This window comes from Tripterygium wilfordii, chromosome 10 (assembly GCF_013401445.1).
Source record: "Tripterygium wilfordii isolate XIE 37 chromosome 10, ASM1340144v1, whole genome shotgun sequence".
Lineage (NCBI taxonomy): Eukaryota > Viridiplantae > Streptophyta > Magnoliopsida > Celastrales > Celastraceae > Tripterygium > Tripterygium wilfordii.
In genome coordinates, this window is record NC_052241.1 from 6313257 (window position 1) to 6457435 (window position 144179).

At 38.4% G+C, this 144179-nt stretch overlaps 5 protein-coding genes, 2 long non-coding RNA genes, 4 other non-coding genes and 1 pseudogene across 12 annotated transcripts; 5 read left to right on the forward strand and 7 right to left on the reverse strand.

The window, feature by feature from the left end:
* Positions 1–561: 561 nt before the first annotated feature.
* On the reverse strand, positions 562–1701 carry LOC120007296. Its single transcript, XM_038857498.1, has one exon. It carries the CDS (start codon positions 1699–1701, stop codon positions 562–564), a length of 1140 nt encoding a protein of 379 aa, XP_038713426.1.
* A 294-nt stretch (positions 1702–1995) lies between these two features.
* Positions 1996–3006, reverse strand: LOC120007297 (zinc finger MYM-type protein 5-like). The gene has a single exon (XM_038857499.1). It carries the CDS (start codon positions 3004–3006, stop codon positions 1996–1998), a length of 1011 nt encoding a protein of 336 aa, XP_038713427.1.
* Positions 3007–10068: 7062 nt separating this feature from the next.
* LOC120007298 lies at positions 10069–76279 on the reverse strand (annotated as a pseudogene).
* On the reverse strand, positions 19358–20707 carry LOC120007139. Its single transcript, XR_005470148.1, has 5 exons — positions 20551–20707; positions 20091–20242; positions 19800–19914; positions 19569–19687; positions 19358–19459 (listed from the first exon to the last, which is right to left on the reverse strand). It is a non-coding gene; the product is annotated as an uncharacterized LOC120007139 (long non-coding RNA).
* On the reverse strand, positions 36346–36452 carry LOC120008304. The gene has a single exon (XR_005470430.1). It is a non-coding gene; the product is annotated as a small nucleolar RNA R71 (small nucleolar RNA).
* On the forward strand, positions 67616–67722 carry LOC120008307. The gene has a single exon (XR_005470434.1). It is a non-coding gene; the product is annotated as a small nucleolar RNA R71 (small nucleolar RNA).
* A 1548-nt stretch (positions 76280–77827) lies between the features above and the next one.
* Positions 77828–77934, forward strand: LOC120008305. The gene has a single exon (XR_005470431.1). It is a non-coding gene; the product is annotated as a small nucleolar RNA R71 (small nucleolar RNA).
* Positions 77935–89530: 11596 nt separating this feature from the next.
* On the reverse strand, positions 89531–89637 carry LOC120008301. The gene has a single exon (XR_005470427.1). It is a non-coding gene; the product is annotated as a small nucleolar RNA R71 (small nucleolar RNA).
* A 7494-nt stretch (positions 89638–97131) lies between these two features.
* On the forward strand, positions 97132–98027 carry LOC120007299. The gene is made up of 2 exons (XM_038857500.1): positions 97132–97327; positions 97414–98027. The coding sequence occupies exons 1-2, from the start codon at positions 97132–97134 to the stop codon at positions 98025–98027; spliced, it is 810 nt and encodes a 269-aa protein (XP_038713428.1).
* A 23998-nt stretch (positions 98028–122025) lies between these two features.
* On the forward strand, positions 122026–123246 carry LOC120007301. The gene is made up of 3 exons (XM_038857502.1): positions 122026–122070; positions 122545–122721; positions 122911–123246. Exons 1-3 carry the CDS (start codon positions 122026–122028, stop codon positions 123244–123246), a joined length of 558 nt encoding a protein of 185 aa, XP_038713430.1.
* Positions 123247–129300: 6054 nt separating this feature from the next.
* On the reverse strand, positions 129301–131085 carry LOC120007302. The gene has a single exon (XM_038857504.1). It carries the CDS (start codon positions 131083–131085, stop codon positions 129301–129303), a length of 1785 nt encoding a protein of 594 aa, XP_038713432.1.
* A 5135-nt stretch (positions 131086–136220) lies between these two features.
* Positions 136221–138490, forward strand: LOC120007795. Of its 2 annotated transcripts, XR_005470254.1 has the most exons (3): positions 136221–136737; positions 137237–137311; positions 138167–138490. It is a non-coding gene; the product is annotated as an uncharacterized LOC120007795 (long non-coding RNA). The 2 variants fall into 2 exon arrangements; XR_005470253.1 differs by having other exon boundaries at positions 137237–138490.
* The last annotated feature ends 5689 nt before the right edge of the window (positions 138491–144179 follow it).

Below are 144179 nucleotides of genomic sequence, written 5' to 3' on the forward strand. Positions count from 1 at the left end.
TTTCATTAGTTAGAGTTTAATTAAACAAAAAGAATAAAAGAATAAAAGACCACCGCCTCTCCATCCTCTGTATATATATCAAGAAGTAGAAGAATTAAAAGAAAAGACTTTCTTCTTGTTCTATAGAGAAGAAACGAGAAACAAAGAGAAGGTGAGACGTGCGAGAATTGTGTCTAAAAGAAGAAATCAACTTGAGCGCTTCAATTAATTAAGCTAAAATCAAAGCATCAACTAAGGAAGGAATTGGAATGCTTTTTGAATGAATCATTGACCTTTGGGTTTTAGGTAAGAATTTCCTATCTCCTGGGTTGTTATTTGAGTAGAAATCAGGAAAATCATACTGAACTTTGGTACAATTTGATGGCACGTGAAGGTTATGGCTTAAATTGATTGAAGAATTGAAAAGAGGAGAGCATGATGATTTTTTCCGAAAAGGGTTGCTGTGTTTCAGTGGCGTACCTGAGTATACGGAGGCCCTGGTCGAACTCTAAACAAGGGGCCCTCTAAATTTTTTTTGTGGCGATTATCATATAGTTAAAGTCTAACTCCAAAAAAAATATATTACTTAAATATAACTCGTCTAGCATTTTGAGATTCAAAATCACTAATTACATTAGTATAATCAATATTTTCCGCCAAATCACTCTCAATAGACAACATAGCTAACCCATTTAACATTTCTTGCGACATGGTGGACCGAAGATATGATTTTATCAATTTCAACTTTGAAAAACTTCTCTCTGCGGAGGCTACCGTTACTGGAATAGTTAACAATATTCTATATGCAATCCATGTATTTGGAAAACCACCATCAAGCATTTGCAAATGATTTAATATTTCAATAGGTTTTTTTACTTCTTCAGGCAAGGTGTTACACAAAACTTTTAATTCTAAAGCTAAATCTCTTGCATCAATATCATAAAGATTATCACACTTCAAAAAATTCTCAAGTTTAGTGCAATACGATATCAAACTTTCATTATCAATAGAATGTAACTTCTTCAAATCAAACAAAAATCCAAAAGTCTCTCCATATAATTGAAGTTGTTCAAACCTACTTCTAAAAGAAGAAATAGATTTATCCACTATGTATAGAAAGTAATCAACTCTAAATGACTCCTCAACTGAATGTATTAAATCTTCATTGTTAGTTTCATCAAATTGTCTTTTTCTTCGAATTAGTCGTTTTGTTTTAAAAACAGGTTCAATATCCATTGCACTAGCTATTTCTTTAGCTTCAATTATGGCTTCCACAAATCCTATCTCTCTATATTGTTCAAAAAATAAGATGAGTCCTCTTAGCTTTCCTACGGCAATCTTAATATCCATATCTTCAGCTTGAAGGGTTTTACTAATGGTATTTACAGCAAATAATAAATTATACCATATTATCAAGCTAATTAAGAACTCAAAACTCTCAATTTCATTTGTTGCTAAGGATTGGGCTTCACTCTTTGTCTTTGGATCTTCACTAGTATTAACTAAGTCAATTAAAACATCTCTAACTTGTGAAGTTTGATATCGTATTGCTTTAACACTCTCAACACGACTTTCCCAACGTGTTTGAGAAAAAGGCTTAAGTGTTAGATTTCCAACATAAGACATCAAAACATTCCACCGTTTTGTAGACGATGCAAACAATGAATATATGCGCTGAACAACTCCAAAAAAAGATATGGCTCTTTCACAAGAGTTACCCATATCACAAAGTACAAGATTAAGACTATGACAACCTCAAGGTGTGTAAAATGCTCTAGGATTCTCCATAAGCAACCTATTTTGAACACCTTTGTGTTTTCCTTTCATATTTGATCCATTATCATATCCTTGCCCTCTTATGTCACGAACATCAAGATCAAGGGTATTTAAAATATCTTTGAGCACATTAAAAAGTCCTAGCCCCGATGTATCATCTATCTTTAAAAATTGTATAAAAAATTCCTCCACTTTTATTGGTTCAGCGGAAACATCCACACATCGCAATATAAGAGACATTTATTCTTCATGACTTATATCAGGAGTACAATCAAGTATAACAGAAAAATATTTTGCCTTTTTTACTCTTCCTATAATTGCACTTTTAATTTCATTAGCTAAGAGTAGGATCAACTCATTTCGTTGAATATGTTCTTGCATGATTGGATCAAACTCTGCAATCATCTCAATAAAACCTAAAAAGTTTCCATTTCTCCCTTCATAAAGCTTCTCCCTATGACCACGAAATGCTAAATTGTTTCTTGCAAGAGTTTTTACAAGGGCTATTATTCTTTTTAACACTTGTTTCCAATGCTCTTTCTCCCTATCTATTTGTTCTTGTACACTCTTATCAATTGTTTCAAGTTTTCTCAACCTAACTTGTAATTCTATCCATTTGGTCATGCAAACTAGGTGTTCACTAATAGTTTCATGAGTTCTAAGTCGTTCACTAAGATGTTTCCAATCATTAAATCCATCCGTTGTCATTCGGGAAGTGTTATGATCTTGCTTGAATAACTTACAACAAAAGCAAAACACTTTGTCCTTAGAAACAGAATATACAAGCCATTTCCTCTCTTGTTTCTCTCCATTCAATAACACTCGTTCATAATGATTAGATGAAAAATGCCTACCAAGGTGATCAACACCAAAATCAATATCAAGAATTCTAATTGGACCTTTTTCTATTAATAGGTCCCTAAACTTCTGATTAATATTATCCCAATTTCCTAGATCGTAAATGTTTAATGGCCCAAATTCTTTATCACCTATTGGAAGAATTTCTTCTTCCTCATATTGATCACCGTCATCACCTACTCTAATTTCTTCTTCTTTATCACCAACTGGTTCTTCTTCTTTATCACTCAGGACTGATGGATTTGTTTCTTCTTCAACATTAGATGTTGAGCCACCTCTTTGTTTACTAGGCAAAAATCTATCAACAGATCCTGCTAAAGATCGAACCAATTCTTCTTCTCTCTTTTTTTGTTTTCTTTTTTCAAAACCTAACTTGTATTTTCTAGGTATCATTATGATCAAATTTATAAATTATCAAAAATCTCAATCACAATACAAAAAATAAAATAAATGAAAGGAGCAGCAATAGTTATATTCAATCACTTATCACTGAGCCTATTAACTATTAAGTGGAACAAAATCACCTGGTAAGGCTATAAAACCAGTCAACCAGATGCTGTCGAGCTGCAGAGTGCAAGAGAGGAGGAAAATCTCAAAATCCAAAACTGAATGCAGAGCAGACGAGCAGAACGACCAGAACCCATAAGAGATTACAAAATAACCAAAGAGAATTAGAGATTGCAAAAACCAAACTGACCAAAGAAATCATAAAGATAAGAAAACAAAAACCCTAGAAAATCAAAAACTCAAAGAAATAATTACCTGCAAGTGCAACTCTCAAGACTCAAATCTCAGGCCTCTTCAAGTTCTAAAATCCCAAATGAAAACCAAATAATGTTGAAAGTTGAAACAGGAACTCAGAAGTCGGAAGTCAAAGTTGAAACTTGAAAGTTGGAAGTCAAAAGTCACTGAAGCAGCGTCGAGAAGATGGAAGAATTGAGAAGAAAAGGGAATAAAGAATGAGACTTTTTAATATTCTTTTACTTTAATAGGTTGGGCCTCTCAAATTTTCCTTACTAATTTTTTAGTTGGGCCTCTCAAAATTTCACTTTCTTGATGGGCTTTATAAACTAACACATAAGGTTTTAAAATGGGCTAAGAGTGTAAGAGGATAAATGGACTACATATAACTTAACTAATACCCTAAACAATTGGAGGCCCTAAAAATTTGGGGGCCCTGGGCGACGGCCCAGCTCGCCCAGGCCCAGGGCCGCCCCTGCTGTGTTTTCAAACTTAGGGTTGTAACAATAGCTCATATATGATCGGAAGAAGCCTAAGGGGGCTAGGCACGAGTTTATGTGAGTGATACCTATTATTTTTCAATGAAAGAATGTTTTCAATGAACGTTTAAGGCTATTACTAGTATTTAAAGATAACTTTATTATATGCTAAAGATTTGCTTAAAAACATGGTTTGGAAGCGCATGAACATCGATGTTTTACGTATTGATTTATACTTAGATATTTGAGTATTTTGTGGAATGATTTTATAATGAAGTTTTGGCCTATGTGACACTTGTATTCAAGTATGACATTTATTGTACATATAGTCTTTGGGGCGTGCAGTGAGTGTTCATGCTATCTACGCGCGTATGACAACATTTATGGAATTGTTATCACTCTAGTTTCTGATCCGTCAACCCAGATGCGAGAGGTTGATATGAGTTGTCCTTGGCTAAGTGATGGTTTATTAAAATGGTGTTTACGGAAAGTTTATTTACATATGGCTATACTCGATATTATGGTATTATGACATTTGATCTATAGTATATAAAGAAATACTTGATATTATGGAGTTTTTCACTACACGTTGATAGTGTTTGGCATACATATTTGAAAATTATTGCAGCCATGCTGTAGCAGATATTGGAGTAGTTTGAAACATCCATGTGCCAGTGCTATACCTATTTTTTTTACAACAAATTTCAAATTAGTTTTTAAATTGTATCTCTCATTGGGTTACGCGAGCTCACGCTTTATGTTTTAAATATATTTTCATATGGTTAACGGTTTAAGGGTATTCTACCCTTCTAGGATTCATGGAACACCACTTACCGAGCGGTCCACATGGAGCCAATAGGATATGTGTAGGGTATTTGTAATGTACTTTTACATTTGTAATTTATGATTCAATTAGGAAAGTATGGAAATTCGGGGGTAGGTGTTATAAAACTAGTGTTCTTGTTGCCGCGACGCATTACCGAAGGTGTTTATCCGACATCATTTCGTCAATGGCGTTACTATGACGGCGTCTCACCGAAGGCGTTCCTCGAATGTAGTTTTTTGGTATATTTCATAGGCGTATTTTATCTTCTTCAATGGTACTCTTTGGCACGTCTTTGTGCTCTGTTTTCAGTAATTTTTAAGGTTGCTACATTTAATTCTTCGAGATACGTAGTTTAATAATGATTCATGATATTTCAGGAGTATGAGGTTAGTTTCAAGGAGGATTTATTACCCAATATCAAGCAATTAAGTCATTAATTACGGATCTTGGGCTATCGAGGGTTATTCAATGTGGTTTTAGGAAAATCAGAGCCAGATTTATTGGTTGTTCCTTGGTTACCAAAGGGAATTTGATTTTAAACCTTAAGAATATCAAGGAAAATATAGTACAAAATTTTACTATAAAAAGGAGTCGTTGGCCTCAAGAAAGCACAAATTGAGAATTTCGTTGTGGTCGGGGATAGGAAATAGATATGTGGGTTCAATCGATTGTGGTGGTAGCCTTGAGGCCTTCATAAAAAATTATACGTTGCCTACTATGCCTTCGTGGCAATGTTGGACATGGTGAAAAAGAGGTGGATGGAAGTTCGAGTTCGGCGGTTCAGCCAATTGTGGCTCATTTTTTAGGATCAATGATGAATCAATGCTTGCCACACTTTCGTGATAGAGATGAATGAGTCAATGGGGTCTAGTTGGCCGCAGTTAATTTTTTATGATAGCCCTGAGGCTTTCATCGTAAATTAATCGCTGCCTATTGTGCCTTTGTTTTGATAATTGCAATGGTCACTAGATTGTTTTGGTTTGGTTGGATGTGGCTCATCTTTAAGGAAAACCTGCAATGTTTTTCTCAAAGATGAGTCAGATGCTACTACACCTTCGCAATGTCAACAAATGTGGGTAAGGAGAATAAGAGACTTGACGACCTTTTGGTGGTGATTAGTCATGTGGCGCTCCCACGTTGCCGTTCCATTGAAAGGAAGTAGTTAGACGAATGAAGTTTCATTGAAAAGACATGGTTGGCTTTGACTAGTTTTTGATGACGCGCCAATTCTATAGTTGTTATCAAATATTAGTCATTGCCCATTATGCCTTTATGGCGGTGGGAAAGCTAAACAAGGCTTGGTGTGGCAAAATTGACCTTTATTCCCAATTTACTACAAAACTCTTGAAATTTGTGGCTAGCAAACTGAGGTCTGTTGTCTGTCACAACCTCCTTAGGTACTTTGAATCTGCACATGATATTCTTCTAGATGAACTTCTTAACGTCAACATTTCTGATTTGGGAGAAAGCTTCTGCTTCAATCCACTTGGTGAAATAATAAGTCATCATTAGGAAATACTATCAATGTCCTGACGCCTTTGATAAAGGGCCAACAATGTCCATTCCCCATTTCATGAAAGGACAAGGTGCGACAATTGGGGTTAATCTCTACTGTGGCTGATGAGGGATGAGGGATCTGAGCAAAGCTATGGCATTTATCGCGTCGTTTCACATATTCAACAGAGTCTGACCTCATGGTTGGCAAGTAACATCCTATAGTAAACTCACAATGGGTCATATTTATTCCTCTTAAATTTTTGCCACCTTCTGCTTCGTGCAGTTCAGTGAGAACATATTGGGTATCATCTGGATCCACATATCGCAAAAGAGGGTCTGAGTAAGATTTTCTGTAAAGTATGGCATTGTACATTGTGTGTCGTGCCACGGGGTCCCCCAGATCGATTGGAAAACTTTAGCATAAGACGTAGCTTTCGGTTCTTCTGCCACTTTATGAGTGTATGGCCATTTCAAATAAACTAAAGGGACAGACTGCCCTTGAGTGGTTTGAATTGACAATTCGAGATTGGCTAGTGCATTGGCATATGGAATTTTCTTCACACGGAATTTAAGTTAAGGAAAACTCTCCTATTGCCAATTGTAATTCTATCACTAACTCTAAATAAGAGGTCATCGTTGGATCTTTGGCTTGATAAGAGCCTAGTGATTGGTTCACTACCAACTTTGAATCCGAATAAACATTCACGTTCATAACCCCAAGCTCTTTGGCAAGTGTCAAACTTGTGACTAGCACTTCATACTCTGCCTTATTATTGGTCGCATGAAAACCACACCTGATCGCCCTTTGTATGATGCTTCCTTCTGGGAAAATTAGAACAATTCTCAATCCACTTCCTTTCACGTCACTAGAGCCATCAATATAAAAGAGTCCAAGTGTTGGGAGCTCGCTCTATCATGCAAAGCAATTATTTATCTGCCTCATTTTCTATTGTCGGAGCAAAATCAACCATGAAATCTGCCAGGACCTGTGATTGTATTGCCGTTAGAGGTTGATACGAGATGTCATATTCACTAAGCTCCACTGTCCACTTGATAATTCTCCAGAGAACTCAGGCTTGTGTAGAATGTTCCTTAACAGGATGTTGGTTACCACCACAATCAAATGGCTTTGAAAATAAGGTCTCATGTTTGTTGACGCCATTACCTGGGCCAGTGCTAAATTCTCTAGTTGGCTATAGCAAGCTGCCTTTTCTCTTCTTCTCTGACCAAAGCGGCACTGACTGTTGCCTCAGATACCGTGAAATAGACAAACAATTTCTCCCATATTTTTGGCTTCGACAACAAATGAGGGGAAGTGAGATATACCTTCAATTGTTGTAGTGCATCATCACACTCTAGCATCCACTCATAATTGATAGACTTCCGTAGAGTTAAGAAAATATGGCGGCACTTATCTAGTGATCTGGAGATAAAATGGCTGAACTCTACTACCCTTCCATTCAGTCTTTGGATCACTTGAATACATGTTGGGGAGGGGATGTTGAGAATGGAATGGATCTAGTTTGGATTGGCTTCAATACCACGTCGTCTCACCATGTAGCCTAAAAAACAATATTTGGTAGGATTTGGCTTCATGTTATACTTAATCAGCAGGTCGAAAGCTTGGTGCAAATGCTCTAAGTGTTGCTATGCTACTAGGGATTTGACCAACATGTCGTCAATATAAACTTCCTTTGCGTCCCCCAAATACTTTGAAAACATTTTGTTGACCAACCTTTGATAAGTGGTATCCACCTTCTTCAAACAAAAGTCATGATTTTGTAACAATAAATGCCACTATCAGTGATGAAAGCTATATTATCTCGGTCATCCGAGTCCATAAGAATTTGGTTATACCCAGAAAAGATGTCTATAAAGCTCAAAAGCTTATGTTTGCTTATCGCATCTACTATCATGTCAATATGCGGCAGCGAAAATGGATCCTTTAAGTATGCATTGTTCAGATCGATGAAATCTATGTAAACTCTCCATTTCCCGTTCTTCTTGACGACAACAACGTTAGGAAGCCACTTAGGGTACTGTACCTCCTTTATGGAACCATTGTCGATCAATTTCTAAACTTCTTTATTAATTACCTTATTCTCCATCCTTGGTAGATTAGGTTTCAAACCTAGTGCCTGGCTATGTAATTGCTATGATGACTCTTTTTTGCCTTTTATGGTAGAGCTGTTACAACTCCTAGAGGTATGGTGTTCACTGATCGACACTTTTATCACAAGTTAAACTTGCAACTCAAATACCGACAGGTTTAATCCACTCGCAAGTGTACGTGTTGAAAGACAGTAAAAGGGTGAATGGGGTCGAATCCACGAAGACTGTATTAATTACCAACGACTACTAACAATAGTGTGAATTAAAACTAAGATACTACAACTACCAATTAACAAACTAAAATTGGATTAACAATCAATGGAAGAAAACTAGCTTGAGTTTGGCTTGCCAACTACCTCCACCAATGCACACAGTTTAATAGGCAATCACACCATTTAAAAGTTTAACAATGTCAATTGAGAGGCCTTGGTCCAGCTACAATCAATTAGATTTCCCTAAACAACGATCTTGACTTTGGTCCAGTTGCAAGATCATTTCTTATCAAATGAGTCTTGGTTGGTCTATCCTAAGAGTTTCCTAAGACAAGCATAAGCACTCGAAAATCGAAAATCGCACAATCTATGGTAATGGTCTATTACCCAATCAATTATGTCCTATGTTCCCAAAACTTGGATCTTACGCAAGTTCTTGTTACTCTGTCAAACACCGAGTCATGGTCAGTCGATTATGTTTAACTAACAATTCGTAGAATTATGATGTTGATCAGACATGCATAACAATAGGAAATAAACAATCAAACTAGAGAACACAAAATTAAACTTAGTCTGATTGTCAATCAAAATTGTGCACAAGGTTTTTGGTAGAAGGACTCACCAAACCCCAACTAGAAAAGAGTTTAGTTACACAATCATAATGAAAACCATAAAAATACTCATTAACAATGTTCGAGTTAATGGGAGAATTGAGATTTGCTGAATGATTTGGACTGCCAAGCTTGAATGCCCTTTTCCTTCTTGTCATCTCTCTCTATTCTGTTTTTCGATCTTCAACTGTGTAGCAAAACGTGTATATTTTTCTTCAGCATAACACTGCTTATATATTTTTAACCAACCCTAAGATGGCCCAACTGTACTTGCCACATTAGTAAATTTATGTGCAAGTCTGATTCCTTCGTTTTGTGGCCGCAACAGGTCACAAATAGGTTGCAATTTTTGCCCAGTAGCAGCTTTATTCTCCAACAGTACCTATTTATAAAAACATCAATATGGACAGCATTTTACACTAAACAACATAGAAAAATAACAACTTTAAGCCCAAAAAAATAGGTGTATTTTACACCTAACAAAATCCCCCAAACTTAACCCTTGCTTGTCTTCAAGCAAGCAATTAAGAAAAAGTTGAAAAACCACATTAAGTATCATTTGAAACATCAATTAAAAATCGACATCCAAGTACTTTCTGATTATGTCAATGCAACATTGACATCCGGCAAAGAATTGCACAACTTTAACTCTGCTCACAACCACGCTAGTTTACACATTTATTCTTACACACCCTCATTAAGGTACACATAATATATATAAGAAAATTTTCACTCAAGTGTTTAAGGGTGGTGTTTACTCTCTTATGAACTCATAACATGTAGCCATATGCTTGCATGTCCACCAACCTTACTTCACACTAATGTTCTAATTCAATGAATCAAAAAGACTTTATTGGATGCAAGAAAATTGGCTAAGGGAAGCTCAAAAATGCAATGCCCAAGGTACATTTAAATTGGATTCAAACTAAAGTCATCATAATCCAATCACAATTAGGTTCAATGTGGCAAAGATAAGTTCAAGAGATAAACATAAGACCAATAGAAGTTAGGTTCATACAAAACATGTGATGGTCATGCCATGTATCACAGAGCCCCAAAAATAGGCATCCATCATAAGACCAATCCTAACTCCATCTAACCATACCATTACTATAGAGTACCCAGGCATCTATCTACCTCCCCAAAATAATTAGTCAGGCCATCACTAAACCAAGTTATAATATTGGCGCATCAACCAAACAAAGTCAAGGCAAGGTCCAATCACGGATCATGTCAAACATTTCCTTCTGTTAAGCCTCGAACCTTCTTCATTTTGTGCATATGTGTACCAATACTCATCTGAAATGACTCAATAGTTGATTCGAGATGCTCAAGCTGGGTTACCACCTGTCCCTACAGAAGTCCAACTTGCTCAACCTCAACACCCAAATCAGTCACTTTCTCCTCAACTCCCTTCAACCTATCAGTCAAACTAACACTACATGTTCTCTCATCACCTTCATCAGCATCATGAACCCGACATTCCTTAGTTGTACCTGAAGCTTTCTGCTACTGCCTAATGAGCTGCACCTCACTCCTCTCAAACCAGAACCTGTTAAGAGGTGCCTTTCTTCCCTCCTGTACATCGCCCAACTCCTTCTACACATTCTCAGCCAGACATAAAGTGGTAATCGACACCCCAAATGGCAACACCTGTCTCGGTTTGTTATCCAATTTAACCTTGACAATGTGATCATAAATAGTACTAGCCATGTAAAAATCCATATCATAGACTATTGTATACAACAAATAGCAAGATTTTGCATTGACGGTAGAAAGATGAGTCACAGGTATCCTATTCTTGGTCATAATATGGGATAACAGTCTATAAGGCTACATTAAATCAACAAATAAGATAACATTGTTATTTGGTTCATTATTGACATTCCCAGTTAGAGTTTCCACAACAATTCTCCAGTCAGGCCATACAGTACTCGCATTAGAGGTGCCAAAATCCCTAAATTTGAAACTAGGTTTCTTAAGTGGTTCAAGCAAGCTCAATAAAGATGAAACCTTTCTTGGGTTGAAAAAGAATTGCTTACCACGCACATAGGCCACACAATGGTTATCATTGACTGCCAAATTTACATAAAATTCATATACCAATTGCTTAATAGCCACCTGAAACACTGGTTATGCCGAGCCACCCCCTCTCCTTCAACTTGTAATACCAATTAACTCGTTGGAAATGATCTATCACAATATGTTGTTCCACATGCAAAGCCCTTTTGGACCACACTTCTTCACACTCAGTCTATACTTCAGGAGAAATGAATCGATCAAAGCCTTCTTCTTCTTGGATAGGGACATCCGAACTCTCGACATCTTTTCCCTTTTTTTTGCTTGCTAACTCCTTCTTCCTCTTTGCACCCCTAGTAGCCATAGATGAACCTTGAGTCGTTGAAAAGAGTCGAGAGTTATAACCTGGTTCCAATTTCCCCAGAGATTAGAATTTCTCCTTTCTTTGAGTGAAAGAGATAAGGAAACTCAGGTTTGCGGCGCTATAAGGAATTACCAAACCCTAATCCGTAATTACACATTTATTTATTTTATTTTCATTTATTTATTTTTTTAACATAAACTTCATGGATTTGGGTCACCACTTCTTGTGTATGCTTCAAGCCGCAAACAGGTTACAAAAAACACTTTCAGTACACTACTGCATCGCCTCCTACTCAGACTTCTTAGCTTCAAACCACACACTTAGATTACTCTTCAATCATATCAATTACCCTCCACACATTCCAAATAATGGTCTCATGATGGAATTCTATTTTTTTGGACTTATGACACATGCATAACTTATCACAAGGGTTGTCAATTGAAGGATTGGGATCAAAGGCATAGTTCAGGGTAGGCCAAAATTAACAAAGAATGCCTTCATCACTTTCACTGAATAAAAACATAGAAATTAACTTCAGATGGTCTAACAAAGTCATGAAATTCATATCACAAAAAATTTACTCTAAAGGTTCCTCACAAGCTTATTAATGCGTTGCGGATAATGTGTAAACTAAGGTATACATTCATTGCAAGTATTATGCAAATAACCAAACCATCAATCACCTAAACACTTCATAACAACTAAGCACAAGTATGCCAATTCTCAAATCAAATCAGGTTTATCCAATATTACTGCAAAAACAAATTCTCTCTCCCCTAAATTTGAAATCAACATTGTCCTCAATGTGTAAGAAGAAAGTACAAAAAATAGACTTTGCAAGGAAAGAAAAACAAAAAGAGAAGAAAGAGAGACTTAGCTGAGCACATTCGTTAAAGAATACTTTTCCTCCACATGGGTTACCTCCCATGAAGTGCTAAATTTATTGTCTTCAATCGGACATGACTAGAACTCTGTTAGAGAGTAACGGTGTGAAGATAGATCACCTCATCCACCATAGCATGGTTATTGTCCCAATAAGGCTTCACTCGCTGGCCATTAACCTTGAATGTTTGATCAGAATCTTGATGTTTTAACTCCTATGCATCATGGGGAAACACAGCTTGTATCACGTACGGGCTATGCCACTTGGATTTGCGTTTTCCCAAAAAAAGTTTCAACCTGAAATTGTACACTAATACCTTCTGCCCAAAAGAAAATATTTCCGCACAAGTTTCTTATCATGGTACATCTTGGCTCGCTCCTTATATAACTTTGCATTCTCATAAGCTTCATGTTGCAATTCTTCAAGTTCATTTAGTTGCAAACGACGCTTATCTCTAGTTGCCTTTATGTCAAAATTTAGTTTTTTGATAGCCCAATAAACCCGATGCTCTAACTCAACTAACAGGTGATATTCTTTTCCATATACCAAGTGGAATGGAGACATCCCTATTGGTGTTTTGTAAGCGGTTCTGTAATATCCTGACTCGATTATACACTGTTCATAGTACTTTGACGCGTTGATCGAGGTGGAGTGAACCTCGGTGATTGTGAATCAGGATTTGAGGAGAATAAAAATTAAATCAAGATAAAACTATGAAAATATTTTTAATAAATGGGGGATCTAGAAAGAAAATTTTTGACACAAGAATCACTTAAATCGGATTTAAATTGGATTTATTATCAATTGTTGAAGTTAATTGGTACATTTTATGTAGGGGTGTTTTTGAAACATGGGTGTTTTTGAAAGATCATATAAAAGTGAGAAAAATTTAAAAAAAATAAAAAATTACAAATATACCCTCACTCTCACACGACTTTCTCTCTCTTCTTACACAGGTTCAACGGCGATCTCTCATTTTCGGTGACGGTGATGGTCGAGCTTGGTACTACAAAGAGTGTATGGACGAGACGAGCATAACCCAACTTGAATCAGGTTGAACGACGCTCCGATTTGGGAGAAATCTGCGATTGAAGTTTCGGCCACCGTGAACTTCCTTTGGTCGATGCGGCCGATTCCGGCGACGGTTTGGCTTGTTTCAGATACCTATGAGTTCATCTCATCGAGCTCTTCAATTTTGATATAAGATTTGGCAAGTTTGGGTGGCCAGATCGCAGGCGGTGGTGTTGAATGGGTTTGGGCCGAGTTAGGCCGAGTTGACCCGGTTTAACCCATTTGACCCATTTGGCTTGGTTTGACCCGGTTTGACTCAGGTTGACCCGGTTTACCATTGTTGACCGTTGACCATAGTTGTCCGAACGTATTTTAACTGTATTTTCTTATATCGTGTTTTTCGATGTAGATGGTGATCACGGTTGAGATTCGGAGCGGGTTGACTTTTCGGAGTCAGGGGTTAATCAGGGATGCGTGCTTGATATTTACATCATGATTTCCAGGTAGGGGTTTTCGTGTCTTTCGCGTGTGGTTATAGGGTTTTGGTTTCACGGACTCTTATTCTATTATGGTTTTGTCGATTTCTGGGGGTGGAAACATGACATGTTTGTATGTTTTATACATATTCTCTATTGATTATCATTATTGGTATGCTTTTAGAAGTGAGGTGATTGGAGGTGGTTGATGTACATTGTGGGGCCCATATAGGAGCCCAATATATTGGATTATGATGGATTATACAATAAACTGGGTAAGTACCTGTAGACCGTCTGAGGTGAGGTGCATCACAGGGGACGCTCTTTGGTGTAGGCCATGCTATCGGGATATCCGATCCTCATCCAGTTTCGGTGTGGACCTGGACTAGGAGACACCCTACGGGGATTAGGGTGGGTCCAGGGGTGGATTATGGATTATCGAAGACTGGTGTTTGTGGTTACGGTGCTGTATAGCCTTATCAACTGTCATGTTACTTGGTTGAATTACTGATAGTTACATATTTATTGTACTTCATATTATGCATCATATTCCTTGATTTCTTATTTCTGGATATCGGTGTTCCCTTTCTATGCTCTACTGAGCTTCTTGGCTCACCCATCTTCTTGTTTCCCTTTCAGGTGAGTTGGATATAGATGACGATGGTCAGAGGCGGGACGCTTAAGCTGATGTGTAGTCTCGAGCTGTTTCTTTAGCCGAGTGTGAGGAATTTGGGTATTGTATTTTGTATATAGTACGTATTTACTCAGTTTGATCTCGGGTAGATATGTCTTCTTATTTCCGCTGTTGTATAGATACTCCGATGGTTTTGGTGGGTGTATGTACGGTATTTTGGAAAGTCTGTTTCCTTATGTGTTTCAGGAGTTGTTTTCATTTTATATACTTTATTAGGTTTCTATATTAGGTATTAGGTACACTTCAGTATACCTTAAGAGAGAGGGGCGTGACAGGTTCTATATGCCCAAAAGGCATCGTTCAAACGAAGAGACCAATCTTTTCTGTTTGGATTCACCGTCTTCTCAAGAATGGTCCTGATTTCTCTATTGCTTATCTCCACTTGCCCACTTGTCTGAGGGTGATATGGGGTACCCACACGGTTAGTTATCCCATATTTTTTCATCAAAGCCGCACATGGATAATGATTGAAATGGCTGCGACTGTCACTAATGATTGCTCGCGGCATCCCAAATCGAGAGAAAATATTATTCTACAAGAACTTCACAACTACCCGATGATTATTAGTTCTTGAGGGGACAGCCTCGACCCATTTGGACACATTATCAACACCAACTAAAATATATTCAAATCCAAAAGAGTTAGGAAAAGGACCCATGAAGTCGATCCCCCATTTATCGAAGAGCTCAAGGACTTGAATATTTGTTAAAGGCATTTGATCTCTAGTAGCTATGTTTTCGGTCCTTCGACATCTATCACAAATTTTACAAAAAATCCAAGCATCTTTAAAAATAGTAGGCCAATCAAAACCAGCTTGAAATACCTTAAGGGTAGTCTTTTTCGGTCCAAAATGACCTCCACACGCGTAGGCATGACAATGCTTTAAAATTTCTTGTTGTTCGGACTATGGAATACATCTGCGAATAATTTAATCCGGGCATATATTGAAGAGATAAGGATCATTCCATATATAATCTCTTGCCCGTGACATTATTCCCTTCCTATCCTGATAAGATAAATCAGATGGAAAAGAGTTAGTAACAAGATAATTGACAACGTCACCGTACCAGGGCATTGCAGTTATGGATAGGAGCTGCTCATCCGAAAAAGATTCGCCCAAAGGAAGCTCTTCATGCTCACTTTCAGGTAGCAGTCGAGAGAGATGATCGACAACTACATTTTCAACTCCCTTTTTATCTTTAATTGCCAAATCAAACTTGCAAGAGCAGTACCCACCGTATTAACCTTGGCTTTGCATCCTTTTTAGTCATTAAATACCTCAAAGTGGCATGATCCGTGTACATAGTAACCTTCGAGCCAATGAGGTAAGACTTGAATTTTTCTAATGCAAAAATCAAAGCCAACAATTCTTTTTCTGTTGTCGAATAATTCAGTTGGGCATCATTCATGGTGCAAGAGGCATAATAGATGGCATATGGTACATTATCTATTCGCAGACCCAAAATAGCTCCCAAAGAATAATCGCTGCATCACACATTAATTCAAACGGGAGTCCCCAATCCAGTGCTCGCATAATAGGAGCTGAAGTGAGTGCTTTTTTCAACTTGTCAAAGGTTGTCCGACACTCATCTGTCCACACAAATTCAGTATCTTTTGTCAGCAATGCACACAAAGGTAGAGAAATCTTGGAAAAGTCTTTAATAAATCTCTGGTAGAACCTTGCATGACCAAGAAGACTACGCACGCCTTTCACTGTTGTTGGATGAGGAAGTTTTACTATGATTTCTATTTTGGCTTTGTCCACTTCAATTCCATGGCTGGAAATCAGATGTCCCAACATAATTCCTTCTTGCACCATAAAGTGACATTTTTCCCAATTTAAGTCAAGGTTGGTTTCTTCACATCTCTCCAAAACCAATCTAAGATGCTCAAGACAATCATCAAAATCAGGTTCAAATACGCTGAAATCATCCATGAAAACTTCAATAAACTTCTCCACCATGTCGAAAAGAATACTCATCATGCACCTTTGGAATGTAGCTCATGTGTTACACAACCCAAACGACATCCCACAGTATGCAAATGTGCCATATGGACATGTGAACGTGGTCTTCTCGTGGTCTTTAGGTGCTATGGCAGTATGATTGTATCCACTATAGCCGTCAAGAAAACAATAATGACTATGCCTGGCTAGTCTCTCCAACATCAGATCAATGAATGGTAGTGGAAAGTGGTATTTTCTTGTTTCATCGTTCAACTTCCTATAATCAATACACACCCTCCACCCCGTAATCATTCTGGTAGGTATCAACTCATTGTTTTCATTCTTAACCACGGTGATGCCACTTTTCTTCGGAACTACATGAATTGGGATGACCCACTTGCTATCTGAAATTGGGTAAATTACCCCCACATCAAGTAACTTCAGAATGTTAGCTTTGACAACAACTTTCATATGCGGGTTCAAGCTCCTTTGTGCTTCTTGGGTGAGTTTTGCATCACTCTCTAGGAAAATCTGGTGCATACATCTTGATGGGCTAATCCCTTTTATGTCGACAATGGTCCAACCAAGAGTTGTTTTATGTTTCCTCAAAATTCGAATCAACTTTTCTTCCTCCCCAAAACTCATATTTGCAGCCACTATCACGGGTAAATTGTCATTCTCTCCCAAGTAGATGTACTTTAGATGATTGGGCAACTACTTCAGCTCCAACTTAGGTGCTTTAATTGTTGAGGGAACAAGAGCTGCATTCTTAGGCTTCGGCTGCTCAAAAGGAAGAGTATTTTTACCTACATAGGGCCTGTCCAATTGGAATACTTGGATAGCCTCCTCTATTCGATCATCCTCCAAATCTCCTTCGAAAATTAGCTTGTCAATCAAGCCATGTGCTACTACTGCCTCCACGAGATAAACACTAGTAACCTGAAACACTTCACTTACAAACTCATGTGCATTATCCACATTAAAACAATCATTATGATTATCATGAGATTTGAGAGCATCAAACATGCAAAATTCTAAATCCTTGCCATTCACCTGTATAGTGACTGACCCTTTTTCACACTAACATTCATGTCAGCAGTAACCATAAAAGGTCGTCCAAGAATAATAGGTAAAGAAGAGGATCTCGGGCTATCCTCCATATCCAACACAACAAAATCAGCAGACAAAATTAAGTAATTTACAGTTACCAAAACATCTACGGTCGGCCAGTTGCAAGGTGATAGAAGTCTCTTGGAGCTCTCCCAACCCAAGTTTTTCATAAACTGAGTAAGGCAACAAATTGATGCTCGCTCCTAAGTCTAACAGCGCCTTTTTCAAAAAATTGATTTCCCACTTTACATGGTATGGTAAAACTATCAGGATCTTTAAGTTTTGGTGGGAGTTTATTCAACAACACAACACTCACTTATTCTTTCAAAGCAATTTTTTCATGTGTAACAAATTTTCTTTTATGAGTACTACAATCTTTAAGAAATTTAGTGTAAGAAGGAATTTGTTTAGTAGCATCAAGCAATGGAATATTGATTTCAACCTTACACAAATTCTCAAAAATATCAAGTGCCTTAGAATCAATTTTCTTTTTGACAAACCTTTATGGAAAAGGTGGAGGGTCTCTTTCCCATTCCTGTTTCTCCTCTGGTGCAGTTTTGTGGCATGTTTGCATGCTGTCTGTAGCTTGACTGCAGTTTGTAGCCTTTGCTTGCAGCTGCATTGTCTTGTTGATTTGCTTACTACTTCGGAGAGTTGTTACAACCTTCAATTGCTCTGGCTGCCCAACTGGGTTATTCAAAAGCTGTGAAGGTAATTCTCCCTTATTCCTCTCACTCATCTCCTTGACCATTTGTCCCACTTGAGTCTCTAATTTTTGAATGGCTTGAGTTGTTTGTTGCATGAATTGCATCATTGTGGTCTCCAAGGGCACTCATCTTTGTTGGTTGTTGTGTAGGAGCTGTTGTTTCAGTAGTATTTTGTTCATTCCTCCATGAGAAATTTGGATGATTACGCCAAGGGTAAGTTTGATTTCTCATGTGGAAATTTCCTTGTCCCAAGTAATTGGCTTGCTCTTCACTACAACAAGTTCACTTTTTAGGGCGACAATTACATACAATATGTCGCCATATTAGTATTTTGCGGCGACAATAATCAATCGCCATGAGTTGTCTCAAAAAGTTGCGTTACAAAAGAGTTTTGCAGCAACCTTTTGTGTTGCCATAAAAAGACAAGTTTTTTGTGGCGACAATTTTCTTGCTGCAAAAGCTTATATTCTTTTGCGGTGACCTTACCATTGTTACCGCAAAAAACTCTCTCTTTTGTGGGGAAAACAATATCGCCGTATAAAGTACCATTTTCAAAAAAAAATCTATTAATAAATCCAAAAACCTGTTACACCAGCTCACTCAAACACCCAAAGTTACAAAATTCATTCTAAAATGAGGCCAAACACAAAACATTGGAATCCTCAACCCATATTAGCTTATAGTTCTCTGGTATTAATTAAAATCTTATCCTCAGTACACAAATTCACAACAGGCAAGAAAACTATGAAATCTGCATATTCCTTGCAGCAAATTTAATTAATAATTTTAAAGTAGACATATGCTGCATACCTGCCATCAACATATACTCTCAAAAGAATCAGATCCAATTTCCAAGCGCCTCCTTTAAAGTAAAGATAATACATTGCACGCTGCTTTGACAGTGCTTTCACCACTGGAGTGCCTATTGGTACCTGTTTCACATTACAAACGAATTTTGATTTATTAAAACCAGGAGATTCTCTCTAGATATCCCATTTATATTCATACTTTTGTGATTAAAGCAGTCATCTTTAATAATGATTTTGTTGCCCTTTTCACCTTTGAAATATTTAAGAAGTTGATGCATTGGACTTACAAGAGGGGCCTTGGCAAGGTAATTGAGAATGGTAGCCACAAGGTGGAAGGAATGGAACTTCCCCTGACAAAATTGAGAGCAATTCACATTTATGTAAAGGAAACAATTTAATTCGATAAAGAAAATATGGGATTGCATAATTCTTTTTATGTGAACGATGAAACATTTATACCTCATCTTCAGCTTTGAGCTGGATCCTGGTGCTGAGTTCAACAAGGAGCACTAAATCCAAGGTGATGGGTGTAGCCAGGAGTAAGTCCTTGCATGTGCTGTCTAGCACAATTGTGTTGGCTAATATCAACATAATCACAAGTTAACAGCTAACCCCATCAATATCATAGGAATAACATCTCGCAATCTTTTTTTGACTAGACAGTCTCACAAGACTTCAAAAATTCAGTACCTTGATCCCATTCCCAATAAGGAAATCAACCAGCATAGATTTCATCTTGGTCTGACCACTCTTAAAGTCATCTCCACCAATCAAACTGCTCTTCTTTATGGCCAAATCAATTATTCTTGTTTTGTAATATTAACAAAAATAAACATTTTAGAGCTTGATACTCACTAAATAAATGAAAATAGAGAGGCAATATCATCAAAATGAACCTAATATGACTAAATAACACAAGAAGAGAGGCAACAATCAAGTATGCACGAGGAAAGGTCTCAGTAGGAAAAAAAACATAGCTACCTTCAGTTCGGGCATTCGTCTTAAGAATCTTTCTGAATTCAACTTTTGAATTGCTTTGCAATGTTTTTTGACCAATCATCTGAGTAATACCTTCAAGCTTGCTTTGCAATGTTTGAAATAGGATGTTTTTAACAGATCGATGGACATGACTCCTACAAAAGAAATTACATTACCCCTCCTTAATTAGTGTTTCATTGAGCAGCAACGCAGCATAGCTCATGAAACCCTGAAATTCTACTGCTCTGTTGCAATTAAACATCTCTAGGAAAATTATGGCAGAATCTACTACATGATAAGAACAGGATCGACAATATTAAAATGAATTAAATGACACACATGGATCTAAGTCTTAATTCACAAACACACAGCGACGAGTTAATCAAGTCTAGATCTGAAATGCAGTGATGGAAGACAGAGCATAACCAGTTAAATCTCACAAAATAAATTACTAGGAACAAACCTTGGAAATTGTAAACGAAAAGTTAAGCTGAAACTCGCTCAACATCGAAATTCGCCAAGTCAAATCGCAAATCGTCCAAAAGAGAATCCATTGAGATACATATATATGAATTGGAACTGACCATGTTCTTTGGCCACACCTAGGGTTTTCTTCCTAGGTGGGCCGGCCCCCAAGTCTCTCTCTCTCCTAATTCCAGTCCGTTTAGGTTTTCCTATATCTTTTAGGTTTTTGGGCTATAGTGGGACCAACTAGGAAAAATAAAAAATGGGCTTTCTATGAATTTAATTATCAGCCCAAACCCATGGACATAATTATAATTCATAAATTATAATATATTCAACTAAAATATTATAATTACACTCCCCGTTTTATCTCAAATAAAATCTGAGCCTTTCGTTATACTTGTTCATAAATTTCTCATGTTAAGTTACAGATATCCGTCAATTACATATGCGACTGACATATAATATTTAATTGACATCTTTAAATATTTCCTTGATCATACTACTTAACTTATTTGAATGTGTCGGATTAATTAAAATCCACCTGTAGTTTTTTGATACAATCTCAAATCATATAAGCATTCTCAAGAGGGTATCATCAATCCATAATTGGACGTGAATTTTATTAACAGATTATTTTTCATCGTACAATTAATGTGGTGACCAAACTCACTTGGTGTTTGTTGGCCTGTACAAAAAGACTCACCCTTTAGTAAATCAAAGTCTCGTATATTAAATGCACATGTACTAATAATCTTCAATAAATTAAGAATATGAACAATTCTATAACGTCTGTGTGAGTGTACAATTTTTCATATAGTCAGGCTGGGAAAATTGACTCACAAGTAGCCCTGATCAATACACTCCAAGTGTATTGGTATAGTAAGTTCAAGCTTTGCCGCTATCCGTAACCAAGATAGGTATACTGAAATACTATACCACAGCCATGCCGATGGTTTGTCCAATTCCGTCTTAGCTGTGATCGCTTACTTATATTCGACAGGAACTTATGAATTGATCTTCCGTGCGCAAGCTCAGACTCTACACACCAATTCATATACCATATAGAATCAAAGACAGTGATGCCAATATGTCTTTTATCATTTTAAATTCTAAATATATTTTATTTAAATAAATAAATCGAGTTTGAATATTACATAAAATATTGGTCTTTAGCATACTATTCCTATCAGATAGGTCATGCTGGAGGTCTAATCTACAACGGTGGAGTGAAGAACTTCCTCGTCGAACCATATCAACGAGATAACAAGATACACTCCTCTCTCCACTACCTCCATGGGGACCTCCTCAACAAAGAGTTGATTTCAACGACCCAATTAGAGGCGAAACCAATCCTCTTCGGTGTGCAATGGATATTCCTGATCCAATATTCAAAGAATGGGTGACCTTGACACAAAGGATCCCAGGAGCGCCTGTGCTATTCAAAAAGACTTCGCCTACCAGTTACTCAAATTCTCCACTCACATATTCAATAGTAAAGTTAGATTTGCCACAAAAAATTTAGCTTCCCATCGGAAGATCATGTAGCACACTACCATCAGAAGATGCTCGATGTAACCATCCCCAGTGAACTTCGTAAAGCATGTATGTGCAAAGGTTTTGGTTCCAGTTTAGGGGGCCAGCTTTGCAATGGATAACTCAACCTACTGAATGACAAAATTGCATCATTCACGGAGTTGGTGTACTCTTTTCTCTAATAGTTCGCCAGTAGCACAAGGCAATGTAAAAAATCCATAGGTTCTTTACAGGATTTGCCAGAAGTGAGACAAATCATTGAGAGATCTCCTCAGCAGATTCAACAAATTAAAGAAAAAGTCTATCTCCCAGATTACCCGGAAGAGAGAGCTACCATGGCCTTCAAACGAGCACTTTTTCTTGACCGAGATCTCTACAAAGAACTAATCAAGTTTCAGTGCAGAGCCATGTAAGACATCTTATCACGAGTCGAAACTCAAATAAGATGGGAAGAAGACAAATATCACCAAACCGTTACCTCTAGTCAGACCTCGCAAAAGAAAGAACAACGCTCTAAGGATAAGCGTGGAAAGAAACGCAATAGGAGTGGTGCTCCTCGATCTGGCGACTCGAAGAAAAATTCCTTTCCACTAGGGAAAGAAATTTCCTCAAAAAGAGTATCATATGATGGCCCCAGAATATGCTTTTATCACCGAACTTGAGGAGACAATCATCGTCATGAAGGGCATGGGAGAGAGTCAGGTGGCTCGATAATGGGTGACTTGATACAAGCAACACTGTAACATCTTGAAAATTTAACCCTAATAATATTACCCGAGTAAGTTAACCCTACCCTAATTACGAGTAGGCATGTTGTGGTTAACGAAACTAGGCATGTCAAATTTCTTTTTCATTAAATAAGAACATGTTTGAGTAGGGACATGCATATACCGTACTTAATATAATATACGTATACGTACATATGTGTATATATATGTATGTACGTACATGTGCATATGTGTGGGTGTGTCATGCATGACACTTAGAATAAGGTAGTTTAATTTATAAACTATGCATGGAAATTACATGGGATAAGAATGGAGAATTATTTAATAAGTACCAAGTTCAATCATTGGGAAATTGCAACAAAATGGATCTTACTTGTTTAAATAAATAAACAAGGACAAAAGTCAAAGGATTTTTTAAGGATAATTTATGAACTATTAAGTGAGAGAATATTAAGTCTTATAACCAATGAGAGGAAAAGAAGGATGAACACATGTGCATGAAGAGAGAGTAAACCTTGTGGATAAGGACTCTTTTCTCTCTCATGTTGGAGGTTCTCTCTCATGTGTGAGTAAAAAGGATAATCTTAGGGTGTTTCTATTTAAACCCACCCTACATACCTACCTATACCTATAAAACCGTGTCTTTTTGTTTTCCGTGCCCATTATTGTATTGCCTCCCTATTGATTGGGAACTTGAACAAACTCGTTTTTTTTATGCATTTTCTCTCCCATCACTATTCATATGCCCCCTATTAGCAGTCAAATCTCAGAGTTGACTAGTTCACATATTTTATTTTAATTTTAATTTTATTTTAATTTAGTAATTAATCTTTTAGTTGAATTATTTAAAAACATATTTAAGCCTTTGGGCATTGTTTCAAGTTTATTATTGAATTTTATAAAAAATTTTAGTTTTTACCTAGCCTAGTGATAAACATGCTCATATCTTGTCTTGTCCTGTGTTATCTGTCTGAAGAGAATATATTCTTTATTATTGAATTTTATAAAAATCTTAAAGTAATCAAAACGATTTGAATCGATACCAAAATTGATAAAATCTATCGATCTTACCTTACCATCTTACACGATTTTACCGATTTTATGATCTTATCAATTTTATGATCTTACTGATTTTAGGATTTTACCGATTTTATCGATATTGAACTTAATAGACTTAAGCAGTCATGAGTTTATGGGTTATGGTATACTAATAATTGGTTCTAATCTATTAACATGAATAAAAAATTACAATTTTATGAAATATTAACATGTCTATAAATAAATAATAATCACATTTTTAAATTTTATTATTATCTATAAATTATAGTATATTATATCATATTAATTATTTATTTAAAAATAAGTAATTATATTATTTTATATTTATTTTTTAAATTTTATGAAATCTTTCGATTTTACGATTCAAGTTTGCATCTCTATCACCTATTTTATGTAAAGATCCTGATTTTGACAACATTTTCTTCAGAAATCATAGTGTTGGAAGTTTAGAACCGGCGCATATTGAGTGAACAACTAATGGTCATGATAACATGCACCATGAGTGCAGTATGCGTCACTATTTCTCTTGTTCGTGTAGTCACATCAACGTGGCTTTTGTCTAATCAAAAAATTCTTTATGAAACAACAACCATTCATTTACCTCAAGACTTTTTTCCCTAGCCTTCTTTCACCGTACACTTATCGGTCACGTGAGTTTAAATTAGAGAAGTAGTGCATGTGATTACAAAGAACACAACTCCCAACAAGTTACTGGCAGTACGGGGAGAGATAAGAAAGAATAGGGTGAGTTTATATAGTAAATAGAGTGGGTGTGTTTAGAAAAACCCATAATCTTATTGTTTGATTTTCATACAATACGGGTAATCTGCGGGTCATCTCATGGATGATCTTGGAGAAAAGTGAAAGAATTTGAATCTTACTGGAGTGGAAGAGGAAGGTTTGAATGTGAGTAGTACAAACTTAGAAGAATCGTACTCAAAGAGAATTGAGTCTACTGGTCGGGCAAACTTCATTTTGCATGGAAATTACATAGGATAAGAATGGAGAATTATTTAATAACTACCAAGTTCAATCATTGGGAGATTGCGACAAAATGGATCTTACTTGTTTAAATAAATAAACAAGGACAAAAGTTAAAAGGATTTTTTAAGGATAATTTATGAACTATTAAATGAGAGAATATTAAGTCTTATAACCAATGAGAGGAAAAGAAGGATGAACCCATGTGCATGAAGAGAGAGTAAACCTTGTGCGTAAGGAGTCTTTTCTCTCTCATGTTGGAGGTTCTCTCTCATGTGTCAGTAAAAGGGATAATCTTATTTTTTGATTTTCATACAATACGAGTAATCTGCGGGTCACCTCATGGATGATCTTGGAGAAAAGTGGAAGAATTTGAATCTTACTGGAGTGGAAGAGCAAGGTTTAAATGTGAGTGGTACAAACTTAGAAGAATCGTATACTCAAAGAGAATTGAGAGAATTGAGTATACTGGGCAAACACCATGAAGGAGATCTGGAAGTTGCAGAAGCATCCAAATTTCAAAGAAATAGGTAATAATCTGTTTGTTATTTTATTTGATAGTGAAAGAGATAGATGGAAGATCTTGGAGGGGAGACCATGGTAGTTTGACCGCCATCTACTAGCTCTTCAAGAGTTGCAGAGTATAGTCCCCGTCAGAGATGTCTCATTTGACTCGAAGATGTTCTGGGTGCAAGTTCATAACCTTCCGCTGGCAGCGATGACAAAAAAGATTGGGCAGATGATAGGGAATTCCATCGGTCAGTGTATTGAGGTTGACACTCAGAAAGATGGTTGGGGATGGGGTTGATTTCTGCGTATTCGTGTGCTGATTCCCTTTTACAAACCACTAACCAGGGCCAAGAGGATTGATCTACATGACTTTTTTTTTTAAAGGTGGATGTGTCTTACATGGTAGAGGAGGGAGGATGTTCGGTCCTTTTATCAGGACGAACACATGATAGTGATTCAAACGGTGAATATGGCAGTTGGATGAGAGCACCAGTGTTTCAGCGATGGCAGAATGGTAGGAATGCTGATGATTATCGTAGTAAAAATCAAAATTCCAGTGATTGAAGTAACCCGGATAGAGATGAATAGAAAAGCAACGACTCTTTTGATAGTAAGTCACCTACTGTTGTGAAATATTCGCAAGCGGACAAAATCGCACAAGTAATAAAGAGTGAATAGAGTATCATCCCACAAGGATGTTTTGGCAATTTCAAATTAATGACAAAATAAGCAATTAGCACACTAAAATGGCTAGCGAATTGTTGATTTGGTTTTTACCTAATGCTAAACAAGTGAATTGAAAGAGAACTAAGTAAATGACACTTAAATGATTAACAAAGCAACAACCCAGAAATTTTGTTTCAAACAAAGTAAACACTAAGGTTCCTAATTTCACCACTTCTTATCCAACTAAACTCCATTGGTTCATTAATTCTCACTTCTCAATTTAGTTGTTGACAATAGATTTCCCAAATTATCCAATGTTCTATTCCTAGATACACTGAAAGTATTTTCAATAGAATCCTTGTTATTCCTAACATTCGGTTTCATATCAAAAATCCCTTAAGCATAATGGAAATCAATTAATGATTGCATAAGTCTTGAACCTATATTCCTATGGTTCATACAACCTATGTCTTCTATGGACTCTTGCAACCCTAGGTTTATCCTTCCGGTTTCAACCTAGACTAGACATCATTCAAATGGTGATCGAGCATTTGAAAGCAATAAGCATATCCACAGAAAATCAACAACATAAAAAGAGATTCAAGAACAAGAAACCAATTTCATTTAATCTTCAAAGAAGGGTTCCATTAGTACCCTTAGTTAGAGGATTAGTTCCTCATAACTAAGGAATACAATACAAAATCAGAAATGGCAGTCATTAAAATACAAGAATAAAGAGAAAAGAAGGAAAAACCCCTTAACCCCCTTGCGCTTGCAACAATGGCTGCTGTACAGAGGTCTACCCCAAAACCCTAGGTTTTTGCTCCAAAGGTAAAAGTCCCCTAAAACCCTAGAAATCTAAGCTTATATACCCTCATAACTCTTCAGTCATTCTATCTAATAAGTCCGTGCCGTTTTGAGTGGGACCATTTGGATTTAGAGTGAGATTGTCGTTTTGCAAATCTCCAGAATCCTTGCGCGATTTTGGCCGATCGATCGGATAGAGGTCCGATCGATCGGACTTTTCTTCTGTCAGATTCTGCTTTCTTGATGTCCAATCGATCGGACCATCAGGCTGATCGATCGAATTTTCTCTCTGTCTTCACTTCTTGGCTCTTCTCTCCAACTTGCTCCTTTTCTTCCATATTCGCCCTTACACCTGAATTACACAATTAAACACTCTTTAGGCAGAAATAATCCAAAATAACTTTAGAACAATGCAAGATTTCATGTAAAATGATGCACAATTATATGAATATAATTGGCATATCAAACACCCCCACACTTAATCTTTGCTCGTCCTCGAGTAACTCTAGAGTCAAGAAGAACAGGAATTTTAAAAAAAAAACTTCCCACAATCTCAGGAATGAAGGTAATTCAAAGACAAAGAAGAATCATCAACAAAATTGTAGCTCAGTAATCTTTATAAAATGTCAAGCAGCCTTAGGATAATAAATCAAACTCCAGCAGAAAACACAGCACATTACAAAGTTCTTAGCTTCAACTTCAAGCCTCACAGATATTCACTCACAAGCACAATCACACTGAAATGGCTAAGTGTTTCTCTCAAGTGCATGTGGGCGGAATTTTGTAAACAAGAATTCAGAATTCCCACATGCAATAATGCAATGAAAGCTTAAGAAACAAATGAAATTATCTCATGAATAGATGTTGCTTAACCAAGCAATTGACCAACATCCTTATTCACAAACTTGTGTACAAATCCAAAGTATTCTCAAAATCAAGTGGGACTTTTTAAGCTTGTAATGTAGGGTAAAAGCTAGAAGAGAAGGGCAAAGGGTATGGAATTTTTAATAAGTGGAGAACCATTATATAAAGAAATGTCATTCAACTTTTCTCCATTCTTCACTATCTTTCCATTCTTTCATCATTCCTTCTCATTCACAATCAATTCAAAATATAGAGTCACATGCAAATGCAATTGGTCATTTTTTTTTTTCAAGAACAATTCAGTTGCATGCTCCTTTTTCCACTTTTCTATCAGTCAATACCCCCCACATTTCTTCCAAAAGAAAACTATAACATACATCCACACTCCCTCAATGACCAAAAGAAATTCAACATATATCATCCCAATTTCTCATTTAACATAAATAATTCTTTCTCCACAATAAGAAGCAGGGAAATGGGTTATGAATAAAAGGCTAGTGTTTGGTTTCAAAAAGGGTGCAATGGATAGCATGTATAAGATATGATGACAAAGGTATTTATAGATCCAAAGATGGCCTTACTCTCATCTTTCAAGAACACTATTGAATTTCCCACATGAAAGTGATTTGGATGTAATGTCATGTAATGAGTACTTAGCAAGCAACCAAGATGAAGAATAATGAGATCAAGCAAACATTATAATGAGCAGAATAAAAACAATAGAATTGATTTATATCACTCATTGAGAAACGAATGGCTCAAAACTCACATTGGTTCAAGTCTCCACATTTTGCTAAGTAGTGGATGTGCACTACCAAAAAGTTTTCAATTTGATCCTTTGACCACAAGTTTTTTGAAAAGCAACAATATCAATTTACTAAGCCACAATTCATCAATTCATCTCCAATGCAATGAACACATCAATAGTAAGCATCATAGAAGGGGAAAGCAACACTAAAAATTTCAAAGAAAAAGTTACACTACCATAAAATTCAAAAGTTCCAAAAGAAAAGAAAATAAAAGGAAAACATAATCTGATAAAAGGTTTCCTTCCCACCCCCACACTGGATGTGAACACTGTCCTCAGTGTTTCAAACGATGACTACACAGTAGGGAAGAGAGGAACAACACAACCTGGGAGAGCTCAGAAAGAACGACGCCTGGATGGAAGAGGATCTCTGGAAGGCTCAGTAGAAGCAGGTGCAGGAGTAGGAGCAGGTTGGGTGGAAGTAGACTGCATGGATAGCTGACGCAAAAGATCTATCATCTCTGACTGCTGAGCACTAATAGCAGCCAGCTGGTCACGGGTCTCAATCTGAAATAACTCAATGGCCTCCAAGCGCTCCTCCGTAGAGCGAACCTGTGGTGGAGAAGCAGGACTGGACGATGCACTGGGAGTAGTGGGCTCAGCATCCGGATCAACAGCTGGAGGGAGATGACCTGTACGCAGATTTCAGTCGGCTGGGGAGAGCTCAGAAACAAGATGATCAGCATCACCGGTCTCTGGTAGCTGGTGCCCTAAATGGTGGAGTATACGAGTGATCACGCGGGGAAAAAATAACCGCAGCTTCTTCCCCTCGCATACCTCTGTGGCACACTGTAGCATAGCTCGTATAAAATAAGCTCCCACATCAAACCAACACTCCTGCTGGAAGTAGTAAAGTAGCTCCAAGGCGGGCCCGCGCCGCTCAGTCTTATGGCCATGTGGCCACAAGTTTTTCTTCACCATGCTGTCAATAATCCAAAGACGAGAGAGAATAGATCCTCGAGTGGCAGCATGCCGATTTCGCTGATGGACCATCGGATCTGGTACCAAGGTGTGGAACATAGTGGTATGGTCGACCTCTACTGGAGGGCCTACTGGAAGATCCTCAGAGTAAGCATCTGGATAGTCTAGGGCAGCACAAATGTCTGCAGTGATGAAAGTATAAGAAACGACGCCTTTGTCAACCTTTGGTATCCGAATAGTATAGCGAGCAGGCCCATCCTCGCCCTCAACGAGATCAATCGCCCGCAGAGTACGGTAGAAAGCACGAACTAAGGTGGAGTAGACATCAAGCCAGAAATATCGGTAGTTCCACAGAAAATCTAGCCGAGCTCGACTTAAGTACCCCGCAGCCCAAGAATTCAGTGGCTCGTCCATGATACGGCCGTCTAGCCTCCAATCACTCTCAATGCGAGCCGAAGCAAAATTATCTTGAGAGGGCTTAGGACGCGGAGATGCCAAAGTTTTCTTCTTAGTGCCCCGCGCTCTCTTGGGTGATGGTGGTGGTGTAATGGAACCGGATGCCTCAGCTGCCTTGCGTCGTCCCATTCTGCAAAAGAAACGAAAACAATTGAGAGCATAATGCAAAAATAGAGAAAACACAAAGACAACAAGGTCCGACACATTGAGCATGCTTAAGTCCCCACAGGCACCCATTTCCAAAGTAGTAATAGCACTCAATTAAACCCCCACACGTAAATTTTCAGGACATGACCTTACCAAATACCCCACGCAATAGCTTTTTTGCGCAAAATTTAAGAAGTGGCAAATAAACACCAAAATCACTCAATGCACGACCCAACATGATAGATATGTCTATAATGGGACTATGAATGCGAGCGTACAAAGAAACGTGTGTGAGTTTGCAATTTCAAACAAAGAACGTTGGGTGAGGCATTTTCCAAACACGTTAGGCATGAGAATGAGAACTTGAGTGCAGGCATATTTCAATAGTGAAAGAACTGTTCAAATTGGCCAGAAAACAATCATACAAGTCACTAGAGCATATTATAATTTAAACGTGATAGTTCCAAGCACTCACACATGGTTGAGACATTTCATCGAACACGTTGTGTGCACATTGAATACAATTCAAGTAAAGAATGCAAAATCTCCATGGCTTCCCTTATATGGTATAAATAAAGACTGAATGAGATCAAACAAAAACATTCATACACTTCTAAGCCATTCTCCATCAACCCACACAGCCAATCTCCAACAAATCTCCAATTATCAAGAAAAATCAACATTGGCAGCACACAATATCAAAATTAAAATGCGAGGGAAGGGAAAAAAGAATCATACCTGAGATTTAGAGTAACCCAATTGAGGAGAGTGAGAAAATGCAAGTGAAATGGAAACGAATGGAAGAAGAATGGGTGAGGAGTGGCCGGACTCGCGTGAAATGCCAAATAGAAGAGAGAAAAAAATGAAAGGAGGTGGCGCGGGCTGGGGCCCTTAAAAACCTTGGCCCACGTGTCCGATCGATCGGACTGTAGTCCCGATCGATCGGGTTTGCTCTCGGGTCATTTTGTGATCCAGCTGCTCCGATCGATCGGATTTCGACTATTGCCAAATCAAATTTACCTGGTCCGATCGATCGGATTTTAGGACCGATCGATCGGACTTTGTCTCTGTCCAAAATTTCGTAAACCTGCATATCCTGCACTAAAACACTTCCAAACCAACCCAGGCAGTTTTCAAAACAAGCAAAACAAATATATACATAAAAATAAAGCAATGCAAAAGAAAATAGGGAACGAAAGTACCCCGGTTGGGTTGCCTCCCAACAAGCGCCTAGTTTATAGTCGATGACCCGACTCTTGTTTGCTCATTGTTGTGGATTTTGGAGAGGAAGAGTGACCTTCCCTCCAGAAAATTCAGCTTCATAATAAGGCTTCAATCTCTGCCCATTCACCTTGAAGGTAGTTCCCATTGTTCCATGCTTTATCTCAACGATGCCATGAAGAAACACTGCGGTAACAAGAAAAGGACCCGACCATCTTGATTTGAGCTTGCCCGGAAATAGAAGGAGTCTTGAATTGAATAACAGCACTTGTTGCCCGACTTTGAACTCCTTCCGAACAATGTGACTGTCATGCCATTTCTTGGTCCGCTCCTTGTAGATTTTTGCATTCTCATAAGCATCAAGGCGAATTTCATCAAGCTCATTCAATTACAATAACCGCTACTCTCCCGCACTAGCCATGTCAAAATTCAGAAATTTAATAGCCCAAAAGGCTCTGTGCTCCAATTCAACCGGGAGATGGCAAGCTTTCCCAAATACCAAGCGGAAGGGAGACATGCCAATAGGAGTTTTGAAAGCTGTACGGTAAGCCCACAAAGCATCATCTAGCTTCAAAGACCAATCCTTCCTTGAGGCATTGACCGTTTTTTCGAGAATTTTCTTCAACTCTCTATTAGAAATCTCCACTTCGCCATTTGTTTGAGGATGGTAGGGAGTGGCCACCTTGTGAGTATTGCCATATTTGGCAAGCAAGGAATTGAATTGCCGGTTGCAAAAGTGGGTACCCCCATCACTAATAATCGCCCTCGGGGTACCAAATCTTGTAAAAATGTTCTTCTTCAAAAACTTCAACACCCCTTTGGAATCATTGGTGGGCAATGCCATGGCCTCCACCCATTTAGAAACATAGTCAACCGCCACAAGGATATAGTACTTGCCCAAAGAATTAAGGGAATGGCCCCATAAAATCTATCCCCCATACATCAAAAAGTTCCACCTCAAGAATATTGGTCAAGGGCATTTGATTTCGATTGGAAATGTTCCCCGTACGTTGACATTCATCACAAGCAAGAACAAATGAGTGGGCATCATTGAATAAAGTAGGCCAATAGAAACCGGATTGCAAGACCTTAACCGTTGTCTTGTTTCCCCCAAAATGACCACCACATTGAAATGAGTGGCAATGTCGCAAGATACTAACCATCTCTTCCTCCGGAACACACCGACGAATAATTTGATCCGCACATTGCTTCCACAAGAGAGGCTCCTCCCAGTAATAGAACCGAACAAGATAAAGAAATATTTTTCTTTGTGAGTGAGATAAGTCCGGAGGAAGGATCTCCTTGGCCAAATAATTGACAAAATCAACATACCAAGGAGTTGTAGAGGAGTGAATAGCAAGTAATTGTTCATCCGGAAATGTTTCTTTGAAAGGAATGGTGGCTTCCTCCCGGCCCTCCAACAATCTAGACAAATGATCCGCCACCACATTCTCGGATCCCCTTTTGTCTCGAATTTCCAAATCAAATTCTTGTAGAAGAAGAATCCATCGAATCAACCTTGGCTTGGCTTCCTTTTTCGTCAGTAAGTACCGCAAGGCTGCATGATCGGTATACACAATGACTTTGGAGCCAATCAAGTATGAGCGGAACTTGTCAAGAGCAAAGACAACCGCCAAAAGTTCTTTCTCCATTGTTGTGTAACTAAGTTGAGCATCATTGAGAGTGCGACTAGCATAGTAGATAACATACAGAATTTTATTCTTCTTTTGACCAAGAACCGCTCCCATAGCATAATCACTAGCATCACACATGAGCTCAAATGGAATGTTCCAATCCGGAGAAGTAATAATAGGGGCTGTAGTAAGCCTTTCCTTGAGAGTGGTATAGGCTTCCAAGCATTCCTTTGTGAAATGAAACTTGACATCCTTCAACAATAACTCACACAAAGGTTTGGTGATTTTAGAGAAATCCTTTATGAAACGCCGATAGAAACCCGCATGCCCCAAGAAACTTCGCACCTCTTTAACCGAAGTTGGTGGAGGGAGTTTCTCAATAAGTTCAATCTTAGCTCTATCCACTTCAATGCCCTTTTGAGAAATCTGATGCCCCAAGACTATTCCTTCTTGCACCATAAAATGGCATTTCTCCTAATTAAGCACTAGATTGGTCTCTTCACATCTTTGAAGTACCATGGATAGATTTTTCAAACAAGCATCAAATGATGAGCCAAAAACAGAAAATTCATCCATGAATACCTCAATTGTGTGCTCCACCATATCACTGAAAATACTCATCATACACCGTTGAAGGCATCTGTGTTATATGCTTTGTGGGAATGTCCGGGTGCTAGGGATGTTTTTAGTGTGAGTACTAGGAAGTTGCAAAAGATGACTACTAGTTCATGCGATAGTTCTGCACAGTTCTGGCAACACAATATCTAAGCTCTTCCTGTACGTAAATTGGCCATTTTAGTAGTCACTATGCATCTCATTTGGTTGCGAAGGAATCAGTTGGTGCATGAAGGTATCTCTGAACACCCTTCTCAGTTAGCTTGCAGTGGCATTTTATTAGTGGATGAGCTAACATCAGCCCAGGTGAATGTGGATAATACCCAAATAGTAGTTGGAGCTAATACCATGTCGCCAGTTGAATTGACATGGAAGGGTCTAGAGTCTGAAAACATAAAAATTAACTGGGATGCGGCACTGCATTCTCAGTCTTTCAGAACTGGTATGGGTGTTGTTTATTGTGATGCATGTGGGGATGTGTTGGCTAGTAGTACCCTAGTACGTCAAACACTCATGGAACCAACTATGGTCGAAGCAATGGCAACTTTGCATGCAGTTAAACTAGCTGGAGAGTTGGGCTTCTCTAATCTTATGTTGGAAGGGGATTCTTCTTTGGTTGTAACAGTACTTAATGGATGACAAATAGGCTATTCTGCTTGAAGTCCAATCATCTTAGAGATATAAAGACTGTTGCAGTATTTCCCGAGATGGTCGGTTCACCATATACCCCGTGCTACCAATTTAGTGGCACATGCATTAGCAAAGTATGCTTTTCAGAATCAAGGTTTATGTGTATGGGTGGAGGAGGCCCCGTCTGTAGTGACGAAGATTATTCAGACAGAGAAGCATCATTGGTTACAATTCCTAAGAAATTGATAAGTCAAATAATATATAGATATAATTGTGTTTTCATAGGGACTTTTGCATGATTATTCGGATCTTTCTCTATAACAATTGGTAGGCCGATATTCAGATGTCCAAAATTTCCACTACAAAGCTCCGAATCTGAAACTTTTCAGTGACGTTGAAGGGTAGACTTCTTAAGCTTCGTATTGATATCAAGTTCACTGAATTTCGTTCACAATTAACGAAGTTATAGAGTTACAAAGTTGGTATACCAAGCTGGAATTTCGCAGATGATTTAGGCCCAAATCATTGCTCTATTCTTTTAAAGCTTTTTCAAGGCCAATCAGCCCAGCCCATTACAAGGGCAGCAATGTCATTTATTCAACAAAGGCTGTAGACCTAAAACGGCTGGAAAAACGGTGAGAGACTTATCTCTTGGCAAGGAAACTAATCGGCAGCAAGGTGGAGCTTGGTCGAAGATTTTATGCAATTGTGTTGGCTTTTCTCAACCCTTATAGAATCAGTTTCTTTGCTTTCTTTGTTTGAATCTAGCATGAGGAACTAATCCTCCTGCTAGGGGAATGATGTAGCCACTCTATTATGCTCAAGGATTTTGGTTTTATTGTTAATTCATTCATGCTTTGTTGAGTGTTAATTGCTATACTTGAACGATATTTGAATCTTGATGATTGGTCACCATTGGGATTTGATTATTTTGATGCAAATTGTAGTAGACGCCATGCTCAATTTGAGATTAGCTTCTTGCAATTCAACACCATAACTGCCTAGACATAGACGCCATATGCTAGGATTTATGTGATCGTGTTAAAGGTTACCATTGATTCGAATGCATCCTTGTTTGTTACACTAATCTAGACGCCATAGGTAGTTGCAAAGTAAGGATAGATGTAGTAAGTTAGACGTCATGACTACTACACGAATTAGGGGACCTGTTCGTCAATAAGTATGGTTGAATTGGTAGTTAACAACCGAGAGAGTTGAGTATAATGGAGATGGTGAAATCGAACCCCTAGTACTTTTACCACATTGATTTTTCATTCAACTTTTGATTTGTTGCTTGCGACATAATTGGATTTTTTTTTTCAACATTACTCTTAATTTTTGAAACTTCGTGTTCACAATATTTTTGATCTCGTTAGTCGGTAATTCTCTTTTTAGTGAACATTGGAATTAAGTTAAACTAATACTCAGTCCTCATAGATATGACACTCGTTTTGTCAATCTATGCTGTTATTGATTCGTGCACTTCCGAGTATTATTCGAGTTTGGGATCGCTATAATTTTAGTGGTTCGAAATCTCACATCAAGTTTTTGGCACCGTGGCCGGGAACTGAAGTTATTGGTTTATATTTAGCTTCGATCGTTCCTTTCTAATTCTCGATTTTTATTTGTTAATTAATCATCCTCATTAACTTGGTCTTACAGTGTATGCTCGGACGTCAATCTCAATGTCGAAATTTAATTGACTACGATCCGGAAATTGAGAAGACTCTTGCACAATTGAGAAGGAAAGCAAAAGTGAGAGGAACTATGGCGAATTTAGAGAATCCAGAGATTGAGCATGGTGAGAATGCTCTTGCTAGTGTTGCAGCTGCTCCTGCTATTGACCCAGTTAGAAGGCCAATGAAGAACTCCTTTGTGCCGCAGAATTTGGAACAACCGTCCAGTATTGCATTTCAACCAAACTTTCAGGGCAATGTCACATTCCCTCCCAATTTGCTGAATGCAGTACCTCACTTTAGAGGCACATCATCTGATGATCCATATCTACACATTAGAGAGTTCTTTGAGCTCTGGAAGACTCAGCATGTTCAGGGGTTAACTCCAGAAGAAGTTCGGCTTCTACTATTTCTTTTTTCGCTCAAGGACAATGCCAAGCTGTGGTTCAATTCTTTAGCCCCGAGATCAATCACTACATGGGAACAGATGGCCACAAAATTTCGAAAAAAATTTTCCCAGCGCAGAAAACGAAGAAATTGAGAAGAGAAATTCAAACTTGGCAACAAAAAGATGGTGATTTGTTCTATGAAGCCTGGGATGATTTTAAGCAATTGCTTCTCAAGTGCCCGCACCATAATTTATCTCAAGATGATCAAGTTCCAGGCTTTTTATGAAGGATTGAATGCAAACAACACAAACATTGTAGATTCAGCCTATGGAGGTGTACTTATGGAAAAGAGTAGTGAAGAAGCTTTCGACTTATTCGAGATTCTCATTGAAAATTCCCAACAATTTTCATCTAAAGGGAAACAAGGACTGAAACTTCCAAGAGGCGTTTATGAAGTCCACATCAACGTAGAAAAGCAGCCTCAATTGCTGGCCATGGAGAAAAAGATTGATATGTTGGTGAAAGCATTCTCAACTTAGAACATTGGATCCATCCAACAAACAATCTTGGTTGAGGTATGTGCAATTTGTTCTCAGACTAGTCATACTACAGAAATGTGCCCGATGTCTTCTTTTTCAGAGCAGGAACATGTTAACTATGCGGGGCAAGGTGGTTTCCTTCCCAATAATAATCCATTCTCGAATACTTATAATCCGGGATGGAGAAATCACCCGAATTTCAGTTGGGGAGGACAGAATCAGAATCAGAACAAGCAATATAATCAGAATGCGCAACAAGTCCCAACCGAATCTAAGAAACCATCATTGGAGGAACAAATGGCTCTCTTGGCTCTTAACACAAACAACTTCATGCAGAAGGTGACAAAGCAGAATAGCAAATATGACCAACAGTTTAGCAACACAAAAGCTTCCATCTAGAAGCTTGAAGTCCAAGTTGGTCAGATTGCCAAGCAATTAAGTGAAAGAGAGCCAGGAAGACTTCCAAGTCAAGCTGAAATTAATCCCAAAGACAAAGAACAGCTCAATGCCATTACCACCCGAAGTGGTATAACTGTGGGATACATAGAGAAGGATGAAGAAAAAGATGAAAAGGAGCAAGAAATTGGGAGACAACAAGAACCTAAGGAGGAAAATCAGACCAAGGCAGCCAGCTCACTGAAGGTTGAGAAATCTGAACCTCATGTGCCCTTTCCTAGCCGATTGGTAAATGAAAAAAAGACTGAGCAAATCCGAAAGGTTATGGATATTTTTAGAAAAGTTGAGATCAACATTCCCCTGTTAGGTGCAATTCAGCAAATTCCCTCGTACGCTAGATTTTTGAAGGATGTTTGCACTAGCAAGAGGAAGTTGGCACCGTACAAGAAGGTGATGTTGTCAGAACAATACAGTGCTGTGTTGAACATGAAACTACCTCCAAAGCTAAAGGATCCAGAGAGTTTCTCTATCCCCTGTACTGTTGGTCAATTATCCTTTGAAAAAGCTTTTCTAGACTTAGGTGCTAACATAAATCTAATGCCATATTTAGTTTTTATGCAACTAGGTCTTGAAAAGGAGTTACAACCGACTTCAATCACTCTTCAATTGGTAGATCGGTCCATAAAATTCCCAAGAGGCATTATAGAGGATGTTCTTGTCCAAGTTGATAAGTTCGTACTCCCAGCGGACTTCATTATTCTAGACATGGAGGAAGATAGGGACATACCAATTATTTTGGGTCGACCTTTCTTAGCGACAGCAGGAACTATCGTGGATGTGAAAAAGGGTTGTATGACAATGACGGTGCAAGGACAAATAGTGGAATTCAATTTATATGAAGCTGGACGCCATCCTTCTGATAAAAGGGAGTGTTATAGAGTTGACATTCTTGACAATCTTATCAATGATTCATTCTTAGAAAATCAAACTACTGATTATTTGGCAAACTGTCTTATGTTTCCTGAATTGTAGATTGCTGAAGATGGAGAAGCTGCAGAGATATGTGCATATCTGGAGAAACAACCAACATTTAATAATAGGTGGAGTCGAACCTTTGAAGCCCTTGGGCCAACACTTCCAAAAGTTTTTCCCTCTATAGAATCACCACCGAAGTTGGACCTAAAGCAACACCCAAAGCATTTGAAGTATGCCTACCTTGGAGAAAAAGATGAATTACCTGTTATAGTTTCAGCCAATCTCACCAATGAAGAGGAAAAAAATCTTTTGTGTGTGCTACGTGAATATAAAAGTGTGATTGGGTGGTCAATAGCTGATATCAAGGGTATTAGTCCCACTATGCATGCGTCAAATTCTGTTATACGAAGATGCTAGGTCATCATGTGAAGCACAAAGGCGTCTTAATCCACCAATAAAGGAGGTTGTCAGAGCTGAAATTCTTAAGTTATTGGATGTTGGAGTTATCTATCCCATATCAAATAGTAAGTGGGTGAGCCCAGTATAGGTGGTTCCGAAGAAATCTGGTATTACAGTAGTCGCTAATGAAAATAATGAACTCATTCCGACGAGGAAGCAAACACGATGGCGGGTCTGTATTGATTATCGAAAATTGAATGCTGCCACAAGAAAGGATCATTTTCGATTGCCATTCATCGATCAAATGTTGGAAAAGTTAGCAGGTCACTCCCATTATTGTTTCCTTGATGGTTATTCAGGTTACAACCAAATTGTGATTGCTCCAGAGGATCAAGATAAAACAACCTTCACGAGCCCTTTTGGAACTTTTGCTTATCGAAGGATGCCATTTGGACTATGCAACGCACCCGCCACATTCCAAAGGTGCATGACTAGCATATTTTCAGATATGGTGGGACGTATCATAGAGGTATTTATGGATGACTTCTCTGTCTTTGGTTCATCATTTGATACATGTCTATATAATCTAGCCTTGGTGTTGGAAAGATGCAAAGAAACAAATCTTGTACTGAATTGGGAGAGGTGTCATTTCATGGGTCGAGAAGGTATCGTGTTGGGACATCTTATTTTAGAAAAAGGGATTGAGGTTGACAAGGCGAAGATTGAATTAATATCCAAGCTACCACCACCTACATCAGTCAAGGGTGTAAGATCTTTCCTCGGTCATGCAGGCTTCTACCGTCGATTCATTAAAGACTTCTCGAAAATCCCCAGGCCATTGTGTAATCTACTTACCAAAGATGCCAACTTCAATTTCACCGACGAATGTTCACAAGCATTCAATAAGTTGAAGCAATTACTTACTTCAGCACCTATAATAATGGCCCCAGATTGGAGTCTGCCATTTGAGCTCATGTGTGATACAAGCGATTATGCAATTGGAGCAGTGTTGGGGCAAAGAGTCGAGAAGCTTCCACATGTCATCTATTATGCAAGTCATTATAGGACAATTGGCAGGCCGATATTCGGATGTCCAAAATTTACACTACAAAGCTTCGAATCTGGAATTTTTCAATGACGTTAAAGGGTAGACTTCTTAAGCTTCGTATTGATATCAAGTTCATTGAATTTCGTTCACAATTAACGAAGTTATAGAGTTACAAAGTTGGTATACCAAGCTGGAATTTCGCAGATGATTTAGGCCCAAATCATTGTTCTATTCTTTTAAAGCTTTTTCAAGGCCAATCAGCCTAGCCCATTGTAAGGGCTGCAATGTCATTTCGTCAACAAAGGCTGTAGACCTAAAAGGGCTGGAAAAACGGTGAGAGACTTATCTCTTGGCAAGGAAACTAATCGGCGGCAAGGAGGAGCTTGGTCGAAGATTTTATGCAATTGTGTCGGCTTTTCTCAACCCTTATGGAATCAATTTATTTGCTTTCTTTGTTTGCATCTAGCATGAGGAACTAATCCTCCTGCTAGGGGAATGATGTAGCCACTCTATTATGCTCAAGGATTTTGGTTTGATTGTTAATTCATTCATGCTTTGTTGAGTGTTAATTGTTATACTTGAACGATATTTGAATCTTGATGATTGATCACCATTGGGTTTGATTATTTTGATGCAAATTGTAGTAGACGCCATGCTCAATTTGAGATTATCTTCTTGCAATTCAACACCATAACTGCCTAAACATAGACGTCAGATGCTAGGATTTATGTGATCGTGTTAAAGGTTACCATTGATTCGAATGCATCCTTGTTTATTAAACTAATCTAGATGCCATAGGTAGTTGCAAAGTAAGGATAGATGTAGTAAGTTAGACGCCATGACTACTACATGAATTAAGGGACCTGATCGTCAACAAGTATGGCTGAATTGGTAGTTAACAACCGAAAGAGTTGAGTATAATGGAGATGGTGAAATCGAACCCCTAGTACTTTTACCACATTGATTTTTCATTCAACTTTCGATTTGTTGCTTGCAACATAATTGGAATTTTTTTTTCAATATTACTCTTAATTTTTGAAACTTCGTGTTCACAATATTTTTGATCTCGTTAGTCGGTAATTCTTTTTTTAGTGAACATTGGAATTAAGTTAAACTAATACTTAGTCCTCGTGGATACGACACTCATTTTGCCAATCCATGCTGCTATTGATTCGTGCACTTGTGAGTATTATTCGAGTTTGGGATCGCTATAATTTTAGTGGTTCAAAATCTCACATCAGAAATCACAACTCACTTGAGCATGGAATCAGATTGGCTTCAAGATAGCTCTGTGAAGTTATTTGTTACATTTCCTTTGTTGCTTTATTGTATTTCTTTCAAGATATTATTTCACTCTTTGGGTGGCCCGAGGCCTTTATAGGCCTCATATTCTTCTTCCCAATAGTTGGGTTTTGGAATATATTCATGGTTATTGACCTTTCAAAAAAGCAAAGGAAGGCTATTGACCAAAAAGGAGATGGTAAAAAGGTAATAGGCAAGACAAGCCAACACATGAATGCCAAATGGCAAAGAAGATGTGCCAAAAAGATTTAAAAATCATGGTAATGATTAAAAGATAGCCAATGAGAGAATTAAGAAGGATTTAATAAATGAGAAATATATGAGAAATTTGAGTACTCTTGTTGGGTGATGACAAGTTGCATAAAGGAAGAAGGTTTGTAGATATAAAATAATAAATAATAAAATTATTCATGGGAAACGGTGTACGACAAGCGTAAGTAAAAGGCATTTACTTGTAATTAATAATATCGGTTAAGGTACAGCTTGCCACTGCTAAAATTATGCATATTAACACAACGGAAATTTAAAATTTATTAACTATGCGATTGAGCAGGATCAATTAGTATACATGACGGATCGAGTTTAACACAAGAGGGGGGGTGAATTGTGTCCCCAAATTCCAATTGGAATCCCTTTTTCAATTTAAACAAATTAATGGCAATTAACAAGTAGCACACAAATTTGGACTCTAATGACTTTCCTAATCAATATTCAATCCAATGCAAGATGTGATACAATATAGTGAATGACCAAATATCAAATAATCAAGAATTGCACAAAACAGATTTTCAAGCAACACACTGCACACAGATTTTTCAACTCAGATTTTACCTATCAAATGATGTCAAAATGCAACGAAATTTTATATGCAATGTCACAACACCTTAATAAACACTATATCAAAATTTCAGATCAAAATTCAAAGTTTAAGTCAGTCTGCTAATCTCGGACAGATTAGGGTTTTGAAAATCCTGCAGTTTGAAACAAGTAGTAAATATAAACAAGTAAACAAAGAAATCAACACAGCGATTTATAGTAGTTCGGAGACCCTTCTCCTACGTCTACTACCTAGATTCACCAACCTAGGATTTTCCCAACTCCACTAAGGTGTGGTTTTAAGAGACCCACAAAACTCCTTACACCAAGGGTTTCTAAGAACTCCCTCAAACTTCAATGTTTACAATTTCCCCTAACAAAGGGAATTTCTCAATGGGATTTTCAGCCAAGGTTCTCACAGGTTACCTCAAAGGTATTTGGTATGGAACTCTCAAGATTACAGCAACACTCTCAAAGATAGGATTTTAAGAATAAGAGAGGTTTAGATTGTAAGTAAACAAAGCCTAAAGGATATAGGAACTTCCCTTTTGCAAAAGCAAGAGTAGTGAGAAGTCCTTGATTGTAGAGGCTTGTATTGGAGAAGATTGTTGTAGCAAATAGCAAGAAAGCTTGATGATTGATGAACTTGATAGCAAGAGGTTTCTCTCAAGGATAATTTTTCAATTTGCTTCTCCAAGTTGTATGAAAGGGAAGATCCTCTTTTAAAGGCAATTCTCTCCTATGCTTGTAGCCATTGGATCAAACTTCAAGAGTTGATCTCTACCATCCATTGCAGCTCCTAATCTTGGTCATTGATGTTTTGAGCAAACAAATCTCCACCATAGAGCATATAGACGTTGCACATGCTCCTTTTTTTAAGTCAAAAATTGCAAGCAAGAAAGTTGTCTTATGCACAACCATTTGATCAATGTATGTCTTCAAATCTTGACCATTCAAACTCTCTTTAATTCTCAGCCATGGATGTAGATTGTACTATGCCATCTTGTCCCTTCATTTTGAATCAAAGACTTCAAAAGTGATCCCTTAGTCAAGGATCTTGTTTGATTGCACCAACATAACTTTCTTGGTAGCACATGTCTTGAGTGAAAATGTCAAGGATCTTGTTTGATTGCACCAACCTAACTTTCTTGGTAGCACATGTCTTGAGTGAAAATGTCAAACAATAATATATCACTAATGATAGAGAGGACAAGGTTTGTCCCACATGTTTGAAAAGAGTTGTATCTCCATGAAGACCACAACCAATAGCCTCAATGTTTGATTCATTCAACTTGATAAAGTGCCTTAGTGGAAAGTTGGCAAATATAGGATTTTTCATAGTTTCCTAGAGCTCCAAGCTCATTCTTAGAAACTGGACTTCGACCACTCTTGAACATACTGAATTCTGAGCCATATGAGACCACAATGATGATTAACCTACAAGGAAATAGGAGGTAGAACTCCCCAATTGCATGTAAGCTCAAAGAGCTTCATATAGAGCGCATAGGTTAATTATATTAGAAAAACAACCCAGAAAATTCATATTACTGCATGATAAATCATTTTATATGTATTAGAATGTCCATGTAAAATTTCATAACAATCGGAAATCGTTTGGTCACTCAACCAAGCAATTTGATCACTAATAGTGAAACCGATAAATTCTAAGTGTAAATTCAAAGTCATTTTGCTAACTCAGTGTAAATGACCTTTTCTCTTGAAATTTACTAAATCAAATATGTTCATAGTGATGAAACTAAGATGCACACGAAATTTAATTTAAATCGGAGTTCATTTGGTTCACCACGTTCACAAAGAACACATATGCACAAAATTAGGTAAAACCTAGTTTTGGCGGAATTTAAGCATATGACCAAATATATATGTGATGCACTTAATTTCTCATGATTATAGTCCTAGAACATATATTAAACCTTCATGTATATGTGATTCAAGTTTCAAGTCATTTGGACCTAAGTTGGTTAAGATATGATAATTGGAAAATTGATGCTCTAACTTAGTCCATGTATGTTTGTTTTTAAAACTTAATTTCCAGCACTATCTAAAAAATATATAGTCATTTAAATTCAATTCATATAAATCAAATATTGCTTTAATGTTTCATTATGATTTATAAATGATTTAATATCATCAAAATTAGACATATAGGACCATAGGTCCAACAATCTCCCCCTTTTTGATGATTACAAAACATGCATGATATAAATGTCTATTTGATTGTAATTGAATTTAATATCAATTCAAAGTGCATTAAAAAGTTTAATGATATCAATTTAAAACACTTTTGAAACTCATATACAACTTTAGTTAAGTAAGCTTAGCTCCCCCTTACTTTAACATCTATTCTCTCCCAATCATGGCATATATACTCCCCCTTAAGTTATGCCTATATATGCATTTTGGCAAATGATTTTAATGCAATTTATCATCATGTCTCTCCCCCTTTTTGTAATAAATCAAAAAGTGGAGAACTAAGGGGTTGATGCAAGTTTTGTAAAAGATTTATAAGCATTTTTGAGATTTTATCACAAAAGTGATTTAAGACCATAAACATTCTTCAAATAATATCAAAACTAGTTCTCATCAACAAATAATCATGGCTACACACCAATTGAACTAATAGAACCTAAGTGACCTAATTTGGAGCCTATCACACTAAGTGACCCATGGCCTCCTAATGACACTAGGTTACTCCCCCTTCAATCATGCATACCAATTTATACATTTAGCTTATAAGCACATATCACCAAGAAAATATAATAAGCATTCAAGTTCAATCTTGGGATATCAATCAAACAAGGATATGCATTCAAGTAATATGCTCTCGAGGTGCTTCACACAAACCCAATGCATTTCTTAGTTTTATGAATCTATCCTTAGCTAAAGGTTTAGTGAACAAATCGGCAATATTATGTTCCCCGTCTACATGTTCAAGCACAATGTTCTTTTTAGCAACATGATCTCTAATGAAATGATGTCTAATGTCTATATGCTTAGCTTTACCATGATATCTAGGATTCTTAGACAAATGTATGGCACTTATGTTATCACAAAGAATTGGAATGTTTGAAAATTCCATATTAAAATCAAGCATTTGTTGTTTAATCCAAAGCAATTGGCAAGTACAACTACCAATAGCCATATATTCGGCTTCGGTAGTGCTCAAAGCAACACATGTTTGCTTCTTGGAGAACCAAGATATGAGCATATTTCCTAGGTATTGACAAGTACCACTAGTACTTTTCCTATTTATTTTGCAACCCGCAAAGTCGGCATCTACAAATGAATGCAAGTCAAATGAAGATTTCTTATCATACCACAACCCTAGGGAAGGTGTGTCCTTTAAGTACCTAAGAATCTTCTTTATGGCCATGAGATGTGTTTGCTTAGGATTAGATTGAAATCTTGCACACATGCAAACACTAAACATAATATCGGGCCTAGATGCGGTCAAGTAAAGTAAACTACCAATCATTGACCTATATCTCTTTTGATCAACATCATTACCATCTAGGTCGGGTTCTAATTTGGTTCCCACTCCCATAGGTGTGGATGAACCTTTAGAAATATCCATGCCAAACCTTTTTAATATCTCATTTGTATACTTAGTTTGACTAATGTGAGTGCCAAGTGGGGTTTGTTTAATTTGTAAACCTAGAAAGTAAGTCAATTCACCCATCATACTCATTTCAAATTCATTCTTCATGCATAATGCAAAATCTTCACACATAGATTCTAATGTAGCACCAAACACAATATCATCAACATATATTTGCACAATTAGCATATCAAGACCTTTGTATTTAATAAACAAAGTATCATCAATACTACCACATTGAAAACCATTTTCAAGCAAGAACTTAGACAATCTTTCATACCAAGCTCTAGGAGCTTGTTTTAAACCATATAAAGCCTTGTCTAGTTTGTAAACATGGTTTGGAAATTTCTTACTTTCAAATCCAGGAGGTTGTTTAACATAAACTTCCTCATTTATCACACCATTTAAAAATGCACTTTTCACATCCATTTGAAAAAGTTTGATATTTTTGTAACATGCAAATGCAAGCAATAATCTAATAGCCTCTAACCTTGCAACCGGTGCAAAGGTTTCATCAAAGTCAATGCCCTCTTCTTGGCAATATCCTTGGGCCACTAATCTAGCTTTGTTCCTAGTTACATTACCATTTTCATCCATCTTATTCCTATAGACCCATTTTGTTCCTATAATGGTGTGGTCTTTAGGTTTAGGACAAAGAGTCCAAACCTTACTTCTCTCAAATTGTTCTAACTCCTCTTGCATGGCATACACCCAATCATCATCATGCAAAGCATCACGTACATTTTTAGGCTCTACTAAAGAAAGCATGGCAAAAGAGTTTAAAGGATTAGAATTGACCGTAGAGTCCCTTTTGGCTCTTAGTTGCCTTCCTTGATGCAAGTCTCCAATAATTAGTTCTTTTGGATGAGACTTCATCACCTTGTATTTGTGAACACCCGGTTGTTCCATAGCATTTTCAGCTTCTTTTGGTTCTTCATTTCCCTCGGGTTCACCTTCACTTTCTTCATTTGGTGGTGTTTCTTCATTTTAGATATTCATCTCCCTTAAGTTCTCCACCAAAGGGACATCATCTTCATCTTCTTCTAGCAATTGTACTCCATGTGTACCTTCATTTTTGTGCTTCAAAGGATGTTCCAAATCTGAAAATTTATTTTCTACACGCACATTTGGAGCAAGTGTGGTCATATCATCGAATTTAACATTTACACTTTCTTCCACAATTTTAGTTCTAGAGTTAAATACTCTATATGCTTTAGATGATGATGAATATCCTAAAAATATTCCAATGTCACTCTTTGCATCAAATTTATCCAAATTGTCTTTGGTATTTAAAATAAAACATTTAGCACCAAAAACCTTAAAGTAATCTATTTTAGGTTTCTTGCCATACAAGAGTTCATAAGGAGTTTTCTTTAATCCTTTTCTAATGCTAAGTCTATTACTCACATAACATGCATTACTAGTAGCTTCGGCCCAAAAATATTTAGGAAGATTATATTCTAGAAGCATGGTTCTTCCTAGTTCTTGTAAAGTTCTATTCTTCCTTTCTACAACCCCATTTTGTTGAGGTGTCCTAGGAGCACTAAACTCGTGTTTAATACCAAAAGAAGCACACAAAGAATCAAAATTAGCATTTTCAAATTCACCTCCATGGTCACTTCTAATTTTTGAAACTTTTAAGTTATGCTCATTTTGCAATCTCCTAAGTAAGTTTTCAAAAGCATGCAATGCATCACTTTTATGCACAAGAAACAAACACCATGTAAATCTAGTATAATCATCCACAATAACAAATGCATAGTATTTTCCACCTAGACTCCTAACTCTACTAGGACCAAATAAATCCATATGCAACAATTCTAGAGGCCTAGAAGTACTAATATCAAGTTTAGGCTTAAAAGACTCTTTAGTTTGTTTACCCCTAACACAAACATCACAAACATGTTCAACATTGAAATTTAACTTAGGCAATCCTCTAATAAGTTCATTGGCACACAACTTTTTCAATGTAGACATTCCGATATGACCTAATCTTCTATGCCAATGCAAAGCATCATCATTCTTAGCAAGCAAGCAAGATATTTTAGAATTTTTCATAGCATCAAAATGCATTACATACATATCACCACTTCTACTTCCTAATTTCACAACATTACCATAAACATCAAACACATAACATTTATCATTTTTAAAAAGAATATCAAAGCCTTTATCGGCTAAATGACTAACACTCAATAAATTAAAAGATAAATTTTCAACCAATCTTACTTCACTAAGGGAGAAAGAAGAGTTACCTATGGATCCCAAGCCTAGGATCTTACCTTTGACCCTGTCTCCAAAGGTCACAAATCCTCCATTCTTCTTTGCTTCAAAGGATGTGAATAATGAAGCATCTCCCGTCATGTGTCTAGAACAACCACTATCCAAATACCATTTGCATGATTCGGATTTGGATTTTAAGCACACCTAGATAAACACATGTTTAATATACCTTAGGTATCCAAACTTTGGATCCTTTGGGGTTAGTAGCAATAAAGGCATATGCATCAATTTTGAAAGTTCTCATCACATATGCTTTCTTTTCAAAGTCATTCAACCCTTTAGGCACCCAAACCTTCTTCACATAAACTTTTCTCTTCCTAGGTGTAGTTCCCTTAGGAACATTAGCCTTACCCTTGGGGTAGGTACCATTTTTGTTCACATTGACCGTGGCCTCCTTAGCCTCTAGGGTGTCCTTAAGTTTCATAGGATCATATCCTAATCCACTCTTGTCAAGATAATGTCTTTGAGATGCAAGAAGTTCATCCAATTTAGAAGAACTCATAGAAAATTTTGAAAATTGTTTTTCAAGCATATTGTATTTCTCGTTGGCCATATCAAGCTCTTTTTGTAGAGAAGAAGAGTTAGGCATAATAATGCACTCATGATCATTCCATGTATCCAACTCACCTTCTAGCTCATAAATCCTAGCATGCAAAGCATCTAAGTCATATGAATTGCTAGATGATGCAATGTCACTAGAATTAACACATGTTTTCAATTGATCTTTTAAATCCTCATTTTCTTGAACTAATGCATCAAGTGAAAAACATACATCATCATATTTAGATTTCAAATCACAACACTCATTTAGATGCATTTTTTCTACTTTAGAAAGTCTACTAACTTCTTTCTTAGTATGCTTGTGTTTATGCATTAATTTCTCATAAGCAATATAAAGTTCATCATAAACAAAAGAGAGCTCATCATAAGAAGGTTTAGAAGATGTTACCATCTCATCCGAATTTGATGAGGACACTTCCTCTTCCTCATTTGCCATGAGACACAAGTTGGCTTGGAGTTCCTCTTCACTATCACTTGAAGATGATGATGAAGAATCATCCCAAGTGGCCTTGAATGCCTTCTTCTCATTCTTCCCTTTGTCCTTCTTCTTCTCTTTCTCTCTATATTCCTTATGCTTCTTCTTTTGAAGCTTAGGGCAATCGGCCATAAAGTGACCTACTTTGCCACACTTAAAGCAAGTACTCTTTTCTTTCTCTTTCTCCTCTCTCTTTTCTTTAAAAGCCTTTCTATTCTTGAATCCTCCACGTTTGTTCATCTTCAAGAATTTCTTGAAATGCTTAGCTAATAGGGCTGCCCCTATTTCACTATCATCATCACTAGAATCCGAACTAGTGTCACTATTGATCCTAAGAGCTAAGCCATTTTTCTTAGGTGGTGCATCTTCCTCATCTAATCTTGACATCTCCAACTCATGTGTCATTAGACTTCCTATTAATTCCTCTATCTTAAGCTTCCTAAGGTCTTTAGCCTCTTTAATGGCTACTACCTTATCTTTCCAAATCCTAGGTAAACTCCTAAGGATCTTTTGGACCTTATCAACTTCCTCATATGGTTTGTTCAAAGCTTCTAATTCATTACATATGCAAGTAAGTCTAGAAAACATCTCCCTAATGCTCTCACCCTTCTTCATTCTAAAGGTCTCAAACTCGGTGACTAGCATGTTTATCTTAGAGTCCTTCACTTGACTTGTTCCTTCATGCTTCAACTCTAACATATCCCAAATCTCCTTTGCACTCTTACATTGAGCTATGTAATCAAATTCACTCCTAATAAGTGCAATGTGCAAAGTGTTGATTGCCTTATTATTTAGGCTAAGTAATCTCTTATCTTCCTTAGTAAACTCACTCTTTTCCTTATCTACCATCTCATCACCCAAAAGTTTCCTAGGAACATAAGGACCATTCTCTACAACTTCCCACAAATCATAATCAATGGAATTTATAAAAATTTTCATCCTATTTTTCCAAAAACCGTATTGCAAGCCATTGAAAAATGGTGGTCTATTCATGGATAGGCCTTCGGCCTCACCATAAGAATTTATATTTGCCATAAATATGCCAAATAGGATATAACTCCTAGTTTTAGCTAACCTGCTCCGATACCAATTGACGGATCGAGTTTAACACAAGAGGGGGGGTGAATTGTGTCCCCAAATTCCAATTGGAATCCCTTTTTCAATTTAAACAAATTAATGGCAATTAACAAGTAGCACACAAATTTGGACTCTAATGACTTTCCTAATCAATATTCAATCCAATGCAAGATGTGATACAATATAGTGAATGACCAAATATCAAATAATCAAGAATTGCACAAAACAGATTTTCAAGCAACACACTGCACACAGATTTTTCAACTCAGATTTTACCTATCAAATGATGTCAAAATGCAACGAAATTTTATATGCAATGTCACAACACCTTAATAAACACTATATCAAAATTTCAGATCAAAATTCAAAGTTTAAGTCAGTCTGCTAATCTCGGACAGATTAGGGTTTTGAAAATCCTGCAGTTTGAAACAAGTAGTAAATATAAACAAGTAAACAAAGAAATCAACACAGCGATTTATAGTAGTTCGGAGACCCTTCTCCTACGTCTACTACCTAGATTCACCAACCTAGGATTTTCCCAACTCCACTAAGGTGTGGTTTTAAGAGACCCACAAAACTCCTTACACCAAGGGTTTCTAAGAACTCCCTCAAACTTCAATGTTTACAATTTCCCCTAACAAAGGGAATTTCTCAATGGGATTTTCAGCCAAGGTTCTCACAGGTTACCTCAAAGGTATTTGGTATGGAACTCTCAAGATTACAGCAACACTCTCAAAGATAGGATTTTAAGAATAAGAGAGGTTTAGATTGTAAGTAAACAAAGCCTAAAGGATATAGGAACTTCCCTTTTGCAAAAGCAAGAGTAGTGAGAAGTCCTTGATTGTAGAGGCTTGTATTGGAGAAGATTGTTGTAGCAAATAGCAAGAAAGCTTGATGATTGATGAACTTGATAGCAAGAGGTTTCTCTCAAGGATAATTTTTCAATTTGCTTCTCCAAGTTGTATGAAAGGGAAGATCCTCTTTTAAAGGCAATTCTCTCCTATGCTTGTAGCCATTGGATCAAACTTCAAGAGTTGATCTCTACCATCCATTGCAGCTCCTAATCTTGGTCATTGATGTTTTGAGCAAACAAATCTCCACCATAGAGCATATAGACGTTGCACATGCTCCTTTTTTTAAGTCAAAAATTGCAAGCAAGAAAGTTGTCTTATGCACAACCATTTGATCAATGTATGTCTTCAAATCTTGACCATTCAAACTCTCTTTAATTCTCAGCCATGGATGTAGATTGTACTATGCCATCTTGTCCCTTCATTTTGAATCAAAGACTTCAAAAGTGATCCCTTAGTCAAGGATCTTGTTTGATTGCACCAACATAACTTTCTTGGTAGCACATGTCTTGAGTGAAAATGTCAAGGATCTTGTTTGATTGCACCAACCTAACTTTCTTGGTAGCACATGTCTTGAGTGAAAATGTCAAACAATAATATATCACTAATGATAGAGAGGACAAGGTTTGTCCCACATGTTTGAAAAGAGTTGTATCTCCATGAAGACCACAACCAATAGCCTCAATGTTTGATTCATTCAACTTGATAAAGTGCCTTAGTGGAAAGTTGGCAAATATAGGATTTTTCATAGTTTCCTAGAGCTCCAAGCTCATTCTTAGAAACTGGACTTCGACCACTCTTGAACATACTGAATTCTGAGCCATATGAGACCACAATGATGATTAACCTACAAGGAAATAGGAGGTAGAACTCCCCAATTGCATGTAAGCTCAAAGAGCTTCATATAGAGCGCATAGGTTAATTATATTAGAAAAACAACCCAGAAAATTCATATTACTGCATGATAAATCATTTTATATGTATTAGAATGTCCATGTAAAATTTCATAACAATCGGAAATCGTTTGGTCACTCAACCAAGCAATTTGATCACTAATAGTGAAACCGATAAATTCTAAGTGTAAATTCAAAGTCATTTTGCTAACTCAGTGTAAATGACCTTTTCTCTTGAAATTTACTAAATAAAATATGTTCATAGTGATGAAACTAAGATGCACACGAAATTTAATTTAAATCGGAGTTCATTTGGTTCACCACGTTCACAAAGAACACATATGCACAAAATTAGGTAAAACCTAGTTTTGGCGGAATTTAAGCATATGACCAAATATATATGTGATGCACTTAATTTCTCATGATTATAGTCCTAGAACATATATTAAACCTTCATGTATATGTGATTCAAGTTTCAAGTCATTTGGACCTAAGTTGGTTAAGATATGATAATTGGAAAATTGATGCTCTAACTTAGTCCATGTATGTTTGTTTTTAAAACTTAATTTCCAGCACTATCTAAAAAATATATAGTCATTTAAATTCAATTCATATAAATCAAATATTGCTTTAATGTTTCATTATGATTTATAAATGATTTAATATCATCAAAATTAGACATATAGGACCATAGGTCCAACAATACATGCATTAAAAGGACTATCGTATGGTCATCTAATTAACGGTTCATATTTGTACCTTGTGTTCCTTGCTCACGAACTCAACGAACTGGATTTTCCAGAGATTAGAATGAGCTCCTTGCTGCCACGAATGTTCAACAATCAAGATCTTCGATTCACCACAAGCCGTTCATGCGCCCGGCCTCTAATTAGTCCACACATGCACATCGAATCTTGAAACTTCCAAAACCGATCAAGGACGATCCTTTGGAATAGATGGCAGCTCCAAACACGTCTTTTGTGCTAACAAGAATGTGTTAGAACACAAAAGGAAAGATCCAAAAACAACTTCTTGAATCACTTTTGAAAACGGTCAAGATTGAAGAAAGGTGTTCTTGACAATCTTACACCTATTGCTCTTGAATTGAGTTGAACTTTTCTTCTCTTTAAGATCACGAAAATAAAACACCACCACCCTTTAAAAACTTGTTTCTTAGTGATTAACAACCAAGACTAATACTTGAAATTTCTTGATTGATCAACAACGGAAATCGGTAAAGGAGAAAGTAAGAAGAATAGAGAAAAGAAAAAGAAAGCTTTCTTTGATTCTTTTTCACGCTCTTCTCACCTGATTGCTGCCGTGCATGTATATGTTCTTCTAAGGGAGTCAATTCCCTTGGGCACCGTAGCACGCACGGCACACAAACAATTATATTGAGTTGTAACTCAATTACAACTCTATTTATTTAAGATTATTTTGATAATCTTAATAGCTTAAATTTCAATCATTGGATCTTGATCATCCTGTCACCCCCCTCTCTCCTAAGGTATACTGAAGTTACCTAAGAATGTGACCGGCAGGGGACCCCATTCCCCGAACCAAGCCTTAATGCAATATATAAACCTAATAAAACATATAAAATGAAAACAACTCCTGAAACATATAAGGAAACAGTCTCTTCCAAAATACCATACATACACCCACCGAAACTATCGGAGTATCTATATAACAGCGGAAATAAGAAAACATATCTACCCGAGATCAAATTGAGTAAACATGTAATATATACAAAATACAATACCCAAAGTCCTCACACTCGATTAAAGAACAGCTCAAGACTACACACCAGCTCATACGTCCCGCCGTTGACCATAGTCACCTAAATCCAACTCACCTGAAAGGGAAACAAAAAGAGGGGTGAGCCAAGAAGCTCAGTAGGGCATAAAGGGAATACAGATATCCAGAAATAAGAAGTCCATGAATATGATGCAGAATATGAAGTACAGTAAAATATATATAACCATCAGTAATCCAGTAAAGTAACATGACAGCCGATAAAGCTATACAACACCATAACCACAAACACCGGTCTCCGACAATCCACAATTCATAATCTGTAATCCACCCTTGAACGTACCCTAATCCCCGTAGGGTGTCTCCCAGTCCAGGTCCACACCGAAACTGGATGAGGATCGGATATTCCGATAGCATAGCCTACACCTTATAGCGTTCTCTGTGATGCACCTCACCTCAGATGGTCTACAGGTATGTACCCGGTCCATATATATATATATATATATATATATATATATATATATATATATATATCATCAATCATAATCCGATATATTGGGTCTTATATGGGCGCCACAGTCTACATCAACCACCTCCAATTACCGCATTCCTAAAAACATACCAACATTGATAATCACCAGAGAATATAAATAAAACATGCAAACAGGTCGTATTTCCACCCCCGAAAACTGACAGAACCACAATATAATAAGAGTCTGTGAAACCGGAACCCTGAAACCACACGCGAAAGACACGGAAAGCCCTACTTGAAAATCAGAATGCAAATACCACGCACGCATCCCTGATTAACCCCTGACTCCGAAAGTCAACTCTCTCTGAATCTCAACCGGTATCACCGTCTACACCCAAAAACACGATATACGAAAATACAGCTAAAATATGTTCGGTCAACTATGGTCAAAGGTCATAGTCAACGGTCAACGATCAACGATCAAACCAAGTCAAATGGGTCAAACAGGGCCAAATGGGTTAACCGGGTCAAACCGAGTCAACTCGGCCCTACTCGGCCCAAACCCATTAAACACCACCGCCGGCGATTCGGCCACTCAAAACTGTCAAACCTTATATCAAATTGAAGAGCTCGATGAGATGAACTCATAGGTACCTGAAATAAGCCAGACTGTCGTCGGATCGACCAAAGGAAGTTCATGGTGACCGGAACTTCAATTCCAGATTTCTCCCAAACCGGAGTTTCGTTCTACCTGATTCAAGTTGGGTTACACTCGTCTAGTCAATCGCTTCTTTTGGTACCAACCACTACCACCATCGTAGCCGAAATCGTCAAAACAGCCAGTGGCCGTGAAGGAGAGAGAGAAAAAGGAGAGAGAGAGAGAGAAAATCGTAGGAAGAGGGCTGTTTTGCAATTTTTTTATTTTTTAATTAGTTTAATTTTTCTTTTATACAATCTTTTACTTTCAAAAACACACATCTTTCAAAAACACCCCTAACTAAAATGTTCCAATTAACTTTGAAAATTCATAATAAATCCAATTTAAATCCGATTTTAAGTAATTCTTGCGCCAAAAATTTTCTTTTAAAATCCTCTATTTATGAAAAATATTTTCATACCTTTCCTTATTTTAATTTCTATTCTCCCCAAATCCTGATTCACGGTCACCGAGATTCAATCCACCTCGATGAACGTGTCAAAATACCATAAACAATGTATAATCGGGTCAGGATATTATCCCCCCTTAAGAAAATTTCATCCTCGAAATTAAAATCATACCTAGGTAGTGAATAGCCCTGGATATCTAGCTCGCATGTTAGACTCTAACTCCCATGTCGCCTCCTCAGCTCCATAGTGCTGCCATATCACCTTGACTAAGGGTATGGTCTTCGATCGTAGTTGCCTCTCCTGTCTATCCACAATCCTGATAGGACGTGTCTCAAAAGTAGTGTCCTCACCAATCTCCAAGGTAGACCAATCTAATAAATGAGAACGATCTCTATGGTATCTCCGTAAAATAGACACATGAAAACACCATGTACTCCTGACAATTGTGGGGGTAATGCTAATCAATAAGCTACTGTCCCCACTCTCTCCAAAATCTCAAATGGTCCAATAAACCTCGGAGCTAACTTCCCCACTCTCCCAAATCTCTGTACCCCTCTTTTCTACTAACCCTCAGAAACACATGATCCCCCACCTGAAACTCTAGAGGTCTACATCTCCTGTCCGTGTAACTCTTCTGACATGATTGAGTTGTCAGAAGCCGTTGCCGTATCACTGTCACTACCTCAGTAGTCTGCTGCACCATCTCTAGACCTAATAGTGGTCTGTCACCAACCTCTGACCAACACAATGGTGATCTATAAGGTTACAAGGTCTCCCATATAATGCCTCATATGGTGCCATCTGTATACTGCTCTGGTAGCTATTATTGTACACAAACTCCACCAAAGGAATATGAGTCTCCCAATCACCTCGGAAGTCTACCACACAAGTCCAAAGCATATCCTCTAGAATCTAAATGGTACGCTCACTCTGCCCATCAGTCTGAGGATGAAAAGCTGTACCGAAGTTTAGTTTCATCCCCAGAACATCCTGAAAACTGCCCCAAAACCGTGAAGTAAATCTGGGATTCCGATCAGACACAATACTCAATGGTACGCCATGCAGTCGGACTACCTCCCGTACATATAATCTAGTCAACGACTCTATCGGATCTGTCTGACTAATAGGCATAAAATGAGCTGTCTTTGTCAACCGATCAACAACAACCCAAACTGCATCATGTCTCCACAGAGTCATAGGTAAACCCATCACAAAATCCATAGTAAGATGCTCCCACTTCCACTCAGGTAATGGAAGCGGCTGTAATAATCCTGCGGGTGGTTGATGCTCTGCCTTTACCTGCTGACAGATAAGAAATCGAGTCACGGTCTGTGCAATTCTCTCTTCAAGCCACTCCACCAATACTGTCTCCGTAAATCTTTATACATCTTGGTAGCACCAGGATGCATCGCAAACTGTGAATGGTGTGCCTCCCGTAGTATCTCCTCCCGTAACTCGGTATTCTCTGGGACCACTCACCGGCCCCGAAATCTAACTCCACCATCGGTGCCTCTAATCCATCCCTCCATATCCTCAATGTCATCAAATAGTGCATCCCCCAACTGTGCATCCAACACTTGCCGTACAAGTGTCGAACGAGCAATCACACTCTTTAAACTCAATGAGTCTCCACGCTCCTCCATGTCAAGTCGGTACTGACTAAGCGTATCCACTAACTCAAATTCATGGATAGCCAACTGAGCTGTAACCAATCTCCTACTCAAGGCGTAAGCCACCACATTGGCCTTGCCTGGATGATACTGTAAAGTAAAATCAAAGTCCTCTAGGTACTCCATCCATCTGCACTGTCTCTGGTTCAGATCTCTCTGAGTAAACAAATACCGGAGACTCCTATGATATGAGAATACCTTCTCCACTGCTTAAGTGCGAACACAACAGCAGCTAACTCCGAATCATGCACCGGATAAGTTCTCTCATATGGCTTCAGTAGATGTGAAGCATACTCAATCACTCTGTCCTGCTGCATTAGCACACAACCCAATCCAACTCCTGAAGCATTACAATATACCTGATAACCAATATCTATGTCTGGTATCACCAACACTGGTGGCGATGTGAGTCGAGTCTTTAACTCTAGAAAAGCTTGCTCACAGTCGTCTGTCCATACAAACTGAACATCCTTTCGGGTCAATTGTGTCATCGGCGCTGCAATCTGTGAGAATCCCTCAATAAAACGTCGATAGTAACCTGCTAATCCCAAGAAACTACGAATCTCTCCTACATTCTTTGGTCTCCTCCATGCTATCACTGCCTCCACCTTAGCTGGATCCACTGCTATCCCCTCCTGGGATATCACATGCCTTAAAAATTTCACCTGAGTCATCCAAAACTCACACTTACTCAGCTTGGCATACAGTCTATGCTCCCTAAGCGTCTGCAGCACAATCTCCAAATGTCTAACGTGCTCCTCCTCAGTGGCTGAATAAATCAATATGTCATCAATGAACACAATCACAAACTAATCTAGATATGGCCTGAACACCCTGTGCATCAAATCCATAAACGCTACAGGTGCATTGGTTAGCCCAAACGGCATAACCAAGTACTCATAATGGCCAAACCGTGTGTGGAAAGCTATCTTCGAAATATCCTTCTCCCGAATCGTCAACTGGTGATATCCTGATCTGAGATCAATCTTGGAGTAATAGTGGCTACCCCTCAATTGATCAAACAGATCATTAATCCTTGGCAACGGATATTTATTCTTCACTGTCACCCGATTCAGTTGCCGGTAGTCCACACACATTCCGCATCGTACCATCCTTCTTTTTCACAAATAGAATAGGTGCTCCCCAAGGTGAAGTGCTCGGTCTGATAAAACCCAACTTCTGTAAAGCTGTCAGCTGGATATCTAACTCCTTCAGCTCTGCTGGTGCCATCCTGTACAATGGTATAGAAATAGGATATGTACCCGGATACAACTCAATCACAAAGTCAATCTCCCTCTGCGGTGGCAACCCCGATAAATCATCAGGAAAAACATCCATATAGTACTCCACCACAGGTATAGACGCAGAATACTCCTCCTTAGACTCTGAAGTAAGCAAACTCGCTACAACACAATCGGTGTACTGAGGATTATCTAGAAAAAGTGGACACGGAAGAAGTCTCGTCCCACGAAATCTAACCCTCTCCGTAGGTGTGGTTAGTGTAATCCTCCTTTTAGCACACTCTATAATCGTCTCATACTCAGTCAACCAATCCAATCCGAGAATAACATCAAAATCAATAAATGAGATCACAAATAAATCCGCTCTAAACTCATGGTCTGCGAAACTAAATACACAGTCCCTAAAGATACCACTAACCACGGTACCTGATCCTAGGGGCGAATCAACTATAAATCTCCTTGCCACTCTCGTAATCCCTAAACCCAATGCCTCAGCAAATGATGCAGAAATGAATGAATGCGTAGCCCCAGTATCAAACAAATCACGTACCCAAGAATTGAATAAGAGAAACCTACCTCCCAAATGATCTCGCTTTGCTGGTATTGCATCAGGGCCAAGTGCATACACTTCACCTCTCTGGACCTATTACTGTTGCTGAGCTAATGGTCTACCCCTACCTGTAGGACCTCTCGGCGCTGGAATCGGTGCTGGAACTAGAGCTAGAGCTGGAGCTGGAGCTGGAGCTCTCTGACCTCGATATGCTGGCAGAGCAGGTTCTCCACCCTGTGGGCAATCTCTCCGAGTATGTCCTAGCAAGCCACATTGTAAACATAACGGGTTGTTTGCCAAATGACAATCCCAACGCATATGACCCACATGACCACATGCATAGCAATGCTGGGGCTGCTGATCCCGTCTCGGAGCCTGACCCTGAAGGTCCAATCTCTACCTCTGTTGACCCTGTCTCTGCCCTTGCTGACCCTGTTTAGGACCCTGCTGTCCCTGCCTAGGTCCCCGATAACTCTGTCTCTGACTCTGAGAACTCTGCCCCTGACTCTACTGCTGCCCACGGGTATCAGTCCTCCGTCTGTACTGACTACTCTCACTAGTAGCAGATGTAGAACTCTCAAGCTTCCTCTTATGAATCTTCCAATAATTCTTAATCTCCACTAATGCCCTCTCAACTCCGAGTGCCTTATCAATACACTCGCGATAGGTAATGATAGTCTAAGCTGTCAAATGAGGTAAAATCTTTGGCGACAATCCTCTCCGAAATCTCAGTATCTTCTTTTCCTCTGTGGAAATGTACTCCTCCCCATATCGCCCTAACTGCTCAAAGCGAGCCTGATACTGAGTCACTGTCATGTCCAGGGACTGAATCAACTCAAGGAACTCCTTGGCTTGCTACACGCACTGTCTGTGGTACATAATGTGTCAGAAAAACTGTCTAAAACTCTGCCCATGGCATACCCTCCCTGCCCCAACTAACTGTCATCACCTCCCACCATGTAAAAGCATCACCCTCTAAGAACTCTGCAGCTAGCAAAGCCCTCCTCTCCTCAGGAGTCCGCAAGGAAGTCATCTTTCTACGTAACTGACGAAGCCACTCCTCTGCTGCCACTGGATCTATCACTCCTCTATAAACCGGAGGATTCGTCTTCCGTAACTCAGCTAGCTCCTTGATTGAAGTATAAATCACCAAATGAGCTACCTGTGCCTCCACAATCTGTCCTACACCCTCCTGTAACCCACCCAAAACTGGAACCTGCACTGCAACCTCAGCAGGAGCCTGTAGTGTAGCTGGGGCTGGAGCGGTAATTTGTATCACAAGTCCTGTAACAGTCTACCCAAGAGCTCGCACCAACTCAGTAACATCCCGGACCTCCTGTCGTAAAGTAGTCACTATTGCCTCTACCCCCTGTGGTGTTGGCTGCACCAGTGGTATCTCTGATCCTCCCCAATATCATCTACTAGAGCTACATAAGCTCCTTGCGTTCGCCTGCCCCTACCCCTCCCACTTCTCACACCCCTACCACGTCTCGCACCCCTACCTCTCCATCCTCGCCCACGCTCTAATGGAACCATCTCGTGCATACCCGCCTCATCTACCCCCTGAGGCTCATCCGCCTCGTGTCGTCCCTACCCTGTCCATGTCCTTGCACCCGAGTATTACGTGTGTCAACCATATCTACAAAATGTAACACATGTATACATAAATCTAAAAGCAAGAAACACAAAAATAAAAACTCACCAGGTCGGCCGTCTGTACTGACTACTCTCACTAGTAGCAGATGTAGAACTCTCAAGCTTCCTCTTATGAATCTCCTAATAATCCTTAATCTCCACTAATGTCCTCTCAACTCCAAGTGCCTTATCAGTACACTCGTGATAAGTGGTGATAGTTTGAGCTGTCAAATGAGGTGAAATCTTTGGCGACAATCCTCTCCGAAATCTCAGTATCTTCTTTTCCTCTATGGAAATGTACTCCTCCCCATATCGCCCTAACTCCTCAAAGCGAGCCTGATACTGAGTCACTGTCATGTCCGGGGACTGAATCAACTCAAGGAACTCCTTGGCTTTAGCTACACGCACTGTCTGTGGTACATACTGTGCCAGAAAAACTGTCTCAAACTCTGCCCATGGCATACCCTCACTGCCCCAACTAACTATCATCACCTCCCACCATGTAAAAGCATTACCCTCTAAGAACTCTACAGCTAGCAAAGCCCTCCTCTCCTCAGGAATCCACAAGGAACTCATCTTTCTGCGTAGCTGACGAAGCCACTCCTCTACTGCCACTAGATCTATCACTCCTCTATAAACCGGAGGATTCGTCTTCCGTAACTCAACTAGCTCCTTGATCGAAGTATCAATCGGTAAATGAGCTACCTGTGCCTCCATAATCTGTCCAACACCCTCCTGTAACCCACCCAAAACTGGAACCTGTGCTGCAACCTCAGTAGGAGCCTGTAGTGCAGCTGGGGCTGGAGCGGCAATTTCTATCACAAGTCCTGTAACAGTCTGCCCAAGAGCTCGCACCAACTCAGTAACATCCCGGACCTCCTGCCGTAAGGTAGTCACTATTGTCTCTACCCCCTGTGGTGTTGGCTGCACCAGTGGTATCTCTTGGTCCTCCCCAATATCATCTACTGGAGCTACATAAGCTCCTCGCCTTCGCCTACCCCTACCCCTCCCACGTCTCACACCCCTACCACGTCTCGCACCCCTACCTGTCCGTCCTCGCCCACGCTCTAATGGAACCACCTCGGGCATACCTGCCTCATCTACCCCCTGAGGCTCATCCACCTCATGTCGTCCCCTACCCCGTCCATGTCCTCGCACCTGAGTATTACGTGTTTCAACCATATCTATAAAATGTAACACATATATACATAAATCTAAAAGCAAGAAACACAAAAATAAAAACTCACCAGGTTGGCCGTCTGTACTGACTACTCTCACTAGTAGCAGATGTAGAACTCTCAAGCTTCCTATTATGAATCTCCTAATAATCCTTAATCTCCACTAATGTCCTCTTAACTCCAAGTGTCTTATCAATACACTCGCGATAAGTGCTGATAGTTTGAGCTGTCAAATGAGGTGAAATCTTTGGCGACAATCCTCTCCGAAATCTTAGTATCTTCTTTTCCTCTATGGAAATGTACTCATCCCCATATCGCCCTAACTCCTCAAAGCGAGCCTGATACTGAGTCACTGTCATGTCCGGGGACTGAATCAACTCAAGGAACTCCTTGGCTTTAGCTACACGCACTGTCTGTGGTACATACTGTGCCAGAAAAACTGTCTCAAACTCTGCCATGGCATACCCTCCCTGCCCCAACTAACTATCGTCACCTCCCACCATGTAAAAGCATCACCCTCTAATAACTCTACAGCTAGCAAAACCCTCCCCTCCTCAGGAATCCACAAGGAACTCATCTTTCTGCGTAGCTGACGAAGCCACTCCTCTGCTGCCACTGGATCTATCACTCCTCTATAAACCGGAGGATTCGTCTTCCGTAACTCAACTAGCTCCTTGATCGAAGTATCAATCGCTAAATGAGCTACCTGTGCCTCCACAATCTGTCCAACACCCTCCTGTAACCCACCCAAAACTGGAACCTGTGCTGCAACCTCGGTAGGAGCCTGTAGTGCAGCTGGGGCTGGAGCGGAAATTTCTATCACAAGTCCTGTAACAGTCTGCCCAAGAGCTCGCACCAACTCAGTAACATCCCGGACCTTCTGCCGTAAGGTAGTCACTATTGTCTCTACCCCCTGTGGTGTTGGCTGCACCAGTGGTATCTCTTGGTCCTCCCCAATATCATCTACTGGAGCTACATAAGCTCCTCGCCTTCGCCTTCGCCTACCCCTACCCCTCCCACGTCTCACACCCCTACCACGTCTCGCACCCTCCCTGTCCGTCCTCGCCCACGCTCTAATGGAACCACCTCGGGCATACCCGCCTCATTTACCCTCTGAGGCTCATCCACCTCATGTCGTCCCCTACCCCGTCCATGTCCTCGCACCCGAGTATTACGTGTGTCAACCATATCTACAAAATGTAACACATGTATACATAAATCTAAAAGTAAGAAACACAAAAATAAAAACTCACCAGGTCAGCCGGGAAGCGCATGATTTGTAGCCAACGACGTAACTTAGATAACCTAATCATTGTAAGTATCTAACCTACAGCTCCGATACCAAACTGTCACGCCCCTCTCTTCTAAGGTATACCGAAGTGTACCTATTCCCACAAGAACGTGATCGGCAGGGGACCCCATCCCCCGAACCAAGCCTTAATCCAATATATAAACCTAATAAAACATATAAAATGAAAACAACTCCTGAAACATATAAGGAAACAGTCTCTCCAAAATACCATACATACACCCACCGAAACTATCGGAGTTTCTATTGATGAAATAATTCTCGCAAGTGCACAAGAGTCTACGAATAGTACAGTGTATGCAAGCACGAGGTCAATCCCACGGAGACTAGTTAATCTAATTAATGTATCTAACTTGATGGATGATTGAGATTTTCGGAAAAAGGAAGAATGATTGATAAAATAAAAACAAAGAAATAAAATTCAGATTTAGTATCCAATAAGAGAAGAACACTAGGGCAATGATTTCACCTAGTAATCCTATCACAATCATTCAATTAACAAACTCACAATTATGGTTCCAATTCAAGGGTCGATTCTTTCTTAAATATGTTGGTTCGTTCGTTCGCGGTGCCAACAAATATTATTAACAATGGATTAATCCTGTTCAGTTCGCAGTTTTTAACCCAATGCTAACAACTCATTAGATCTAAAGAACTATAACAACCAATCAATCCCCTAAACCTTGTTCATGGCAGTCGACAATTGATTTCCTTAATTTCAATTCCACTAAGACACGTGAATTCGGTTCGTTCCTTAGTCCTAGCTAGATGAATCTAATTGAGCATTCAATTGGTGACCAATCAACCAAACAAACAATAGATTATAAGCATAGAAATTAAAGACAATAATCATGAACCAAAATTATGCATTCAATTAATTGAAGTGCTTGCAATAATCATACTAGGCTACATCAAGCCCTAGCAAAGAAGTTTAGCTACTCATGTTATAAGAACACAAGGAAACTAAATATGAGAACGCCATGACCAAGAACAAAAACAAAGAGAAAAGAACAAGAACAAAAGTTAGAGAATGTGGCTCTCCAATTCGTGTCTTATTGCACTGCCTTGACCTCCTATTTATATACTAAAAACCTTCCTTCAAACTGCATTCCAAATTCTAGTTGGATTTCCTTCAATTGCTCTTCGTCTTCTTTCACAACTCTGTTTCCTAGTCAATTCACGTGCAACTTTTTGGTTTTCATTCTCCTTTGGTTTCACCGAATCCCACGCACAGCTCTAATTTTGCACGTAATTGGTCTTTGACTCCTTTTTGTTCTCCTACTTGCTTATTTGTCTTGATTTCCTTCTGTTTATTTATTTCTTTCTTTCCTTGCTTGATCTTTACATGCCTTGCTTTCTCCTAGTTGCAAAACTAGCCGCCAGGTTTCCTTCATGGGTCTAAGAGATGCGTTTCAAGCATGGGCTATGTAAGCTTTGACTTATGGGCTTTGACTTATGGGCTCTAGTAATTAAATTAGGCCCTTTACACCATATTTTGCATCAAAAATCTGAAAATCAAATCAAGACAAATTATGCAATATTCATGTTCATTCCAATAAAAGAGACAAAAACAAGTGTAAATTGAGGTATAAAAAATATGTAAAATATAGTACGATCAAATACCCGCACACTTAGCTTTTGCTCGTCCTCGAGTAAAATAAAAAGAGAAAATAAATAAAAAAATAAAAAACCTAACTCACTTTCGCATGAATCGTGGTGGCACTCAGCATGTGACACAAGCCTTTAAAACCCTAGGTGTCCCTAGTGGACGAGTTATAGTCTCGTGAGGGTTTACCAGAACAATACCCACAAACATTTAAAATAGTCCTTCCAATCTCACTCAAGTACCAAAGATGTCTTATAAACTAGTCATTAGTTAAAGAATTTCACTAAGAATCATGCTCAAGTATATATGTTTAGAATTAGGCCAATATCAACATAACATATCTCAATCGAAATAGTGCATATTCAAACTCAATTTTAACTTCTCACAAGGAATACTCTCAAGATTCATTCAGTTTAGTGGGAATAAAGTGTTCGCACTCAATTAATCTCGTGAAAACAGTCCCACCATATACTTGCTTGTCCACCCATTCTACACTATTAAAAACATGTAACTTCATGAATCAAGAGGTCTTTATTCAAGGTTGTAATGGGGCCAAAGGTGAAGGTAAAAAGAAAAAGTGTTATAGGAAATCACAAAATTTCCAAAGAACTAGTAGAGCACACAAAAATTAGGGCATATATCATCTTGTTGGCCCATATCTTCATTATCAATATTTAATTCTCTACCAATACTTCATAACTTCAAGATTTGCACTATGCACATAAACTTCTTTTTTTTTTCAAAACAATGTTGAATCATACTAAATATTTTTCTCTTTTTTTTTTCGACACATTAATGCACATGTATTCGACATCACATTTATTCTCCACCAAATAACATCCCAAAATAAACAAGAACTCCCCCACACTTAATTCTTTTCATCATCAAACTCAACATACTTGAACACCATCAACACTTGAAAAATCTCATGGTATGCTCTACTAATCCCTTAGAATTAGGTAAATAATTTTTTTTCGGGTTAAAGGGACAAGTAGATAAGTTTCATGAATAAAAAGGCTTACTTAGGCTCAAAGGGGCTTTCTAGTGGATAAATACATTAGGATATAGGTAATTTGGCTATGGTGGTATCATCCTAATGCCTCAATCATATTCATGTCATCACATGTATCAATATAGTCTCAAAAAGGTTTAAAGCAAGTTCTACAGAAACATGTAATCATGAGAGCACACAAGAATGAGATTGGATTGATATGCATAATGTATCAATCATATAGGCTCAAAACTCACAAGGGTAATTATGCAAGTCTACATTAAGTCTAAACATGCTTCTTTCTCAATCAACATATCATGTTAACATTGGCCCATAAAAATTGTAATCCAAGCTCAATTCTAGTGAAAATTCTCTTTACTAACAAACTAATTTTGGACCTAAACAATTTATGTCTCATCATCGCATTGGAAGGAACTAATTTTTTTTTTTCAAAACAAGTTATTCTCACCCCCACACTTGAATTATGCAATGTCCTCAGTACATGGAATAATGTGAAAAATAACATGAAGAAAAAGTACTAAGTTAGAGCGATAGAACTTGACTGCGAAAACAATCGGGAAGTAATTCCCGAGTAGAATTCTGCACTGCATAGCTGTCGTAAAATCATCAATTTCTTCTGCATCAGACCTCGGATGGACAAACCGTAAAATTCTGAAAAAACTAGACTTCCGTATCTTTCTGTACATATATGGCTTGCATTCCGGTTCGTCCTGAGTTGCTCCATAAAATTGTTTCAATCCAGCGCTCTGGCACAACTTTTTTCTTTCTGCATTTGATGCACAAATAGCAATTCAATTCAGTGTGGGATGAGTGCTCTTCTATAATGAACTAAAATAATATACAATAAAAGGAACGAATTTACCGGGTGGGTTGCCTCCCACCAAGCGCTTTATTTAACTTCTAGGCGAGACGTAACTCTTCAAGTAGCTAAATTGGTGAACTTGGAAGCCCACTTTCAGTTCATTGGGTTGTAGCAATCGCCTTCCTCTAGCCACACCCATATCAACACCTCTCTCATTACTTCTGACCCTCATAGTTGCACGAGCAATTGGATCCTCAGGAAAATCAGAATATCCCTTTTCCCTTTTTCCAAAAACCACTTGTTGGAGGATTTTATCTTGGGATACTTCCACAATGGAGGGGAACAACTTGTTAGTGGATAAAGGAAAAGACTCAAAGGCGGGAGTATGCTTACCTCTCTCGTATGGAACGACTCTCAGTACATTCACAAACTCAACCTTAGTTGAATGTCCTCTTTTTTTCACAGTGTAATCTTTAATAGTGAGCACATTCTCCGTTGATTTCTCACTTTGAGCCGCCTTAGGCTTGAAAGTCACTGTTTCTTCATTGTTAGTCATTGTTAGTGTGCCTTCATGCACATCAACTGTCATCCTTGCAGTCCTCATGAATGGTCACCCCAAAATCAGCGGAAGTTCTTCTCCTTGATCTTGGCAATCCCACATATCAACCACTAGAAAGTCAGTTGGAAAGATTAGTCCATGTACCTTAACCAAAACATCTTCTAGTACTCCCTTAGGATATCGAATAGATCAATAAGCCAATTGGATGCCCACAGAGGTCTCTTTGAGTACTCCTACATTCAAAAATAGAAAGAGACACTAGATTAATTGACGCACCCACATCCAATAAAGCACGATCAAAATTTTGATTGGCTATGCAACAAGGTATAGTGAAACTCCTTGGATCCTTAAGCTTTGGCAGCAACTTCTTTTGTGATATGGCACTACACTCTTCAGTTAGTTGAACCACCTTATTCTCATCTACTTTCTTCTTTTCATGCACAACAGAAGGTTCCACGTCCCTCTTCGAGGTTGGCTTTCGCACTGATGGTGTTTCTTCTCTATTTCTCCTCAGACGCCCCGGAAACGGGATTGGAGGAACATAAGGTGGAGCAGGTTTATTGAGGTCAGGCAACCCATACATGATTACACGACGTGACTGTTGAAGCGGCTTCTCTTGTGCTTGAACTTCCTGCTCTTCCAACTTTCTAACAACTCGGCTTTGTTGCTCATCACAAAGTATGATAGCCATGGCATGCTCCAGAGTATTCGGATTTATCTCAGTTTGGCTTGGAAACTTTCCAACATCCCTTTGAGTAAATGCTTCAGCGATTTGACCCACTTGTGCCTCCATTTTTTGATGGTTAATTGCCAACTGTCGCACCATATCCTCTAATGTAATGGTAGGTGGATTGGCTTGATTCTGGGTGTTCTTCCAAGAAAAGTTTGGATGTGCCCGAAAACCTGGATTATAGGAGTTAGAGTAGGGATCAAACCTTGGATTTTGATTATAGGAGTTCATCATATTTGCTTGCTCTTGCACAAACTCTGGGAAATCCACTCCTTGAGTTGTATGCCCATTCATTGCTAGAAGCATGTGCAACTTGGTAGAGATGGCATCAACCTGCGATTTTGGTGCAAACGAATCAAAATTGGAAATTTCATACACACCTGCTCGCTTCCTCTTACTTTCGAATGTTGCGTCTCAATAGCAAGTCTCTCAAATAAAGTTTGACATTCGGTTGGAATCATATTCCTAATCGATCCCCCTGCATAATTATTAACTGTAGCTTTGTTAGAAACTGTCAGTGCCTTGTAGAAAATACGCATCAACACTAATAAAGGCAAAGCATGATGGGGACACTGAGTTAACAAGTTATTAAACCTCTCCCACGCCTCAGAAAATGACTCATCAAGTTGTTGTCCGAATTGCATGATTTTGTCCCTGAGAGCATCAGTTTACTGAGTTGAGAAAAATTTTTCTAAAAATTTATTTTGTACCTCAGTCCATGTCGCCAGTGAACCCGGCCTCAAACCATTAAGCCACGTCCTTGTTTTGTCCTTCATAGTGTAAGGGAAGATCTTCAACCTCAAGTGCTCCTTAGTAACCCCTGTAGACAAAGACATGCTAGAAACCATATTAAAATTTTCACGAATGTGACTAAGTGGATCTTCCGAACTTAGACCATGAAAAGAAGGCATCATGTTAAAGTGTATGGTCTTAAGCTCGTAGTTCCTAGCTGCTATCGGTAGTACGATACAAGATGGGGATTCCGGAATAGTGGGGATGTCAAGATCACCCATTGTTTCGGCTGGAACTATTGCCGCCATCTTCTTCTCTTCGGTTGAGGGTTCTTCGTTACTTTCACTACCTTGATTCTTGTTCCTCAACAAACTTTCAATGTCGTCTATGTAAGGTTGTAGCTCTCCTTTCAAAGAACGTCTACCTTGTATAAACCTGAAAAATTTAAAAAAAAAAAATTAAGTACACAATTAAACTAAACTAATCCCTGGCAATGGAGCAAAAAACTTGATGTAATAATTCTCGCAAGTGCACAAGAGTCTATGAATAGTACAGTGTATGCAAGCATGAGGTCGATCCCACGGAGACTAGTTAATCTAATTAATATACCTAACTTGATGGATGATTGAGATTTTGGGGAAAAGGAAGAATAATTGATAAAATAAAAACAAAGAAATAAAATTCAGATTTAGTATCCAATAAGAGAAGAACACTAGGGCAATGATTTCACCTAGTAATCCTATCACAAGCATTCAATTAACAAACTCACAATTATGGTTCCGATTCAAGGGTTGATTCGTTCTTAAATATGTTGGTTCGTTCGTTCGCGATGCCAACAAATATTATTAACAATGGATTAATCATGTTCAGTTCGCAGTTTTTAACCCAATGCTAACAACTCATTAGATCTAAAGAACTATAACAACCAATCAATCCCCTAAACCTTGTTCATGGCAGTCGACAATTGATTTCCTTAATTTCAGTTCCACTAAGACACGTGAATTCGGTTCGTTCCTTAGTCCTAGCTAGATGAATCTAATTGAGCATTCAATTGGTGGCCAATCAACCAAACAAACAATAGATTATAAGCATAGAAATTAAAGACAAGAATCATGAACCAAAATTATGCATTCAATTAATTGAATTGCTTGCAATAATCATACTAGGCTACATCAAGCCCTAGCAAAGAAGTTTAGTTACTCATGTTATAAGAACACAAGGAAACTAAATATGAGAACGCCATGACCAAGGACAAAAACAAAGAGAAAAGCTAGAGAATATGGCTCTCCAATTCATGTCTTATTGCACTGTCGTGACCTCCTATTTATATACTAAAAACCTTCCTTCAAACTGCATTCCAAATTCTAGTTGGATTTCCTTCAATTGCTCTTCCTCTTCTTTCACAGCTCTGTTTCCTAGTCAATTCACGTGCAACTTTTTGGATTTCATTCTCCTTTGGTTTCACCGGGTCTCCGCACAGCTCTAATTTTGCATGCAATTGGTCTTTGACTCCTTTTTGTTCTCCTATTTGCTTATTTGTCTTGTTTCCTTCTTTTTATTTATTTCTTTCTTTCCTTGCTTGATCTTTACGTGCCTTGCTTTCTCCTAGTTGCAAAACTAGCCGCCAGGTTTCCTTCATGGGTCTAAGAGATGCGTTTCAAGCATGGGCTATGTAAGCTTTGACTTATGGGATCTAATAATTAAATTAGGCCCTTTACACCATATTTTAAACCAAAAATCTGAAAATCAAATCAAGAAAAATTATGCAATATTCATGTTCATTCCAATAAAAGAGACAAAAATAAGTGTAAATTGAGGTATAAAAAAATATGTAAAATATAGTACGATCATCTATACAATAGCGGAAATAAGAAAACATATCTACCCGAGATCAAACTGAGTAAATATGTAATATATACAAAATACAATACCCAAAGTCCTCACACTCGACTAAAGAACAGTTCGAGAATATACACTAGCTCATACATCCCGCCGCTGACCATCGTCACCTAAATCTAACTCACCTGAAAGGGAAACAAGAAGAAGGGTGAGCCAAGAAGCTCAGTAGGGCATAGCCTACACCAGAGAGCGTCCCCTGTGATGCATCTCACCTCAGACGGTCTACAGGTACATACCCGATCCATATATATATATATATATATATCATCCATCGTAATCCGATATATTGGGCTCCTATATGGGCCCCACAATCTATGTTGTAATTTTAATTAACTCGCAAGCGCACGAATACAATTATAGCATAGGTATGCAATAGCAAGGTCGATCCCACAGAGATTTGTCAAGTAATTCCAATTTCTACTCAATTCGAATGTCTGAGATAAAACTAAATTATTTCTGAAAATTAAAGAAAAGTTGTGTGAATTTGAAAATCAAGAAAGTGCAAGAATATTAGAAAGATTTAGGGTGTTTTCAATCAAGAGAATGCAAACTAGGACTTCGATTTCACCATAGCAATCCTATTCTATGTCTTATTTGGTTAAGATTCAATTCTCGTTTCTAAGGTTCGTTCTTATCTAAAATATGAAACGCCATTGATTGTGGTCAAGATCAACTATTCTTAAATTGTTATCTAGCCATTGATTGTGGTCAAGATTACAAACAAGAATGCATTGAGTGCAAGAAGAACATCAAGAACCAAGAGTGTTTATGCATGGATCGTGCTTCAACAACATCTCATTCATTCACAAGAGCTATATCAAGTTTACCCATTGATCGTGGTGTAATCTTGTCTCAAACATGTATCTAAATAATGGTGATCAGTCATTAAATCAACACATGATATATGAAGCACAATGAATAAAACTAGAAACTTGAATTGGCAACGAATTAATTAAGACATAGAATAGTCATGCTAGGCTACATCGAATCCCTAGTAAATAGTTTAGCCACACATAATATATAAAAACATCAACAATTCAAGAAATAACAACATCAAGAACTTAAGAAAAAGAACACCCTTTACAAAGTAAGCTTGGTGAAGAGGATTCCCCCTTTAAGAACCTTGTTGCTTCCTTCTCTCCTAGTGATGTTGCTCTCCAATATCCTGCCCTTATGTGATTCTTGAGTCTTTCCCCTCGGTCTGCCCTCCCTTGCTGTGTATGCCAGCCCCTTTTATATCATCCTTGGTTAGGTTAAAGTCATCCATATGAAAGGAAACAATATAATCCTAGTACAATTAGAATCCTTTAGTTTCCTCTTGCATAAAGATTTCCTCCAGCTGAAATATTGAATCATAATAGTCAAAGATTCATCCAAATCATAAATTGATACTCTATTAGCTTCCTTCAAAGGCTGGAAACGTCCTCGGGCTTTCAAGAGGTCTCAAATCAATATTGTTAAGTATGAGCCCGGATTCCTGATTTTCTGGACTGCGCAGTCCGTATTCAAACTGTCATAACTTTGTCCACAAAACTCGGAATCACAAACTGTAAAATTCTTCAGAAACTAGACTTCCATATCTTTTCAACGGTATATGACACAAAACTCAGATCTTCTCAAAGGATTTATGGTGACCTTCACAAGTGGGCTGGACTGAACAGTGGCAGATTTTGCTGAAATTACCAAGACTCGCATGTACATGTCCAATAACATTGTCAAAATTGCCATTGACATAATTCATCGTCTAGGATTCGATTAACTGAAATGCAAACAAAAATAACGTAAAACACCCAAGTTTGACTTGAAAACAAAGCAATAAGTGAAGAAAGAGAGGTATAAAATCAATGTAATTTTGCAGTCATCAAATACCCCCAAACCTACTTCTTGCCAGTCCTCGAGCAAAACTTAAAGGAGAAAAAATAAAGATAAAAAAACTAACTCACTTTCGCAGGAATCGCGGTGGCACTTAGCATGTGACACAAGACTTTAAACCCCTAGGTGTCCCTAGTGGACGAGTTATAGTCTCGTGAGGGTTTACCAGAATGATACCCACAAACATTTACCAAACTACCATGGCATAACAAGTAAAAGCATGGAATGAATAAAATCAGTATAGTATTCACACAAACTACGTTGAGACTTCAAATTCCATCATTCATATCATAGATACTCCAACCAAGTCAAATACCATTCATTCCATTAATAGGTGAATATTTAGATTGTGCTCAAAAAGATTACACATAAATGTGTGACTTTTATTTGATTTTAACGCAAATCATGCGAGCTAGAAGATTTATCAGAATTATCAAGTAATGACACGAAGGCATATATTTACTCTCTCTTTAACTTTTACTATGGGCTCCATGCTTTCATCATCATTTTTTTTTTCTATGTAACATGTGCAATGCTTAGTCTCATTAAGCTTTCTAATTGACTCATGTAACGAGCTTTCAACCAATGACTCCCAATCTAGTTAGCTCAGGGCATTAGGTATAGAGACACCCCTAAGGGTCTAATAACTCAAGTCAAAAAGGCTACGAAACTTTGCTAGTCACATAGGTATTTATTTCAGTCTCACTACCTTTTTACGCGAAACTCACTGCCGACTAAACAAGAGGCCCGGTTACTCAGTAGCGAGAACCAGAAATAAACACTTATTCTTTTCTTCATATTGTTTTCTTTTTCTTTTTTCTTTTTTCTTTTTCTTTTTTGTTTTTTTTTTAATAGCATGTCACTCATATTTCTTTATTTCAATTTATATATGCCAAAGTATCATACTCAACAATACCCAACTCATCTCTAAACATCAACAAAATTTGCAGTTAATCTCAAATAGTATACCCCACAAATATGTGCTTTGTGCATGTGAGATTATTTTTTTGTTAATGGAATAAATTGGTCAAGACTTAGTTTAGAGAGATCAGATATAAATGTGCATTCTCCAAACAATTTCATCAGTGTGTCAACAATACTGAATTAAATTCATTCATACTCTCAAGTGTTACGACACATAGTAACTTGAAAATTTATTTCCAAACTACAGTTTGTCAAATCTGATCTACGTTCAGTTTTTGGAGCATATCTCACAAAATACTCAATGGATTTCGACCCAAGTTATATGGACAGAAAATAGACAGAAAAACCCACAACTTTCATTCAGATCACAATTCAAAAATCATCTTACAACTGATCGAAAACGGGCAGTGAAAATAGTGCACATGCAGGACAATGAACTTCACACCCCCAAACCTAATTGAAACATGTCCTCATGTTTATAAGCATAGACAGCATGAAATCAAAGTAAAAAAAATAAGAACAAAAGACAAAGGAACGAAAGGACCTGATTGGGTTGCCTCCCAATAAGCGTTTGATTTAACGTCTAGGCAAGACGGAAGGCAGGATTGACAATTAAGGGGCGGTCAGCGCCAAGACGTCGATGTCTTGTGTTTGATGTTCCTCCAAATAAGGTTTCAGTCGTTGTCCATTTACCTTGAATATCGATCCATTGCTTAAATTCTCAATCGCAACTGCTCCATGAGGAAAGACTTGATGTACTCGAAAAGGGCCAGTCCATCTTGACTTTAATTTTCCGGGAAAGAGAGTCAAACGGGAATTATAAAGTAAAACTTTCATACCTACTACGAATTCTTTTCTTTCAATGGTCTTGTCATGGTAACGCTTAGTCCTCTCCTTGTAAATCTTTGCATTCTCGTAAGCGTCATTCCAAATTTCCTCCAACTCATTCAATTGAAGTTTTCTTGCATCTCCAGCTTTCTTGAGATCAAAATTAAGTGTCTTGATGTCCCAATAAGCTCTATGTTCCAACTCCATTGGTAGGTGACAAGCCTTGCCAAAGACAAGTCGATAAGGAGTCATGCCAATAGGAGTTTTATATGCCGTTCGGTAAGCCCACAATGCATCATTCAATTTCAATGCCCAATCTTTTCTTGTAGCATTCACGGTCCTCTCTAGGATCTTCTTGATTTCTCTATTACTAATCTCTACTTGACCAGAAGTTTGAGGATGATAGGGTGTTGCAACCCTATGTGTAATATTGTACTTCTTCAATAATGCCTCAAAAGGTTTGTTGCAAAAGTGGCTACCACCATCACTAATGATAGCTCTAGGCGTTCCAAATCGTGTAAAGATCATATCCTTCAAGAAACTGAGTACAATTTTATGATCATTTGTCTTGGTAGAAATTGCCTCCACCCACTTAGACACATAATCCACAGCCACAAGTATATAATTATACCCAAAGGATGGAGGAAACGGACCCATGAAGTCTATACCCCATACATCAAAAAGATCAACTACAAGGATATTGTTGAGGGGCATCATATTCTTACGGCTAATGGTTGCTGTTCGTTGGCACCTATCACACTTAACACAAAAATTAAATGCATCTTTAAATAAAGAGGGCCAAAAGAAACCAGATTGTAAAACTTTGAGGGCTGTTTTCTTTGCACCAAAGTGACCTCCACACGCCAATTCATGGCTGAATTTCAGGATGCATGTTTGCTCAATTTCCGGAACACAACGCCTTATGATTTGGTAAGAACAATATTTAAATAAATAAGGTTCATCCCAAAAATAATGCTTAACAGTGGCAAATAATTTTTTTCTTTCCTGCAAGGTTAGTTCATCCCGAATAATACCACAAGCCAAATAATTAACAATATCTGCATACCATGGTTCAACTTCTCTCATTGAGAAGAGTTGTTCATCTGGGAATGACTCTACAATCGGCATGTTTGCATGATTGCCCCCATCAGTTATGCGTGGCAAGTGGTCCGCAACAACATTTTCGCTCCCTTTCTTATCTCGAATATCCAAGTCAAATTCTTGCAACAAAAGGATCCACCTAATCAGACGAGGCTTTGCATCCTTCTTAGTCAATAAGTACCTAAGAGCTGCATGGTCAGAATAAACAATAACTTTTGAACCAATGAGATAAGATCGAAATTTTTCTAAGGCAAACACCACCGCAAGCAACTCTTTTTCCGTAGTAGAGTAATTGAGTTGAGCATCATTGAGTGTGCGGCTAGCATAGTAAATTACATGCGGACGTTTGTTCACTCTTTGTCCTAACACTGCACCAATAGCATAATCAGAAGCATCACACATTAATTCAAAAGGAAGAGACCAATCAGGTGCTCTAATGATAGGAGCAGAGGTGAGTTCACGTTTTAAGGTATTAAACTCAAAAACAACATCTTTAGCCAAGAGATTACACAAAGGACATGTGATTTTAGAGAAATCTTGAATGAACCTTCGATAAAATCCTGCATGGCCTAAGAAACTTCGCACGCCCTTTACAGAAGTTGGGGGCGGCAATTTTGCAATCAAATCTATCTTTGCCTTATCAACCTCAATACCCTTACTTGAAATCACATGTCCTAAAACTATACCTTGCTTTACCATAAAGTGACTCTTCTCTCAACTGAGAGTGAGGTTTGTCTCTTCACATCTTTTAAGGACTAAGGTTAAATTATTAAGGCAATCGTCGAATGAATTTCCAAAAACAGAAAAATCATCCATAAATACCTCAATAAACCTTTCAAGCATATCAGAGAAGATTGACATCATGCATCTTTGGAAAGTAGCTGGGGCGTTACATAAGCCAAAAGGCATCCTTCGGTAGGCAAAGGTACCAAATGGACATGTAAATGTCGTCTTCTCCTGATCTTCTGGAGCGATTGGTATTTGATTATATCCTGAAAAACCATCAAGAAAGCAATAGTAAGAATAACCAGCTAAGCGTTCAAGCATTTGATCAATAAAAGGTAACGTAAAGTGATCTTTTCTTATGGCAGCATTAAGCTTTCTATAATCAATGCACACACGCCATCCGGTGGTCATTCTTGTCGGTACAAGCTCGTTATCTTCATTCTTGACTACCGTAATTCCAGACTTCTTGGGAACTACTTGAACTGGGCTTACCCATTTGCTATCAGAGATAGGGTAGATAATACCAACATCAAGTAATTTCAATACTTCTGCACGCACCACTTCCTTCATGTGTGGATTCAATCTTCTTTGTGCCTCACGTGTGGGCTTGGAATTCTCCTCCATTAATATTCTATGCATGCACATGGCTGGGCTAATTCCCTTGATATCTGCAATGGTCCACCCAATGGCCGCTTTGTGTTCTCTCAACACTCTTAATAGTTTTTCTTCCTCCAATGGTGAAAGGTCAGAAGCTATAATTACTGGGAGGGTATCATTCTCACCAATGTAGGCATATTTAAGATTGGATGGCAAAGTTTTAAGCTCAAGTGTCGGAGGAGAGACAATAGAAGGGACCAACTTGGAGTGAGAAAGTTCAATATGTTCAATAGGAGTGTTAGGATGGCACGGGTGTAAACTATTTAAGGCAGCTATTACTTCCATGATTTCTTCATCATTCGCCATGTCTTCTTTTCTCAAAGTTAAGGCTGCCCCTAATGCATCTTGCGCTTCTTCCTGTAAGAAACTCGAGAAAACAAGAGAATCCAATGCATCAACTGTAAAACAATCCAAAGAACTCGAGGGATGAGATAAGGATTCAAACACCTTGAATTGCACAGTTTGATCTAGGACTGTCATGGTGAAAACTCCATGCTTTACATCTATTAAAGTATTTGCGGTGGCCATGAATGGACGTCCAAGTAAGATAGGAAGTTCACGATCATGCATTGGAGCATCGTCCATATCGAGCACTACAAAATCAGCAGGAACAATTAGTCTATCAACTTGAACTAGAATATCCTCTACTATACCTCTTGGATATTTGACAGATCGATCCGCCAGTTGTAGAGACATTGTTGTCGGCTTCACCTCCCCCAAACCTAATTGAAGATATACAGAGTATGGCATCAAATTTATACTCGCTCCCAAATCTAGCATTGCCTTTTCCATCTTCTTGTCTCCTACTGTTATGTTGATAGAAAAACTTCTAGGATCCTTAAGTTTGGGAGGTAGCTTCCTTTGAAGTACAACACTCACATTCTCCGAGACCATTACCTTTTCATGTGGCCCATACTTGCGTTTGTACGTGTTCAATTCCTTGAAGAATTTTGCGTATGCCGGCATATTCCTGATCACATCAAGCAAAGGTAAGTTAATATTGACTTTAGATAATGTATCATAAATTTCAGAAAAAGACTTATCCAATTTACTTTGCTTTAAACGGCCTGGAAAAGGAATAGGAGGGATGTAAGGATTTGGAGATTTCTGAAGCGAAGATGACTCAGAATTGGGTTGTTTTTCTGAGGACTGAACTGATTCTGGCTTCTGAATCTTTTCGGAATGATTGCTGGTTGTGATATGTTGAGGCTGGACTGACTCTTGTCTTTGATCTACATTCAAAGTAGAATTATCAGTAACTTCATAATTAATTTGGTTATCAATGACCTTACCACTTCGAAGTACTGTGATTGCTTTAGCTTGCTCCGGTTGGCTTGGAAGTTTTCCAGGCTCTTTGATTTTAATAATATCCGCAAGTTGACCAACTTGGACCTCAAGCTTTCCCATGGATGCCAAAGTTTGATTTAGCTTTGTTTCTTGGGTAGCAATCATTGCATCATGCCTATCCATCCTTGCCCTACTTTCCTGCACAAACAACTTAATCGATTCTTCCAAAGAAGAGGCCTTTGGTTGAACATAAGGGTTAAGTTGATTCTGAGTATTACTCCAAGAAAGATTAGGGTGATTCTTCCAACCTTCATTGTAAGTATTGGAATAAGGATTATTTTTAGATCTTGGATTGTAAGCATTCATCATGTTTGCTTGTTGAACAAAATCAGGGTACTCATGGCTGGAAGGACATGCATGAGTAGAATGACCAACAATATTGCATAAAGCACATACCTCTACTTGAGTCATAGAATTGGCATGGGTGCCTAACATGGCATCGATCTTCTTATTTAGTTCTCCAATTTGTCTTGCCATATTATCACTGTGGTTTAGTTCATACACACCAGATTTCTTGCTTCGAGCATCTCTTTGTTGTGAATTGGATCCAAGCATCTCATAAATGTCGTAAGCTTCTTGGGGAGCCTTTTTGAACATGCACCACCTGCAACATTATCAGCAATAGATTGACATGTTTGGGTTAGTCCATCATAAAAAAATTGCATTTGTAACTCCAAAGTATAACCATGATGCGGGCATTGAAGTAAAAGCAATTTATAACGTTCCCACGCCTCATGGAATGGTTCACCATCAGCTTGTGTGAATGTGGAGATTTGACGTTTGAATGCACCAGTTTTCTGATGTGAGTAAAACTTCCCTACAAATTTGTTGTATATGGCATCCCATGAAGTGAATGATCCTGGTGTTAGAGACATCAGCCAAAACTTAGCTTGATCCTTCAGGGTATATGGAAAGCATCTCATCTTCAGTTGTTCCTCAGTCACACCCTGCAAAGGAAAAGTACTAACAGTAGCATAAAATTCTTTCATGAAAGTCAAAGGATCCTCATTAGGTAAACCATAGAAACTTGGAAGCATATTAAAATGTAGAGATTTCAACTCATAATTTCTAGCTGCAGTTGGAAGTAATATGCATGATGGTAAAGTAGGAATAGTCGGCCGAGCGAATTCCTCCAAACAATGTGTATCATTGTTGTCCTCCATTGGTTCAATTGTTTCCTCTTCCTCAGATTTGATGTCAGTCTCGTCTACCTTTGGTTGATTTCTAGTCCTTAGAACTCCTTCAATGTTATCGTTCAATGGAAGCACGTCTCCTTCTTGTGATCGGCGTCCCTGCATCCAAAGCTGAAAATTTTGCAAATCTGTCAACTCAGAACACTGTCTACTCTTTTGATGATAACTTTCTGGTTATAACTCGGAATCCTGATCTGTTTCTTAGGCTGGAGAGTAGACTTCTTCAGCTTTCCGTTGATATACTATAAGCCCAATAAACCTTGCTGAAACAGTCCAGAATAGTCGGTAAAGACAGCCACCAAATCTGCCCAGTAAACAAAAACAAAAACAGTTTATGAAGAAAACTTTCGAGACCCCAATTGGAATTAGCAAATTGAAATTCTTAAACACAATCCCCGGCAACGGCGCCAAAAACTTGTTGTAATTTTAATTAACTCGCAAGCGCACGAATACAATTATAGCATAGGTATGCAATAGCGAGGTCGATCCCACGGAGATTTGTCAAGTAATTCCAATTTCTACTCAATTCGAATGTCTCGAGATAAAACTAAATTATTTCTGAAAATTAAAGAGAAGTTGTGTGAATTTGAAAATCAAGAAAGTGCAAGAATATTAGAAAGATTTATGGTGTTTTCAATCAAGAGAATGCAAACTAGGACTTCGATTTCACCATAGCAATCCTATTCCATGTCTTATTTGGTTAAGATTCAATTCTCGTTTCTAAGGTTCGTTCTTATCTAAAATATGAAACGCCATTCATTGTGGTCAAGATAAACTATTCTTAAATTGTTATCTAGCCATTGATTGTGGTCAAGATTACAAACAAGAATGCATTGAGTGCAAGAAGAACATCAAGAACCAAGAGTGTTTATGCATGGATCGTGCTTCAACAACATCTCATTCATTCACAAGAGCTATATCAAGTTTACCCATTGATCGTGGTGTAATCTTGTCTCAAACATGTATCTAAATAATGGTGATCAGTCATTAAATCAACACATGATATATGAAGCACAATGAATAAAACTAAAAACTTGAATTGGCAACGAATTAATTAAGACATAGAATAGTCATGCTAGGCTACATCGAATCCCTAGTAAAGAGTTTAGCCACACATAATATATAAAAACATCAACAATTCAAGAAATAACAACATCAAGAACTTAAGAAAAAGAACACCCTTTACAAAGTAAGCTTGGTGAAGAGGATTCTCCTTTTAAGAACCTTGTTGCTTCCTTCTCTCCTAGTGATGTTGCTCTCCAATATCCTACCCTTATGTGATTCTTGAGTCTTTCCCCTCGGTCTGCCCTCCCTTGCTGTGTATGCCAGCCCCTTTTATATCATCCTTGGTTAGGTTAAAGTCATCCATATGAAAGGAAACAATATAATCCTAGTACAATTAGAATTCTTTAGTTTCCTCTTGCATAAAGATTTCCTCCAGCTGAAATATTGAATCATAATAGTCAAAGATTCATCCAAATCATAAATTGATACTCTATTAGCTTCCTTCAAAGGCTGGAAACGTCCTCGGGCTTTCAAGAGGTCTCAAATCAATATTGTTAAGTATGAGCCCGGATTCCTGATTTTCTGGACTGCGCAGTCCGTATTCAAACTGTCATAACTTTGTCCACAAAACTCGGAATCAGAAACTGTAAAATTCTTCAGAAACTAGACTTCCATATCTTTTCAACGGTATATGACACAAAACCCAGATCTTTTCAAAGGATTTTTGGTGACCTTCACAAGTGGGCTGGACTGAACAGTGACAGATTTTGCTGAAATTACCAGGAGTCGCATGTACATGTCCAATAACATTGTCAAAATTGTCATTGACATAATTCATCGTCTAGGATTCGATTAACTGAAATGCAAACAAAAATAACGTAAAACACCCAAGTTTGACTTGAAAACAAAGCAATAAGTGAAGAAAGAGAGGTATAAAATCAATGTAATTTTGCAGTCATCAGTCTACATCAAGCACCTCCAATTACCACATTCCTTAAAACATACCAACATTGATAATTAGCAGGGAGTATAAATAAAACATGCAAACAGGTCGTATTTCCAACTCCGAAAACCGACAGAACCACAATATAATCAGAGTCCGTAAAACCGGAACCCTGAAACCACACGCGAAAGACACGGAAACCCTTACATGAAATCAGAATGCAAATACCACACATGCGTCCCTGATTAACCCCTGGCTCCGAAAGTCAACCCGCTCCGAATCTCAACCGGTATCACAGTCTACACCGAAAAACACGATATACAAAAATACAGCTAAAATACGTTTGGTCATCAATGGTCAAAGGTCAAAGTCAATGGTCAACTATCAAACCAAGTCAACCGGGTCAAACCGAGTCAAACCGGGACAAATGGGTCAAACTGAGTCAACTCGGCCAGACTCGGCCCAAACCCATTCAACACCACCGCCGGTGATCCGGCCACCCAAACCTGCCAAATCTTATATCAAATCGAAGAGCTCGATGAGATGAACTCATAGGTACATGAAACAAGTCAAACCGTCTCCGGAATCGGCCGGATCGACTAAAGAAAGTTCACGGTGGCGGGAACTTCAATCCTAGATTTCTCCCAAACCGGAGTTCCATTCAACCTGATTCAAGTTGGGTTACACTCGTCTCGTCAATACGCTTGTTTTGGTACCAACCACGACCGTCACCGTCGTCGGAATCGTCAAAACAGCCGGTGACCGTGAAGAAGAGAGAGAAATAGGAGAGAGAGAGAAAATCCTAGGAAGAGGGCTGTTTTGCATTTTTTTATTTTTTAATTATTTTAAATTTTCTTTTATATAATCTTTTACTTTCAAAAACACCCATCTTTCGAAAACACCCCTAACTAAAAATGCTCCAATCAGCTTCAAAAATTTATAATAAATCCAATTTAAATTCGATTTAAGTAATTCTTGTGCTAAAAATTTTATTTTAAAATCCTCTATTTATGAAAAATATTTTCATACCTTTCATTATTTTAATTTCTATTCTCCCAAATCCCGATTCACGATCACCGAGGTTCACTCCACCTCGATGAACGTGCCAAAATACCATAAACAGTGTATAATCGAGTCAGGATATTACACATTCGATGGTCAAGATCCTCTCTCCTTTTGTTATTAGGATAAGTAATAATTAATTATTATCATAAATAGTTGTTTTCATAAAACAAATAATTAACAACTTTATCTAATAAAGCTTATCTTAATCCCAATCCGATTCAATATAACTAACACTTAATTATGCATAAAATTAATAATCAATAATTGATTATTTTCAAGAGCATAATTAATTATCAAATAATTAATTGGTTTGTTCTTATTATCATATAATAAAATACCATCTTTAATTACGAAGATTCTTCGCACGCTATTGTGTGTGACCTCAATAGGTTTTACATAACCTAGTAATGGAACACCAATAATTGATGTGCTAATTGTAACTCTTTTCAATTTATGCAAATGAATTAGAACTCTTTTAATTCTTCTCGAGCAATTAAATGATAAGATTTTCATAAGCCATGAGTGACACCTAACAGCATATCATGTCTACCTAGATTATATCGAATATGTTGGTGAACCTTTCAATCATGGTTGGCGTGCAATTCGGTCCTTCTATCAGACAATGTCCCAGCAAGACATTCAGGGCATGGAAATGTCAAGCCCTAAGCCAAGCCATATGCATATGATCTTTATTCACATAATCCATGAGTAAAGTAAGAAACTCCACAATAACTAACTATATGATATGGATTTAATTGCAAACGCACAAATCGCACAAGTAATAAAGAGATGGGTAAATTATCGTTCTCAACGAGGATATAATGACAATCAAGATCAATGTCAAACTAGTAACAACTATGCAAATTAGGGAAAATGATTCGAGATTGGTATTGTTTTTAAACTAAACTAAAGCAAAAGGACAAAGACAAATCAAACACAAGTCTGTAATCAATGATGGGAAGCACTAGGGTACTTAACGTCACCTCACCTATCCAATTCAATTCCCTTGGTTCCTTAATCCCTAATTCCTCTCTCTATAATGACAATCGATTTCCCAACCCATTCAATGTTCTATTCCTAGATACATCAAACGTCTTTTCAATATAAATCCCTGTTATTCCTAATAATCGGATTAATATATCAAAAACCCATTAAGAACTATGAAAATCATTTAACGATTGCATAAGTCACAAACCTATATTCCTATGGTTCATGCACCCTATGTCATCTATGGCTTGAGGGAAACCCTAGATATCTCCTTCCGGTCTCAATCTAGGCAACAAATCAATTGAATGATGGTCAAACATTCAAAAGCATTAATCACACCCATAGACAATCAAGAGAGAGAGAGAAATCAAGAAATAAGGAAACCAAGTTTATTGAATCTTCAAGGTTTGGTTACATTAAGACCCTAGTAAGAAATCTAGCCACTCATGAAAGAAAAATACATCATTAAACAAAGGAAATCAACCATAGAAACTAGGATAGAAAAGGAGAGAGAAAACCCCCTTGTAGACCCTCTTTTTCTCCAAGATCCAATGGTGGCTCCAAGCTCAACAATGGTGGTAGAATGTGTGTGAATGTGTGAGAGAGTCCTCAAAAACCCTAAAAACTACCTATTTATACCTCCCTAAACTCCTATGTCGTTTCTCATACAAGTTGGGGTCGTTTTGGTTCGGACCCACTTGAATTCGGAGTTTTTTCGTGAAATTTACCGTGCTGTGAATAGTAACACCGATGGATCGGACACTGTTCCGATCAATTGGAAATGCAATCTGTCTCCATGAATTTTTGGGCGTTTTGGCAGGTTCGATCGATCGGGAATGGCTCCGATCGATCGGAAATCAATTCTGGAGTCCAAATCTTCATTTGCACTCTTTTCCTCCCTTTCTTGTCTTGGCACCTACAATATGCAAATATAGTTTTCTTAGGCAATATCAACTCTTAATCAACTCAAAATGAGATGAACTCATGTGTAAAGGATGCACAAATGTATGTATATATTTGACACATCACTATACATGCACGTAACCCGTGGCTAGGGAAAGCAACATATTGTACAATTAAGTCAAGGCATCTTACACACAAGGTAACAGTGAAGCCTTAGGTCCAAGGACTAGATGCACAACCATAATTATAAGATCTTCACTTGACATGTAGTATAACTCCATGTGAAGTTGTTATGGTGGTCACGTTTAGTTTACCTATTCTCTAACAGGAACCTACATGCTTGTTTTAGCGTCTGTACACAAATGGTTGAATACCCACCATCCTGTTCGTAACGGCAAACATAGCATGTACTAGCCTTCCGAATTATCATTGTCCAATTAATAATTCTATGGCTATGAACATTTATGATTAAGATATAAGAGAATTTGGAATTCCATCTCAACTTTTGAAAACAAATTCTCTCATCCTAATAAATGGACATTTATCAAAGCAATTAATATATTAACCGTACAAAATAAATAAAGTGTCCATGTATTTATTAAACAAATAAATACTAACAATATCTATGAAAATTCCATAAAGCCTAATCTCGCAATTGGCTTTTAGGGCATAACACTAACCATCTCCCACTTGCACTCAAAGCCAATCGCCCTAGTATCTCATACCGTACTTCTCTAAGTGACGATCCAACTGCTCTCGTGTCAAAGCCTTGGTGAATGGGTCCGCTAAATTTTCTATTGAAGTTATCTTTTGTATGGAAATATCGCCTCTACCAATTATCTCTCTGATGATATGGTAGCGTTGCTCGATGTGTTTGGACTTTTGATGAGACCTTGGTTCCTTGGATTTGAGCTATTGTCCCATTCTAGCAATTGGCTTTTAGGACATTACACTAACAACTGTTAGTATATTCTAAATGACTTTTATGAAAATATTGCTAATTTATATGTTTTTCAAGAAAGTGAATTTATTTCCTAAAAATTTATGATGATTTGTGTGGATTGATATTCCTACCCGAAATTATAGTGAACTTGTATTGTTTGATACTTTGATTGATGGAGTTTTATTGATTTAAAGCCGGTTTATATAAACATATATACATATATATTGTTTGGCCAAATGGGCAAAGTGGGACATTGATGATCTTTTGATAGTAAATAATAATTTGCTGTTGACTTCCAAATTTGAAATCTTATATACAATGTGTCTTGAACTTCATATTCGATTTTGAAGTTTATGTTACTATTTGGAAATATATGTTTTAAAACTCCCTATTCCACACTTTAGTTGATATATACTTGATGGATTGAGTTGTAAATGATGGAATGGGTGGTGAATGATGGATGGAATTGTGAAAGTCAATGCATGAAACTACCCCATGTCACGTCCTATTTTGGGTGGGGTTGTGAGATAGGAAAAACACACATATAAATTCGATAGACATGACGCAACATTATAGAATAATGACGCCAACCTGCACAACAATAACAATTGTCTTAAAGATGACTCCAAATGCATTAAACCTCTAGAAACATAATTCAATACTACGACAGTAATTAAGACCTCAATGGTCCATATCAAGCAAAAGTAACAAAACAACCACTTAATTAGAATGTTAAACCTCAATGGTCAATATCGCAGCGGAAACAAAACAATAGCTCAAGTCAAGGATGACTGAGTCATACATAATGCTCAACAATTTAAAATGTCTAACAATCCTACATAAAAGTGAGGAAACAAACATCTAGTAAGCACAGGCTTCATCACACAATCACTCCTCCAGCAATCGATCTAGGACATTTTCCTAACCTGATGGGAAAAAGAAAAGAAAGAAAAGAAAAGCATGAGTGAAAGGCTCAGTAGAGAAATCAAAATAGAACAATAAGTAACAAGGTATAGAAATACAATATCAGAAGGAACCGTACTAGATTTGGGTCCATATAAAGATTTACAACGGTCAAAGTGCTAAGAGAGTATAAACATGGCGCATAACAACAATAAATATGGATAAATGGTTACAAGGTACAATATCCAATATGCATCAATGAATACAATTTACAACATATATATACATTTAAAATATTATATATATTTAAAACAACAAGTGAAACAATTGAGGCACACTGAACATCGAATCACTCGTTGACCAAGTGTATACAAGTACACGTAAGGTCACAATCACACATAAGGGAGGATCCATTTAAGAAAAGTGTACTACTAAACAACAAGGATATCCGGACACCTAAATCGGTGGTTGGTTGTACACCCCACCCCAAACAATATGACAACACAACCAACAATTGCCCACAAAACTTGGCTCAATATATACCACATATACAATACATTTCAAAACATTTACAAATGATATAGTTTTTATATCATTACAAAAATTTACTTTAACAACAACAGTACCAAAATAATTTACAATAATATTTTTCTAAAATATCATCTTGCGGTCCAATAGACTTGGGATTCTCCTAGGAGTCACACAATGTCCAGGCCAAAGCCCGACGTCACTCTTGAAGCTCTTATCAATTGAACTCCACAAGGGTGTAAAATATTGGGTTTTAATTAATTTACAATTTTTCTCTTTAATGCAAAAGAATTTGATGCAAATAAAAGTATTTATGCAATATCTTTGTTACGAAAATTCATAGTAAAACATGATGGATGCAAGGCGGTCTAAGCCCACAACAATGATGTAATATCCTGACCTGATTATACACTGTTTATGGTATGAACCTCGGTAATCGTGAATCGGGATTTAGGGAGAATAAAAATTAAATCAAGATAAAACTATGAAAATATTTTTAATAAATGGGAGATTTAAAAAGAAAATTATTGGCGTAAGAATTACTCGAATCGGATTTAAATTGGATTTATTATAAAGTTTTGAAGCTAATTTGAACATTTTAGTTAGGGGTGTTTTTGAAAGAAGGGTCTTTTTGAAAGTAAAATATTGTATAAAAGAAAAATTAAAAAAAATAAAAAAAATTGCAAAAAAACCCCTCTTCTCTCACGATTTTCTCTCTCTCCTCTTTCTCTCTCTAAAACGGGTTAACCTGCAATTTCATGATTTCGGCGACGGTGAAGGTCAACACTGGTATCAAAAGAAGCGTACGGACAAGACAAGTGTAACCCAACTTGAATCACGTCGATCGGAGCTCCAGTTTGGGAGAAATCTGAGATTGAAGTTCCAGCCACCGTGAACTTTCTTTGGTCGATCCGGCCGATTCCGGCGACGGTTTGGCTTGATTCAGGTTCCTATGAGTTCATTTCATCGAGCTCTTCAATTTGATATAAGATTTGACAGGTTTGGCTGGTCGGATCGCCGACGAAGATGTTGAATGGGTTTCAGCCGAGTTGACCGAGTCAGGCCGAGTTGACTCGGTTGACTGATGTGTTGACCGGTTCAACCCAGTTTGACCCGATTTCGACCCATTTCATCTGGTTTCACCCGGTTTTGATCCATTTCACCCGGTTTGACCTTGACCCATTTGATCCAGTTTGCCCGTTGACCATTGACTTTGACCGTTGACCATAGTTGACCGAACGTATTTTAACTGTATTTTCATATAATGTGTTTTTCGATGTAGACGGTGATCTCGGTTGAGATTTGAAGCAGGTTGACTTTCTGAGTTAGGGGTTTATTGGGGACGCGTGCGTGGTATTCGGTTTCTGATTTTCAGGTAGGGGTTTTCTATGTATCTTGCGTGTGATTCTAGAGTTCCGGTTTCACGGACTCTTATTATATTATGGTTCTGTCGGTTTCCGGGGGTGGAAATACGACCTGTTTGTATGATTTATACGTATTTTATGTTGATTATCATTGTTGGTACGTCTTTGGGAGTGGGGTGATTGGAGGTGGTTGAGTTACATTGTGGGGCCCATATAGGAGCCCAATATATTGGATTATGATGGATTATACAATAAACTTGGTACGTACCTATAGACCGTCTGAGGTGAGGTGCATCACAAGGGACGCTCTCTGGTGTAGGCTATGCTATCGGGATATCTGATCCTCATCCAGTTTCGGTGTGGATCTGGACTGGGAGACACCCTACGGGATTAGGGTGGGTCCAGCGGTGGATTATGGATTATGGATTATCGGAGACTGGTGTTTGTGGTTACGGTGCTGTATAGCCTTATCGGCTACCATATTACTTGGTTGAATTGCCAATGATTGTATAATTATTGTGCTGCATATTATGCGTCATATTCCTGGATTTCTTATTTTTTTGGATATCGGTGTTCCCTTTCTATGCCCTATTGAGCTTCTTGGCTCACCCCTCTTCTTGTTTCCCTTTCAGGTGAGTTGGTGATGTACATATATTTTACCACATTTTTGTGCTTAAGTGCATTATGTTCTCGGTAATTCTTTATGGAATTAGATTGATATTATTCATGTTCCTTGTATTTTTATGGTAGGAGGAGTTGGAGCAAAGATACGGATCAAAGAGAGGAGTAAATTGCAATTGGAATCATATATAGGACCACTGGAGCACTAATGGCCGCTCGAGCACAAATGACCGCGCAAGCGGCCTAGTATTCCGCTCAAGCGCCCCATAGAGATCGAGCGGAGCTGAAGGTAGCTGCTGCCACAGAAGCTACATCTTTGACCGCTCGAGCAGCCATCACCGCTCGAGCGGAGGTTGACGTAGCAGCTCTCCGAAATACACCAAAATTAGGTTTTTCTGGGACTTTTAAGGATATAAAAGAGGGCGGCCGAGTTGAGGAAACTCTGAACTCTTTTCCTGGGTTTTGAGGCTACAAAGCTCCTTCTCACCAAGCTTTCATAGGGATTCAAGGATCTGAAGGTTTCCTACCCAACAACAACTCCAACAAATCAAGGGGATTTTCTTCAACTCTTTTCCATGATTTCTTTTCTTCAACTCTTTTCCATGATTTCTCTTCTTAAATTTCTTTTTGATACTTTGAAGATGAGTTGTAACTAAACCTCTTTGCTAGGGCTTGATGTAGCCTAGTATGAATATTGCAAGTATTTCAATTTAATGGATGCATAATTTTGGTTCAAGGATTCATGTTTTTAATTACCATGCTTATAGTCTATTGTTTGTTTGATTGCTTGATCACCAATTGAATGCTCAATTAGATTCATCTAGCTAGGACTAAGGAACGAACCGAATTCACGTGTTTTAGTGGAACTGAAATTAAGGAAATCAATTGTCGACTGCCATGAACAAGGTTTAGGGGATTGATTGGTTGTTATAGTTCTTTAGATCGTAATGAGTTGTTAGCCTTGGGTTAAAAACTGCGAACCGAACAGGATTAATCCATTGTTAATAATATTTGTTGGCACCGCGAACGAACGAACCAACATATTTAAGAAAGAATCAACCCTTGAATCGGAACCATAATTGTGTGTTTGTTAATTGAATGCTTGTGATAGGATTACTAGGTGAAATCATTGCCCTAGTGTTCTTCTCATATTGGTATCACAAAATCTGAATTTTATTTCTTTGTTTTTATTTTATTTTATTACATCAATCATTCTTCCTTTTTCCCCAAATCTCAATCATTCATCACGTTAGGTACATAAATTAGATTAACTAGTCTCCGTGGGATCGACCTCGTACTTGCATACATTGTACTATTCGTAGACTCTTGTGCACTTGCGAGAATTATTACATCAAGTTTTTGGCGCCGTTGCCGGGGACTAGTTTAGTTTAATTGTGTACTTAATTTTTTTTATTTTATTTTTTTAGGTTTATGCAAGGTAGACGCTCTTTGAAAGGAGAGCTTCAACCTTACATAGACGACATTGACAGTTTGTTGAGGAACAAGAATCAAGGTGAAAGTAGCGAAGAATCCTCAACCAAAGACAAGAAGATGGCGGCAATAGTTCCAGCTGAAACAATGGGTGATCTTGACATCCCCACTATTCCGGAATCTCAGTCTTGCATCGTACTTCCGACGGCAGCTAGGAACTACGAGCTTAAGACCATACACTTTAACATGATGCCTTCTTTTCATGGTCTAAGTTCGGAAGATCCACTTAGTCACATTCGTGAAATTTTTAATATGGTTTCTAGCATGTCTTTGTCTACAGGAGTTGCTGAGGAGCACTTGAGGTTGAAGATCTTCCCTTACACTATGAAGGACAAAGCAAGGACATGGCTTAATGGTTTGAGGCCGGGTTCACTGGCGACATGGACGGAGGTACAAAATAAATATTTAGAAAAATTTTTCTCAACTCAGAAAACTGATGCTCTTAGGGATAAGATCATGCAATTTGAACAACAACTTGATGAGTCGTTTTCTGAGGCGTGGGAGAGGTTTAATAACTTGTTAACTCAGTGTCCCCATCATGCCTTGCCTTTATTAGTGTTGATGCACATCTTTTATAAGGCACTGACAGTTTATAGCAAAGCTGCAGTTAATAATTATGCAGGGGGATCGATTAGGAATATGACCCCAACAGAATGTCAAAATTTATTTGAGAGACTAGCTATTGAGACGCAACATTCGGAAGTCAGAGGTAAGCGAGCTGGTGTTTATGAACTTAATAATTCTGACACTTTTGCACCGAGATTGCAGGTTGACGCCATTGCTAGTAAATTGGACATGCTTCTAGCGATGAATGGGCGTACAATTCAACAAGAGCTATGTGCCATATGTCATGTTCCTGGCCATGCCACCATTACATGCCCTCAAGGAGTGGATTTCCCAGAGTTTGTGCAAGAGCAAGCAAATATGATGAACTCCTACAATCGGAATCCAAGGTTTGATCCCTACTCTAACTCCTATAATCCAGGTTTTCGGGCACATCCAAACTTTTCTTGGAAGAATACCCAAAACCAAGCCAATCCACCTACCACTACATTGGAGGACATGGTGCGGCAGTTGGCAATTAACCATCAGAAACTGGAGGCACAAGTGGGTCAAATCGCTGAAGCATTGAGTCAAAGGGAGGCTGGAAAGTTTCCAAGCCAAACTGAGATCAATCCGAACAATAGGGAGCATGCCATGGCTATCACACTTTGTGATGAGCAACAAAGCCGAGTTGCTACAAAATTGGAAGAGCAGAAAGTTCAAGCACAAGAGCAGCCGCTTCAACAGTCGCGTCGTGCAATCATGTATGGGTTGCCTGACCCCGATAAACCTGCTCCACCTGTGAGACCTTATGTTCCCCCAATTCCGTTTCCAGGGCGTCTTAGGAGAAATAAAGAAGAAGCCTCATCAGTGCAAAAGACAACCCCAAAGACGGATGTGGAACCTTCTGTTGTGCAAGAAGAGAAGAAATTGGATGAGAATAAGGTGGTTCAACTGACTGAAGAGTGTAGTGCCATATCACAAAAGAAGTTGCCGCCAAAGCTTAAGGATCCAGGGAGTTTCACTATACCTTGTTGCATAGCCAATAAAAACTTTGAACATGCTTTATTGGATTTGGGTGCATCAACTAATCTAATGTCTCTTTCTGTCTTTGAATCTTTGAATGTAGGTGCACTCAAAAAGACCTCTGTGGGCATACAATTGGCTGATCGATCTATTCGATATTCTAAGGGAGTACTAGAAGATGTTTTGGTTAAGGTACATGGATTGATTTTTCCAGCTGACTTTCTAGTGCTTGATATGCAAGATTGCCAAGGTCATGGAGAAGAGTTTCCACTGATTTTGGGACGACCATTCATGAAGACTGCAAGGATGACAATTGATGTGTATGAAGGCACCCTGACAATGACTAATAACGAGGAGACAGTGACCTTCAAGCTCATGGCAGCACAAGGTGAGAAATCAATGGAGAAAGTGCTCACCATTAAAGATTACATTGTGGAGAAAGAAGGACATCCAACTAAGGTTGAGTCTGTGAATCTACCTAGAGACATGCCATACGAGAGAGGTAAGCATACTCCCGTCTTTGAGTCCATTCCTTTATCCACTAACAAGTTGTTTCCCTCTATTGTGAAAGCACAGCAAGCTAATATCCTCCAACAAGTGGTTTTCGGTAAAAGAGAAAAGGGATATTCTGATCTTCTTGAGGATGCAATTGCTCATGCAACTATGAAGGACGGAAGTTATGCATCAGGTGTTGATGTGGGCATGGCTAGAGGAAGACGATTGCTACAACCCAATGAATTGAAAGTGGGCTTCCAAGTTCACTAATTTAACTATTTGAAGAGTTACGTCTTGCCTAGACGTTAAATAAAGCGCTTGGTGGGAGGCAACCCACCCGGTAAATTCGTTCCTTTTTATTGTAGATTATTTTAGTTCATTATAGAAGAGCACTCATCCCACATTGAATTGAATTGCTATTTGTGCATCAATTGCAGAAAGAAAAAGTTGTGCCAAAGCGCTGGATTGAAACAATTTTCTGGGACAACTCAGGATGAACCAGAATGCAAGCCATATATGTACAGAAAGATACGGACGTCTAGTTTCTGCAGAATTTTACGGTTCGTGAATCCGAGCTCATATGAAGGAGAAATTGATGATTTTACAACAGCTGTGCAGTGCAGAATTCTACGCGGGAATTACTTCCCGAATGTTTTCGCAGTCAGGTTGTATCACTCTAACTCATTACTTTTTCTTCGTGTTATTTTTCACATTATTCCATGCACTGAGGACATTGCATAATTCAAGTGTGGGGGTGAGAATAGCTTGTTTTGAAAAAAAATTTGAAAAAAAAAATTTTGAACAAATTTATTTAGTTCCTTCCAATGCGATGATGAGACATAAATTGTTTAGGTCTAAAATTAGTTTGTTAGTAAATAGAATTTTCATGAGAATTGAGCTTGAATTACAATTTTCATGGGCCGATGTTAACATGATATGTTGATTGAGAAAGAAGCATATTTGGACTTGATGTAGACTTGCATAATTACCCTTGTGAGTTTTGTGCCTATATGATTGATACATTATGCATATCAATCCAATTTCTTTCTTGTGTGCTCTCATGATTACATGTTTCTCTAGAACTTGCTTTAAACCTTTTTGAGACTATATTGATACATGTGATAACATGAATATGATTGAGGCATTAGGATGATACCATTATAGCCAAATTGCCTATACCCTAATGTATTTATTCACTAGAAAGCCCTTTGAGCCTAAATAAGCCTTTTTATTCATGAAACTTATCTACTTACCCTTTAACCCGAAAAACAATTACTTACCTAATTCTAAGGGATTAGTAGAGCATACCATGAGATTTTTCAAGTGTTGATGGTGTTCAAGTATGTTGAGTTTGATAATGAAAAGAATTAAGTGTGGGGGAGTTCTTATTTGTTTTGGGATGTTATTTGGTTGAGAATAAATGTGATGTGGAACACATGTGTATTAATGAGTCGAAAAAGAAAAAAAAAAGAAAAAGAAAAAAAAAAGGAAGTTTATGTGCATAATTCAAGAAATCTTGAAGTTCTGAAAAATTGGTTGGAGTATTGAATATTGAGAATGAAGATTGGGCCGACAAGATGAGATATGCCCTAATTTTTGTGTGCTTTACTAGTTCTTTAGAAATTTTGTGATTTCCTATACCACTTTTTCTCTTTACCTTCACCTTTGACCCCATTACAACCTTGAATAAAGACCTCTTGATTCATGAAGTTACATGTTTTTAATAGTGTAGAATGGGTGGACAAGCAAGCATATGGTAGGACTATTTTCATGAGATTAATTGAGTGCAAACACTTTACTCCCACTAAATTGAGTGAATCTTGAGAGTATTCCTGGTGAGAAGTTGAAATTGAGTTTGAATGTGCACTATTTCAATTGAGATATGTTGTGTTGATGTTGGCCTAATTCTATACATATATATTTGAGCATGATTCTTTGTGATATTCTTTAGCTAATGGCCAGTTTATAAGACATTTTTGGTGCTTGAGCGAGATTGGAAGGACTATTTTAAATGTTTGTGGGTACCGTTCTGGTAAACCCTCACGAGACTATAACTCGTCCACTAGGGACACCTAGGGGTTTAAAGGCTTGTGTCACATGCTGAGTGCCACCGCGATTCCTGCGAAAGTGAGTTAGTTTTTTTTATTTTAATTTTGTTTTACTCGAGGACGAGCAAAAGCTAAGTGTGGGGGTATTTGATGTACATATATTTTACCACATTTTTGTGCTTAAGTGCATTATGTTCTCGGTAATTCTTTATGGAATTAGATTGATATTATTCATGTTCCTTGTATTTTTATGGTAGGAGGAGTTGGAGCAAAGATACGGATCAAAGAGAGGAGTAAATTGCAATTGGAATCATATATAGGACCACTGGAGCACTAATGGCCGCTCGAGCACAAATGACCGCTCAAGCGGCCTAGTATTCCGCTCAAGCGCCCCACAGAGAGCAAGCGGAGCTGAAGGTAGCTGCTGCCACAAAAGCTACATCTTTGACCGCTCGAGCAGCCATCACCGCTCGAGCGGAGGTTGACGTAGCAGCTCTCCGAAATACACCAAAATTAGGTTTTTCTGGGACTTTTAAGGATATAAAAGAGGGCGGCCGAGTTGAGGAAACTCTGAACTCTTTTCCTGGGTTTTGAGGCTACAAAGCTCCTTCTCACCAAGCTTTCATAGGGATTCAAGGATCTGAAGGTTTCCTACCCAACAACAACTCCAACAAATCAAGGGGATTTTCTTCAACTCTTTTCCATGATTTCTTTTCTTCAACTCTTTTCCATGATTTCTCTTCTTAAATTTCTTTTTGATACTTTGAAGATGAGTTGTAACTAAACCTCTTTGCTAGGGCTTGATGTAGCCTAGTATGAATATTGCAAGTATTTCAATTTAATGGATGCATAATTTTGGTTCAAGGATTCATGTTTTTAATTACCATGCTTATAGTCTATTGTTTGTTTGATTGCTTGATCACCAATTGAATGCTCAATTAGATTCATCTAGCTAGGACTAAGGAACGAACCGAATTCACGTGTTTTAGTGGAACTGAAATTAAGGAAATCAATTGTCGACTGCCATGAACAAGGTTTAGGGGATTGATTGGTTGTTATAGTTCTTTAGATCGTAATGAGTTGTTAGCCTTGGGTTAAAAACTGCGAACCGAACAGGATTAATCCATTGTTAATAATATTTGTTGGCACCGCGAACGAACGAACCAACATATTTAAGAAAGAATCAACCCTTGAATCGGAACCATAATTGTGTGTTTGTTAATTGAATGCTTGTGATAGGATTACTAGGTGAAATCATTGCCCTAGTGTTCTTCTCATATTGGTATCACAAAATCTGAATTTTATTTCTTTGTTTTTATTTTATTTTATTACATCAATCATTCTTCCTTTTTCCCCAAATCTCAATCATTCATCACGTTAGGTACATAAATTAGATTAACTAGTCTCCGTGGGATCGACCTCGTACTTGCATACATTGTACTATTCGTAGACTCTTGTGCACTTGCGAGAATTATTACATCAGTTGGATTTAGGTGATGCTGGTCAGCGGCGGGACGCATGAGCTGGTGTGTAGCCTCGAGCTGTTTCTTTAGCAAGTTTTGAGGATTTTGGGTTTTGTATTTGTATATGTGTTACTTATTTACTCAGTCTGATCTCGGGTAGATAAGTTCTCTTATTTCCGCTGTTGTATAGATACTCCGATGTTTTCAATGGGTGTATATATGTGGTATTCTGGAGAGACTATGCCCATGTTATGTTTCAGGAGTTGTTACTATTTTATATATTTTATATATTGATTTAGGTACATTGGATTAAGGGTTGGTCGGGGGATGGGGTCCCCTGCCGGTCACGTTCTTGAGGGTTTAGGTACACTTCGATATACCTTAGGAGAGAGGGGCGTGACAGTTTGGCCTAGGTCACAATGACATGTCCATGGACGAAGACAAAGAATAATGAAATCCAATAAATATCCATGGACAATAATCCAACAATTATAGGAACAAGGAATTTAAGAAGTTATAAAGTTCCTACAATGATTTAACACAATGCATATAAAGAAGTATCAAAAAGGATAGAAATTTCCCAACCTCTTGCTCAACAAGCTAAATCCAACACCAACTTTAAGCAAATAACTCCAAGCACTATCCAATGAGCCAACCTAACGAAAAATAATATATTATGACTTAATTTATCAAGTCTAACATCAATTTAACAAAACGCCCAAATTGGGTCAATTACTACATAATTGTAATCTAACAACTTCCAATTGAACTTGTATCTATTGGGATAATAGTTCTTACCAAAGTATAGAGACCTTCAAATTGGCTCTTAATGGACAGAAACAATAGATTTATGGTGTCAAACCCCACTCTATTGCAAACCCAAGAAAGTTCAAAGAAAGTCTCTGTAGGGGTCAAAGTCAACCTCAGCAAAATACATGGGCCCCGAAGCCCAACGACAACAACATAAAAGCCCAACAGAGGCCAGGGCCCCGAAGCCCAACGACAACTAGGACAGAGCATACAGTCCAAAAAGGACTTGGTCTTTTAAAGGCAATACAAAGCCGATGCAAGTAACGCCGAACCAATAACTAAGGGACGAAGCCGATGATCAAGCAATTCCTCGTTAAATGGTAACTGCCGAAACTACTACAAACTAGCTCAAACTACCGTAAACTCCCCCAAACTGTCATGAACTTCTTCAACTGCCACAACTGCTGGTAACTACTCAAGAAAAGCATACAAGGAGTTCATTAGGCTGAGGAAAGGGGACTTCGGTTGGAGGGAAAAATTATGACTGTCTCACTCACTCTATAATCACAAGTGATAAATAAAATATCATATAATTCTGCACCGTGGACCTAGGCTCAACGCCGAACCATGTAAAATCTCTTTGTTTCGTTTTACATTTACCAACTCACTCCCAACAATTCGATTGTCGATACTTTACATCAATAGTTTGGCGCACCAGATAGGGGGCAATTGTTTTATCACAATGGCAAACTCAGAAGATTCACGAGATGATGTTGCAAGCGAGAAGAAGAAAGTTTTGATTCAACGCTTCGACGAACATGAAAGAAGGGTCCAACAGTTGGAGCAAGAAAACTTGACTGTTCGAAGAGAAAATCAAAAGCTACTTGATCTTATGAATCAACCTTCAAGTCCACACGTAACCAGAACCGCCCCTGCAAGTACTGTCCCAAGTACTTCTGTTCGACTCAATGATAGACAAACAACGCAAATTCCGAACGCAAGTATTCCCTTGCCAGGATTTGTACATCAGACAGAATCATCATTGGCATCAACATCAACTTAGTTTCTGAGGCCAACGGCACAATCCATGGCACCACTGTTTCCTATACCAACGTCATCTTCGGCTAACCCAACAATTGGTGTGTGGTCAAACATAACTACAACATTGCCAGAAATTGCAACGCAGCGAAGTGTCGACAAAAGACCAGAAGAAATGGAGTCAGCCTTCTTCAGAATAGCAGACATGCCACCACCTATAAAGAAAAATCATACTTTCCTCAAATCTCCATTTGTTCATGCCATTGCCATGGAAGAGCTCCCAAAGAAATTCATCATACCACATATTAAACCTTATGATGGTGTCAATGATCTGGAAGATCATGTGGATCAGTATAGTCAACGATTGACTCTGGTATCATACCCATTCAACAAGCATGAAGCATGCATGTGCCGAGGATTTAGTTCAACCTTGGTGGGACCTCCTTTGAAGTGGTATCTTAATCTTTCGGAAGGGCAAATCGCTTCGTTCGCACAATTGGCCGATGCATTTGTTGAACAATTTGCAAGCAGTAGGAAAATAATTCCAACATCAGATGATCTATATCAACTGCGACAAAAGCAAGAAGAATCTCTACGGTCATTCTTGACGAGATTCAATAAAGAAAAATTGGAGATTCTAGGATGCTTAGATGAAATTGCAATCAATGCATTTCGCATGTCTCTTTTTCCTGGAAGCAAATTATATGAAAAGCTTACCCGTTATCCATGTAAGTCTTTTCAAGAAGTTCAGGCAAGAGCAAGCGTTCAAATTAAATGGGAGAAAGATGAAGGAAGGCTTCCAGAGCGACAAACAGAGCAGCCGAAGAAATCTGAGCAAAAGCAAACAAGTTCAGAAGCTTCGCGATATCCTCGTAAAGATCCTAACCGATCGATTTCAGGAAGAAACCTCGATCTCCTGAATACAATTTGGTAGTTCCACCAAATGAAATCTTATCAGTGCTGAAGAAAATGGGAGATGTTGTTAGATGGCCCGACAAATTACGTAAACCGCTAGTTCAACGGGATACTTCCAAATGGTGTGAGTTTCATAACAATTACGGGCATACAACAGATGACTGTTTCACCCTCAAAAAAGAAGTAATCCGATTGCTAAAGAAAGGTCATCTTCGGGATTTACTATCCGAAAGAGGAAAAGCGACGATGTCCCAAGCTGAAAGACGAGAAGAGGAACAGAAGCTACTTCCTCCAGAGAAGACCATTAACGTAATATTTGGCGGATCGGAGATTAGCGGAATTACACATTCATCAACAAAGAAACATGTCAAGCAAACAGAAAATTCGGAGGTATGGAATGATAAGCCGATGGTACAATTCACAAGACAAGTTATCAGCTTCACATACGACGAGATGACGAAGCTTCTCAATCCACATGATGATGCCCTGGTAATAACTTTACAAATTGCCAATTGCGAAGTTAAAAGAGTTATGATTGATGATGGCAGTTCAGTAAATTTACTGTTCATGTCCACACTCCAAGCAATGGGACTTTCAGAAGCCGATATAATTAGAGGACCTATACCACTCATCGGCTTCAGCGGAGAACAGCAATAGACCATCGGCTCTATTCCATTGCAAGTATATGCCAAAGGAATAAATCTCCAGGTTCGATTTAATATATTAGATTGTCAATCTCCATATAATGCGATACTTGGACGACCTTGGATTCATGCAATGAGGGTTGTGCCATCAACTTATCATCAAGTGATACGATTCCCAACGAGAGATGGAATACAAGAAATATATGGGGATCAACGTCAAGCAAGAAGTTGCTATAAACAAGCATTGGAAGGAAAAACCAAAGCTTTATAGCAATTACAGCAAGGGCCGATTCTAAGCAATCAAGAAGAACCGACTAATAAGGAGATAGAAGAAATCATCATCATCCTGATTATCCAGATCAGAAGGTTCAGATTGGAGCCAACCTGGATCGTCAACTTCGAGAAAATTTGATCCGATTCCTGTAAAATCATAAGCATACTTTCGCTTGGATGCATGCAGATATGATTGGAATTGATCCGAATATCATCACTCATCAGTTGCAGGTCGATGATAACTTCCCTCCAGTGAGGCAAAAGAGACGAAGGTTCGCTCCAGAAAGAAACAAAGTCATCAATGAGGAAGTTCAAAAGCTGCTAGATATTGGATTCGTCCGAGAAGTTCAATACCCAAACTGGCTAGCAAATGTGGTTGTGGTAAAAAAGAAGAATGGAAAGTGGAGAGTCTGTATCGACTTCACAGATCTGAATAAAGCTTGTCCAAAAGATTCTTTTCCACTTCCACATATCGATGTACTTGTGGATGCAACAGCAAGACATGAACTACTCAGCTTTATGGATGCATTCTCCGAATATAATCAAATCTTGATGCATCCAGAAGATCAAGGGAAAACTGCATTCATAACCGAACGTGGTACGTATTGTTATAAAATGATGCCATTTGGATTAAAAAACACAGGAGCGACATATCAACGGCTGGTCAATCGCATGTTCGCAAGTCTCCTTGGACAAACGATGGAGGTATACATCGATGATATGTTAGTAAAGACTTTGAAGGCCGAAGATCATATTGAACACCTCAAACAAGCATTTGAAATTCTTGATGCTCATCAGATGAAGTTAAATCCTCTCAAATGCGTTTTCGGAGTCAAAGTAGGAAAATTCTTGGGATTCATTGTTACACAAAGAGGTATTGAAGCAAATCCTGATCAAATCCAGGCGATACTTAATATTCCTTCTCCCACAAAAATACGAGACGTACAACGATTGGTAGGAAAGATTGCAGCACTAAATAGATTCATCTCCAAATCATCTGAAAAATGTCATCATCTGTTCATGGCTTTGAAGAAATCAGCTAGCTTCGAATGGACAGATGAATGCAAAACGACATTAAAGGAATTGAAAGGATATCTGACCAATCCCCCAATTCTTGCGAAGCCAAAAACCAGTGAGAGACTCTATCTTTATTTAGTAGTTTCTGAATTTGCAATTAGTGCAGTACTGCTAAGAGAAGAGAATAACCGGCAGCATCTAGTATATTATGTTAGTCGAAGTTTGCTAGATGTTGAAACAAGGTATCCTTTAATGGAAAAGCTTGTTTTAGCACTTATCAGTGCAGCAAGGAAGCTTCGTCCTTATTTTCAAAGTCATCCTATCACGGTGGTAACGAGCTTCCCAATCAAAACGATACTCCATAAACCAGAATTGTCTGGACGAATGACAAAGCGGGCAATTGAGTTGACCGAACATGATATCGTGTATCAACCTTGAACAACAATCAAAGCTCAGATTCTGGCAGACGTCATTGCTGAATTCAGTCCAGGAATGATGGATAATGCTCACAAAGAATTGAGTCAAAACAAAGAAGATGATGAAGCTATTTGGCAATTATTTGTTGATGGTTCGAGTAATGCAAAGGGAAGTGGCATAGGTATCATTTTAATCTCACCTTAAGGGGATCAATTCCTTCAAGCTGTACATTGCGGATTTCATGCCACAAACAATGAAGCAAAATAAGAAGCTCTGATTGAGAGATTGAAATTAGCGGAAGAAGCAAAAGTTCAACGTATCCACGTAACTTCGGATTCCCAATTGATCGTGAACCAATTGAACGGAGAATATCAAGCAAAAGATGAGAGAATGAACGATTATCTGGAACTAGTACAACAGTTGCAACTTGAATTCAAAGAACTCCAAATTAATCAAGTTCCAAGAGAAGAAAACCAGCAAGCGGATGCATTGGCGAACTTAGGATCATCAATCTCGGTGCAAGCAACTCAAAATATCCCACTGATCTATTTAGAGTCACCTGCAATAAACAAAAATTCCATGATAGAGCAGTCATTTGCTATCACTGAAGACAATAATGATTGGAGAACACCATTCATTCAATATCTGTAGGATAATGTGTCACCACAAGATAAGAATGAGGCCAAAGCACTACAACAAAAAAGTCACGTTACACAATAGTTAATGGCATTCTTTACAAAAGATCATACCAAGGAGTTTTACTACGGTGTTTATCTCAAGAAGAAGCACAGTATGCCTTAGCAGAATTACAAGAAGGTGTATGCGGAAACCATTCAGGTGGCCGAAATGTGATAAATGTCAAAGATTTTCGCAAATCCCACATCAACCACCAACGGAGCTGGTCCCAATTTCATCGGCATGGCCTTTCATGAGATGGGGAATGGATATCGTCGGAAAGCTTCCTCCAGCATCAGGACAAAGAGTGTTCTTATTAATTTTAACAAATTACTTCACAAAATGGGTGGAAGCTGAAGCTTATAAACAAGTCCGGGACAAAGAAGTTAAAAGCTTCATCTGGAGAAACATTATTTGCATATTTGGAGTTCCTTATGAAATCATTTGTGATAATGGATCTCAGTTCATAAGCCATAAACTTCAAGATTTCTGTAATACGTGGAAGATAAAGCTTTGCTTTGCATCACCAAGGCATCCACAATCAAATGGCCAAATGGAAGCTACAAACAAGACGATAATCAACACTTTGAAGAAGAGACTGGAAAACGCAAAGGGAGCCTGGGCAGACGAACTCCCAGGGGTTCTGTGGTCATATCGAACGACAGCAAGAACTTCAACAGGTGAAACTCCATTTTCTTTAACTTATGGAACTGAAGCAGTTCTATCAGTTGAAGTTGGCCTCCCAACAACATGATTCGAATGGCGACAAGATGAGAAGAATAACATCATCCTCACTGAAGAGTTAGATATGCTCGAGGAATGAAGAAACAACTCATCTGTTAGAACGGCAGCCTACAAGCACCAGATCACAAAATACTACAACAAAACAGTTAACCCAAGAATTTTCAATATCGGTGACTGGGTCCTACGCAAAGTTTTCCAGAACACATAGCAGTTGAATTCAGGAAAACTGGGGGCCACATGGGAAGGACCATACAGAGTCATAGATGTTGTCGGCAATGGTGCTTACAAGTTGCAAACCAAAGAAGGGCGGACTCTTAACAACAGCTGGAATGCAAAGCATCTCAAGTTATATCTTTCACAAAAAAAATAATAAATAAATAAATAATAAAAAATTAGTATAAGGATCTTCCTTTGATTCTGTCAGTTCATCCGATAGCCGATTCGCTTTTTCGATAGAAGCACTTAGCTCAATTTCACAATCTTTCAGCTTAGAATCAACTTCTTGCAGATCCTTCAATAATATTTCATTTTCTTGAAATTTGATCTTGAAAGCTTAAAGTTCTTCCTCCGTATCTTTTTGTTGCTGCATTATGTTGGACAATTGCCTACCCTGATCTGTAAAGTCAGTTTTCAAAGCAATGTGCCTTCTATCCAATTCATCAAATTTATCTTCAGCTTTCTTTAAAGCTTCAGCAGCAGCATTCTTCGTTTTTTCCAATTGAGCTTCGGCCTCCATCCTTAACTTTTTCTCTTGCTCTTCGGCCTCCGAAATTTTTTTAATATCGGCTTGTAATAATCCACTAGAAAGTCGAAAACTCTTTACTTCCTCACTTAACTTTTCGACTTCTTTATCAATGTAAAGCTGAACTGACAAAGCCTGAAAGAAGAAAGGGGATAAGCCAATTTGTGTAAATCAGGAAATAACTCGACAGGCCTCGAATAAAGGGGAATGTTAGGGATCGACATTTCGAAACTCCTTGCCGGGAGATCAGATGGAAGATCAGCACCTGATAATCTCAACTCCTTTTCAATTAGAGCTCTCAGAGGTGAAACTGGATGAACAGGATCTTTTCCTTCTCTTCGCACGGTCTCCTCTATCACTTCATCATCAGGAACCTGAATGATGTCATCGGTCTCCTTGTTCAATCCCGCACTTTCATCTACCAGAGAAGGAGACGATATCCTGAGTTTTTTCTTCCTTATAAGCGTAGAATCATCATCAATATTGCTCTCAGGAACTTCAGGAGCTTCAGTTACTTCAGCAATTGTTCCTAGCTCGCTATGAAGTCTCAAGCTAGACTCATGTTTCCTCTTCGTCCTCTTCTCATTAGAGCTTCTCCGGACTTTCTTACTTTCAGCAATCTCCTTAAGAGTCAAAGGAACGATTACTCTTGGAGCCATATGAGATTCTATCAAAAATTAGAAAAGAAATCGTTAGAAACATGAAACAAAACTGAAGACATAAACGTTTTGTCAACTTACTTCCAAAAAGATACTTTATTGAAACAAATTTCCAATCTCTTCAGAACGAGGAACCGTCTTTAAAAACAATTGACAATTCCTCTGAGTTTCTTTAGTAATGGTTATCTTAGGAGATTTTCCTGCAATAAAAAGACAATTATTCATAATAGGATTGAATAAAGATAAAAGAAATCTAACTAATTTTACCTTGAATATTCCAGGAAATAGGAATAGTGTCATCATCTTCCAAAAGAGTTTCCTTCTTCACCAAGAAATATCTCTTTTGCCAGTTATGATCACTGGATGTTGTCCCAGCGACGAAATTTTCCTTATCTTTCTTCGATAACATAAATCTACCTCCATCTTTTTTATTTTCTTGCCAAGAATAAGCAGCAAGAAATTCATGAAAACCAAAAGTACGATTGTATTTTGCACTCAAAGCTTCTAAAGAGAGCAAGATACGCCAAGAATTAGGCATAAGTTGACTGGGGGCAACTCCAAAAAATCTTAGCACAGATCTGACTAAATGTCCTAAGGGAAATCTCAACCCACATCTTAATGCTAACACATATACAATAGTCCACCCTGGAAATTCATACGAAGCTGATTCACCAGGAGCAGGAATTCACATTTCTATCTCTTGAGGAATTCCAAATTCGGCCCTATAACTATTTAAATCTTCTTCTGTTAACACAGAAGCAGGGTCCTTGTCTACTATTATATCTTCCTCAACAACCTTTTGCGTCTTACTCTTTGAACGAGTGGTTGGTAAAAAGCTAACCTTAGATGGACTAATTACCTTCTTGGTCGATAGACCTTCGGATTCAGAGTAAGATGAAACCCTAAGACTAGCAATTTGACCACCTAATTCTTTTTCAGGTATATCACCTTCAGGAAACTCATCTTGAGTATCCCTAGTAGCCTGACTTTCACTCGGAATAATCTGGGGACCAAAATTAGATTTGTCCCTCTCGTTTTCTCTCTCAAACCTATCAATAAATTCTTCAGAAGAACCGAACCAAGCCATGATTGAAAATTAGAGAAAGAAGAAGTCAGGAAACGTACCAAAAGTCGAATCGTGTTCTTGAAGTTTTATGATAGTGGGTGGTTATAGTAACCCATTAAAAACCCCAAGGATTAAATAGTAAATTCAAAATTCAAAAATTAAGACTCCTCGAAAATCGTTCCTCTCTGAACTAATCAGAGCCGTTCAATTAAAAGTAACTTCTCGATAAATGGCGTAAAAGGCGGCGATACATTATCACATCTCCCTAACAACTAGTCAGAATCGAAGCACGATTCAACTTCTATAGTTGTACTCTTTTCCCTATAAATATACTAAAGAAAAACCAGAGAAATGCCACTCCTAAACAAAAACCTTCTACAATCATGAATTCTTCCAAACTTCCTATTAGGCCTGAATATCAGAAAATAATGTCCAAACCACTAGCCAAGTCAAATGAAGGACCATCTGGAGTTACAGAAGAACTTCAACAATTGAAGTTCTATCCCGATGGGTATGATCCTTATCAACATGTCTCCGATCTACAAGATTTGGTGATACGCTTAGATAAAGACCTCCATGAAGCAGAACGAAGGATAATGGAACTCACCAGAGCCTACAAGTTAGAGGGAAGTTCACTTTACCGGCTGCGGGATATGTCAGAATATGCTGCCATGGAGGAAGATCCTCAAAAGCTGTGACAAGCTTTACAAAATATTAATCTTTTTATGAAAAATAATCTAGTTAGAATGTATCATGCCTTATGGCCAAGACCCTAAAAGCTTGAGTAAATTTAACTGTTATTCTATGTTTATTTAATCTCTGTCAAAAATAAAACTCTTAGACAAACCTAGAATTTCCTCACTCGATTCCAAATACATTCAATTTCTGTCAAAGATAAAATCTTTAGATGAAGCAAAAATCTCCCTGTTAAAAGACGAAGCTTTTAAAGGAAGACGAAGCTTTATTAAAGAAAGACGAAGCTACTTAGAGTTCCAAAAATAATTCAACTCCAATAAGTTAGCATTAATTCTGATAAGTTAACCCTCGAGTAAACCAAAAGACTTTCCAACTCCTCTAAAACAGGCATGGATTGAATCCATAACCGTCCATCTTCCCATTATCTATCACAACTTCCAAGGAAAAAGAAACCTCCTTCATAAATCCATTCGTATAAATATGCAAAATAGGAAATATTTTCCTCAAGATATCTTCAAAGATGGATACTCCTAACTCTCCACCTACGAAAAGATTTAGAACCGATGAAAGTTCTACTTCTAAAAGAGATGAAGATGGAAATGATCCCAGATTCAGCCTCTCCCCCCATAAGGGAAGAAGTATACGAAGACAATCTCCAGAAAACCATTGAATCCCTACAAGAAGCTCTGATGGAAACCAAAAGGAGACTTAAGAAAGCAACCGATAGAGTTCAAGATTATAGAAGACAACTTATGGTCTCAAAGAATGCCATACAAGGCATTCGATATATGTCATGGGGTAGACAAGCAAGTACCTATGATCCAGATAAATTGCACGAAGCAATTACTGAGATCACAGTACAGTTTGGATCTGTTGTAGATGGAATAGATGGTGTTCTGTACACTCTAGATTATAATTCCTGTTTATTTTTCTTCCTTAAGTTTTATTTCGAAAAAAAAAAAGAAGAGGTTCCCATGAAGTCTCATTTTGTTCTCTTTAATCGAAAAGAGACAATTTATCACAAATATAAAAGGCGGGATATTTGGATCGTTTGTTTCGAAATTCAATTCCAAAATACGAAGAGACGCCATAATTTCTAAAAACAGTGTAACTGTTTAGCTTCCCCACGTTCTCTAGGAATAACTGCTTCTTTGAACGTGAATCCTTCATCCTTAAATACACGACAATAAGGAAGGAAAAGACATTCCTTCTTCCTTCCAAAAATCTCTCAACACCTAACAAAATGAGTTCTTCTGATTGAACGCCATCAAAAAGAGCATTGGATGAGAAATAGAATCTCATTCCCTCAAAGAGGGCAAGAAACGAAGATCCATCGTCTTCAAAGGCAGGGACCAAAGAGCAAGGTTCCACATCTCGAATCGACGATGAACCAGAAGATTCAGTCATTGAAATATTTGTAGTGTCTGAAGAATTGTACGAGGAAAACCCTCAAAATTTCATCGAAGGTTTGAAAGAACTCCTGAAGGAGGCAGAAAGAAATCTGCAAAATGAGTATGAACGAAACCAATCTTATACAGACGTGCTTAGAGCAGCCAGAGATGCGTTAAGCAGGGTTCGTGATAATGCTTGGGGCCATTCTCGAAATCAAAATGTTTATCGATAACAAGAATCCTTATTAGATCTTGCAGCCCATGTTGGGAATGCAATGAATATCATAAACGATGTTATTCGCACCTGGGCTCGTTAAGAGTTAGGCCACTGCATATTTATCTTGACAGAGATGTTTTCATTGTTACTCGCATTGTTCTAAATTTGCAATTGCAGAAGAACTTCAACAGTCAAAGATGCAAAAATTGCAAACAGAGATGATGAGACGAAGAATTCTAAAGAAGACACAAGCCCAAGCAAAATATTTCTAAGTTTAAATTAAACTTAGAAATAAGGGGCAAAGTGTAGGGGTCAAAGTCAACCTCAGCAAATTACATGGGCCCCGAAGCCCAACGACAACAACATAAAAGCCCAACAGAGGCTAGGGCCCCGAAGCCCAACGACAACCAGGCTAGAGCATACAGTCCAAAAAGGACTTGGTCTTTTAAAGGCAATACAAAGCCGATGCAAGTAAGGCCGAACCAATAACTAAGGGACGAAGCCGAAGATCAGGCAGTTCCTCGTTAAATGGTAACAGCCGAAACTGCTGTAAACTACTGCAAACTACCTCAAACTACCGTTAACTCCCCCAAACTGTCATGAACTTCTCCAACTGCCACAACTGCTGGTAACTGCTCAAGAAAAGCATAAAAAGAGTTCATTAGGCTGAGGAAATGGGACTTCGATTGGAGGGAAAAATTCTGACTTTCTGACTCACTCTGTAATCACAAGTGATAAATAAAATATCATATAATTCTGTACCGTGGGCCTAGGCTTAAAGCCGAACCACGTAAAATCTCTTTGTTTCGTTTTACATTTACCAACTCACTCCCAACAATTCGATTGTCGAAAATTAACATCAACAGTCTCTTAATTGGAAACAATTGAACTAAAACAAGTTTGTGGTGGTAGCTGGTGACTGGAGGTGACTGTCGGAGGTGGCTGGAGATTGTTGGAAATTTTGGTGATTGTGGAGTAGAGAGGACATGTACGGCAAGGTATGAAGAGAAGAAAAGAAAATAGTGGGAGGAGTGCTGTTCGTGGACTTTAGGTTAGAATCTGAATTTTTTTTAAAGAACTTCAAAATAAAATCTGATTTATCAAAGGATAATTCCGCCCTAGTTTAACTAATTCAAATGACTTTCCTATATTCAATATTCTCTATTATTTAAATCTATTTAATTTAATATTTCTAAATGTACAACTTTAATCTCTATAAATACAATATGGCTCTATGGATAGTACTACTAAATACACTTGTCCATTTTAACAGACCCAAAAAATGTGGGGTTTTATCACGATTCTCATGATGTCCCACGACAAACACTTGAAGAATAATAGAAGAAGTGCTAATCTCTTAGCACTATAAAAGAAGAAGAAGAAACAACAAACTATCCCGTGTCAAACACAGATCCAACGTCTTCAATGCTTTATATGCTTTCTTAGGCATGGCTCCGACCACTTATTTTTTTATGTAGCATGGCTTCGCATCAACTAGTACTTAGATTTATATTTCCAAAAGCCCCGTGGGTTATGTTTTAGTTTAAACTTGTAAAGCACGCTACATCCTAGGATATATCCATTTTCAATGAAGATCCTGATGCATTCCCGTAATGCATTATTTTTTATTTCATCCCAATATGAGCTCTCTCATTCTGGTGATTCATCTTCTATTTTTCCTGCTTTTTTTTTAGATTGACACTCTAGGCATTTTAAGCCAGCAGCTTGTGTTCTTTAATTGCACACAGTCTGTTTGGTGTAGAGGTAAGATTTGGTGCAAAATCCTATAAACCATCTTATCAAATCCTTTGGGTTGATAGCAAGCCTTGACACACCTACAAATCCAACATCCATATCCACAAAACTCATGTTCCCAACAGCAAGAATTGTGAGGTCTTTTATCCAGAGCAGAAGACGACAAACATATTTTTAACACACTCAGTGGACCTGAGGTGCCAGTAATTTAAAGTCATGACAAAGAGAACTGCAAAAGCAACAAGAGGTAAATTAGAGGAGACCTATATCTGCCACCTTTGCCAAGGGAATCACACAACAACTTCAAGCCTACTTGTTCTAGCAAAGGCGAATGGGAAAGTAATGTGAGCCTTGTACTCGTCAAACTCTTGAGCCAAGAAACCTAATTGGCAAACCATAGTTTCATATAGACCAGGGAGTAAATAGCCAATAACATTTAGCAAGCTTGTCAACAGACTCTCCTATAGAATCATGAGGCTTTTCAATGGAATTTCCAAGAGTTCCAGTAAATTCTTCAATCAATGCAGCATGGCCCACAACAAGTTACATTTTCAGCACTTGTTCCTCAACAGTTGATGCAGACCATTCAGCAGCCAACTCTACCTTAGTTGTTGCAACAATTCCTAATAGAGCTAGCCATCATGTTGAAGGTCAGTCAATCGTCATCAAATCCCAGTCACAGCAGCAATGCCCATCATATTGTGACCAACCCAGCTCCAATTTATATAGCTATTCCTCTAGCTCCAATGCAAAACATTTAGAACCTTGGAACTCAAGATAACAGTTATCAGGTGACACCTCATACAGATCCTAGGAAAGAGCAATATTTTCAACCACAACACCAACGTTATCTCCAAATAAAGATTGGGGGCAGGGGTCCATTTGGCTTTCAACAGCATTACAGCCAGTCGCAGATGATTTAGCGATAACCTCAACAAGCGGTGAACAACGATCATGTTGAACATAGTTCAAGAGATGCTAGCCCTAGGCTCTTGGGGAGACTCATATATCGCAGGCCTTTCATTGAGAGAGTTGACCGTATTCCACTTCTCATAGGATTTTGGAGTTATGATTTCTCTTTGTTCTCTGACAAAGACGCCCAATAAATCATGGAACACATAGCTCGCTTTACTATTCAATGTGATGAAGTTGGCTAGGATGATGACTACTAGCTCAAATTGTTTGGAAACTCTCTCATGGGTATAGCCTTCTCTTGTTATATCAAGTTACCCGCTAACTCTATTTATACATGGACAGAAATTAAGGAGGCTTTCCATAAGCTATTCTACAAAGAAGAACTAGAAGCTCGGTGGCGGATTTGTTAAGAATCAATCAATTTTCAAGAGAGTCGATTGAGTTGTTTCTTACCATATTTAAGAAAGCCAAACTTCGATGAAACAATGAGATTCCAAAAGGAGAAGTAGTGCATTGGTAGTGAAAGGGATGCTTATTGAATTCAAGAAGAAGTTTGACTACTTGGACTTCCAAGAGTTCTCTCACCTGACTGCCAAATTTGTCTGCTATAAAAGAGTTCTGAAGGGAGAACAAGACATGGCCAATTAATCCAAAGGAACCTATTACAGGGACTCAAACTACATGGTGACCAATGTCAATGATGATCTTATCCAGGAGATGGCTATAGTAGAAATTCTTAGCAAGAAGTCTTATACTTGCAAAGATATTGTCAAGTCAGAACCTCTTAAGCAGTCAGTTGCAGGATTATCCAATTTAGCCAAATTCTATGCTTATGACGTATCCAAAACAGAGAAGATCTTAGATTGCCTCTTGGCAGAAAAGATGATCATGCTACCTCCTGGGCATAGAATTCCTCCTCTTGAAGAAATCCAAAAGAAAACTTACAATAAGTATCACAATTCTTGTAGCCACTTTACCAATGATTGTCTAGCTTTTAGGAATGAAATTCAAGCAAGCATAGAGAGAGGAGACTTTATTGTTTCTGAACTAGCAGTAGGAGTGAATTCTGATCCATTTCCTTCAGAGATGGGAGCTCATATGGTTTCATTCAATATAGGCCACATGCCTAGATCAACCCCAAGACTGAAGATGAACCTAAAAGATATTTAGAAGGCTAGACCTCCTAGCAAACATCAGAGACTTCTAGACACCAAATCCTAAGGAGTTGTAGTCCAATAAGAAGTTCACAGAGGCGACAACCAATAAGACCCTCTAGAAAGCTAAAATTTTGCCCATAATGCGAACACAAGATATTCAATCAGAGACAACCTTTGAAGAAAGAAGGAAGATTCATCCCAACTCCACAGAAGGGATTGAAGGCTCCTTTCCAGAAGTCAGAAGCTTCTAACTCGAGTCCAGGCTCGGGTACAAGTTCTATCAAGAAAATCGGACAACCTATTTCCATAAATTGGAGAATGCCTCTCTACAAATATAAAGAAAAACCAACCATAATATCCAGATGGAACCCAAACCAAACCTCTTTAGGCCCACAACCCATCTCCATACAATCTAACACAGGAGTCCCAATCATACAGAGCACTCTCTTGGTCCTCAAATTGAAATCCATGAAGACATGCTTACAATAAATCAAACTAAACATGACACAATCAATGTCCCAAAATACAGGTTAGTCAATAATCCAGTCCACCAGAGTCACACCCCCTCCTACTGATCTGAAGGATCCATATAAAAAATAAACTCACCTGAAAGGATACAAATATAGGGGTTTTAGCCGAATGGCCAGTACAGATATAAAGAGTATAAATAAATGTTGAAGTTTAAATAAAGTAAATGCGATAATATATAAATGAGAAAATATGCACCCGGTCCATCCAACTAAACCTCCAAACTCACCTTCAATGATCAACCATCAATATCTCAACGTTCTCAAGCATGTAGAAGCACCAAAATACCCGAACCATCTGTAAATACTAGAGAACGACACATATCATACAAGAGTCCCGATCACACAGAGCACGCTCTTAACTTGATATCATCTCAAGAGTCTTAATCACAGGGCACCCTCTCGAGCAAAAAATCACATATATCCACACCAGAGACCCAATCATAGGGAACCCTCATGGCCCAAAATCACGATAACCCCCAATTCACCAATACCTAACTTGAAACTCCCGAGTCCATACCCGGTGATCTACCATGCTACTAATAATGCACAAAATATAATGGAATGTCCACATCCATCAATATTTCATGAAGAGTACTTTGAACATGTCAATCAAGCTTGACATTTCAAGGGCATAATGCATAATCAAATAAGAACTTATAAGTAACGACGAGAGAAGTAAAAATAGGGCTACAACCTTATTTGGAACAAGCAAAGAGTGGCCCAAAGGAACTTACCAAGTCAAACGAATAATATTTGAGGGCAAGAAATATTCAAGGCTTTTCCTGCAGTTCGAAGATAACAAAGAATGGGGAGAATCCTTACCTCGATACCTGTCCAAAATACTAAGCATCTACCATATAACCTCGATCACCTATAACAATATACCAGTATAATACTAGTTAACAACATCCACACTTACATATTAGTCCCAACTACCATTTTGTCAATCACCAAAATTACAAAAATATGCCTAGTTAACTCTAGTAAATTATGGTCGACCTATCCAATAATCAACATGTTTATATAAACATAGATTAACTAAATGTTATTTACTACCATTATTATTATTTATTTAAAATAAACAAACGATATTCAATCAATCAATTTACGCTAATTCAATTTATCAATTTATAAGCATGACTATCTAACCCAATTTATCATACTCTATAACCCAATTTATCAAAACAATACTCTGATTCAATATTTATACATGTACGTATAGGATTCGTATACGCATATTTTGACATAGTTTCCCAGATGCTCCACAGTTGTTCGTGCGGAGTTAAGAATGTCACCAATGCATTCAGAGCAAAGAAACAAGTCAAAAATTGGTATTCAAGATTGCTACAAAACTAAAATACAATCGAGTCAAAATCGACCGGATCATGTCAACAATGGGATGTCGATTTCCGGTGACCGTTCAATCAACGAGGGGCTGGGCTAGGTGCTCCTCACCACGAGGAATCCATTGGTGGTGTCAGTTTCCTCCAATAGTGATTGACATGGCCAGATCGAACACTTTTAGCCAGTGGTGGATATGGCTTTGCAAAGGATTTTTTGACCGTTTCATGACGTCTCATCGGACATGTAGGGTCGGGTTCTTCTCCTGGCAGCTTAAGGGTTCTTTTGTTTGTGGTAACTGCCAATTTCCTGGCCGGGTGACGGAGACACCATTGATGGCGGTGGTATGCATGTGGAAAGGGAAAGGAAGTTCACGGGAGGAAAAAGAAGAAAGAAAGAAGGTGGGGACTTTTCTTAATTTTTTACAATTTAACCAAGCACTAATTATAACTTTGCCAGTATAGGTATTTTGCCAATTATGTCTGTCACACCCCTCTCTCTTAAGATATACCGAAGTGTACCTATTCCCACAAGAACGTGTGGGCAGGGGACCCCATCCCCCGAACCAAGCCTTAATCCAATATATAAACCTAATAAAGTAAATAAAATGGAAACAACTCCTGAAACACATAAGGAAACAGTCTCTCCAAAATACCATACATACACCCACCAAAACCATCGGAGTATCTATACAACAGCAGAAATAAGAAGACATCTACCCGAGATCAAACTGAGTAAATACGTAATACATACAAAATACAATACCCAAAGTCCTCACACTCAGCTAAAGAAATAGCTCGAGACTACACACCAGCTCTTGCGTCCCGCCGCTGACCATCGTCACCTATTTCCAACTCACCTGAAAGGGAAACAAGAAGAGCGGTGAGCCAAGAAGCTTAGTAGGGCATAGAAAGGGAACACCGATATCCAGAAATAAGAAATCAATGAATATGATGCAGAATATGAAGTACAGTAAATATATAACCATCAGTAATCCAACCAAGTAACATGACAGCCGATAAGGCTATACAACACCGTAACCGCAAACACTGGTCTCCGACAATCCACAATCGATAATCTATAATCCACCCATGGACCCACCCTAATCCCTGTAGGGTGTCTCCTAGTCCAGGTCCACATCGAAACTGGATGAGGATCAGATATCCCGATAGCATAGCCTACACCAGAGAGTGTCCCTTGTGATGCACCTCACCTCAGACGGTCTACAAGTACGTACCCAGTTTATTGTATAATCCATCATAATTCAATATATTGGGCTCCTATATAGGCCCCACAGTCTATATCAACCAGCTTCAATCACCTCACTCCTAAAAGCATACCAATAATGATAATCAACAGAGAATACGTATAAAACATACAAAACCATAATACAATAAGAGTTCGTGAAACCGGAACCCTATAACCACACGAGAAAGACACGGAAACCCCTACCTGGAAATCAGGATGCAAATACCAAGCACGCGTCCCCGATTAACCCCTAACTCCGAAAGTCAACCTGCTCCGAATCTCAACCGGGATCACCGTTTGCACCGAAAAGCACGATATACGAAAATACATTTAAAATAGATTCGGTCAAGTATGGTCAGCGGTCAAACTCAATGGTCAATGGTCAAACCAAGTCAAATGGGTCAAACCAAGTCAAACCGGGTCAAATGGGTCAAACCGGGTCAACTCGGCCAGACTCAGCCCAAAACCATTCAACACTACCGCCGGCGATCCGACCACCCAAACCTACCAAATCTTACATCAAATTGAAGTGCTCGATGAGATGAACTCATAGGCACCTAAAACAAGCCAAACCGTCGCCAAAATCGACCGGATTGACCAAAGGAAGTTCATAGTGGCCGGAACTTCAATCCCAGATTTCTCCCAAATCAGAGCTCCGTTCGACGTGATTCAACTTGAGTTACACTCGTCTCACTCCTACGCTTCTTTTGGTACCAACCTTGACCACCACTGTCATCAGAATCACAAGATCACCGATGAACCCATGAAGAAGAGAGAGAAACAAGAGAGAGAGAGAAACCCATGTGAGATGAGGGTAATTTTGCAAATTTTTTTATTTTTTAATTATTTTAATTTTTCTTTTATACAATCTTTTACTTTCAAAAGCACCCATCTTTCAAAAACACCCCTAACTAAAATGTTCCAATTAACTTCAAAAATTCATAATAAATCCAATTTAAATCAGATTTAAGTAATTCTTGCACCAAAAATTTTATTTTTAAATCCCCCATTTATTAAAAATATTTTCATAATTTTATCTTGATTTAATTTTTATTCTCCCCAAATCCCGATTCACGATCACCGAGGTTCACTCCACCTCGATCAACGCGTCAAAGTACTATGAACAGTGTATAATCGAGTCAGAATATTACAATGTCCCTGCCAACAGTCAAATTCACAAAGTTACCATTGATTTATTTATAACTTTGCCACCATCTTATTTACGAGATTGCCATTACAGGTTTATTCAACTAATTCTGGTATAATTTTACTCAAATTTTGGTTTTAGTTCAAAACATATTCGCACCATTCTCAAATTGTAGTTTTCACAACTATTTTCCTCAATTTTTATCTTCAAAAATCTTTTCATTTTTATTTTTTTGGATGGGGTATTACAATTTAAATGTAGGGAAGGTAAATTCAAAATGTTCTAACAAAAATGTTCTAACTGATTTCACCAAGGTAGTAGTGGAAAATGGATCAAGGGAGCCATAAGGTTTTATGGCAAGCCAGTCCAACATCGTTCATCTCAATCTAGGTCCAGGATGGTCAAACCTCTAGCATCTCCTGTCAATGTTTGGCTAAAATTCTAGCGTCCAAAGGATAAAACCACACTAACCAAGACTCAAAAAAAAGGGTTACAGAAGAAACAACAGAAGGAGTGGAATGTTGCTAAGTGTCCTCAACAGTCATTTGAAGAGTCTGCCCAGTTTCCATCTAGGCAGTCTATTGAAGAAAACATTCAGTTTGTTGTTGGTGACTTTCTATCCTTAGTGTTGGGAGGAATCAACTACGACTCACTTTTTGAGAAAGCAACACAATATCCAATGGAAGAAATGCATGTTCAACAGAGGAGTTCATACCAACAGGAAACTCAGAAGACAGACACTCTTGACTAAAAGAAGATAACATTCTTGAGGCGTCAATCTATTGCATAGTAGGAATAGGGTTTGGGGGGCAAGAAATGAAACTCTTTTACAGACCCAAGGTATTATGAAGATCTCTCATACAATATAACTTATATTCTACCTAGGTATTTTATAAACGTTAAAGCAATCCCAGTAGCAGCCAGCAACTGCTACTATCCTGAAGGATCCAATCAAGGAGTAGAGCCAAAAGTCAATCAAACACAAGACCTAGAGACAGTATCCAGAATAGTCTAGAGGAAACCAGCCATAGGTGATCATTTAAGAAGAAGCTTATGCAAATTCAGAAGATGAGGCAACATCTTGCGTTATGTTTAAAAAGCCAACACTTAGCATGATTCAACACTTGCGGCCTATCCATCTTTCAGGACATATCGATGGAATGTTGGTCAACAGACTCTTGGTGGATAACGGATCAGTAGCAAATCTTATGCCTCGGTCTACCATGCACAAAATTGGTAGGCAAGAGTCTGAATTGGTTTCTACTAATGCTACTATATTAGACTTCACAGGAGGTATATTTGTAAACTTCACTGTTGGCAACATGACCATGACCACTTCAATCTTTGTGATTAATTCACATTCTTCGTAAAACCTCCTATTGGGAAGAGACTAGATACACCAATGTGTGGTGTTTTAAAACAAAAATGACATAGAAGTGACAAGGGCAGACAATAATACATTTTTGGCATTAACAAACTGTGCAAAAGCCAGGCTTTACGATGAAAACAATGCCAACCTTAGAGTTACTAGCCTGGATTAGAAAGGCATACCCAAATCAGTTACCTTCAGCAAGGATTCATCCTTAGAAGAGGTAAAATCTATCTACATTCAAGCTTTTGACCCTTTAATGACTAGAAGTCAATGATGTCGAGACCATTGGCAGAAGTTGAACAGGCTCAGGCCTTGAAGGTTACCATGTAGAAGATGACCTTCTACTTAGCATAAAAATGTTTGGAGAGTTTACTCTAGATTGACTCCCCAATAAATGTGGCAGAATTGATCTATGAAGAAGACCAACCAGAAAATCATGATATCCAGATAGAGGAACTCAAAGCAACTCCAATAAATCTAGATAACATGAAAATTGGCGTTCAAGATCCCCTAGATGAAATCAATTTTGGAATAGAAGAATCTCCAAGGCTGTTGTTCATCAGTCAACTCTTGCTTCCAGACATCAAAGAAGAGATGATTCAATTACTTGAAGAATTTCAAGACTATTTTGCATGATAATATAAAGCGATACCTGTCCTCTCTAGGGAATTGGTGGAGCATCGGTTACCTATCGAGGAAGGCTATAGACCGCATAAGTAACCTTCTAGAAGAATTTCAAACGAGGTGATATTGGTGGTAAAAAATGAGTTGGAGAAGCTTTTCAAGGTTGCATTAATTAGAACTGCAAGGTACGTGAAATGGTTATCTAACATCGTCCTTGTAGCGAAGAAAAATGAGAAGATCATAATCTGCATTGACTTCTAAAATCTGAATCTTGCTACACTAAAAGACGAATACCCTATGGTTACGATAGATATGTTGGTGGATCGAGCAGCAAAGCACCAGGATCTATCCTTCATAGATGGACATTCAGGCTTTAACCATATTTTTTTGTTGTGGAAGATACACCCAAAATAGCGTTCAGGAGCCCGGACGCCTTGGGGGCATTAGAATGGGTGGTGATGTCGTTTGGCCTGAAGAATGTAGGAGCTACATATCAAAGAACCATGAATTCTATTTCTTATGACATGATTGGCCGATTCATGAAAATATATATTGATGATGTGCTGGTCAAGTCTTCTTCTTACAAGGAACAATTTGCAGATCTTAGGCGAGCACTAACAAGAATGCTAAAATATGGATAAAGATGAATCCCTTAAAGTGTGCGTCTGGAGTTTCAGCAGGGAGCTTCCAAGGGCTTCTAGTTCATCAACGAGGCATCGAGGTTGATAAGAAAAAAGCTTTGCTTGAGTTTGTTCTTTGTTGCCACCAAGCTCAAACACCATCGCCTTGGTGGAATTTCTTTCCAATATGTACCTCAAAAAGCAGTGAAGGGATAGGTGCTCGCAAACTTTCTTGCTGATCATCTTTATCTATACATTAAAGAAATAGAGTCTCCAAAGTTAAGGACATTCCTAATATCCTATACTCTATGGATGCTCGTATGTGACGGATCTAGAACAGACTTTGTGTCAAGATGTGGTATTGTTATATTTCTCTTGAAGGTTAAAAAACTCTTCAGTCCTTTCAGCTTGATTTTGATTGCGCTAACAACCAGGTGGAGTATGAAGCAATCATCATTGGATTGGAGATCATCAAAGAGCTAGGTGCGTAAAACATGAAGTCTTTGAAGATTCTCAATTGGTGATCAATCACTTGGGAGACACCTACAAATTTCATGGTTCAGACCTTGCACCCTATTACATAGCGGCCATACAACTTTTAGAAGACTTTGATTATGCAATTGTATCTCATGTTTCAAAGACATTCAATACAGAAGCAAATGAGCTTGCTTAGGTGGCTATAGAGTAAAGATTCCTCATGGAACCTATGACAAAACTATTACAGTACATAGGAAACTTTTGCTTTCTATCAAAATGAGGGAACTTATTACTGTTGACGTGTTTCATATGGAGCTTTCAGAGTCAGATTGGAAACATGCTTTAATCCAATTTTGGAAGTATCTAAACATGAAGACAGAGCAGAAGACCAAAAGGAAAGCAGTCAAATACGTGTTGATGGATGGAGAACTTTACAAGAAGGGTTCAAAAGATGATTTACTCCTAAGATGTCTGAGTCAAGAGGAATCTATGAAGATTATAGTGGAAGTACATGAAGGAGTTTGTGGAGCGCATCAAGCAAACAAAAAAATGAGGTGGCTTATCAAAAAGTATGGATACTAATTGCCTTCTATCATGGTAGATTGTATTAAATACTCCAAGGGATACTAGCTTTGTCGGACACATGTGTAAATTCAACATGTATCAGCTACTGCCATGCACATAGTTGAAGCCATGGCCATTCAGGGGATAGGCTATGGATCTCATTGGGAAGATCTTCCCATCTTCTAACGAAGGGCATCATTTTATTATAGTAGCCACAAACTACTTCACAAAATGGGTGGAGGCCTTTCCACTGAAATTCGTAACTTAGTAAGATATGATAAAGATCATCAAGAAAAGCATCATTCACAAATTCGGTATTCCTCAGCACATTGTGGCAGACTGAGGGACGGTTTTATTTGGAGATCAGGTACAAGCTTTTGTCTAGAAGTATGGTTTTGAAATTTCACATTCTACACCATATTATGCTCAAGGCAATGGCCAAGCAGAGTATACGAACAAAATTTTGAAGAATATTTCCAGAGAATGGTGGACCGTATGAAGCACTTTTAGAAGCTTTTTAGGCTTATAGGACATCAAAAAGGACAAGAACAGGAGCTACACCTTTTATCCTGACTTATGGTAGGATGTCGTTCTTCACATGGAGATGGTAATCAAGTCAACAAGGCTAGCCTTGTAGAATTAATTATTTCCTATAGATTATTATCAAGCCATGATGACAAAACTGGACGGAATTAATAAAGTCAGACCTGCTGTCTATGATCATCTTCAAGTTTAAAAGCAGAAGGTTATGAAGGCCTACGACAAAATAGTACGAGAAAATACATTCGTTATTACAAACTTGGTCTGGAAAGCTATTCTCCCTATTGGTCAAATAGACTCAACATATGGCAAATGGTCACCATCCTATGAGGGACCCTATCAGGTGAGAGAAGTCAAGAAATAAGGTGTTTACTAGATACAAGATCTGAAGAGACTCAACACAAGCATCTTATAAATGGGAAGTACCTCAAGAGGTATTATCATACTCTATAGGAAGCTATGGATAAATATGTTGTGCGCTAACCTTCTACCTTGTAGAAAAAACCAAAAAAATATATTTATCCAGAATAAAACCTCATCTATTCTACCCTATCCATAATAAAATCCTATCATTTTGGAAGCCAAACTAGTATCTAAAGTATTCTACCATTAACCATTTAGAAAAAGTCAACAAATATCCAAAAATACACCACTAATAAAGGCCAAAACATAAAATCTAGTAAGTTACCGGCAGCAATCAAGTGAACCTCCTAAAAACCTAGGAAAAATAGAAACAAGAGGAAAAGACATTAGAATTTAGTAATTCATTAGGATGGGGGGTTACCAAACAAAACCTCCAAAGGCATCCTTAGCAGCTTCATCACAAGTCAGAGGCAGGTTAACTGACACGGTAGCAGCAGAAGGAGAGACTTCTTCAAAAGGGATATTCAACTCAGTACAAATATCCTTCAGCTAGTCCCATTTGACAATGACAGCTGTAGTGTTCTCCTTAATTAAGGACATCTTAATGGCGATAGTGGTTGTGCACGATCATCTAGTTTAGATACTTGAGCATACATAGCCTCATAATCTTTGAGGATGACATCATTCTTCTGAGAAATAATGGCCAAAGTCCTTTGATACAACCTTACTTCATATTGGAGGGTGATAATCCTTTGTTTCAATTTCTCAATGGTCCTCTGCTCCTCTTCCTCAACAGCTATAGAAGACTTTAGCTCACTTCCCAGACTCTAAAGCTTAGCATCAAGCTCTTTACGTTTCTCTTCTTCAGCAATTAATTCTGAAAGATAAGTCCTATTGCTAGGTTAGTCAAAGATGAGGATGGGGAGATATTTTGAAAAATTCAGGAGCCTTCTATGAATAGAGTCAGACAAGTTTGAAGCTAGGAAAGTCTCTTCTATTGCAATCTTCAAATTGTTGAACATTGGTGCTAAGAATCTTCAAAAGCTTCTTTATTGTAGTTATTTTCTCTTTAGAAAGTAGTTCAGGGCCAGCAGAACTTGTAGCCCCAATGTTGTGCTAATTATAGACATATATTTATGCACCCTTTACATGGTATTTTGTTGGTCTTAAAGTGAATTAAGGATTGATATTGCCTAAGAATTGTATATTTACACATTGTAGGTGCGTAGGAGCATATCGGGAAAAAATGAGTCAAATTGCATCGAAATTGAAGAAAACGTAGAAAATGGTAGCAAGCACTTTTGATTGATCGAACCCTTGATCTAATCGATCATCCAGGAAAATGTGACAACTTTCCAGAGAAGATTTTCGATCGATTGGGCACCATATCCAATCGATCGGACCATACCCAGATCACGAATCTGTAATTTCAACTTTCCAAAAATGCCCTAAACTCATGTGTGTCCAACTCAAAATGACACCAATATTTATTATAAACGACATATTGGTTATGGCGGTATAAATAGATAGCTTTTTAGGGTTTTTAGGACTCTTAGACATTCCACACATTCTACCACTTTTGGGGAAGAGAAGTAGAGCTTCGAGGCCACCATTGAAGCTTGGAGAATAGGAGGGTCTACAAGGGAGTTTTTTCTCTCCTCTTTTATCTTGGTTTTTATGGTTGATTTCCATTGCTTGATGGTGTATCTTGACTCTATGAGTGGCTAGATTTCTTTACTAGGGTCTTGATGTAACCAAGCCTTAAAGATTCAATAAACTTGGTTTCCTTATTACTTGATTTCTCTCTCTTATTGATTGTCTATGGGTGTGCTTAATGCTTTTAGATGCTTGATCACCATCTAGATGCTTTGTTGCCTAGATCGAAACCGAAAGGAGATTTCTAGGGTTTGTCTCAAGCCATAGATGACATAGGGTGCATGAACCATAGAATATAGGGGCATGACCTATGCAATCGCTAAATGGTTAATCCAAAAAAACTTAATAGGTCTTTGTCTATTGAATCCGAATGTTAGACATAATAGGGATTAGAGATACAGATACTTACGGTGTGACTAGACATAGAGCATTAGATAGGTTAGGGAGACTGATTGTCATTATTGAGAGAGGAATTAGGGATTAAGGGACTAAGGGAGTTGAATAGGATTGGTGAGGTGAAATTAAGTACCCTAGTGCTTTTCATCCTTGATTACAATTGTGTTAATTGCTTGATTTTTTCTTTAGTTTAGTTAAAAACAAACCAATCACAAATCATTTTCCCCAATTTACATAGTTGTTACTTAGTTTGACATTGATTTCTATTGCCAATACATCCTCGTGAGAACAATAATTTACTCATCTCTTTATTACTTGTGTGATTGATGAGCTTACAATTAAATCCATATCAAGTTTTTGGCGCTGTTGCCAGGGATTGAGCTAATTGATTTTTGTGTCAAATTAGGTTTTCAATTGTGCTAATTGGTTTTTATCTTTCTGTAGAATTTTTTCTCTTGTATGAGCTTGGGAAAGCATACTCTTAACCCGAAATTGCTTGATATTGATTTGAAAATTGAGAGAACACTTTGCAATTGTTGGCAAGTGCAACATAATAATTTTTTGGAAGGCATGGGAGATAACTTGGGAAGGAGGAATATTGTTGACCTCGATGGAGGCTTAAATGCTAATGATGGCAATGGTAATGGTGGAGGTGCTAATGGAAGAAACGGTGGTGAAGAGGTTGAAAACCCTCCTGGGCAATTCGATCCTCGCTCTCTTGAGGATTGCGCTAGTCGTACATGGGACACATCTTTTTCAAGGATCCTTTATCCTCCTATCAATGCCACTAGTTTTGAGATCAAGTCGACTATCATCAACACTACCTCAAACTCGGTGACTTTCTATGGTCTTTCTAATAAAGATACCAATGTCCATCTTCGCTCTTTCTTGCATGTTTGCATAACTTTTGGGACTAACAGAGCTTCAAAGGATGTTATCTTGTTGAGATTATTCCCATTTTCTTCGAGAGACTAAGCAAAGGCGTGGTTGATGTCCTTGCCTCCCAATTCTATCACCACTTGGGATGAGATGGCAGAGCAATTTTTGACAAAATTCTTTCCTCTATCCAAGGTGGTGCAAATTAGACAGATATCATGTCCTTTGCTCAACAAAATCTTGAATCATTTTATGAGGCTTGGGAGCGCTCTAAAGGAATCATTTGAAGTTGCCCAAATCATGATCTTTCGGAGTGGGTGGTGTACCAAGCATTCTATAATGGGTTAAGCAAGCACACTAAGGATACTATTGATGTGGCTTGAAAAGGTTCATTCATGACAAAAAATCAAGATGAGGCACGAAAATTACTTGAAAAAGTGGCCAAGACCACTAACTCTTAGTCCTCGGTGAGGGGGAGCTAAAAGCAAGGGGGAGGTTATAAAGATGATGAAGGTATGTCCACCTTGGCTATTATGGCAAAGAAGATCGATGCATTGACTATGAATCAAGCTCAAGAGGTACATGCTACCCAAAGCAGTCCCTCATATTTTTCTTGTGATTATTGTTGTCGACGCCATCCTATGGAGGAGTGTCTAATTGCATCATCATCAAATTCTAGTGAGCAAGTTAATGCCATTGGTGGAGGCAACTTCAATCAACCCCGCAATAATTCTTATTCAAATTTCTACAATCTGGGATATAGAAATCACCCCAACTTCTCTTGGAGCAATACACAAAATATACAAAATCCTCATCATCTAGTGCAGCCCTATGAGAAGAAGAGGGATATTGATGAGATGTTTTCAAAGCTAGTTGGAGGTCTATATACACTTACAACTCATACCCTCCCAATTTATGACAATGACTGATTAATACATGAGCAAAACCGATGCCACTCTACAAGCTCAAGCAAATATAATGCAAAACTATGGAGCTTCCATCTGGAATCTCGAGCTACAAATGGGGCAAATAGCTAATACTTTGTCGTTTAGAGAAAAGGAACATTGCCAAGCCAACTAGAGATGAATCCAAAAGGGAAGGAGAAAGAGCAATGCATGGTAATCACTCTCCGTACTGGTAAGGTGGAGAAAACTGTTGCTGACCTAGATGCTAAAAAAGCAAAAATTTTGCAAGAAAAGAAGAAGTGCATCAAAATAGGGGAGAAACAAGTTCAATTTTGTCCAGAGAATTTTTTCAACCGATAGGATGTGGTCTCTAATCTATCAGACCAGCTTGATGAAACGTTTACAGAGGCAAAATCCGATCGATCGGACCCCATCCCGATTGATCGACCAGTCCAAGAAAATGTTGAAAAGTGTAGAAATGAGAAAAATATATAGAAATGATATGCTGTAAAGCTAGATTGGCCAGATAGTTCTTTTTCTGCACCTCTAGTCAAGCCTTATGTGCCACCAATTCCATTTCCTCAAAGATTAAAGAGCGCCAAGAAGAATGAGGATCAATTCTCTAAGTTTTTGGAGGCATTTAAGAAGATTCATGTGAACATCCCCTTTGCCAAAGCCTTAGAGCAAATTCCCAGCTATGCCAAATTCCTGAAGGAGATCTTACCCAAGAAACAGAGATTGAAGGAGCATGAAAAGATTCAATTAACTGAAGAGCGTAGTGTCATTGTACAAAGGAAGCTCCCAATTAAGCAAAATGATCCAAAAATTTCACAATCTTGTGCACTATAGGGAACACCTTGATTGAGCAATCCTTATGTGATCTTGGAGCTAGCATCAATTTGAGGTCATTGTCAGTTGCAAAGAAAATTTGAGTGAAAGAGATTAGTCCAACCAGGTGTCATTGCAAATGGTAGATAGATCAATCAAATACCCACTTGGGATAGTGGAGGGTGTTCTAGTGAAGGTAGGTGATCTTATGTTCCCGGTGGATTTTCTTATAATGGATATGGAGGTCAACCCCACTACTCCCATAATCTTGAGAATGCCATTTTTAAGCACAGGAAGAGCTTTAATCGATGTAGAGAAAGGGAAGCTTACTTTGAGGGGTGTGGGAGGTGACCAAATCACTTTTAAGGTATTTGGAACTAGAAGGCAAGAAGAGATTTTTCTCAACAATGCCTCCAAATGGAGCATATTGACATGGTCATCCCCGATACTCTTTTGAAGGAAGCTTATTATATTCCGGTGGAAGTTTTCCTAGGCCAAGATTCCAAAGTGAAGCATGAAATTCCTAATATGACCTCCCAAGCTGAAATTGAAATGAAAAAGTCTCAAGTTGAAGAGCTCAAGGAAGAGAAAAAGGAGAAGAAAAAGAAGAGGAAGAAAATGAAGAAGAGGACGACCAAGAAAATGAAGCAAAATGCATTTCCCAAAGAAGCGGTGGTGATGAAAGCTTGGACTCCTTGCATGGTACCAAGGCCAAAAAATGTCAATCCTAAGACACCATCAAGGGAAGTCTTCACCACAAACCTCAAGGATCCCGGTTGAGTTCAACAAGGGAAGTCGGGCTGGAGACTCTAAACCAAGCGTTTATAGGAGGCAACCCAGGTTGTATTATTCTATCTCTATCTCTTTATTTGTTTGTGGGGTATGAAATATGACTTGACTTTGGCCATTTTTGGTTGTTTAAGATCAAGTTGATTCTAAGTAACACTACTTGAGAAAAGAAGAAAAAAAAAGGAAAAGAAAAAAAAATTGTATCTATGAATAATTGGTCTCTTTCATGAGTTTTCTGCTGAGTGACCGGACCTCTTGCCTAGCAAGCAATGAGTTTCACATAAAAAGATAGGAAATGAATGTTAGAATACCTTGGTGACTAGTTTAACCTCGTAGTCTTTTTGATTCGAGTAATTAGATCCGTTGGGGTGTCTTAACACCTAGTACCCTAAGCCAACTGGTTGGGAGTCATTGGTTGAAAACTCATTACATGGGTCATTTAGAAAGCTTAAGTAGGTTGAGCATTGCACAAGTCACCTTTGAAAAGATAGAGAAAAAGAAAAAGAAAAAAATAATGTGAATAAGAATGAAGTTTAAATAATGCCTTTTGTATATGCTTCTTGATTCTTATTGTTCTTGGAAGACTACATTGCCTTTGTTTGTGTCATTTTGAAGCCAAATATCAAGTGAAATCCATTATGTGCATCAATTTTTGAATTGTTAAGCAAGGTGGATAAGATAAGATTCTTGAAGGAATGCTTTCATTTTATTGGTTTGATTGCCCTAATTCTTGGTTTGTTAGTGTGGATATGGTGCAATTGTGAATCCATTTTATACTTTTGTTGATGACATGAATTTTGGCATTGAAGTTGTATAATGTTTGTGGGTATCATTTTGATAAGCCCGCTCCTGTTGTGACGTTCGTAGGATCTAAAGGTGTAGACGGATTCCACGAAGATAAAAGTTGACCTTTCAACAATTGTAGTAATTTGCCACTACTGGACCTCATGCAAGCAATGAGGGAAGACATCTCAAAGAACAAAGAACAGATGGATACACATTTAGAGTTAATGGCCAATGATAACGCAGCTCTACGCGAAGAGATGTTGCAACTAAAAAACCAAAAAGCCTCTCAGGTTCAGGACCCGGCTTCAGTCCATATTCCACCTTTCCCCCACTTCGAACAAACACCGCCCAAGAACCATTTGAACTACCCATTAAATTCCCAATTCATTCTTGGGACTACCCCTGGAGGATATAACGCCTCTACCTCAAGAGGTAAGGGGCCCGCTACTGTAATTCCCCACCCAAAAATAATTTTAAATCAAATTAATTGTTGAAGTGTTGATTTAAGAATGTTGTGAATCGGATTTTAATTAGAAAAACTAATTAAAATCCAAAGGCATAACTGTAAATAAGTTGCTGGTAATTTTGTAAATGAAACATTCTGTGGGGGCAGACTAGTTACTTGATAGTTGGTAAAGCTGTGAATATAAGTGTCGGTAGGGGCATTTTTGGGAAAGCATATTTGAGTGGCAAATGTGCAGATAAGGCTTGATAAAAATTGTAAATAGTCGTGATAGTGGGGACAATATGGTCTTTATATTATAATTTGTCAAATTAATAAAATGCTAAATTTTCAAAAAAATGGAGAGTTGTCTACTTCTCTCTCCTCTCACACAAACCACCTCCCCCTTACTGGCCAACATCGGAACTCCATCTTCTAGCCACCGTTTTGGAAGGCCAACCTACCAAAAAGTTTCTCCCGACCCCCATGAACATAACCCAACCAACCTTACCTCAAACCGTTGCTCGTAGTCACCGAAATCGAGCTTGGAAGCTCGCGACTATCATGAAGAAAAAACTCCGATCCAGCCAACTCCGATGATGGTTCAACATGCCGTTACTACCATTCACCTCACCGGGTTGAGGAGCACCTAGCGCAGCCAATTTTCATCCAAAACAGCCCCAGGATGCCGGAGATTCGACTTTGCCCGAATGGGGTCCTTTTGGCCCTACTTTGACCCGGTTGAAACTAAACTTTCCGGCAATCCCAAAACTCTATTCTGAGTTGTTTCACTGCTCTGAACGCGTCAGTGATGATTTTGCATCCATACGGACATCTTTGAAGCATCCCGAGAGATACATCACAAATACGCGTATACGTACGATATACGTGGAGCTATAATACGAAACCAAAATATAGTTTTCATTAATTGGAGAATATTATATTAATTGAATGAATGAATATTTTATATGGATTATGGTAATACACAGAGATCATAGTTGGATTATGGGTACGGTGTCCCCAGGTCACGTCACGAGCCTTGCTGATCTGGTACGTACTCTGTTCAAGTAAATCCTCGATATTTATTTTGCTAAGTTATTTTTGGTTATATGTGTGATATATATATGCAAAAGTCCTCGTACATATCGGTCCTGTAGTTGGGGCCGTGGTGGAGGACGAGACTTAATGGATGTTCAGGCATTTGAGACAAGATAGGGATCAGAACTTATGGATGATTCGATAGTGGGGGATAAATATAGTGTTAGAGTGGATAGGATAACGAGGGTCGACGTTGATATATTTTCAGAGTTTTGTATTATGAGAATTTTGGTTGATGAAAGGCAACCTAAAGTGGATAATCTAGGATATGATTGTGTTTGAAATAATGTGATAGTAGAACCATGGAATTTTAAAAAAGATAGAGATACTGATACGGGACTACGAAGAGGATTCGCAATCTCGTATCTAAGATAGAAGAGAAATTACGAACAACTGGGTTGACAAGAAAAGTAACTTGATTTTGTCGAAGAAATCCTCCGGATACAGAACTCACCATCGAATGATTCGACACAAAGTCAAGGATCTAGTGACGAATCGATTCGATACAGAAACACCACGAGTCCACGCTCACTATCTAGCCTAATCGTTGATACAGAAGCACCACAACGATAAAACTAGAGTTTTGGAAGTTTTCACAACCAAGGAAGAGAAAGCCTCTCAATTTTATTAAGTACCAGAATAATAATCTCATACAAACTAGGGCCTTTAAATAGTTGCGAAATAAATCCCCACACATTAGGTTTAGGAAACCCTATTAAAAAGAGAACAAAAATACCAAAATTTGGCTGATTTGGCTCGAGCTACCAAAGTTTGCCTCGAGCTAAGACAAGCAATTCTCACAAGAGCTGCCACTGATGCAAATTTGGCTCGAGCTAAAACAAGCAATTCTCACATGAGCTTCTACTGATGCAAAACTTTGTTATGGATCCGACGTCCACGTCATTCTCTCTGGGTTGGAAGGGACTGGACCTCGAAGTTAGCAACTCCTCCACAACCTCCTCTTCATCTTCTTTGTAAGGAGACAGGTCGGCAACATTAAAAGTAGCGGAAACTCCATACTCGCCCGGCAACTCTATCTTATATGCATTGTCATTGATCTTCGCAAGAACACGAAATGGACTATCAACTCGCGGCTGAAACTTAGCAAACTTGCGATTTGGGAACCGCTCCTTCCTCAAGTGAATCCACACCAAGTCACCTACATTAAAAGAAACAAAATTTCTATACTTGTTAGCACGAGAAGCATATTGGTTAGCTTGTTTAGTCAAGTGCTCACGGACTTGCTCATGAATCCATTTAATTTGAGAAATACGATCAACTGCATCCCCACTAACTTTGTGTGGAGTAGGTATAGGAATCAAATCTAGAGGACCATGGGGGCTTCGTCCATACACTGCTTCAAAAGGACTAACACCTGTTGACTGACTTTTTGACTTATTGTAAGCAAACTCTGCATGGGGCAACATCAAATCCCATTCTTTAATCTTTTTCCCCACCAAACTCCTCAAAAGATTGCCAAGAATACGATTCACAACTTCCGTTTGTCCGTCGGTTTGCTGATGACAAGCCGTACTAAATTGCAGTAGTGTACCAAGCTTTAGCCATAAAGTACGCCAAAAGTGGCTTAAGAACTTCACATCTCTATCGGAAGTGATAGTTTGAGGAATTCCATGAAGCTTCACCACCTCCCGAAAATAAAGATCCGCCACTTGAGTAGCATCATTAGTTTTGCTACACGGAATAAAGTGCGCCATCTTGGACAATCTATCCACAACCACTATAGCGGAATCCTTTCCCCGTTGCGTTCTAGGCAAACCCAACACAAAGTCCATCGTCACATCTTCCCATGGAGAATTAGGAATAGGTAAAGGCGTATATAATCCAGAATTTTGCCCACGCGTCTTAGCCTTGACGCAAGTCACACACCTCTCAACAATACGAACAACATCCTTGATCATCCTAGGCCAAAAGAAAGATTCTTGGACCAAGGCCAACGTTTTGTCTCTTCCAAAGTGACCCGCCAATCCTCCACCATGTGCCTCACGCACAATTTTCTCCCTCAAGGAACAATTGGGTATACACAATTGGTTACCTTTAAATAAGAACCCATCACTCAACAGATAAGGAGGCATAGGACCCTCCGAACAAGCAGCCCAAATAGTTCCAAGATCAACATCGTCCACATAAAAAGTCTTAATATGATCAAATCCAATCAAACGACTTTGGAGACTCATAAGAAGTGCATATCTTCTACTCAATGCATCGGCTACTTGATTCATCTTTCCCGTTTTGTGTTTAAGAACAAAAGAGAAAGATTATAAAAACTCTACCCACTTAGCATGTCTTGAACTCAATTTTTGTTGACTACTCAAATATTTCAATGCCTCATGGTCGGAATACAAAACAAACTCCTGCGGCAACAAGTAACGGCTCCAATGAGACAAAGCGCGCACAATAGCATAGAGCTCCTTGTCATAAGTAGAAAACCGTCTCTTTGCATCACTCAACTTCTCACTAAAGTAAGCTATAGGTCGGCCTTCTTGACTCATAACAGCTCCAATCCCAACTCCGGAGGCATCACAATCAACTTCAAATAATTTTTTGAAATCCGGCAATGCGAGAACGGGGGCTTCGGTCATCTTCTTCTTCACTAACTCAAAACTAGATTGAGCTTCATCATTCCACTTGAAATTTCCTCCCTTCATGCATTCTGTAATAGGTGCCATGATAGTGCTAAAACCCTTGATGAATCTTCTATAGAAAGAAACCATACCATGAAAGCTCCGCACATCATGACTGTTTTTAGGAATAAGCCAAGTTTGGATAGTCTCCACTTTTCCAGAATCCATGCGAATGCCATCACCCGCTACCACATACCCCAAAAAGATCACACGCTTTTGAAAGAAATCACACTTCTTCAAGTTGGCATACAAAAGCTCACGCCTTAACAAATTAAACACTTCACTCAAGTGTGCAACATGCTCCTTTTCAGATTTGGACTAAATCAAGATATCATCAAAATAAACAACAAGAAACTTACCCATGAAAGGTCTAAAGATCTCTTTCATCAATCGCATGAAAGTACTTGGAGCATTGGATAACCTGAATGACATTACTAACCATTCATATAACCCTTGACCGGTTTTGAATGCCGTCTTCCATTCATCCCCTTCTCTCATTCGAATTTGATGGTACCCACTCCGCAAATCAATCTTTGAAAATACACTAGCTCCATAAAGTTGGTCCAACATATCATCCAATCTAGGAATTGGAAAATGGTATTTGATAGTAATTTTGTTGATGGCTCTACTATCGACACACATTCTCCAAGATCCATCCTTCTTTGGTACAAGTAGCGCCGGTACCGCACAAGGACTCATGCTTTCCCTCACAACCCCTTTCGCTAACAACTCTTCAACTTGCCTTTGTAATTCCGCACTTTGGGAGGGATTCATGCGATATGCCGCTTTGTTAGGTAAAGAAGCACCCGGCACAAGATCAATACAATGTTGAATGGATCTCTTGGGTGGTAATCCCGGTGGAATCTCACTAGGAATAACATCAGAAAATTTCTCTAAGATAGGGTGCAACAAAGGATGTGAAGGCATACCATCTCCATCATTCTTCTCACTCCCACGCTCCACCACTACTAAAGCATACAAATTTTGTTCCATTTCGGCTTCCCTCATAATTTGGGAGCCTGTCAAAAATACCCCACCATTCCCCTTTTCGTTTTCTTTTTCAGCATCGGGCTTCATCTTCATTGGTGCTAACACAATTTTTCTTCCATCTTTACTAAAAGAATAAGTATTGCGAAAACCATCATGACTAACCTTTCGATCATATTGCCAAGGTCGCCCCAGTAAAATATGACAAGCATCCATGGGAACGACGTCACACCAAACGGTATCGCTATATGTCTTGCCAATAGAAAATTCCACTAGACACCGCTTCTCCACTCTTGTGCTCTTTCCCTTTTGGAACCATTGAAGATTGTAAGGATGAGGATGGGTCTCGGTTGGTAATCCCAACTTTTGAACCATAGTCAGGGCCACAACATTAGTGCAACTTCCTCCGTCAATGATTACCTTGCACACCTTGCCCTGGGTCGTGCACTTAGTGAAGAAAATACACTCTCGCACCCAACTATCTTCAGTCCCAATGGTTGTTTGCAAACAACGTTGAATTACTAAACTCTCTCCCTCATCCGTATGTAAAATCTCCTCCACTTCAGTTGACTCTTTTACTTCTTCTTCTGAATACTCTACATAAGCCGTCTCCTCCCCCTCTAGGATGGTAATCACTCTTCGATTTGGGCAATCCGTTGCAATATGCCCAAGTCCTTGGCACTTGAAACACTTCTTTCCCTCCGGCTTATTGATAGGCCTTTGGAAAGTCTTCGAGGAATTAGCTTGTTCTCTTGGGACCTCCACCTTTTTAGAATTACTTGGAGGTGTAGTGTTGCTAGAAGAACTCGTAGGTGTTTGATATCCGGGTTTGTGACCCCTTTGTTTTTCTACCTTAATAGCCAACCTCTTCACCTCGGTATATGTCCAATAAGGTAGAAGTACCACCGCATCTGTAATCTCAACCCTCAACCCCCTCAAATACCTCGCAATAGTTTGCTCATCCGGTTCAGATATGTCACACTTGAGCATGAGATGTTCAAATTCCCTTGTAAACTCCGCCACGGACTTCTCCCTTTGTCTCAAGTCATACAGCTGCAAATAATTATTGTGCATGTAATCTTCACTCAAGAACATCTGTTTCATGACACTCTTCATCTTTTCCCATGTCCGGATTCACTCCTTGCCTTGCCTACGTCGATATCTCTTCACATTCTCCCACCAAATTGAGGCATATCCTTTCAATCGGATGGCCACAATTTTTACTTTCTTCTCTTCAGCATATTCTTTGTAGTTAAATATACGCTCCACCGTATGCAACCAATCAAGGAAGGCATCACAATCAAGCCTTCCATCAAATTCAGGAAGCTCAATTTTTACATTATCAAAATCCTTCCGCCTACGGTCATACTCAAAATCAAGATCGGGTTCGTCAAAATCCTCCTCTTCACTAGAAGAATTTTCAAACCCCCTTCGTGGCCCCCTAGGCCGAAACCTAGCCGGTCGCTCCTCATCAAATTGGGGTTGTTGGTTCACTAGTCCCATTGGTCGTGGAACCGGCCCGCGGGCTGTCCTCAACGCGGCCAACTCCCTCCGTAATTCTTCAATCTCAGCTCTCAAGGCAGCTTCGTTATTGCCTTGCGCCTCATGTACATCATTCCTTGGATTAGTGGCTGCATCATCCTTCTTGTCTTCGGCCATGGTTCTTTGTTCTATGCGAACAAGTCTCTTACTATTAGCTTATCTTCTCCACATAAACAACCTGAACAGCTTCGATACCAAGATGATATGGGACTACGAAGAGGATTCGTAATCTCGTATCTAAGATAGAAGAGAAATTACGAACAACTGGGTTGACAAGAAAAGTAACTTGATTTTGTCTAAGAAATCCTCCGGATACAGAACTCACCACCGAATGATTCGACACAAAGTCAAGGATCTAATGACGAATGGATTCGATACAGAAACACCACGAGTCCACGCTCACTATCTAGCCTAATCGTTGATACAGAAGCACCACAACGATAAAACTAGAGTTTTGGAAGTTTTCACAACCAAGGAAGAGAAAGCCTCTCAATTTTATTAAGCACCAGAATAATAATCTAATACAAACTAGGGCCTTTAAATAGTTGCGAAATAAATCCCCACACATTAGGTTTAGGAAACCCTATTAAAAAGAGAACAAAAATACCAAAATTCGTGCTAGCTAAAAAAAAAAGGAAACAAACTCGAAATAAAATAATCGGCTGATTTGGCTCGAGCTATCAAAGTTTTCCTCGAGCTAAGACAAGCAATTCTCACAAGAGCTACTACTGATGCAAATTTGGCTCGAGCTAAAACACGCAATTCTCACATGAGCTTCTACTGATGCAAAACTTTATTATGGATCCGACGTCTGCGTCAGATACCGAATGTAGCCATAAGCCAGTAGTCTCAGGATGAGGAGTTTGTCATGAAATAAGAGATTTAAAATCCCGGATAATATTTGAATAGTTTATTTGATTTATTCATGGTGGTGAGCATTATTATTGCGATAATTGATATTGAGTTAAAAATTTTGCAAGAGTCGGTTGAAATAATGAAAATGTATTCACGTTCCTTAAAATGGATAAAGTTTAATGTCAGATGTTTTTCAAATATATATATATATATACATAAGCTATTGGGGAAATACACCGTATGAAGTGAGTGCGATTGGAACATCTGGTGGTTTGCTTTAACCTGGGATTAATTGGAGGTCTATGTGTTTATGCATTTATTTCGAAACTTGCCACCTTGGAATATGCAATGATTGAATTTTGTTTTGCCTTGGTTCCCTATAAATATCGTTGTTAAGAGAATAATGTTGACATGACGATAAGGTGATATAAGGAAAAAGAAAAGAAAAGAAGGTGTTCCCAATTATTATAATTGCATTTTTAAATGTATTGATTCAAATTAAGTAGATAAATTATTTTTACATTCGAGCACGCTGCTATGAAAAAAAATGATCTATGGATTAGGAATATTATGTAACTTTGAGTTTGAGTCTATTATATTAAATTGACTCAGATTTGGATATAGAAATTCATAATTTTATTTTCAATTTGAGCTACCTTAATATGTGCTGAGAAAAAAAATAGAATTAGAGATGTGACTGAGTTAAATCTAGTATTATGGAATTTGTTGCCTTGTTAAATGTTATCGAAGATTTGGGGTTTTGGTAGAAATTGATCGGTGACTTGTAGTCAATGATAATATATGAAAAGGATATAATAAATGCTTGTGGTTTTTGTTTTAATTGATTCAGTAACAATTCAACTAAAATTAATGGATACAAATTGCTTAAGGATAATATGATCATACAGATCTGATTATGGTGTTGAAAAATTTAGAGTGCTCGTATTCGATTGAATAGTTAAATGATATAAATGGTAGGGTGAGGAGGATATGAATGACCAACCAGTGTGTTATTTTGTCTATATGGATGTTGTGGTAAATAGATCTCTAGTAAGAATCGTGTTACTTGTATGTATTTAATGGCTAATGCCTACGTAGAGATAATTGTGGAAGTAAGTATTAATGATGTTTTGGTATGCTCAAGATGCTTATTATGTTGTGAGTATTGATGTGTTTTGGTGAAGGAAGTTAATAATCCATGGGTTAAGTAAGTGAAACCTTAACTTGAATATGAGAGGTAGATGTGGTATCGAAACGAAGTTCTTTTAGGGAAAAAAAATCATTATCAATCCTGAGTATGTGGAGTTATTATGTAATCCATGACAAAAAAAAAAACTAGTATGGGATGATATAGTGATGAAAAGAGTTGTTTAAAATTAGTTGATTTTGTGATAAGAGAATGATCCAAATGGATATTGGATGCATTAGGCGATTGGTGATTTGATGATTTGTCTGTTTTATAAACATTATACAGTAAACAAATGAAAGTTATTTGTATTATCCTGGAGGAATTGTTGGTATTATTTGGATGGATTTTAGAGGTATATATATTGTATATTTATAAGGACGTGTGGTATAATGGATGAGGTTAGGTGATGTTGCCATAACTCCCACAGTTTGGCTTTTTACATTTTGTAGGTCTTTCATAAATTGATTTTCTTGGAGCTAATGTGAATGTTGTCAATTGATGAGTTAATATGATCTATTGATTTCTATGAATCACGTATTGACATAAATGTTTATTTATGACTAAAGGTGATCATTAGTTTGTGAGTATTAGTCGGAGATTGAATTGTACAATTCTTGAATTTGGTTGAAATCAAAAGTTAATATATTATGATTGTGGAAGTAGGTGTATAGATTACGGTATGATTAAGGTATTGGGTGAATTATTATTGTGTAAATATAATATTGATTCTATATATGTACAAATTGATTTAGTATCCCTTGGAGATAGTTTTGTCTCGATGGATTTAATGTTGGGGATGATATTGTGATATTGGTGGTGAGTACTCTTGTGAACATTTAATATGAATAGCATATAAGTTTTGGAATATTTTTAAGGTTGTAGCATGGACTAAAGTTAGTTAGAGTAGCATAAATATATTTATATCTATATGGATTGATGTAGTTGTCTATTGGAATGACACAGTTGTGGTTATTAGAGTTCATTGAGAGATTTTATGATTACTAGATTCGGTTAATGAAATTGATCTATCAGAAGATTTTGACTATGTGGTGATTTGGTTGCCTTGTATGGTAACTTAGTTCCAATGTTTTGTCAGTACTTGAAGATTGAATTTGTCTGAAAATCTATACTGGATAAATATTGGATATAAAATTACTAGATTTTATGGTTATTGGATTTGGTTGCTGGTGTATGAAATGTAAATGGATTCTGATTGTGTTTTCCGACCCTAGATGGTAGGCTAAAATCAAGTTATAGGCTTATAGCTATATATTTTGATATACGGCAGGATTTTAGGTATACATATCTTATTAAATTGTGGAAAATCTGATGTAGCACTAGAGTTGTATTAAATATATCTTAGGTACCTTGGAGTTTTTATATGTTATGGAGTATTAATTGTGTTAGGAATGATACATTTTTGGAGATGTTTGAGACGATAGAGATTAGTTCTTTTCATTGATAAAATATGTTAGTATTAATGACTTGGAGTATTTGTCTACTTTAGTAAGATTTTAAGATTTTGGAGTTGAATGTGCGGGGCAACTATCCAATTTTATTGGACATTCTTGTTATAGTTTAATTTTGAGGAAAAAGTAGTTTTAGGGGAAGAATATGAAAAACCCCGATATTTAGAAAGGATTAAATCAAGGTTTCATTAAGGATGAAATTGAACATACAAATCGTTAAGGGGGTTGAAATTTATGTTTCAAAGAATTAGAAGGTTATAAATTCGAATTGGAAAGGTTGATAAAAAGAGTAGTATACCTTATGTGTGGACCGGTTGCGATTTGTTGCAATTAATATTAATAATTTGTGCCACAAGAGTAGGCCGCTCACATTAGTTGAAAATAATGTGTAAAAGAAAGAAAAAAAAAGAAAATGAATGGTGACAAAAGATAAAGTGAGTTAATAATAATAGTGATAATAATGGAAGTGAGATGTTACGTTACAGTGGAAAATCCTACAAGTTGTTATACTAAAGTCATAATGCAGTGAGAGACAATATGTTTGGTAGGAGGTGTTTCGTAGGTAGGACAAGTAACTCCACAGTTCATTGGACATTTTTGAGATTTTAGAGCGAGTAGAACCAGTCACCTATCATTTAGGTACTGTGGCAACACCCGGAGTAGAGTAGGCTACGTAGGAGTTAGAATCTGAAACGAGGGGGAAGTATTTGTTCTTATTTGCGTCTATAGGCACGTTTCAAATTTCAAAGACGAAATTTTTATAAGGGAGGGAGGATGTAATACCCCGCCCAAAAATAATTTTAAATCAAATATTCTATAAATAAATTGAGGAATTTAATTGTTGAAGTGTTGATTTAAGAATGTTGTGAATCAGATTTAAATCGGACCTAGTATTTAATAAAAAACGTATTAGAAAAATAATTAAAATCCAACGGCATAACTATAAATAAGTTGCTAGTAATTTTGTAAATGAAACATTCTGTGGGGGTAGACTAGTTACTTGATAGTTGGTAAAGCTGTAAATATAAGTGTCAGTAGGGGCATTTTTGGGAAAGCATATTTGAGTGGCAAATGTGTAGATAAGGCTTGATAAAAATTGTAAATAGTTGTGACAGTGGGGATAATATGGTTTTTATATTATAATTTGTCAAATTAATAAAATGCTAAATTTTCCAAAAAATGGAGAGTTGTCTCCTTCTCTCCTCTCACACGAGCCACCTCCCCCTTACTGGCCAACACAGGAACTCCATCTTCCGGCCACCGTTTTGGACGGCCAACCTATCAAAAAGCTTCTCCCGACCCCCAAGAACATAATCCAACCAACCTTACCTCAAACCGTCGCTCGTAGTCACCGGAATCGAGCTTGGAAGCTCACGGCCACTGTGAAGAAAAAACTCCGATTCGGCCAACTCCGGCGATGGTTCAACATGCCGTTACCACCATTCACCTCACCGGGTTGAGGAGCACCTAGCCCAACCAATTTCGGTCCAAAACAGCCCCCGGATGCCGGAGATTCGACTTTGACCCGAATGGGGTCCTTTTGACCCGACTTTGATCCAGCTGAAACTGAACTTTCCGGCAATCCCAAAGCTGTATTCCGAGTTGTTTTCCTGCTCTGAACGCGTCGGTGATGATTTTGGATCCATACGGACATCTTTGGAGCATCCCGAGAGATACATCACAAATACGCGTATACGTACGATATACGTCGAGGTATAATACGAAACAAAAATATAGTTTCATTAATTGGAGAATATTATATTAATTGAATGAATGAATATTTTATATGGATTATGGTAATACACAGAGATCATAGTTGGTTTATAAAAATTTATTGTTATTTAAATAAGTTTAGTAAATTTAGAATGGTTGAATGAGAGTGCTTGGAAACTTTGACTCATTGTACCAGTTTGTACAGTCGATGTCGGACCACTAAATCACCACCAGAATAATCATGGCTACGATATGATCACAATTGTACCACAGTGATGCCATTAGTTGTTGATGTGTGAATAGTATGAATAGTGATCGAGTTGGTGATCGGGTTGCATGCATGCAACTCGATGAAATAAGTTAGTGGTATTGTGATAATTTTAATCAAGGGTAATTTGGTAATATTAATAGAGGTAAAATGGTAATTTCAATTTCGAGGGTAAAATGATAAATTAGACTAGTTAGGAATTGTGATTGATTATTAAGCAGTATGAAACAGGTGTATTGGTATAGGTGATCAAGGAGTTGGACTCGACACTGTAGACGGTGAATTATTTTATGCACTGCTATCGAGGTAGGATTTCTCACTCTTTTGTTTCGAAACACCTTCAAGCCACCGAATTGTTTGAATGGTAAGCTTTGGTTTTCGCCTCAATCATTTCTGAGGGGAAACAAGCCTTGCATGCTTACCATTATTTCTTTGTATTATTGTCAATGACAATGTTATTGGTGATTTAATTTGTTAAATATATATAACGCTTGAAATGCTTGGTCATAAATTGGGCATTACGTGATTCTTCATGCATCATGATGAATGAATGTTTCTGTATATATTTGTTGCACGAATGACATGAATTCTAAGAATTTACATTAGATGCATGGTGGGTCCCAAGGATGGTCTCGGGCTCACGTTAGGTGATGGATGTTGATAGAGCACGTGCATCGATGATGGATAGGAGCCTTGTGATGGTCCTAATCCATAGGATTCCTATAGCGATATTTATTACTGCACGCTGGCTAGTTGTCCTACGCTAGGCCAGGCGTGGCAGGCTGAGATATCACTGTTGGGCCAGCAATGAGTGGTTGCGACCACATACGTGCCAACCTTCTCTCTAGCGGTTTGAGATTGACATGATAGATGACTGGTATTCTGGTTATTGGTTTTGGTTGGATGCTTGAGAGAGAGGTAGAGCGGATGGATTCTCATCGGCTTATCGACGTAGGGCGGGAATCTGATTCGTCGGCTTTGGTGTCATTGGATGCGGATATGGAGGTTTGGTTAGATCGATCGGGTGCATTAGTTTGCATTGCATATTGTTGCATCGATTACGCGTTGTTACTTTTTCAGCCTTAATATTCTTTTCTTGCATTCTATCATTTTGTCCCTACTGAGCCTTCTGCTCACCCTATCTACTTTGCCTCCCCACAGGTGAGACATGATCTAATGCACAAACCGCGAATCAGTAGGAGGGCGCATGACGGAGGAGGCCTAAACTTTTGATTATTATTTGGTGTTTATATGACACATGTGTGTGGATATATATGTATGGCAGGAAGTTGGCATGTTTTAGTTGTTTAAGTACATTGATGTACTAGGGTGATGACTGGTTGATGTATGGTTTTATTGGGTTGGCCGGGAGTGGTGTCCCGTGACTTTTGTGTGTTTGATGATGAAGATGAGATATGTGTTTGATGGTGGACCTGATGGTTGGTTGACTTTGATGGTATTAGAAGTGTTTTCTTTGTTTGGGTATTGTTTACAAGTTGGGTTCCCAATTTATGGGGGGATGTTGTCGAAATTTTTAGTGAAATTGTAATTGTTTGTAACGTAGCACGTGAGGTGCACGTTTTGTTTTCGTTGTTTTTTTTTCCTTCACGCTCCGTGGATTGGGGCGTGACAGATACGGAGGATATCCAGTAAAATGTCAGTAGAGATTCTCCTGTAGATTTAACAGGTTCTTTGAGAAGTAGACCTCAATAGCCACCATGCTTTCCCGCTGCACCTTTCGCGAGACCCACAACAGCTTCTATTGCCCAGGCGGCCATGGCCAAGAAGATTGTCGAGTTAAGAGGAGATTTAGACAAGTTGACTAACACACCTCCTGCTCTGGCCAAGATCAATGCTAACTGTTACACGGGGTCGCCATTCGTTGATAGTATATACCAGACGAATCTGCCACATAGGTTCAGCATTCCAAGTATGAAGTTGTATAATGACACTGATGACCCCAAAGACCATGTGGCCCATTACAAACTGAAGATGGGTGTAATAGCCATACCATATGGGATGCATAAGACATGCATGTGCAAGGGCTTCGGATCAACTCTCACTGGTCCTGCTTTGCGCTGGTACATCAACCTGCCCAATGGTAGCATCGCTTCTTTTGAGAAGCTAATCAAGACATTTATGATACAATTCTCGAGCAGTCGAAAGATTCATATATGTTTAGACAACCTATACCAACTATCGTAATGAGTGGGAGAATCTCTCTGGGATTTCTTGGCTAGATTTAATACGGAGAAGGTATCCATACCTCATTGCAATCCAGGGACTGCTATTCAAGCACTCAGGAGTTGCCTGCTTCTGGATGGGGAGTTTTACGAGGAACTCACGAAGTGTGATGTAAGGAGCTATGAGGAAGCTCTTATTAAAGCTATCATGTTTGTTCGTTGGGAGGAGGACGCGAGGAGAAAACCGTCCAATCCCCCAAGAGAAGAAAAGCACGAAGACAAGCGCCAAAAGAAAGAGCAATATGTCATCGGCTAGCCAAGCAACAATTGGCGCCCTTGTAAGTCTGGATCATTAGATTATGCGAAGAACTGCCCGGAGTATCCCCTTTGGATACACAAAGTCGAGGTTGTGCAAGTCTTAAAGAAAATGGGAAATGAGGTGAAGTGGTCGCCTAAGAAGGAAACTAAAGGATGGAAAGACCCTAAGAAGTGGTATGACTTCCACCAAGATATTAGGCACACCACTCCTGATTGTAGAGGCCTTAGATACGAGGTGGATTACCTGTTGAAGAAAGGTCATCTGAGGGATTTACTATCTGAACGTCGCAAGGCCATCTCGGAGAAGAGAAAAATTGATGACCTAGATGCATTACCACCGCCACCGTTGGCCACACAAACCTACTGAGTGATTTCTGGAGGGTCAAAGATTAGTGGACTTTCTCACACTTCTGCTAAGAAGCATGAGAAAGAAGTAGCAAACCCTGCTGCTAAAATGGCATGAACCATAGGGACCTTTACTAACTAAGTGATGGTCTTTGCTGACGACGAGGCCACCCAGCTTCTACACCCACACCATGATGCTCTGGTGCTCACACTTCAGATTGCCAATACTAATTTGAAGCGAATCTTGATTGATAATATGAGTTTAGCCAATGCAATGTTTCTGGCTGCATAAAAAGGGATCGGTCTAGATGAGACTTTGATCTTGCGGAAGTCGACGACATTGATTGGTTTCAATGGCAAGGTGGGCCATTCATTGGGTGAAGTTACTTTGCCCTTCCATGCCCTAGGGTCGAATAAGCAAACCAGGTTTTCAATTTTGGATTCGTCGTTTGCTTACAATGCTATTCTGGGACGCCCTTGGTTGCATGCCATAAGGGTCGTGCCTCCACTTATCACCAAGTCCCGCGTTACCCTACCAATGATGGCATTAAGGAAATCATGGGAAATCAGCACTCTTCTGGGAGTTGCTATAAAACTACCATGAGGAGTAGGAATGAATCCTCATAGCAGCTACAGAACCAGATGCCCGGTCTAGAGCTAGATGAGCCAAGGATGGAGAAGATCAATGAGATACAAATCCACCTTGACTTCCCAGACCACAAAGTCTTGATTAGAGCGCAACTGCCCAATCAGATGCGAGAAAGAAAGATTCAGTTCTTATCTCAGTATTACAATTGTTTTGCATAGAGCCAAGTAGATATGATCGGGATATACCCTGAGGTCATGATGCAGTAGCTCAAAGTTAACCCTAAGTATCCTCCCGTCAAGCAAAAAAGACGGAAGTTCACTCATGAGTGAAATACAATGATTAATGAGGAAGTTCAGAAGCTGATAGACAATGGATCTGTGAAGGAAGTACAATACTCTGACTAGCTGGCTAATGTCGTCGTTGTGAGGAAGAAGAAAGGCAAGTGTAGAGTTTGTATCGACTTCATAGACTTAAACAAAGCTTGCCAAAAGATCCATTTTCGTTGCCACACATTGATATGATGGTGGATGCAACAATTCGGCATGAATTTTTGAGCTTCATGGACGCCTTCTCGGGATACAACCAGATTTTGATGCATCTGGAGGATCAAGAAAAGACGACATGCATAACAGAGAGGAGAATTTATTGCTACAAAGTAATGCCCTTCGGGTTGAAAAATATCAGAGCTACATACCAGCAACTGGTGAACAAAATGTTCTTGAGGTATCTAGGGGACACTATGGAGGTGTACATCGACAACATGTTGGTGAAGTCCTTGGTTGCAGAGCAGCATCTCAAGCATCTCCAACATGCATTCGATCTCCTGATCAATTACAATATGAACCTGAACCCCACCAAATGTTCCTTCGGGGTAGCATCTGGGTTATATGGTTACACAGCGAGGCATTGAGGCCAATCTATATCAGATTTGGTCCATTCTCAATATCCCTTCTCCAACGTACATCAAGGATATTAAGAGACTTAACAGGAGGGTAGCAACACTCAGTCGTTTTATCTCCAAATCATCTGATAAATGCCGTCATTTTTTCTCCACTTTGAAGAAGTCTATTAATTATGAGTGGATGCCCAAGTGTGAAGATGTCTTGAACCAGTTGACGGCTTACCTCACCTCCCCTCCTTTATTGTCTAAACCAAAGACCGAGGAGCATTTATACGTTTAGTTGGCTGTTTCAGAAGTGGCAGTCAGTGCAGTTTTGGTCAGGGAAGAAGCAAAGAAGCAACTACTGGTGTATTACGTGACTAATAGCTTATTGATATGGATTTAGTTACAAGCGCATAAATCGCACAAGTAATAAAGAGATGAGTAAATTATCGTTCCCACAAGAATATGTTGGCAATTAAAATCATTGTCAAACAAGCAACAAATATGTACATTGGGTGAAAATGATGAGTGGTTGGTTTGTTTATAAATAAACTAAAACAAAGGACAAAAGAGCAATTAAGTAAACACAAATGTAATCAAAGATGGGAAGCACTAGGGTACTTAATTTCACCTCATCTATCCAATTCAACTCCCTTGGTCCCTTAATCCCTAATTCCTCTCTCAATAATGACAATTGGTCTCCCTAACATATCCAATGCTCTATGTCTAGTCACACCAGAAGTATCTCTATCTCTAATCCCTATTATGTCTAACAATTGGATTCAAAAGACAAAGACCCACTAAGATTTGTGGATAAACCATTTAGCGATTGCATAGGTCACGCCCCTATATTTCTATGGTTCATGCAACCTATGTCATCTATGGCTTGAGGCAAACCCTAGAAATATCCTTCCGGTCTCAATCTAGGCAACAAATCATTTAGATGGTGATCAAGCACCCAAAAGCATTAAGCACACCGATAGACAATCAATAAGAGAGAGAAATCAAGAAATAAGGAAACCAAGTTTATTGAATCTTCAAGGTTTGGTTACATTAAGACCCTAGTAAAGAAATCTAGCCGCTCATAGAGTCAAAATACATCATCAAGCAATGGAAATAAACCATTAAAATTAAGATAAAATAGGAGAGGAAAGACCCCCTTGTGAACCCTCTTCTTCTCCAAGCTCTAATGGTGGCCTCCAAGGTAGAGAATGAATCCCAGCTCCAAGAACACCCCCAAAACCCTATTTTATGCCCTTTTATATGTTCCCAATCTCTTAAGTCGTTTCCCAAACAAGTTGGGGTCGTTTTGGCTCAAAAACATGTGAATTCAAAAAATTTTCGCGAAACTACGCGTGTTGTGAATAGTAACTCCTATCGATCTGAAATATTTCAGTTCGATCGAAATTGCAATCTGTCTCCATGAGTTTCTGGGTATTTTGGTAGGTCAGATCAATAGGGAATGACCTCCAATAGATCAAAAATTGCTTCTGGAGTCCAAATCTTAATTTTGCACTCTTTTCCTCCATTTCTTGCCTGGGCACCTACAATATGCAAATATAGCTTTCTTAGGCAATATCAACTCCTAATCAACTCAAAATGGGATGAACTTATGTGTAAATGATGCATAAATGTATGTATATATTTGGCACATCACTTATTGGACGTAGAGACCCAGTACAGCTTACTGGAGAAGTTGGCTTTAGCATTGGTGATTGTAGCCAAGAAATTGAGGTCGTATTTTTTAGTGTCATTCAATTGCAGTGGTGACCAATTTCTCTTTGAGAAGTATCCTGCACAAGCTTGAGCTTTCTTGGCAGATTTCTTAGCTGGCTTCACTCCATCGGAGCAACCAAAAGCAGACAAAGAGCTACTTTGCATGACAGAGCAAATGCCCAAAGCTTGGACTTTGTATGTTGATGGTTCTAGCAACGTAAGAGGTAGCGGTCTGGGAATCGTGTTGATTTCCCCAGAAGGAAGTGTAATTCAAAGAGCAGTCAGATATGGCTTCCATGCAACCAACAACGAAGCAGAGTATGAAGCTTTGGTCATCGGTATGATGCTCGCTAAGGAGCTACGATGACCTGTTACTTGGAGCTAGTAAAGAAGTTACAATTGGCATTCGTGGAGTTTTCTATAACTCAAATTCCACGTGCGAATAATTCATACGCAGACGCACTAGCCATCCTTGGGTCGTCAATCCAAACTACCCAAGGGCAAACAATTCCTTTGGTACATTTGAAATGGCCTTCAATCAAAGTTTAGGAAGATTCGGAGGAGCAGAGCAACATTGAAGTCCTACCAGTTAGTTCGGACCAGACATGGATGACTCCGTTCATCCAGTATCTTATTGATGGTATTCTGTCAGTAGAAAAGAAAAATTCAAGACGCCTGGTAGCCAAAGTAGCACAGTACACAGTGTATGATGGGTGGTTATACAGAAGATCTTATTCAGGCCCTCTATTACGATGTGCAGACCCAGCACAAGCTCAGTATATACTTGTAGAGTTGCACGAAAGAGAATGCGGCAATCATTCTAATGGTAGAAGTTTAACTCATCATGCATTGACAATCAGGTATTATTGGCCTACGATGAGATCAAATGTGATCGATTATGTGAAGTGATGTGATAAATGCCAGAGATTTACTCAGATTCCTCATCTGCCCCTTGAGAGACTCACACCAATTATTGCACCTTGACCTTTCATGAAGTTGGGGATGGATATAGTTAGCCTCTTACCTAAGGTGTTAGGGCAGCGACAATATTTTTTGGCTATGACACAGGCTACTTCACAAAATGGATAGAAGCTGAGGCTTATTCATTGATTAAGGATGTTAATGTGAAGAAGTTTGTCT

Excerpts from the sequence above, each read along its gene's own strand:
- LOC120007302 (XM_038857504.1), bottom strand. The coding sequence starts at position 131,085 with ATGAAGAGTGTCATGAAACAGATGTTCTTGAGTGAAGATTACATGCAC.
- LOC120007299 (XM_038857500.1), top strand. The coding sequence starts at position 97,132 with ATGTCTCTTTTTCCTGGAAGCAAATTATATGAAAAGCTTACCCGTTAT. Across the intron at positions 97,328-97,413 it reads AGAAGCTTCGCGATATCCTC|TGCTGAAGAAAATGGGAGAT; the intron begins GTAAAGATCCTA and ends AAATCTTATCAG.
- LOC120007296 (XM_038857498.1), bottom strand. The coding sequence starts at position 1,701 with ATGGGTAACTCTTGTGAAAGAGCCATATCTTTTTTTGGAGTTGTTCAG.
- LOC120007297 (XM_038857499.1), bottom strand. The coding sequence starts at position 3,006 with ATGATACCTAGAAAATACAAGTTAGGTTTTGAAAAAAGAAAACAAAAA.
- LOC120007301 (XM_038857502.1), top strand. The coding sequence starts at position 122,026 with ATGGCAAAGAAGATCGATGCATTGACTATGAATCAAGCTCAAGAG. Across the intron at positions 122,071-122,544 it reads CTATGAATCAAGCTCAAGAG|AGAAAAGGAACATTGCCAAG; the intron begins GTACATGCTACC and ends TTTGTCGTTTAG. Across the intron at positions 122,722-122,910 it reads TCAAAATAGGGGAGAAACAA|CTAGATTGGCCAGATAGTTC; the intron begins GTTCAATTTTGT and ends TATGCTGTAAAG.